Source organism: Suillus paluster (genome assembly GCF_016628075.1).
Source record: "Suillus paluster strain FC165 chromosome Unknown EDB91scaffold_20, whole genome shotgun sequence".
Taxonomy (NCBI): Eukaryota; Fungi; Basidiomycota; class Agaricomycetes; order Boletales; family Suillaceae; genus Suillus; species Suillus paluster.
Window position 1 is genome coordinate 1 of NW_024537580.1, and position 118,713 is coordinate 118,713.

The 118,713-nt window shown below is 48.6% G+C and overlaps 42 protein-coding genes and 1 non-coding gene across 43 annotated transcripts; 20 read left to right on the forward strand and 23 right to left on the reverse strand.

Annotated features, from left to right (window-relative positions):
• Nucleotides 1–3,660: 3,660 nt before the first annotated feature.
• On the forward strand, nucleotides 3,661–4,896 carry EDB91DRAFT_1081265 (uncharacterized protein; the record flags this gene model as incomplete). Its single annotated transcript, XM_041315366.1, has 6 exons — nucleotides 3,661–3,756; nucleotides 3,859–3,880; nucleotides 4,231–4,382; nucleotides 4,451–4,523; nucleotides 4,627–4,778; nucleotides 4,876–4,896. The coding sequence occupies 6 exons, from the start codon at nucleotides 3,661–3,663 to the stop codon at nucleotides 4,894–4,896; spliced, it is 516 nt and encodes a 171-aa protein (XP_041178045.1).
• A 1,965-nt stretch (nucleotides 4,897–6,861) lies between these two features.
• EDB91DRAFT_1236820 (ClpP/crotonase-like domain-containing protein) lies at nucleotides 6,862–8,270 on the reverse strand (the record flags this gene model as incomplete). Its single annotated transcript, XM_041321507.1, has 8 exons — nucleotides 6,862–6,900; nucleotides 6,969–6,992; nucleotides 7,074–7,275; nucleotides 7,355–7,422; nucleotides 7,487–7,521; nucleotides 7,651–7,892; nucleotides 7,961–8,017; nucleotides 8,080–8,270. The coding sequence occupies 8 exons, from the start codon at nucleotides 8,268–8,270 to the stop codon at nucleotides 6,862–6,864; spliced, it is 858 nt and encodes a 285-aa protein (XP_041178046.1).
• Nucleotides 8,271–9,277: 1,007 nt separating this feature from the next.
• Nucleotides 9,278–10,016, reverse strand: EDB91DRAFT_286064 (uncharacterized protein). The gene has a single exon (XM_041326722.1). It carries the CDS (start codon nucleotides 9,675–9,677, stop codon nucleotides 9,447–9,449), a length of 231 nt encoding a protein of 76 aa, XP_041178047.1. The 5' UTR covers nucleotides 9,678–10,016; the 3' UTR covers nucleotides 9,278–9,446.
• A 1,003-nt stretch (nucleotides 10,017–11,019) lies between these two features.
• On the reverse strand, nucleotides 11,020–12,005 carry EDB91DRAFT_287127 (uncharacterized protein). The gene is made up of 2 exons (XM_041326724.1): nucleotides 11,922–12,005; nucleotides 11,020–11,825 (listed from the first exon to the last, which is right to left on the reverse strand). The coding sequence occupies exon 2, from the start codon at nucleotides 11,757–11,759 to the stop codon at nucleotides 11,346–11,348; it is 414 nt and encodes a 137-aa protein (XP_041178048.1). The 5' UTR covers nucleotides 11,760–11,825; nucleotides 11,922–12,005; the 3' UTR covers nucleotides 11,020–11,345.
• A 1,029-nt stretch (nucleotides 12,006–13,034) lies between these two features.
• EDB91DRAFT_1247433 (uncharacterized protein) lies at nucleotides 13,035–13,771 on the reverse strand (the record flags this gene model as incomplete). Its single annotated transcript, XM_041322810.1, has 2 exons — nucleotides 13,035–13,163; nucleotides 13,214–13,771. 2 exons carry the CDS (start codon nucleotides 13,769–13,771, stop codon nucleotides 13,035–13,037), a joined length of 687 nt encoding a protein of 228 aa, XP_041178049.1.
• A 1,701-nt stretch (nucleotides 13,772–15,472) lies between these two features.
• EDB91DRAFT_285953 (NGG1p interacting factor 3) lies at nucleotides 15,473–17,042 on the reverse strand. The gene is made up of 7 exons (XM_041326719.1): nucleotides 16,826–17,042; nucleotides 16,755–16,770; nucleotides 16,649–16,697; nucleotides 16,209–16,579; nucleotides 16,025–16,146; nucleotides 15,929–15,974; nucleotides 15,473–15,876 (listed from the first exon to the last, which is right to left on the reverse strand). Exons 1-7 carry the CDS (start codon nucleotides 16,901–16,903, stop codon nucleotides 15,689–15,691), a joined length of 870 nt encoding a protein of 289 aa, XP_041178050.1. The 5' UTR covers nucleotides 16,904–17,042; the 3' UTR covers nucleotides 15,473–15,688.
• Nucleotide 17,043: 1 nt separating this feature from the next.
• Nucleotides 17,044–17,762, forward strand: EDB91DRAFT_286132 (uncharacterized protein). The gene is made up of 5 exons (XM_041326723.1): nucleotides 17,044–17,233; nucleotides 17,296–17,414; nucleotides 17,466–17,554; nucleotides 17,618–17,635; nucleotides 17,695–17,762. The coding sequence occupies exons 1-5, from the start codon at nucleotides 17,111–17,113 to the stop codon at nucleotides 17,754–17,756; spliced, it is 411 nt and encodes a 136-aa protein (XP_041178051.1). The 5' UTR covers nucleotides 17,044–17,110; the 3' UTR covers nucleotides 17,757–17,762.
• Nucleotides 17,763–18,380: 618 nt separating this feature from the next.
• Nucleotides 18,381–19,233, reverse strand: EDB91DRAFT_1236823 (uncharacterized protein; the record flags this gene model as incomplete). Its single annotated transcript, XM_041321508.1, has 5 exons — nucleotides 18,381–18,407; nucleotides 18,491–18,574; nucleotides 18,629–18,967; nucleotides 19,026–19,136; nucleotides 19,186–19,233. 5 exons carry the CDS (start codon nucleotides 19,231–19,233, stop codon nucleotides 18,381–18,383), a joined length of 609 nt encoding a protein of 202 aa, XP_041178052.1.
• On the forward strand, nucleotides 19,194–22,327 carry EDB91DRAFT_285991 (uncharacterized protein). The gene is made up of 13 exons (XM_041326720.1): nucleotides 19,194–20,034; nucleotides 20,092–20,148; nucleotides 20,207–20,276; nucleotides 20,327–20,630; nucleotides 20,678–20,702; nucleotides 20,803–20,891; nucleotides 20,944–21,027; nucleotides 21,075–21,116; nucleotides 21,164–21,184; nucleotides 21,232–21,482; nucleotides 21,535–21,732; nucleotides 21,784–21,875; nucleotides 21,931–22,327. Exons 1-13 carry the CDS (start codon nucleotides 19,322–19,324, stop codon nucleotides 22,184–22,186), a joined length of 2,202 nt encoding a protein of 733 aa, XP_041178053.1. The 5' UTR covers nucleotides 19,194–19,321; the 3' UTR covers nucleotides 22,187–22,327.
• A 33-nt stretch (nucleotides 22,328–22,360) lies between these two features.
• EDB91DRAFT_1346397 (uncharacterized protein) lies at nucleotides 22,361–27,016 on the forward strand (the record flags this gene model as incomplete). The annotated part of the gene is made up of 8 exons (XM_041325889.1): nucleotides 22,361–22,584; nucleotides 22,644–22,785; nucleotides 22,848–22,981; nucleotides 23,039–23,232; nucleotides 23,289–23,339; nucleotides 23,386–23,584; nucleotides 23,636–23,782; nucleotides 23,835–27,016. Exons 1-8 carry the CDS (start codon nucleotides 22,554–22,556, stop codon nucleotides 27,014–27,016), a joined length of 4,080 nt encoding a protein of 1,359 aa, XP_041178054.1. The 5' UTR covers nucleotides 22,361–22,553.
• A 39-nt stretch (nucleotides 27,017–27,055) lies between these two features.
• EDB91DRAFT_285996 (amino acid/polyamine transporter I) lies at nucleotides 27,056–29,675 on the reverse strand. The gene is made up of 13 exons (XM_041326721.1): nucleotides 29,294–29,675; nucleotides 29,192–29,231; nucleotides 29,076–29,124; nucleotides 28,896–29,019; nucleotides 28,741–28,842; nucleotides 28,646–28,682; nucleotides 28,278–28,593; nucleotides 28,041–28,223; nucleotides 27,942–27,984; nucleotides 27,819–27,888; nucleotides 27,605–27,769; nucleotides 27,343–27,557; nucleotides 27,056–27,287 (listed from the first exon to the last, which is right to left on the reverse strand). Exons 1-13 carry the CDS (start codon nucleotides 29,294–29,296, stop codon nucleotides 27,096–27,098), a joined length of 1,539 nt encoding a protein of 512 aa, XP_041178055.1. The 5' UTR covers nucleotides 29,297–29,675; the 3' UTR covers nucleotides 27,056–27,095.
• A 234-nt stretch (nucleotides 29,676–29,909) lies between these two features.
• Nucleotides 29,910–33,442, reverse strand: EDB91DRAFT_1328592 (Utp14 protein-domain-containing protein; the record flags this gene model as incomplete). Its single annotated transcript, XM_041325291.1, has 9 exons — nucleotides 32,902–33,442; nucleotides 32,319–32,853; nucleotides 32,034–32,263; nucleotides 31,898–31,975; nucleotides 30,831–31,842; nucleotides 30,447–30,775; nucleotides 30,320–30,394; nucleotides 30,117–30,270; nucleotides 29,910–30,049 (listed from the first exon to the last, which is right to left on the reverse strand). Exons 1-9 carry the CDS (start codon nucleotides 33,325–33,327, stop codon nucleotides 29,910–29,912), a joined length of 2,979 nt encoding a protein of 992 aa, XP_041178056.1. The 5' UTR covers nucleotides 33,328–33,442.
• A 382-nt stretch (nucleotides 33,443–33,824) lies between these two features.
• Nucleotides 33,825–35,323, reverse strand: EDB91DRAFT_287170 (mannose-6-phosphate receptor binding domain-containing protein). The gene is made up of 6 exons (XM_041326725.1): nucleotides 35,144–35,323; nucleotides 34,923–35,072; nucleotides 34,725–34,864; nucleotides 34,599–34,675; nucleotides 34,481–34,542; nucleotides 33,825–34,425 (listed from the first exon to the last, which is right to left on the reverse strand). Exons 1-6 carry the CDS (start codon nucleotides 35,278–35,280, stop codon nucleotides 34,062–34,064), a joined length of 930 nt encoding a protein of 309 aa, XP_041178057.1. The 5' UTR covers nucleotides 35,281–35,323; the 3' UTR covers nucleotides 33,825–34,061.
• Nucleotides 35,324–35,421: 98 nt separating this feature from the next.
• On the forward strand, nucleotides 35,422–37,637 carry EDB91DRAFT_1127087 (Ndufs2, NADH:ubiquinone oxidoreductase 49 kd subunit). Its single transcript, XM_041318468.1, is given in 14 exon segments — nucleotides 35,422–35,686; nucleotides 35,745–35,754; nucleotides 35,809–35,887; nucleotides 35,938–36,037; nucleotides 36,092–36,205; nucleotides 36,257–36,648; nucleotides 36,698–36,796; nucleotides 36,859–36,969; nucleotides 37,025–37,113; nucleotides 37,172–37,254; nucleotides 37,266–37,267; nucleotides 37,369–37,407; nucleotides 37,461–37,474; nucleotides 37,529–37,637. 14 exon segments carry the CDS (start codon nucleotides 35,479–35,481, stop codon nucleotides 37,542–37,544), a joined length of 1,356 nt encoding a protein of 451 aa, XP_041178058.1. The 5' UTR covers nucleotides 35,422–35,478; the 3' UTR covers nucleotides 37,545–37,637.
• Nucleotides 37,638–38,789: 1,152 nt separating this feature from the next.
• On the reverse strand, nucleotides 38,790–39,483 carry EDB91DRAFT_1034003 (heterokaryon incompatibility protein-domain-containing protein; the record flags this gene model as incomplete). The annotated part of the gene is given in 2 exon segments (XM_041312767.1): nucleotides 38,790–39,053; nucleotides 39,070–39,483. Coding segments are annotated over 2 exon segments (678 nt in total), but the record flags the coding sequence as incomplete, so codon positions are not given.
• A 2,540-nt stretch (nucleotides 39,484–42,023) lies between these two features.
• EDB91DRAFT_1051671 (uncharacterized protein) lies at nucleotides 42,024–42,182 on the forward strand (the record flags this gene model as incomplete). The annotated part of the gene is made up of 1 exon (XM_041313623.1): nucleotides 42,024–42,182. A coding segment is annotated over one exon (159 nt), but the record flags the coding sequence as incomplete, so codon positions are not given.
• A 49-nt stretch (nucleotides 42,183–42,231) lies between these two features.
• On the reverse strand, nucleotides 42,232–42,545 carry EDB91DRAFT_1051581 (uncharacterized protein; the record flags this gene model as incomplete). Its single annotated transcript, XM_041313618.1, has 2 exons — nucleotides 42,232–42,416; nucleotides 42,455–42,545. Coding segments are annotated over 2 exons (276 nt in total), but the record flags the coding sequence as incomplete, so codon positions are not given.
• A 3,949-nt stretch (nucleotides 42,546–46,494) lies between these two features.
• Nucleotides 46,495–47,185, forward strand: EDB91DRAFT_1051678 (uncharacterized protein; the record flags this gene model as incomplete). Its single annotated transcript, XM_041313625.1, has 4 exons — nucleotides 46,495–46,703; nucleotides 46,762–46,870; nucleotides 46,923–47,078; nucleotides 47,135–47,185. 4 exons carry the CDS (start codon nucleotides 46,495–46,497, stop codon nucleotides 47,183–47,185), a joined length of 525 nt encoding a protein of 174 aa, XP_041178062.1.
• A 612-nt stretch (nucleotides 47,186–47,797) lies between these two features.
• Nucleotides 47,798–51,122, reverse strand: EDB91DRAFT_287327 (armadillo-type protein). The gene is made up of 13 exons (XM_041326726.1): nucleotides 50,383–51,122; nucleotides 49,693–50,325; nucleotides 49,442–49,635; nucleotides 49,300–49,380; nucleotides 49,086–49,248; nucleotides 48,982–49,028; nucleotides 48,853–48,922; nucleotides 48,675–48,798; nucleotides 48,437–48,611; nucleotides 48,306–48,381; nucleotides 48,157–48,254; nucleotides 48,092–48,101; nucleotides 47,798–48,040 (listed from the first exon to the last, which is right to left on the reverse strand). The coding sequence occupies exons 1-13, from the start codon at nucleotides 50,710–50,712 to the stop codon at nucleotides 48,020–48,022; spliced, it is 2,022 nt and encodes a 673-aa protein (XP_041178063.1). The 5' UTR covers nucleotides 50,713–51,122; the 3' UTR covers nucleotides 47,798–48,019.
• Nucleotides 51,123–55,323: 4,201 nt separating this feature from the next.
• On the forward strand, nucleotides 55,324–57,996 carry EDB91DRAFT_287524 (uncharacterized protein). Its single transcript, XM_041326727.1, has 6 exons — nucleotides 55,324–56,024; nucleotides 56,080–56,159; nucleotides 56,212–56,739; nucleotides 56,789–57,016; nucleotides 57,069–57,461; nucleotides 57,517–57,996. The coding sequence occupies exons 1-6, from the start codon at nucleotides 55,493–55,495 to the stop codon at nucleotides 57,778–57,780; spliced, it is 2,025 nt and encodes a 674-aa protein (XP_041178064.1). The 5' UTR covers nucleotides 55,324–55,492; the 3' UTR covers nucleotides 57,781–57,996.
• A 535-nt stretch (nucleotides 57,997–58,531) lies between these two features.
• EDB91DRAFT_1127138 (uncharacterized protein) lies at nucleotides 58,532–60,994 on the reverse strand. Its single transcript, XM_041318469.1, has 3 exons — nucleotides 60,346–60,994; nucleotides 60,126–60,283; nucleotides 58,532–60,073 (listed from the first exon to the last, which is right to left on the reverse strand). Exons 1-3 carry the CDS (start codon nucleotides 60,566–60,568, stop codon nucleotides 59,984–59,986), a joined length of 471 nt encoding a protein of 156 aa, XP_041178065.1. The 5' UTR covers nucleotides 60,569–60,994; the 3' UTR covers nucleotides 58,532–59,983.
• A 294-nt stretch (nucleotides 60,995–61,288) lies between these two features.
• Nucleotides 61,289–63,184, forward strand: EDB91DRAFT_1127141 (uncharacterized protein). The gene is made up of 6 exons (XM_041318470.1): nucleotides 61,289–61,643; nucleotides 61,706–61,832; nucleotides 61,892–62,022; nucleotides 62,098–62,228; nucleotides 62,309–62,318; nucleotides 62,376–63,184. Exons 1-6 carry the CDS (start codon nucleotides 61,376–61,378, stop codon nucleotides 63,131–63,133), a joined length of 1,425 nt encoding a protein of 474 aa, XP_041178066.1. The 5' UTR covers nucleotides 61,289–61,375; the 3' UTR covers nucleotides 63,134–63,184.
• A 2,229-nt stretch (nucleotides 63,185–65,413) lies between these two features.
• EDB91DRAFT_1278059 (aspartic peptidase domain-containing protein) lies at nucleotides 65,414–67,211 on the forward strand (the record flags this gene model as incomplete). The annotated part of the gene is made up of 7 exons (XM_041324687.1): nucleotides 65,414–65,574; nucleotides 65,600–65,648; nucleotides 65,706–65,732; nucleotides 65,818–66,040; nucleotides 66,092–66,397; nucleotides 66,454–66,624; nucleotides 66,676–67,211. The coding sequence occupies 7 exons, from the start codon at nucleotides 65,414–65,416 to the stop codon at nucleotides 67,122–67,124; spliced, it is 1,386 nt and encodes a 461-aa protein (XP_041178067.1). The 3' UTR covers nucleotides 67,125–67,211.
• A 2,564-nt stretch (nucleotides 67,212–69,775) lies between these two features.
• Nucleotides 69,776–70,906, forward strand: EDB91DRAFT_287616 (uncharacterized protein). The gene is made up of 4 exons (XM_041326728.1): nucleotides 69,776–70,060; nucleotides 70,118–70,269; nucleotides 70,323–70,386; nucleotides 70,439–70,906. The coding sequence occupies exons 1-4, from the start codon at nucleotides 69,905–69,907 to the stop codon at nucleotides 70,745–70,747; spliced, it is 681 nt and encodes a 226-aa protein (XP_041178068.1). The 5' UTR covers nucleotides 69,776–69,904; the 3' UTR covers nucleotides 70,748–70,906.
• A 2,784-nt stretch (nucleotides 70,907–73,690) lies between these two features.
• On the forward strand, nucleotides 73,691–76,538 carry EDB91DRAFT_1127163 (kinase-like domain-containing protein). Its single transcript, XM_041318471.1, has 8 exons — nucleotides 73,691–73,893; nucleotides 73,952–74,093; nucleotides 74,144–74,586; nucleotides 74,645–75,049; nucleotides 75,114–75,163; nucleotides 75,212–75,772; nucleotides 75,828–76,329; nucleotides 76,399–76,538. The coding sequence occupies exons 1-7, from the start codon at nucleotides 73,803–73,805 to the stop codon at nucleotides 76,098–76,100; spliced, it is 1,965 nt and encodes a 654-aa protein (XP_041178069.1). The 5' UTR covers nucleotides 73,691–73,802; the 3' UTR covers nucleotides 76,101–76,329; nucleotides 76,399–76,538.
• On the reverse strand, nucleotides 76,506–76,599 carry EDB91DRAFT_t60. The gene has a single exon. It is a non-coding gene; the product is annotated as a tRNA-Glu (tRNA).
• A 497-nt stretch (nucleotides 76,600–77,096) lies between these two features.
• Nucleotides 77,097–77,614, reverse strand: EDB91DRAFT_1081284 (uncharacterized protein; the record flags this gene model as incomplete). Its single annotated transcript, XM_041315367.1, has 5 exons — nucleotides 77,097–77,144; nucleotides 77,193–77,229; nucleotides 77,278–77,447; nucleotides 77,470–77,492; nucleotides 77,569–77,614. The coding sequence occupies 5 exons, from the start codon at nucleotides 77,612–77,614 to the stop codon at nucleotides 77,097–77,099; spliced, it is 324 nt and encodes a 107-aa protein (XP_041178070.1).
• An 897-nt stretch (nucleotides 77,615–78,511) lies between these two features.
• EDB91DRAFT_1221578 (uncharacterized protein) lies at nucleotides 78,512–81,176 on the reverse strand. Its single transcript, XM_041320912.1, has 12 exons — nucleotides 80,707–81,176; nucleotides 80,637–80,655; nucleotides 80,567–80,578; nucleotides 80,441–80,512; nucleotides 80,248–80,356; nucleotides 80,172–80,198; nucleotides 80,047–80,119; nucleotides 79,838–79,993; nucleotides 79,680–79,787; nucleotides 79,357–79,625; nucleotides 78,847–79,309; nucleotides 78,512–78,797 (listed from the first exon to the last, which is right to left on the reverse strand). Exons 1-12 carry the CDS (start codon nucleotides 80,865–80,867, stop codon nucleotides 78,641–78,643), a joined length of 1,626 nt encoding a protein of 541 aa, XP_041178071.1. The 5' UTR covers nucleotides 80,868–81,176; the 3' UTR covers nucleotides 78,512–78,640.
• Nucleotides 81,177–83,345: 2,169 nt separating this feature from the next.
• EDB91DRAFT_1051663 (uncharacterized protein) lies at nucleotides 83,346–86,396 on the forward strand (the record flags this gene model as incomplete). Its single annotated transcript, XM_041313622.1, has 13 exons — nucleotides 83,346–83,397; nucleotides 83,449–83,476; nucleotides 83,532–83,779; nucleotides 83,830–83,891; nucleotides 84,008–84,207; nucleotides 84,256–84,318; nucleotides 84,669–84,718; nucleotides 84,827–84,918; nucleotides 84,972–85,086; nucleotides 85,130–85,357; nucleotides 85,414–85,619; nucleotides 85,673–85,804; nucleotides 85,854–86,396. Coding segments are annotated over 13 exons (2,019 nt in total), but the record flags the coding sequence as incomplete, so codon positions are not given.
• Nucleotides 86,397–88,004: 1,608 nt separating this feature from the next.
• EDB91DRAFT_1346412 (uncharacterized protein) lies at nucleotides 88,005–89,386 on the reverse strand (the record flags this gene model as incomplete). Its single annotated transcript, XM_041325890.1, has 4 exons — nucleotides 88,005–88,576; nucleotides 89,018–89,193; nucleotides 89,253–89,284; nucleotides 89,342–89,386. The coding sequence occupies 4 exons, from the start codon at nucleotides 89,384–89,386 to the stop codon at nucleotides 88,005–88,007; spliced, it is 825 nt and encodes a 274-aa protein (XP_041178073.1).
• On the forward strand, nucleotides 89,298–90,438 carry EDB91DRAFT_288145 (uncharacterized protein). The gene is made up of 3 exons (XM_041326729.1): nucleotides 89,298–89,463; nucleotides 89,557–90,189; nucleotides 90,241–90,438. The coding sequence occupies exon 2, from the start codon at nucleotides 89,704–89,706 to the stop codon at nucleotides 90,172–90,174; it is 471 nt and encodes a 156-aa protein (XP_041178074.1). The 5' UTR covers nucleotides 89,298–89,463; nucleotides 89,557–89,703; the 3' UTR covers nucleotides 90,175–90,189; nucleotides 90,241–90,438.
• A 1,000-nt stretch (nucleotides 90,439–91,438) lies between these two features.
• On the forward strand, nucleotides 91,439–92,791 carry EDB91DRAFT_1051674 (uncharacterized protein; the record flags this gene model as incomplete). The annotated part of the gene is made up of 7 exons (XM_041313624.1): nucleotides 91,439–91,511; nucleotides 91,567–91,685; nucleotides 91,736–91,897; nucleotides 91,959–92,034; nucleotides 92,085–92,222; nucleotides 92,283–92,467; nucleotides 92,522–92,791. 7 exons carry the CDS (start codon nucleotides 91,439–91,441, stop codon nucleotides 92,789–92,791), a joined length of 1,023 nt encoding a protein of 340 aa, XP_041178075.1.
• A 491-nt stretch (nucleotides 92,792–93,282) lies between these two features.
• EDB91DRAFT_1278091 (cytochrome P450) lies at nucleotides 93,283–95,006 on the reverse strand (the record flags this gene model as incomplete). Its single annotated transcript, XM_041324688.1, has 7 exons — nucleotides 94,818–95,006; nucleotides 94,419–94,767; nucleotides 94,224–94,364; nucleotides 94,080–94,166; nucleotides 93,805–93,854; nucleotides 93,613–93,746; nucleotides 93,283–93,560 (listed from the first exon to the last, which is right to left on the reverse strand). Exons 1-7 carry the CDS (start codon nucleotides 94,850–94,852, stop codon nucleotides 93,283–93,285), a joined length of 1,074 nt encoding a protein of 357 aa, XP_041178076.1. The 5' UTR covers nucleotides 94,853–95,006.
• A 69-nt stretch (nucleotides 95,007–95,075) lies between these two features.
• On the reverse strand, nucleotides 95,076–95,454 carry EDB91DRAFT_1051793 (uncharacterized protein; the record flags this gene model as incomplete). Its single annotated transcript, XM_041313630.1, has 2 exons — nucleotides 95,076–95,158; nucleotides 95,208–95,454. The coding sequence occupies 2 exons, from the start codon at nucleotides 95,452–95,454 to the stop codon at nucleotides 95,076–95,078; spliced, it is 330 nt and encodes a 109-aa protein (XP_041178077.1).
• Nucleotides 95,455–96,755: 1,301 nt separating this feature from the next.
• Nucleotides 96,756–98,413, forward strand: EDB91DRAFT_1127236 (uncharacterized protein). Its single transcript, XM_041318472.1, has 7 exons — nucleotides 96,756–96,992; nucleotides 97,048–97,166; nucleotides 97,214–97,375; nucleotides 97,434–97,509; nucleotides 97,559–97,690; nucleotides 97,750–97,934; nucleotides 97,987–98,413. Exons 1-7 carry the CDS (start codon nucleotides 96,920–96,922, stop codon nucleotides 98,242–98,244), a joined length of 1,005 nt encoding a protein of 334 aa, XP_041178078.1. The 5' UTR covers nucleotides 96,756–96,919; the 3' UTR covers nucleotides 98,245–98,413.
• A 421-nt stretch (nucleotides 98,414–98,834) lies between these two features.
• On the reverse strand, nucleotides 98,835–101,138 carry EDB91DRAFT_1127241 (uncharacterized protein). The gene is made up of 6 exons (XM_041318473.1): nucleotides 100,892–101,138; nucleotides 100,652–100,842; nucleotides 99,982–100,603; nucleotides 99,723–99,934; nucleotides 99,163–99,673; nucleotides 98,835–99,110 (listed from the first exon to the last, which is right to left on the reverse strand). The coding sequence occupies exons 1-6, from the start codon at nucleotides 101,124–101,126 to the stop codon at nucleotides 99,037–99,039; spliced, it is 1,845 nt and encodes a 614-aa protein (XP_041178079.1). The 5' UTR covers nucleotides 101,127–101,138; the 3' UTR covers nucleotides 98,835–99,036.
• Nucleotides 101,139–102,237: 1,099 nt separating this feature from the next.
• On the forward strand, nucleotides 102,238–104,355 carry EDB91DRAFT_1127243 (CDP-alcohol phosphatidyltransferase-domain-containing protein). Its single transcript, XM_041318474.1, has 11 exons — nucleotides 102,238–102,415; nucleotides 102,469–102,550; nucleotides 102,602–102,720; nucleotides 102,776–102,823; nucleotides 102,875–102,930; nucleotides 102,982–103,004; nucleotides 103,066–103,183; nucleotides 103,236–103,319; nucleotides 103,368–103,512; nucleotides 103,561–103,875; nucleotides 103,926–104,355. Exons 1-11 carry the CDS (start codon nucleotides 102,351–102,353, stop codon nucleotides 104,143–104,145), a joined length of 1,275 nt encoding a protein of 424 aa, XP_041178080.1. The 5' UTR covers nucleotides 102,238–102,350; the 3' UTR covers nucleotides 104,146–104,355.
• Nucleotides 104,356–104,532: 177 nt separating this feature from the next.
• On the reverse strand, nucleotides 104,533–105,374 carry EDB91DRAFT_1127247 (uncharacterized protein). The gene is made up of 2 exons (XM_041318475.1): nucleotides 105,062–105,374; nucleotides 104,533–105,009 (listed from the first exon to the last, which is right to left on the reverse strand). The coding sequence occupies exons 1-2, from the start codon at nucleotides 105,094–105,096 to the stop codon at nucleotides 104,685–104,687; spliced, it is 360 nt and encodes a 119-aa protein (XP_041178081.1). The 5' UTR covers nucleotides 105,097–105,374; the 3' UTR covers nucleotides 104,533–104,684.
• EDB91DRAFT_1127248 (uncharacterized protein) lies at nucleotides 105,112–105,527 on the reverse strand (the record flags this gene model as incomplete). Its single annotated transcript, XM_041318476.1, has 1 exon — nucleotides 105,112–105,527. A coding segment is annotated over exon 1 (157 nt), but the record flags the coding sequence as incomplete, so codon positions are not given.
• On the reverse strand, nucleotides 105,361–108,626 carry EDB91DRAFT_1236838 (uncharacterized protein; the record flags this gene model as incomplete). The annotated part of the gene is made up of 5 exons (XM_041321509.1): nucleotides 105,361–105,363; nucleotides 106,922–107,176; nucleotides 107,226–107,284; nucleotides 107,702–107,930; nucleotides 108,576–108,626. The coding sequence occupies 5 exons, from the start codon at nucleotides 108,624–108,626 to the stop codon at nucleotides 105,361–105,363; spliced, it is 597 nt and encodes a 198-aa protein (XP_041178083.1).
• Nucleotides 108,627–109,372: 746 nt separating this feature from the next.
• Nucleotides 109,373–111,689, forward strand: EDB91DRAFT_1127251 (uncharacterized protein). Its single transcript, XM_041318477.1, has 8 exons — nucleotides 109,373–109,664; nucleotides 109,726–110,070; nucleotides 110,121–110,228; nucleotides 110,280–110,378; nucleotides 110,431–110,524; nucleotides 110,581–110,708; nucleotides 110,757–111,227; nucleotides 111,277–111,689. Exons 1-8 carry the CDS (start codon nucleotides 109,449–109,451, stop codon nucleotides 111,544–111,546), a joined length of 1,731 nt encoding a protein of 576 aa, XP_041178084.1. The 5' UTR covers nucleotides 109,373–109,448; the 3' UTR covers nucleotides 111,547–111,689.
• On the forward strand, nucleotides 111,687–113,179 carry EDB91DRAFT_1127255 (uncharacterized protein). Its single transcript, XM_041318478.1, has 6 exons — nucleotides 111,687–111,735; nucleotides 112,098–112,287; nucleotides 112,340–112,457; nucleotides 112,514–112,663; nucleotides 112,716–112,782; nucleotides 112,831–113,179. The coding sequence occupies exons 1-6, from the start codon at nucleotides 111,726–111,728 to the stop codon at nucleotides 113,061–113,063; spliced, it is 768 nt and encodes a 255-aa protein (XP_041178085.1). The 5' UTR covers nucleotides 111,687–111,725; the 3' UTR covers nucleotides 113,064–113,179.
• A 4,778-nt stretch (nucleotides 113,180–117,957) lies between these two features.
• Nucleotides 117,958–118,406, forward strand: EDB91DRAFT_1247464 (uncharacterized protein; the record flags this gene model as incomplete). The annotated part of the gene is made up of 2 exons (XM_041322811.1): nucleotides 117,958–118,185; nucleotides 118,242–118,406. The coding sequence occupies 2 exons, from the start codon at nucleotides 117,958–117,960 to the stop codon at nucleotides 118,404–118,406; spliced, it is 393 nt and encodes a 130-aa protein (XP_041178086.1).
• Nucleotides 118,407–118,713: the final 307 nt, after the last annotated feature.

The window sequence follows — 118,713 nt, forward strand, 5'->3', positions numbered from 1 at the left end:
ATGCCCCACCAAGGTAAGAGCTGCCTCCTCATGCTAGTCACTGCAGCACGCTTTTGCTGTTCGCAGCACTGGAGCTCGAGTTGGCGTGCACGACGCTTGAGCTGTTCTGTCATAAAATGAGTGAGTTTTACGGAGGTAAATTGACCCTTGCAATGATATCTTATGTAAATCGTCTATTCATGACTCTCCATCTCCGATGTACTCCTCACCTATATGAGATTGACGTGTTCCAGATACGCCATGCTCACGGCCTCATCAAAAGCAACAAGCAGCACTAGGTTTCTGAACTTCACGCTCGTCGGCGGTGCGGGAGATACCATACACGACGCGTGCGAAGAGATGGAGGGTATTGGACGCTTTGTTAATTGGTAAAGATGTAGAGGTCTTCGAGGGGCTGGTAGAGTCTAAATGTAGCGGACTTGGGCTGTTTCTACGGAGTTTGTGGGGATGAGCTTTGGCCGGAGGAGGTAGGTGCTTGTCATCGCATCAGAAGGTGGACTTGGCTTTCCCGGCTTTCACGCACATTGATGCTGCTAGAACAACCTGTGTATTAGATCCTGTGTTTGTCTTGTCCGGAATGTTTAGTGCTCACCATCTAAGATCCTGGACTCAAGTGAACTGTGACCCCCTCTTATTCCTGCATTTGGAAAGCAGCTTCAACTGGGCAGTCTGGGCCAAGTTCCAACACAACCTTTTTCTCGTTCTTTGAACACGAAACATCGACTAGGCGCTTAGGCATTTTTTGCGTACACGTTCGTACTCTTGACCCTGGGGCCTGGACCCAATTTCAACAGTGGTCACAATCCTGCAGGTTCGTTTTGGAAACTCCTCGGCTTTCAATTGAATCGTTCAATCTTACTGCAGTGCTGCACTATCCGTCTGTCGTTCAGCTTGTCGTGAGCGCGTTCTGTACCACCTAATTTTTGCGACCAACTTGTTATACAGATTCATCTTTTAGATTTCCGTTTTCCATTTTGAACATCACTCTCTGAAGAGGAACATGCCTGGGGTGTCGCAGAGATGGCACTTCTAATCTTAGCGCGCAGGAACTTCTTGCGCACGATCGTTTCAAGTACTGTTCAACAACGCTCGCCGCTCGCTCATTTTGGAAACTTCTCGCCCCCCTATCTTGCCGAAGAAGTGGTCAAGCCATCCATTTTTATCGTTCCGCTCTGCGATCTGTCTCTGCGACCAATTATACACATTCATCCAGAACTTACACTCGCATTTCAATACTGGACATAACTATTCGAATAGGAAGGATCGGAACAGCAAGTGTGATAGCGAGCAATCTCCAATCTATATCTCAGATAGCAGTGGTGACCTCTTCGGGTCTTTGGGCTTGCTCGTACCTGGGGTTTGGTGCTCACCAACGATATCGAACTCGTCCTTGGGTTCGTTAGGGGGCTTACGGCTACTTGGAAGCGATTTGTTTTTTTTTGACTCCTGAGCAATCTACAGACCAGATCTTACGAATTTCAAGGGTGTTATGGCGATAAGTCATATCCGTTTGCCCTTGCACCACCTATCACCGGTGGCGAGGAGATCTGCGGTTACTTAATTGACCGGAGAAAGCGATTCGTCTTTTGGCTCCCGAGCAATCATACGGACCAGATCTTTATGAAAGTGAAGGGTGTCGTGAAGCTAAGTCATATCTCTTTGTGTTTCGCCTTGGCCTACTAAGACTCGATTACAGAAGTAACAATTCGGCTCCCGTGCGCGCATTGCGTATTTCGGGTAGACGATTTCGAACTTTCTCCTCTAATTTTAAAGTTTACCTTAATAACAGAGTCATGCTCATGAATGCGTCTTACGACCCCCCTCCAGGATGCACTTCGAAATGAAAAAAGGCTCGTTTAAAGAGCCCCAGAGTTTGGTTGTACATGCTAGCGCTGTCATCCTCGTGTAATCATTCACGTCTGATCTAGCTTGATTCAAATAACCAGTAATATCTCACTTCCGATCCCTCCTTAGCGCCGTTCGCAAGCGAAGAGACGGCAGAATCCTCGATGCTGATGGGCTTTGTCATTTTACTGTTCTCGTACGGCGTAGCTTGCTCATTTTCGAGTTCTAGGGAATATTGCTGACGCTGCCGAACCCCATTCTACATGCGTCTCGGTAAGATAACCATGCGGAACAGGTACCTTGGAAACCCACTGATGTTCGAACGAGCCCTCATACGACAGTCTATTCAGTTCGTGCCTTTCCCATGCCCTGATCTGCGCTTCTTCACATCGGTCGGTGGAAGTGAAATTCCTCAACTCTTGTCACTAACGAAGTGAGAGCCTAATGCGGACCAGCCTGTTTATGAGAGCGATGCTTCTAAACCCCATCGGATCCAAGCTGTGGGCCCTATCTTTTTCGGCTCGCCAGCGATACACATGGCTGGCCTACGAGGGCCTGGATCGTCGAACCGTGAACTTCTATTCATTTTGCGATGAGCTGCATGTTTAGTTGAGTAGATGTGTCCTACAAATCATGTGGGTGGTTTTTATCCGTTTGAAATATTTGTTGATTTTTGTATTCAGTAGACTGTGGTGCTTGTAATGGAAATCACCTTTCTCGCCGTTCCAGGCGTGGATCTCAAAATGCAGTCACTCACGACTCTTCCACCCATGTGATTACTCACATCGCGAAATCTAATTCTTCAACTTTTGCCACCAACGAGGTGAGCGCTTAATGCGGAGCGGTCCGTTTATGAGAACGATGCTTCTGAGCCCTATCGGATCCGTTCCGTGTACCCTATCCTTTTCGCCAGCGGTACACATGGAACGTCTGGGTCGCTCAAGCCGCGGACTTCCTGAGTTGGTGACTATCCAATACTGAGCGGTTTCACTTCGTAATGGGCGCTAATTCAGTCAACGGTAATACTTACAGCTTTCTCGATGAAGTTCCAGCCGTGGATCTAGGCAAGCTGGCGATTGCCAGTCAGGACTATTGCCACGTCCCTGCATACTCTATTCGCCGTTGAATCGTTGATAGTCTCGGTCCTGGCCGAACAGAACCGTTAACTCGCAAGGTTTATCAAAAACTTTCATGTGTTCGTAATGGGCGCGAGTTCAGTCGACTGTGACACTTACAGCTTTCACAATGTTCCTGCCGTGGATTTAGGCAAGCTCGCAGTGGCAGTCATAACGATTGCCACGTTCCTAACAACTCTATTTGCGATTGAATCGCTGATACTCTCGGTACTGGCCGAACAGGACCGCAACTACTGCGCGAGGTTTACCAAAAACTGTTCCTTCTCACCGTGTGCTGCGGATTCTGATTAGGTTCGTTCATGGCTCCAACGACGCAGTCAACGTTCAGAGTGGAGCAACTAATAATGTGACCCATGCTGTTAACGCGGAGGTTCATGATTTTTCTGGTTCATAGATTGATGTCAGGCTAATGACATGTATTTTTCGTCGCAGTATCCTCCCACAATTCTGATCGGCATCGTTTGCAATGCTCTATCCAGTGGCGGTGGATGGCTTCGTCACCATGTTCACTGCTCATAGGCGTCGGATGTGGCTTTGTAGCCGTGTTCACCATCTGGCCGATATGGACCACCATATAACAATCCCATTTACCAGGTTTATCTGGTTCTTTCGGAAATTAGCGCATCTGTTCTTGTGACATGAAAAGGCGATCAATATTTTCTGATCTATATCGTTTGCGATGCTCATATTTGATGGCGTTGTGTGGGGCTTTGCAGCCGTGTTCATCGTCCAGCCGACATGGCTCGCGAAGATCCCGTTTACTAGGTTTACCTGGGTCTGTCGGCAATTAGCGCGTCTGCTCCTGCGGCATGAAAAGACGATGACATTTTCTGATTTGCAACGTTCATATCTGGTAGCATTTGGCGGGGCTTTGTAGCCGTGTTCACCGTCTGGTCGACGTGGGTCAGACGAAAATCCCCTTTACTCTTCCGGAAATGAGCATATCGGTTCTTGAGACATGAAAAGACGATGAAGAATCCGAGGCGATCTAAAAACCAACCCCGACTATGACAAGCACGGATGTTCTCGATTTCATTTGTTGGCTGATCAGGGGTCACACGGCCACTTCGTGTGACCGTGTATGTTTGTCAGCAGCTGCAGCACTCATGTTGTTCCTGCGAAGCTTATCAGATAAGCACGTTTTGCTATTTCTGTATCTTATTGACGTGCCGGCAACCAGTTATTTTAATATTCATAGACCGGAAGTATGGTTGTTCCACTCAGTGCCTCTGTTGACTTGTGGAACTAGAAACAAACGGTGACCCGCCTTACGAGACGTGTTCGGTCACACATCTGTCAGAACGCCAGTGGCGCACGCGCCATTTGGGCGCTCATCTCACGCCGCTTGATTCTACCGATCTCTTAGCCGCAGCATTGCAACGACTTGAGTCTTTTGGGCAGGTACGTTCCCCATCATCATTGCGCTGTGATCTTTCTGCGATTGTACTCAAAATTGGTATTGCATGCAGGTTTTAGAACGCTCCCCAGTAACCCTGGTATTTGACCCTTGTGGAGCAGTCGTTATTGCAGCATACTGCCAAAGTAACAGATATGGTATCGCATCGCACGACCCTGTTTACTCCCAACGATAGATTGCTGCTCTAAGGAGCAACTGCGATAGCTGGATTATCATGACTGATTCCAGTTCATTATAGATGTGTATGGCGGCGCACATCTCAACCGCTCGACCCTGCACAAAGCACAGACATAGCTTACAGCACGACATATCGAGTGTCATACATTATTGGGTCAAGTTGCTCAGCTACTGGAGACGACAAGCATAAGCCACCAACCAATGTCAGTGCATGGCCTTTGTACTTTAGCTTCAATATCAACGTTGACACATGACGTCTGGGACTTCCCTGATTTATTGATATAACTATGCATGGAATAGTTATCCCTCGCTGTTCAGTAGCTGAAGGTCAGAACTCTGCGAATTTGCATTGCGCCATCATGGCAAGGGCTTGCTTGCTATGTAGCGGGACTCGTCAGTTAACTGGCACTTGGCCTTGAATAAAAATACTATTTGAGCTAATTATTTCGTGCTTTTCATGTTCCATACTATCTTAGTGCATGCAGCATGAGTGGAAGTGGATGATGCTTTGAGCCTAGACTACTGGGTCCGTCGGCGTGGACCACCATACCCGCGCTTATCATCAACCAGCTTCTGTTTTTCATGATTGGCGTCTTACCAAAACTTTACAACCCTTATAGAACCTTTGTTGATAATTAAGAACATGGAGCGCTGACCTCGAGTGTTTGTTCCAAATATCGATGAATCAGCAACCTTACTAGTAACGGCCATGGGTAGACTCTCAGCCAGTATTTCTTGTCAGTAACACTTTCCCCTTGTTGCCGGGTGAACTTTTTCTTGACACTTCTGGCCTGCTGACTGGATCTGCAATGACTGAAAGCCCTGGTTCAACAATGTACCTTTTACGACCGAGTCTGCGTTCATACGGAGTGCCATGTCTCCGATTCCAAGGCACGTCAAGGTATGACATTCATTTGGGCTATGAGCGCACTTTCCCCGCGACGACCTCAGTGCCACCTACTCATTGCGCAGTTGACAATTTGTCTTTTTGGCATATTTCTTCAATCAAGTAATTTCGCGACCCTTTGTACTCTCCCCCCGCATGCACGGATCCCATATTAATGATTCACCTCTGATGATAGTAATAGGTCGCGACCCGACGACTAGGACTCTATCTCACGGGTCTTACCGCACCTCCTTCCACTGCCTGGGTCCCACCTCAAACTAAATTTCCCCCGTTTCACGGGCCTCATACCACCCTGACTGTCTATGTATTTACAGCCAACTTCATGCCGTGACAGCTCGTTACTCACCGCCTCCAAAATATCGAAAGCCGCGACTATCGCGCCCACGACCCCAGCGAACTTATCAACACTATCTCTCCCTCACAAAAGTTCTTTTCAAACTCAACTTGGATACATTACACTTCGGAAATGACTCCTTTAGGGTGTATACGTCGGTAAGTCAATTGAAAACCGTCTGATTGAGTCTGCTGACAAGAGATACTAACGACATACGTTGTCTTGGCACTGCAGTACCTCGACGTCTGTCCCTCGCATGGACGACTCTTGGATCACGAGCAGGGGGTTTCACCACGTTGTCTTAGTTCTATATCCATTTTAGCTATTCATAAGCTATCCCTTGTCAAGCAGATAATCCTCAGGCCTTTCACTTGGCAATTTTTCTTTCGCGGCTTTCACTCGACGTGTCCAATGTTCACCTTGGCGCTGGAAAAAGAACTTGGGCTCACACGTATTTGGGCGCTTCTCTATGTTTTGGTCTAGACGATGAACTCCAGGTTTGTGTATATGACGCCATTCCCCATTAACGTCGGAAAGCAAAAAGGTCAATCCTTTTGTGCGTTTTGCGGCCCTTTACGGCAGTGAGGAAAAACTACGTGGCATTCAACAAGCTTGCGATAACGTTGTCAGAAGAGCCACGTCGAGCATGCGCTCGATGTATTCCCCCGTTCGGCTTGAGAACAGGCTATTTTTGAGTTTGGGGTGGGTGACTTGGGGGTGTTATACCAGGTATGGATCAAATCATTAAATCAAGGTAGGTTTCTTGCTCTCGTTCGCGGATGTGATGACATTGTGGTTGTGAATATGATAAGCGAAAATAACTTTTTCTACAATATCGTTCTTGCTGATCTTCCCACTTCGTTCGGGTCATACAGGGAATCATTGTCAGGCACAGCCATCTTCGGCATCATAGAATCCTCGGGCAAAGCAAAGTCTCGAGGAATATCTCACTGTCTACCGGTCACACAGGAGCTTATGTACCAGAGATAACACGTTTGTGTGTACTATAACCATTTTAAACGTTCTAGATCAATAAGCGACCACGTCATAGTTTCGCGGGATTCGACCACTTTGGTTTGCGTCTCTGCGGAAGAGCGAACGGAAAGAACGGGTGAATTTAATTCTAAAGGGTCGAGGAGCTGTGTGCCATACCTCCGAGAACGCAGCCAAGCCCTCCTGGATTAACGTCAGGGGAGAAAAAGATGAATAACTCGATATCCTATAGGACAAGGATAGACGTGACGTGACGTGACGTACCTTGATATTCGCCCCGTGATACAAGCGTTTACTCACGAGACTCAGTGAGTGTGTTCGTACGGCGTCCTCGAAATGGTGCTTTTGCGAAAGTAGAAGGCCTTCCTTTGAACTCTGTACCGAGTCAGGGGAGTTCATGGTAATCTGTCGCGCGATATCCAGGGCGGTAGGTACAACAGCCGATTTCTCGACGACGACGTTGACACTACGGACCGGAAGTGTACGCATTAGTGTCAAGAAGCTGTCTTTGTGGCTGGCGGCGATTGTAAGGAAACTTCACTTACAAACGGAATCTGTCTCTGGCTTGGACAGCAGTGATGGTATTTCCCAAGAATAACATCTCAGAAGCAAGCTACACCGCGAGATTTTCTCAGTGAGCGGAGATATCTGTGGGTGTATTCATGCCAAAGCGATACCTGATGGCCCGCAACTCTCCCTAACCTGGGAATAACTGCAAAGACAAACGAATCACCGATCAGCCAAGGCCATACATACCCGCCCCCCGCTTCAGTCTTCCAAAATAATCGACGAAGACGAGGCTGAAATTGGTAATGGGATGACTGATGTAGTATAAACCCACCTCCTTGTGCAGCCAGCACACCACGCTTAACTTCAGGAAGTGCGAACACGGCGTCTTCGCTTGCAATGACCATATCGCAGTTTAGTATCATTTCAACCCCGCCGCCATAAGCCGAACCGTTCACCGCGGCTATCATGGGTTTGAAAGAGGTGTGGCGACGGGATATAGACGCAAATCCATGCATGGAAGAAGCTACATCTTCTCCTTCATTCGCTGTGCCGCTTGACTGGTTATGAAGCCAGCTGATGTGAAATGAAAGGTTCGAGGGTGAGGAACGAGGAAATGACAAGCATGGTTCTTCGTTACTTACGCTTTCAAATCGGCTCCTGCACAGAAAGCGCGTCCTTGGCCAGTTACGATTACTACCCTTGAAGTACGGGGACGGAGAGGTTGAATAGGTTTACCGATAGGCTAGGAGATAGAACCTACCACAAAGAGGGCTCGTCATTAAACCAATTTAAAATGGTAGCTATATCGGTGGTAAGCTGAGGCGTCATGGCGTTGAGGTGCCTCGGACGGTTAAAGGTCATAAGCATTACATGTTCTTGAGGGAAAGACACCTTGAGCTCATCGGAATGAGAAGGTGGGTGCAAGGACAATGGGTCCCAGTTGGAAGACATGGTATGTTTCGATCCAAGAACGTTGGTACTGAGCTGACACACGCTGTACACAATCTGGGTCGGATTTTCGGCCGACTGATGGGAAAGAAAGCCAAGAGGCGCCCAAGGCAAGACCTAACCCGAATTTCATCAGAGTACCAGACTAGCGCACTAGAAATAACCGTATCATGGGATCGTTACACGGCACGAGACGGATTATTTCTGAACCACACTTATTAGTATTACGCCGACAAGTACGAGGAAGGTGATGGTTAAAGACGGCCGACTCCCGAGTCCGCCTATCTTCCGCGGACCGCAGTTGTGGTAGGATTGGTGTTGGGCGTAAGGGCGTGACAAAGATGCATCTTCAAACTTCTTCCAACTCGGTTCAAGAAAAGGTTTCAAGTCGTCATACTTGCGGATAGTTCGGCGAAGGCAGTACAGAAGAGACAGCGGCAGGACACGTTTCTTAGAGCCGTCCTCTTGATCAGGGTCCGCAATCAAATTATCAGTCCTTGAATTCTCTAATCTCGTCGCAATCTAAGAGTTTTTCCCCTTGTTCCCCACACCCGTCAGCGGAACTTGAACAGGGAACAACCAGCAGGAGGGTCTCATCAGAGACCGAATGACACGTGCATTTCTATAAAGAAGGTGGAATAGCATCATGGGTATCCACGTGGAAGAACCGTCGAGTCAGTGAGTTCATTTCCGATGGTGGGTTGTTGTTCGGTCATCAGTATGGAGGCATACTGCGATGCTGTATATGATCTGTTTGAGACGTGTTACTGACGTTTCAGCACGGTTTACGGACCGGGAAATAATGATGGTTGTTGGAGCGATAGCACAATAATCATACATACAAGGGCTAACGGCAAAATTGTGAGGCTAAATATGCAGCCGCCCCGAGGAGTCCGCTTAACAACAACTCTGAGTCCATACAACGTCTGACTTCCTCCTTAATCCTACAACTGCGATGAGATCTCGACGACTAACGTGCGCTTATGCACGGGGTGTAGATGTATGTTGGTACAATGCGACAAAACAGGTGTGATCGAAGTCGAGAGTGATAACATGAGGGATGATGAGAACAATAGTCTAGGATGAGACATTGAGTTGACCGAGAAATAAGAAACAATAGGGAATATGACTTACGAGCAAAGGGAATAAATATAAGTAAAACGTAATTATCGTGTGTGCTCAGCGGAATGGGCAGCTAGGGGAGTGAGATCCACGCCAGCCACAGTGGCAGCACTGGGGTGCATTGAAGTTGATGCAAGAGTCATCATCAGATGAAATGCGCATTGACACTGGAGTAGCATGAGAGTGGTGCGTGCATTGATGCGATGATGATGATGATGATGATGACTCGTCGGATGAGTATGCAACAGTCTTGGATGACGTGCAGACGGTGGAGCAGGAAGCGTACATTGTGTTTGAGTAGTAGATTGAGAAGTAGTATTGGAGAGTAGGTTGGTTGGTTGACTGGTGAAAGTGTATGAAGATGCTCCACCTTTTATGCGTTTCCTTGTGGCAGCCCGGTCATACTTCCGTTATCGGCTTGCGTAGACATAGCTAGGACAACACGCATCCGACGGCCAGAAATATAGAGTATACTTGCGGGTTGTGGCGTCACTGATGAACCAAATCTGTAAAAACGAAAAAGGAAACCGGGGAACCTGAGAGGACTTCCTTAAGCCCATAACCCCTCGAAGAAAGAGCAAATATTAGACCCAGTAATCGTACATTCAATTTCCTTGGGCGCTCCCAGCCAGGGGGATACCCTCCACCACGATAACCTTTCGAGGTCATTTTGCACCGGATCCTTGCCCTTGGGTCTCACTTGACTTATTCACACGATAACGTACTATGCACTGCAAGTCCATCTATATCTAACTCAACTTGGACATGTTGTTTGCTCAAGTGACAACTACTTCACTGGCCCCGAGATCTGGCTGTGTCTTGTTGGCAGATTGAATCCTCACAGTGTACGTCCCGATTGGCGATTTTACAAAAAAATTTGTAGAAACAAAGCAACTTCAACCTCACACGACGCGGCACCCGTTCACTCGACTGCCTTCTTTATTCACGTATGAGCTACCCTGCGGCACCGCGTTCCTCGACGTACAGCGTGCTTGAGGTAACATACTCAATCCCGATCGTATACAGGAACATGATGTGACCGTTCCTGCATAGTACTATATTGGCAACTTCTCGTTATTATTGACCATACCGTCAGAACTCAACTTGAAGCTAGGTATGCCTCGTTGTATTCAAGATTTGAACATGCGTGTCCGCAACCCAAGACTTTTTCGTTGGCAATGCCGTAGGCTCACATTGCATCCGACTTCCAGAAGAAACCAATTTATTTCCCCCACCGCATGGTTGGCTAGTTTGAATGGGGCTATGCGCTTTTATGAAGGCAAGCTTCCTCTTCACCCATCCCCAAAGTCTAATTCAGTAGATTTGGTCAGTGGCGTCAGCTGGCCCAAGGCACCCACAGAAGTCCATCCCATGTTTTGATTTCCAACTAAGTGGGCAATAGATCCCATGGAACTTCATATATTCTAAAAGGCTGCGCAACGGTGAAATCGTTCCTCGATCTGTCCATCATCCAACTTGAAACGATCGACCGACCAACTTGGTATAGCACTACTACTAGAGCATGTATCAGTTACCTCTGCATAGCCGACCACCCGCAGCCCAGGTTACGCACCAGGAATGTCATATATAAACATATAATCGAAACAGAAGGCAAAACAAGGTTCCGAGGCAATCGGTCACGATGCCATCAAGCCTTCTCAAGCCTTGAATGGTACTTTGCACCGGCCATAATGCGTTTAAACGCGAGGTCTTCCCAGACTTCTTCCCCGTTCAAACATCCCAGAATAACTTAAGCTACTTCATTGTGTCACCGGCGTTGTCCTATCTGCGAGGTATCATATCCGGTCAAGTAAGTAGCCATGGACTTGAAAGGGTGATGACTCCGAAGTGATGATGTAAAAAGACATGCTGCACAGATAACGAAAAAAATATTGCGTACACTCGCCATTCTCGATCTCCACCTGACAACCATTATATGATCTATGACGCTTTCCACTATCCTGATCCTCCTACACTGCCTCCTTTCTTCGGCATGTCAGCATACCACTCTGGAACCTCGTTGGCCTTAGGAATCGCTCGCTTGCGGAGTTCCTTGATCTCCCTTTCTTCTTCCGCATCTCGTTGTCTTCGGCGCTCCTCTTTTGCTCGCTCAATCTCCTCTTCCTTCATTCGCATCATTTGATCGAATTTCTCCCTCTCTCTCGCCCGAATTTCGGTGCTAAGCATTATCGGTGGTCCGGGAACTATCGCGACGAGGTGTTCTTTACGACATGCAAGAGACGCTTGGTGAGCCTCGTGTAGTGCCTTGAAATCGGGCACAGGATGCCTTTGTCGGTGTAGCCTCTCCATATGGCCCTGCTCGTTAGCCGAGCCTGCGAGCTTCTCGAATTCACCTTTACGCCCTTCCATGCGTGCATCAAGATGAAACGTAAACGCGACAGGCTTTGTTAAGTTGGCAGATGGCAACGTGATGCTCTGCTCATTCGAATATCATAGCCAACAATCAAATATCAAGTCATCCACATAATATCAGCGCACATAAGACAGGGATTCCGTTAATTAATCACGTACCGTCTTCTCGAGGGATGACACAAGGCCAGGCCTAGATGCTCCTAACCGCCCTAAGGCCTATAGGTGGCGCTGTTTTCTTAGCATTCACCTGACCTGCGTCAAAGTGGACCCGGGAACTGCCCGAGGCTCGGCTTTGTGATGCAAGCGAGCGCTCGGTCGAAGCTTCATCTTGTCCCTGGACATTTTTATCGCTGATCGTCTGACCACGCAGGAACGACGACGAAGATGATGAAATCAATTTCGACTGTCCCTTGTGCTGGACGGCGCATCTGGGTTTGTACTTGGTTCGCGCGCTTGGAAAATTTGATGTCGGACACCGCGAATCCCGACTGACAGGCTGCGCGCTGGTATGGTGCGTGATTTTTGTGGGTGGATGGCTGAAGGACTTGGCTGGATGTCCCTGCCAAAATGGTCTGGCCACGCTCGACCTGGGCGCTTTGGGATTAATGGTTTTCCCTTGAGCTTCTTGCCGCCACTTGGCTGTTGGCAGGCAAAATCTTCCTCGGTGGCCCGGCGTTTCCTTGCCGGTCTCATGGGCGACAGTTGTCGCCTTCCTGTGGATAAGTGACCGGGGGAGGCGCTAGCTTGTGTGTGATACTTTTGCGGCGAAATTTCTGAAAGCCTGAATGGGTAATCATTGCGACTGCGAACGTCCGGTGAACATGGGGCATGGGCCATATCGACCGGAAGTGAAGGTTTAGTTTCGATAGCTCTTTCCATTCTAGCAACTCCAGCATCCGCATCTGGCGTGAAGGAACTTTCGGTCCTGCCATTGTAGATACTGTGATGGCATTGCCAAGAAAGGACGCCGGAAGATCACATCAAGTGAGATCGAGCCATAATTGTCAATTGCGATCGCAATCACACAGAAGGCGACAAAAAAAAGAATAGATGACACACGCAAGGTACAACTGATCAGTTCCGGTGCAAATGCAGTGAAATGCGTATCAGTGGACGTACCCAATTGATGACATGAACTTTTGACTGTAGGACACGAGGCGTTCAGCCACCCGTCCGGTCGCGTTTTGGCTAGTGTTTGAGGGTATGCTAAGATGAGCGCTTATGCCTGCGGGCGGAACTTGGATTTCGGTATCTATCTCCATGTTTCTTGTCTCAGACGGCCACGTAGAAGACAACTGAATAGTTGGTTCGGTAGTGGAAGTTGGTACCAAGTTTGTCATCTGCAGACACAGGAATCTTGCTTCGTGTTGCGAGCTTCTTGTTATGGCCGCCTTCCGCCGCCTGCCACAGGATGGTGAGCACATACCGATTGTAAATGGGAGCCAACTTACAGAATTTACTCTTGTCCTCGGCTTTAGCTTTGTTTTTCTTGTTGCCGTATCATTCATCATGGGGATGTCAGAGCATTGCACAATCGCTGGTGATTGCGCGTGCACCGGGATACCATAATCATCGTCAAGGGTCCCCACTTCTGCGCGCAAGGACTCCAAGCGCTCCTCGGAGACGGCGGGCTCGTCAAGTATAATCTCCTTAAGTTTATATGGAACGCGCGTAATCTTGACAGGGCTCTGACGTCTGAACTGCGAGGGTCGGTAATCATTCTTCTTGTGTGCTGACGGACCCGGACTAGGGGATCGTGATAGCGACACCAGTTGCGACGCGGCTTTCGGTGTAACATCGCTGAGCTTTAATGGTCCGCGGGCTGGAGTAGGAGCAATGGTGGCGAAACTGGCGCCACCAGCTCCGCGCAGAAAATCAAGATCACTGCTGTTATCTGCAAGCAGAAACTCCGCGGATGAGGACTCGTCGGGGATCTGGAAAGAGACAGATGTATCTGAGAGGTCTGGTAAGTGTCTTAGACTTAGGTTTGTGTTGGTGATTGGCGGCATGATGCGCGTAGACTTGGGACGTTTCAACTCCAACGTGGTGCGTCGGAGAGAATGAGAGGGCGTGAGACTTTTTCTGACGCGTCAAAAACACGTGCATTTGCTTTGACGCGTCTGTGACAACCACACAGCCACAGTCACGACCACAGTGACAGCGTCACAACTCTGCTTCCTAATTCGTGTCAAATGCAAACCCGCTCCTGAGCAATTCAAGTTTGCTTCAATCAAGCAAGGTTTCTGTATCTGCCATGGCGTTTGACAACCTCCCTGCTCTGACAATGCTAATGAATTTCTTCTCAGTCTTGTCAAACAAATGATTTTTTTTCTGGTCTAATCTTCACAACATCATTTGTCTATCCCCAGATTTGAATATACACGCTTTGAAGAGCTCTCAGCCTTCAGGTTATTCATATCTATGAAGAACTGCATGTCCTCGGGAGGACCACACTTTTACCCTCACGGCCCATTCATCATCTCAGGTTATTAGCATGCGTGCAAGCTGCAAATATTCAGGTTTCGATCACCCTTCTCAAAGACTCCAACTCAAACCTTTTTTTTGTATGTCCGACACCACCACGATAGTCTCCCACTCCACGAATACGTTGAAGCTTGCAATGGTTCCCAACACGCCTCCTCAATCCAATCAATTTTCTGGCAGTGCCGCAAACGGCAACGGCAAGCAATGCTGCATGTGCCTGCCGCTGACATTCTTTTAGCCCATCCAAATTTTTAAACGTTGGCTTGGCGTGTATGACACCGTCCCACAGTGAGTAAGTTTAACAACTTCGAGATAAATGCTGACGTTCATATCTCACCTTGAATCTTCCTGGAATCCCTCACAAGCCCTTATCTCGTCGAGTTTAGATGCCGAATCATGATTCTTACGTCTAATTACACATATTTCCCACCTTTCCCCACATCGCGGCAAGACCCTCCCACATTTCAACTATATGTCGACTTGAGGTTCATCCACGTCCTCGATAAGTATGTATTTCAGACAGAAACATAACCCAAATGTGTCACTCGGCTTCGCCGTCCCATCCCCCCTTCAAGACTTCTGTGCCTAATATGCGATATCACCGCGTTGTGGTTCGCACGCGCCAGCAGCTTCTTCCAGCTTCCATTCTCCACGAACACGTCTTACCCCGCAATACAATTCAAATCCGTGCCACTCTCTGCCACCACTCTTCGAGCAAAAATTCTCTCGGGTCAATCTTTGTCCGCCGACCTCGCTGACTCCATACAATGACGATCACCTGGCTATCTTCTTCCCGTAAACGCATGCCTTTGCAAGTGCATTTGTTAAGCCTTTATCCTCCTTTATCCATTGGCTTGGCTTTAACCGACGCCCTCGCAGGTTCCATCCGATCTGTACTAGGTAACGTACCTCGAAGAGCAATTGATGAGAGACTTTGACGCTTGCATGTCGTATGGCTACTTGCTCCATCCAGGCACCGAGAGTCAAAACGGACCTCGAGCCGCTCTGCATGTCGCTCCTCTCCGTTCAATTATAGTTCAATATTCGCCTGACTGAACTCAAACGGCCTCACTTTCAGCATCGATTGACATCATTTTTGCTTCCCTGCTGCCAACTCCGAGTCATTCGTAAGTTCGAACGGCTCGTACTCGGGTCGCTAGTGAGTAAAAAAAACTCCTTCGCAGGTTAGCAACTAAACTCTAAGAGGTATAGCAACCCTATGGGGAAGTCGAGCGCAGGGTCGAGTGACGTGGACGGCTATGAGCTTGTAGGACATGTGCACCATGTGCATTTTGTTCAGTTCTTGCATTTGCGTTTGATGAAGGCAAATTGTGGTTCCGAAAGGTGACAGATCTGACCATACTGTCTCATGAAAAAAGGCTTGACCTATATGTTATATATAGGCGTAATCAAATACCCCAACCCTCTGGCACAGGTGTTTGTTACATGTGATCAAGAGGGTGCCTGTCTGCTTCGCTGACGTGGATGTCCAGCTGATACTTCTTGATCTCGGTTCTTTCTTCTTGCGACAATCCATTTGGCGACTCGTCCTGCGCAAGGTCGGAAAGTGTGTCCGAAAGCTTCTTTGCCAGAACAGGGAGGTACCCGCGCTCGGTGTTTGTATGACCACCTTAACATCATGCTTTCAGTAGCAAGATTCTCATCGTGTGTAATCAACTCACATAGTATGACGTATCGACCCTTTGCGACTGCGCCAAGGACCTCGTGCTGCAATAACGGTTAAGATCGTACAGATGGCAAGAGGAATTTGATCGCACATGTTGCATTTCCCCCGTGAAATACACGTCAGCATCGACTCCTGAAAACATCGTTCCTCCAGCACCTGCACAGATTGCAACCGATTTAATCGATTTTTCAGAAAGTGGTCGTCCTACGTCAACTGTACATCCATTTTAATCAGCCATTCGTGATAGGCACGCGGGAGGGAAATGCGCAGTAAACCTTGTGACAAAGAGAGATGCTTCTTTACTCTCTGCACAAGTTCCTCGATATGAATCGGTTCATCAAGCGTCACGATCCGGCCGGCACCACCTGCTTCTCCCTTGACTTCTCCTAGGATGTTAACTTTTGCAGTAGCCTTCTGGGGACCTATGACACCTTCTGCAAGCCAGTCGTTGATACCACCCCAAGTCGCATCGAGGCTCGTATGAGGGCAGAAGACTGACGTCCCTGCGGCTGAGAGCTTGAGTAGGGAAGCTTGCAGTGGGTTTGCCAATGTGAGAGAAGTGATTGGTTGAAAGAGGGGTGGGTGGTAGGCAATTACCAGTGCTGTAGGCACTTTTAGTGTCTCCTCCAGGACAGCAGTAGTCAGACTGGAGGACCCTTGTCACTACATATTGCTTGCCGGTTGCAAGACGATGCTTGCTGATGTTTTCACTTACTCGATCGTCAATACTACGCGCTTTGCGTCGGCCCTGGGGAGGGGAGATTCTGCATGGCAGATGCTTCGATGAGTAATGATAGAGCTTTGGTATATGGGGTATCTACCTATGATCAGGCCTACCTGCAGGGTACGTTAGATCACATATCATACGATCTTGCTGGTGAATTGTACCAACTTTATCCCATGGCTCAGCGAGTCGAAGAGGCGCGATTCGTTCCAAAGCCTTGCACACGCTTTTCACCACGATAGACATTTTTGCAGATCTAGAGTACGTTCGAGGTTAATTATTCAACGAATAGCCTAAGATCTGGCAACACGCCAGCAAATCAGAATGCTGTGGTTGGATATGTCTGATATGCGAAGCGACCAAAAAGAGTCTCTGTCATCCATTGCGCCGTGACAGGCTGTGACTTGCTGACTTGTTGCTGACTAGTCACTACAACACGCGGATTGCCGGAGGATGAATAGTATGTTCTCTCAAGTCTACAGAGCTGTCTCATCTAGACTTCCCTCCTTATCCAGTTCCACTCACACCTCGTCAGCATCCAGAATGAACCAGAACGAAATCAAAGAGTTTGTCGAGGTAATTGATGCTGTCTGCCTGGGCTTAAAATTACACCTTACTGATGTCATACTACTCCGCAGAAGAACCTCAAAGACAAAGGCCTGGTCGTCTTCATCCGGACTTCACCGTCATGCTACTTCTGCCAGCAAGCTCTACGTTTCTTGGAACAATACCCCGAGCTCGAGGGTAAATCAATCGAGTAAGTGCTCCGCTTGATTGAGACGCTCAGCATCTTGACAAGTACACATAGCCTTAGCGCGACCGGGGAGCAGAAGGCCATAATCAGCTACCTTGGCAGCCTCCCTGGTTCTTCGGCCACATTCCCTCGGGTTTTTGCTAGTGAGTTACGAAACATTGACTCGTCTCGCTTTAGGTGATGCTGATGACATGATCTTGCGAAAGACAAGAAATTGATTGGTGGTATGAACACATTTTTGGGTATTGCGTGAATACTGATCTTTCTGATTATTTTTCATTAGGCTATTCGGATTTGGAGGGCTTGGGTGCACCTGGTGTCAAGGCCATGCTCGAGAAGGAATGAGCACGATAGAGTATGCTAGCAGTGGCAATGTTTTAACGAGATACCGAGATCGTTGCAGTTCAAGATTGCGGTCGCGTGATGTCGTACAAGCAGATTCGATAGATTAGATGAAATTCGAAATTTGCTAGTTCTAGAGGGCAATGTATCTTGACGATACTCACCACGTACGACATTCATGTCATTGCCACCAACAATCTCCTCGGTAATTAGTGACCTTGGAGACTACTAAGAATGCTCTTGCGTGTACAGGGTCTTATAGGGTCTTATATTGCAAAACGAAACGCCAAGGGCAGATGCTGACATACCAATACCAATCGTGTTAAGACTTATTGCAGGACGGACTTGGTTGCTCCTCGGGATTGCATTTGTACCCTCGGTTTATTATCCAAACATGTAGTAATCGAACTGTAAATCATATTTCTGTTAAGTTGCTCTCCACGATCAAACTGGCCAATGTGCTCGTCACCATCTCCACAGGGGATAAACTCACACCTGCCCTTTGTTTGTACACCGCGGGTCAGAAGGACTTACGTTCTCAGAGTGACGTTCAGTGTTTCATCCCAATGCTGGGTCCTGGGGGGTCATCTATGTCACAGGTAGGATATAACTGGCTAGTGTAGACCCTTATGACGGCAGCCCTAGCGTTGCGCGCTGTAAGGAACGTCGAAGAGACGAGGAAAACGTTCGAGTTGGTCAGCACGATAGGCATCATCGATCTAAAGAAATATTTTTACCAGCTGAATAATGCTTGCGCGCTCTGTCGGTGGGAGCATGTTGATCTGATCTGGTGTCATAGCTATGACGCGCATAATCATCGCCTGTGTTTGGACCCGTCAGAATTTGTAATACGGGTGAACTTAAGTTTCTCGTACCTTTTGCTCCTCAGGGATCGATGCCAGAGCATCTGGAATCATACCACCACCCATGGGAACTTGCTGCGGCACGCCATATCCTCCTTGTCCACCATAGTGCGAGGGCGCTCCATAACCGTAATTTTGCTGTGGAGCCTGCCCATGTCCATTGGAGTAATGAGGAGGGGTAGGAGTATGCGACGGCACATGTGGTGGCGTTTGCGACTGCGGCGTTGGCGTGCGGTACTGCTGTAGATGTGGCGGGATGGCAGAAGCAGGCTGCATGGCGGGCGCCGTTGATGGGCCTGTATTCTGTTGTTGCTGTTGCTGGATCGATGCCGAGTAGTTCGTGAGCGTTTTCTGGATTTGGCGATCATTAATTTGGCGGTTTTAGGTGGTAGACGCGGACACAGCGTACCTGCAGGACTTGGACGTCTACAGCATTCATTTTTACCATCAAACCGATGAGGGCATATGCGATCTGTGGTGTCGACGCGAGAATAGCGCGTGCTTGCTCCGGTGTTGTTTTCTGGAAGTTGCGTTAGGTGTTGGTTAGTGTGGAAGTCGTTGGCACTGACCTTGAGCGTTAAAAGCAACTCGATGAGCTGCTCTTCTTGACCGGACATTGTGCTGTAGGGGGTGCAGTAGCAGCCAACGCAGCTATAATTACCCAGGCTGGTAGGGTCAGCCAAGGGCTGCCATTGCTGTACTTTGATGACTAAGCAACTAGAAGGTTGGCCACTTGGCAATGGCATTGGCACGCCGGCCACTGGCCACGACTTGGCCACGACTAATTACTTTACTGCATTCGCAATGTCGGGTCAGCTTCGGTTCTTAAATGGTAGACTCAAAGCCCGAGTGTGGCACCTTTGTGGCACCATCTTGATGTCCGCTTGCTCATTGGACGTCTTGCACAAGTTTGCTAGATTCTTTGCGCAGTTGTTCAGGTCTTCACATCGCCGAGCATGCTATATATTGCGGATTTTCTATTCCCTGCTCCGCAGGCTAGGAAGCGTCCGTGTTCGCTTTCACCATTGCACATACTCTGCAAGAAAACTACACGAAGAGTTGCGCCCTGCAATATGCGCGAGCGGCTTGCCTACAATCCACACACCTGTGACAGATGACGACCGACCTGATGACCGACCACTTCGTACGCTCGCAATACCAGTGGAAGTTGCATCTCCGCAACATCCATTGCACCTCGCGCCACCTTCCAGATACAGCTTCCACGCCGGAACTGTAGATGATGATCAAGGGCCAAATGCTATCGTTGGCAGTGGACAGTCTCAAATCGACCTAGAAAACACATCAGCTCAAGAGCCGCAATCTTTCTTCGCGGAACAGGATTCCACGCCACGCAAGCACATCAACCTAGTATCAATCATACCGACCGACGTCAAACGTTATGACAGGAACATCAAAATGTAAGACGGTCACCTATCTTTAAAGATCCTTTGACATAGTGACACTGCCCACGGAAGGAAATGGGCTGAACCGAAACCCATCGTCATCGACCCCAAAGACAACAAGTATGTGGAGTATGTACACATTCACTAACATTTTTCTATATCGTATCTTCATAATACATGCGTTCAGGCAGGTGCAACATGGATGGCACGATTTCGTACACCCGGAAGGTCCTAGGGTTTATTATCACCCCGAGAGAGTTAGCACGCATCCTGAGGTTGATCGTTCAAAATGCTCATTCCCCTGTAGAGAATTCTCACGGATGCGGACATGCGCCTGGGAAAGATCGATTCCAAGATGCTCTTGGCCATGGCTGACGCCCTCAAGGCTCATGCAAAGAGTCAGCCAGAAGTATGGGCCAGGATTGATGATGAAACAGAATTGGTGCTCGAGCTTGAGCTTGAGACCGGATCACGTAACAGGATAAATTCTTGTGGTTACTATTTCGTCCACCACGCGAAGAGGATGATATTTTGGGCACATAAGTATACTTGCGAACCAGGTGGCGAGGTTCTGTTCAACGTCAAGGGAGCTAAGAAACACAGTCATATAAGTGGGTGGTTCAACGCCACACGGATTACCATTGAACACGCGCTTTAGAATATTCGTTAGAGGCACAATATTGGCTAGTGCTTTCTAAGAGATCGGTACGCTCCGTAAACTATTTCAATCGATTGTACTGACTTGGGGGCAATAGCGTGGTGGTGACGCTGACAGCCTTTTAGGTACCACTGCGAGCTTTATCCTCACAACCGATACCTTTCGAAACAAATCTTTGAAGAGCTGAAAGAAATCATTATCCATGCGAACGCAGGTAGGCAAAGGTGGTTGCAACCCGATGAACGAATTCTTACGTTGTTTTATAGAGACCATCACCACGGATACTTCACTGGCCCCATTTGATGGCAATGAGCTGGCGAAGATGCTGGATTTAATGGACCGTGTTGAGGGTGAGACTTGGTCAAATATTTCCGACCCAAACTAAATGTTCAACCAGGCAGCATCGATAAAACGCATGCTCATTCTGTATGTGTCGTAGGTAAGATTTTTTTTTCGTGGGTGACGACATTTATATACTTCTTATAGCCCGGTTCATGAGATTATTCAGTACGGAGCTATGCTTCGATTCACAAAAAAATACTGATGATGCCCAGCCAAAGTTAAATACATGAACTTCTGCGGGCAACCTGGCGGACGGGTTGACGCCGACAGATCCATCTACTACAAGGAGGGCCACGAGCGCGAAACATTGATTTTCAGGGTCTCCAACCTAATCTTCTGGTACGCGCCACGCAAACACTATAAACGTATACGGAGAGTATGGGTCGACGAGATTATCAATGCCCCACGCTGGAAAGACTTTATCACCCAACTAGATAACGAGTGGACGGGGTTCACGCTCTATGTAAGTACTCGATACAATATCGAGTGAAATTTAAGACTTAGCGTCGCTGGAGTCCACCGTCATGCTGGCTGTCGATGTTAGTTTCCTAGCAGTGCCTGGCGTCATCGATATCAATTCCTACGAGTCCTCGCAAACTTCGTCCAACATCGCGGTATACATGTCGGCTCTTTGCTCTGTGGGTTCGCTTGTAGTTTCTCTCCTGCTGGTCGCCCAAAGCCAAGACTATCAGCGTCAGACTGCTGAAGGCGGGGTATGCGACATTTTTTGCAGTCAATGAGCCTCACTGATCAGAGATCTCCAGGCAATGTACATGTCTCTAATGACCAGTGCAATCCCCGGAGTTGAAAACTTGGCATTGATGCATAGCTTGCCGTTTGCACTTCTTATATGGGCGTAAGCCTTAATACCCCGCGTATCCATTGCAGAGATCTGACGCTAGTGTCTTTAGAATGGTATTCTTCGGCCTGGCATTGTCTCTCTTCATTTTCGATACCAGTGACGTCGTCACGCTCGCGACGATGGTCCCTGGATGGACAATAGTCACGATATTCACGTTGTGGCCTATGATGACCACTTCTATTGGATGGTCACTGGATTTTGTGAGATCCTTGGCCTATCAAGCAAAGGAGGTTATCCAATATCTGCGCGACTCCCGACACTCAGAAGAGGACAGAGCGCTCAGGACTAGAGATCGAGTCGCATAACGATGTACTTGGGGAGTGCGCCACTACTACTAAGTAGTATATCGATGTACACGGGTGTATTTCTATGTCTATGATTCTAGTGTAGACTCAGGCCAGAGGGTGTACCAGTGAGCATTCAGTGGTGAGTAGAGGGCATACATTCTATAGTGCAGCCTTAAGAATTTCTCTCAGCTTGACCTTACTCCACATATTGGTTGGGGTATGATTTAGTATTACCTACGTGGAGTCGGTGCCGGCCGGGCAGATCTTGGCTTCTACTACCGTATTACTAGAACTTATAATCTTCTCCAACGTGATAACACAAACACCCGTACATCCTCGATCTGAACGGGTCGGTCAACTGTTTTCAATACTGTCCATCATCGAAATGGGCAGCAGGACATACTACAAAGTAGACAGTGAGTCTTCGGTACCGCATGCCACATGGTCAATTCATGATTCAAAATCTCATCTATAGTCATCGAAGCCTTGATCCCGAAGAAAGGCTCCAACAAATCCTCTGATGTATATGTCAAAATCCATGTAGAAGGGCTGCCACCGCAGAAGACCAAAGTGTTTGAAGAAGATGCCAAGGCTGTGTGGAACGAACACTTCATGTTGTAAGTATTGAGTGCTTTATCTTTATAAAGGAAAGTCAGCCGAGTACTACCAACACCATCAGACCCATAGATGCAGAAACACAGCTTGAGATCAAGCAAATCAAACGTAACCCGTTTTTCAGACATGGCTCCCGTTCTCTCGGCAAGGTCAGATTAGATGCGGCAGCAATACTTGGACAATCTGTTGTCGCAGCGTGTAAGATATCTTTTCTTTACATTGATCACGTCATGACGTTGAATCAACCTTCCTAAGCACAAGATGTTCGTCTGGATTTTCCTTTAGACGAAGCACTGCACCATGATGCGTCACAGCGTGGCTACATATTAGTCCGTGTGCACAGACCTGGGGAGCCCGTGAAACTAGCTAGTTCCTCCGTGGATCAATCTTTTTCTGCACTCATTTCGCAGCTAGACACATTAGTCCAGATCGTGAGCGTAGTATCGCAGGTAAATTAACTGACGCTTCTTGTCCACTTATGGCAGGCTGATGTCGGAAAATTCAGATCCATCCATTCGTGAACCTGACATGGCAGATTGTATCATCCCTTTACACGGTGAGCGCGAACGCATGATACTCTGAGTTTCTGATGAATAGTGTAGGTTGTCAGAGGCCAACTGGACACGGACAAGAGAATTGCAGATCTAGTGAATATGATGGAGGACGTGTATACCTTTGTTGATGACGTGAAAAACTTTCCGAGTAGGCTGTCATCCTTGGAGGAGACAGTCAAGAAGATTTTGTCTCAGACCATAGAGTGTATGTTGTTCATTCAAGAGTACTCTGGTCGTGGATTTTGTGGTACGTGTTTTACCTTTGACAAGCCTCTAATTCTCATTCAGAGTTCGCTAGGACATGTGCTCAATAAACAGTGGACAGACGATCAGATTACACGCTTCATACAAACATTCACGATGTTGAAGACATCACTCAACACTGGGGTCGGGGTTCAGATAGCTCTCATCGCTCACCGCATGTACGAAGATGTGCAGTCAATAGGTTTGATATGCCCGTTACATGTTGCAAGCTCCAAGCACTCATCAGTGGCTAGTTCAAGCGCAGAGTCTTGCCAAGCTTCATCCAGCAAATATGGATGACCCGTCTCGACCGGTGTGCTTGCCCCAAACTCGCAGCGACTTGCTTTCCAGTGTTTTTTCTTGGGCAATGAATCCTTCTAGCGATCAAAATGTGCTTTGGCTTCATGGTCCTGCTGGCTCTGGAAAGAGCACCATTGCGACAACGATTGCCAACATTGCACGAGACCTCGGTCGTCTCGGCGCGTTTGTATTTTTCAATCGCCACATGGCAGCAAGGAATGATCCAATGGCCGTCGTACGAACTCTTGCCTTCCAACTTGGCGAGTTCGACAACCGGCTGGGAGCGGCTATCTCGACTGTGATCAAAAACACTCCAAGCATTAGACAGTCACCCTTGCGACAACAGTTTCATAAACTACTGGTACAACCACTGTCCGAATCCGAAATGGCGGTTTGGAGCCAAGAAGGCCCAGTGATTGCTATCATCGATGCATTGGATGAGTGCGGACACGTCGGGGAACGAGAAGACCTTCTTAGCGTCCTGGCGCTGGAGAGCGTAAAATTGCCACCGACGTTACGCATCATCGTAACAAGCCGAACGGAGGTGGATATCCAGGAAGCACTGGAAACACGGAAGAATATCTGCAGCACTGCGATTGACATCAACTCTTCTGCCAATGATAAGGATATTCATTTGTACCTATATGATCGTCTGCAGCACATCATTTCCAAAAACAAATATCTGTCACTCCCACAAGATTGGCCTGGGCATCACGCAATTGACGCTCTAGCAGCTCGTGCATGCGGGCTCTTTATTTGGGCATATACTACCTGTCGCTACGTGGAAAATGGTCAAGATCCAGGAGAAAGGCTAGCGGATCTGCTTCGCACCGACGTTTGTTTGAACGCCGAGTCTGCCCTGGATTCTATATACTCCACCGCCCTGGAATCTGCTGGGAGATGGGAAGATCCACTTTTTTCTGCCGACTTTCGCGACATTCTTGGCGTTGTGATAGTCGCCAAAAATCCTTTGACTGCGTCGACCATCGACCGTCTCAACGAGGCTGCTTCGGTCTTAAGCACACGACCAAGTCTTCACACTATTCAACATCTTGGTTGTATTTTCCGAGGAACGACCAGCGAGCCAATCCATGTTATTCATCCCTCATTCGAAGATTTTTTGACAGATCGAGCTCGCTGCAAAGATGAATGGTTCATTGATGTATCTCTACACCACCAGAGACTTGCCCGTCAGTGCATCGGCTCCCTTCGCGCGACTTTGAAACGAAATATGGGCGACCTGACCCTCACGAAAAGTGCGGTCGATGTCAAAATTTTACCGGAGGATGTTACCTACTCCTGCATCTTCTGGATCGAGCACGCCTGTGAGTTGGAAGGAAACGCGGAGTGGTTCTCTATCGAGGTGTATGATTTTCTCGTGAAGCATCTGCTTCACTGGATCGAGACGATGAGTTTGTTGAAGAAGGCCAGACGGACGATTAAGTTACTAATGCGACTGGAAGATTGGAGCAATGCAAGTGAAATCATTATGCCTCTTTTTATTGTTGCTGAAAACAGGCCACAGTCAACTCAAGGTCGCCATCAGGAACTCTGTGACCTTCTGGCAGACGCAGTGCGCTTTTGTCAAGCTTTCGCCGCGGTAATTGAACAGCACCCACTTCTCGTATACAGCAGTGCACTGCCGTTTACTCCGATCAACTCTATTCTATACCAGATATTCAAGGACGAGCTGTCAATACCAGTCGTAGCTGGAGGCTTTCGTGATCAATGGTCCCCTTTGCTCATGGATATTCCCAGACCAGGTGGAGAAGTTACATCACTTTCACTATCGTCTGATGGATCGCAGTTGATCTCGACGATCGCCCGCGGGTGCTATGTGTGGGATGCTATATCGGGGGAACTGCTTATCCAAGGGCCGAAAGGTGATGTGGCGATGACGGTTCTCGCCCCTGGTGGCCAGCTGGCTGCGTCGTGTTTCTTCAGTGGTTCAATAGTCCTCTGGGACACCTTCTCTGGTAAAATTATAGGTCAGCCACTCAAACGTGATCAAGGAGCTATATACGCCCTTGCATTTTCCCCTGACGGGACCCGCTTGATATCGGGCGGAAAAAACTGCACTATCATCATGTGGGATGTACAGGCAGCATCAGTTATTCTGGACCTCCCTGCGGCGCACGCGAAACCGATCCTGTGTCTTGCATTCTCATCGGATGGTTCGCGTTATGCTTCGGGCTCGCGTGACGGTACTACTCGAATTTGGGATGCAACATCAGGGGGAATGGTACTAGGACCCCTGCGTGGTCATTTTGGGGGCGTCTATTCTCTAGCCTTCACTCGTGATGGCACGCGGATAATATCGGGCTCAGATGACAAAACCATCTGTGTATGGGATGTTCAGATTGACCCTTCTTTGAATGGGTCACGAGGGGCGCACAGACCAATCAAGCTTCACGGACATCGCAGTATTGTATTCTCTGTCGCCGTCTCTCCTGACGGGCGGCTCATCGCATCCGCATCCAAGGACACTACCGTACGCCTCTGGAGTCTGGAGTCAGGGGAAGAGTTAAGCCACCTCGTTCGTCAGCACAGAATGCCTGTGCGTTGCGTAGCATTTTGGCAGCAGCACGGACGTCTCCGTCTAGTAACAGGCGCGAGCGATGCTACTGTCCGCATCTGGGATGTCGAGTCAGTCGGAAGTATGGGTGTGGCTCGCAAGCACAAAGGCCTCGTTTCGCACCTCTCATTCTCACAAGATGGCCGACGCATTGTTTCGGGATCGCTTGATCGCACTGTGCGGGTCTGGGACCCCATAACAGGCCACTGTTTGCTGGGTCCATTGACCCTAGAGCAACCAGTATATTCTGTTGCTCTAGCCACAGATAATATTAGGATCTTGGCGGCAGACCGTGATGGTGCCGTTTTCGCATGGGACGCAACCACGGGAGTGCATGTGACGGCAACGCCGGCCGACAATCCTAGCTATCATTCCATCGTCGGACCATTGTCCCTAGAGCGAAAGTGGGTAGTAGATTCAAGGACTGGAACAGTCCTTACGATGCTTCCAACGATGTCACCGGTGAGGTGCCAGGCATCATTTGGCAATTGTATGGTTCTTGGGCTGGCAAACGGTGGAATAGTAATTATACACTTTCCTGGCAGCCCAGAGCTTATCTAGCGCACACCCAAACGCCTACACTCGTACGTATGTAATTCATATCAGATAGCATCTATGAACTGATGCATCTGCAGTGCATCTACATTCGCGCAGATCCTTCATCACCTAATCCATTGGGTATTCGCCGAAGGACATTCCGTGAGACCCCATCATCCTGTAAGACAGTCTCCTGTACGATACGATATCCACGCTTCCTGGGTATCCAGTCGAAGAAAACAAACCAGTATATAATGCCAAGTAAACCGATTGATAATGCTATAACGACGTGGGACTGTATGCCAAAATGTCAATTATGCTTTGCTCGCACACGGACAGTGGTGACGTACCCAATACGGGAGATGTTCATAGATGTCGGATCCTGGAGACGGTGGGATCATAGGCACTATAGCAAGGAAGACATTGGATAAGAAAAAGAACACGACGATGGACTTCCACGCTCGGAATGGCGGGAGCCAAGCGTAAGATTTGAATGCAGGGGTGTATAGAAGGAGGAGGCCACCCGATATCAGCAAGTTGAACATCGTCAAGGGGTACGATGAGACTAAGTCTTGGTTAGATAGAGCACTGGATCATTTTCGAGGTACATACGGTTTACGATAAAGAGATAGGCGTCTCCGGGAGGAGCGGCGGCCATGACGATCATAGAAATGAGCCACTGCGCGAAGAGCCCAGCGAGAGGTGCATCGAAAGGCTTGTTACTGGCGAAGAAAGACGAAAATGGTAGAATACCCTCTCGGCCTAGCTCTTGCACAACTGCGCAATAGTTAGCATATGCGATTATGTACAGAAGAAGTTGAATAACCTCTGCCTTGGGTGAACAGGATGCTCATTATGTTTCCCAGGGTTGACAGTGCAATAACAACACTCAGGATCTGGGTTTGCATTACAAAAGAACACCGGCTGAACCATGATTAACATTACGTACCCGCTCTGTAGCCGGACCGAAGATGTTCCTGAAGAATAGTGCTCTGAAAGGGGTTTCCTCTCAGCGTGAAAGTGAGTTTTTGTAATAAATAAACCATACGCTGCCATGGTGCCACCTCCCAACATGTCTTGCTTAGATACAACGGCAAAGTACGCAACATTCACGGACAAATATGCGACTGCGACGAGGATCATAGCAAGGGGTGCAGCGCGCTTGATGGTGCGGATGGGATCTCGCACTTCAGACAAAGCATAATTGGCATTAGAATATCCAATGTAAGACCTGGGAAGACGTCAACACCTGCTCCGCAGTGATCGTAGCCAGGACATAACCCACCAGATGACATTATACATTCCTGTGACGAATGCATTCAGACCTGTGTCAGTCCCCTCCCAGAAAGACGACCACGTGAAATTGTGTGGAATCTCGTATTCAGCACGTACGGCGAATCCAGGGACACCAGCGAGGCTGAAGAGCCCAGAAACAACGATGACGAGTAACACGAATAACTTGAAGAAACCCAGTGCATTTTGTAGCTTCAGCCCGTAGTTCAAGAATGCACCGTGGATGACGAGACAGAATGTCGAGCACAGCAAGGCGACAACTCGAACATTAATGGTAGCAGGCTGGATTGCGAAGGCATGCAAGGTGTCTAGGAGGGTCTGGTTAGGCGTGATCTGGGCGACGGAAGGAGTGAAAAGTACATTCTCCGAAAACAACGCTACTTGCTGATAACCAACCCTTACGGACGGTGACAATGATCGAGGAATTCGCGAGACGAAGATAACTCAGGACTCACTATGAGCAATCCATATATCGCGTAGAAGCAAGTAGTCATGAACCGCGGTCGACGATAGATATATTCCATGTAGGTCTTCTCCCCACCACTTCTTGGCAGTCCCTGGAGCACAGCGAAATGAGGAGAGTTCACAGCAGATAACCCGAATTCCTTACCGTTCCGAATTCTACATATACAGCGGTACCTGCGGCTGCGACGAGTGCACCAAGTATCCACATAACGAAAGTCATTCCTACGCTCCCAGAAGACCGCAAGATGATGCTGGGTGATGCAAAAATCCTGGAAATGAATATTAGCCCTACCTCATGAAGCGTGATTTTATCATCATAACGAACCCAGTTCCAATCACCCTGTTGAATATGAGCATCACTGCACTAGCAAGTCCTGAAGCACGACCATGGCTGATGGGTCAGCTTCATACATCAGCGACAAAAGCGACGACAATGCCTACCGATCTGCTTCTTTGCATCAGGGCACATTGTCAAACACCTCTGTATCACAAACTTGAATATGAGCCAAAATGATGTTCATTCCATATGAACAATGAGCCTACCATCGGCCTCGTTTTGCACAGATGAACAGCCTTCGCCTGAAATCTCGTCGGTTCACCTTCCGCTGGACCTGCGCTGAGCGCAGGAGTGGCTCCGTTTCTGAAAGCCCATCCATCTCTATCAGGCGAACTGGTAGCTTGTATCAACCACTGAACACGAGTCGAGGAAAGGAATTCCCGTTGCAAGAGAGTTCAGTGACCGATTGAGTGGAACTTGGAAAACCAACTTGACGCCAAGGATGTAAATTCGAAACCACTTTGTAGTACGCTGTCTTAGTTCACATGATAGAATGTCGGATCCCCGGCCAACTGCAGAGCCCATGAAGATATAAATAAGACATGAGTATGTGGCTCGGTATGTACGACGCTGATCAAGGCTGAACGATTGAATATGATCTCAGACATTCGACACGTACGTCGCCATTGCGCCGACCTCTAGCATGGCGAAGCCTGTTCTTGGCCACTTGACAACTTTCCAATGTTCTGCTTGTTTCATTAGCGTAACATGCCTATTAAGAAGCTGACTATCCGAAAGAGAGAGCTCCGATATCCTTGTCAACGAAGCAACTGCGTGGATCTATCCACCCATCAACGACTAATCACCGTCAAGATGGTTTTACTAGAGGTTCAATGACAGTACCCATCTAAAAGCATCACATATAAGCAACACGCGTGTAGGAAAGTTAAGACGACTCGCCTTCTTCACAACACGAGGCAGAGTTCCTCTCTGGAACCCTACTCTAGTATTCCACTCTGCACCTATGGGTGTGTCCATGCTGCGGGCGTACTGGGCATGACTGGTATATGGGTACGGCAACTCCTTGACGAGGTACTTGGACCGCTTTTTTATCCCGCCTCTCAGAGATAATGATATGCGCCTTTTTGTAATCGGCTCGAGACGAAGGGTCCACGCCAGCGATTTTTTTAATCAGATTGGGTCTTGGTGGAAGTTTCTTGGTACCAGTGCCTCCCCAAGAGCCCTGTAATGTGTGTTGAGCTCAGTGGTTAAAAACCTCGGGTTCAGCTTACCCAACCAGGGAGAGTTGTATCGACTTCCTGTGGCGCGTCTGCTTCAATTTCTTTCTGCTTCAGGTCCTCGAACGTCTAGGACACATCAGTAACCTAAGCGAACCCAATTGAAAGACAGCTTGCATACCTGGACGACATTATCGCCAGCAAAAGCGAGGGAGACCAATTCTCGTTGCTTGAATGCTGCAACTCCTTTGCCTTTTCCTCCCTGACGCTTCCTCTCCAGAGCACACTCTTGCTCATCAACCTCGCTATGTCCGTCAGAATCATCAGCACCAGCAGGTAATGGCTGCGCGGCGACACCGTCATTCCTCGTTTTCTCTTTTCCCTTTCCCTTTTGCTCACGCTTGGAATTTGCGACGGCCAGCGTAGAGGCTGGTTCAAGGACAGTGAGAACCTTGCTGGCGTCAATCTCCAGCACTGCATCATCCCGAATACGGTCTTGCTCTTGCTCCCCTTTGGCAGCTCGTTTCTTAAGCCTTGTTGGTGGACTTCGCGAAGGCGTCAGAACCCTTTTGCACAAGCACTTCGCTTCTCTTTCGGGATAGGCCCGAAGATGATGATGCGACGAGCCAAGGATTGCTTTCCGGCGCTGGGGAAGAGAGTCTTGGGCTAGAAATAGCGTTCGAAGGTGTAGGGCTGTCCTGTACCAAGTCAGCGGATTGAAGGGTGACGCTAGAAGTCTCCGATGCGCGCGAACCGACTGGTTTTGTAGAGACTGCATGGGTAGGACGATATGTCATGCGCCCGCCGATACGCTGGATTGACGGGCCCTTTGTCACTGTTCCGTCACCGGAAGCGTCGTCATCACTTCCTTGCTCTGCCCCTCCCATCTCTTTCAAGAAGTCATCAGCTGCTTCGTCTGCTTCTCGTAGTTGCCTCGCGGCGGCATCGCGCATGAACTTCATGTTGAAGACGCTCTTGCTTTTCAGATCAGACGGAGCATCTTCGGATGCATTGAGCGTAGCAAGCTCTTCGAATGCACCTTTCTTGATGGTGTCTATGTCTTGGTCTTCATCATCGCTTTCGCTTTCCTCAGATTCATCGCCGCTCATCTCGCCTTGTATGCGGCGGCGAAGCTTCTCCCCGCGCTCCAGCATCTCTCCAATGGCTTGCCGCTGATCCACATCGAGCCCTTCGCGTCCCTGCATAGCTTTGGCCCACTTCCCAGTGGTCTTGTGCCTCAAGGTCGCTCTCTCCCTTGCTCTCTCCACCTCAGCCTTTAACCGCGCTCCTGCATCCTCGGTATCATCCTCTTGGTCTCCCTCTTCTCCATCCAGCCGCTCTCTCTGCTTCTTTCGAATGCGCCGATACGCTTTGCTCTTGATTTTCGCTATCCGCTTCGCCTTCTTGTCAGCGCGGAATGCAAGTTCGCGCATCATGCGCAGTTCTGCGCGTCGTGCCGCGACCTCTTCAACTGAGAGATGTGCCATCTTTAGAGCTTCGGTTCCGGCGATATCCTGATCACGGAGTTGAGCGGATTTCAGGAGATTGTCCACGGCCGACTCAAGTTCATTGGAAGGCTGATAAGGATGTACTAGTCAATGACGTGAATCAACGATTACAAGTGAGCCTAACCTTGAATTTTGCTGCTAGCTCCAAGTTGGAGACACGACCTTCTGGCTGTGCTTGCAATGGGAAGCTCAGATGCTCTGCCTACAATCAGTTGCGAGTTAGTAATCAAATAGATTCGATGGACTAGATTAATTAGTACCTGCTTGATGTGCTTCATCGTGGCACTCCACTTATCCACTTCCTCTTTAGTCTGCTCATAAGCGGCTTCGCGATCGAGACGTTCTTGAGCTCGCTGAGGAAGTGGCGCTGATAGAGTTTTCGTTTTGGTTGAGGTGGACGTAAGAGGTTTTGTAGACTGTTTGAGCGCAGTGAGCGCGCTCGATGACGTGAGCGGAGCAAGGAGGTCGTCTAGTTTAAGTGCTCTAGAACCTGTATGCGTCCGTGTTTAACATGATGTTTCAGAGGAATGTGGATTGAAACTCACCCCCAGCAGAAACGCCAAACTCTCCCTCTGCCCCAGCCTCAGTGCGCTCCTCTATCAAGCGACGTTTTTTTGGAAGCGACTGTGTGGCCAAGGCATCGTCTGATTTACGTTTTTTGTCTTGTGCTGGATCCAGTTTCGAGAGGAAACTTTCCAGTTCTGCAAGAGCTTCGGGGGAGGCTTCATCTTCTGATGCGGAGATGGCGTCTCCTTCCTCGTCCTGTTCATCTTCTGACATCCCATCGTCCTCCAACTCACTGGCCTCATCAGATACATTCGACACGGGAGCTTTGATCTTCTCCGTAGCCCGCTTTTCCAGTACCTCGTTCTCATCTGCTTTTCCATCAAATACTTGGAGGACGTCGAAGAAGTTCTCGGCATCTCCATCTTCCATCTCTTCGTCTTCATCTTCGAGTTCGTCCGCAGAATCAGCATCGGAGACGGCACCATCTGAGTCTTCATTCAAATCAACCTCAGGAAGTCTTTTGGGTAATTTCTGAGCATTTTTCTTCGACGAAGGATCAGCAGTTTTACTGCGCTATCTATAGATGAGCGATGAACACTCCTGGAGACGAAGATCACACACCTTGCTGGAAAAATCAAACCCAGCATACTTTTCTTCGTCGCTCTCCTCAAACGCGTCATCACTCTCAATCTCCTCATCGTCCCCACTATCTACTCGCTCATCATCTGCATTTTCTCCTAGTAATCTCGCTCGTAGTCCTTCTCTCCCCTCCTGGCCCATACCTCCAAGATCAACATCATCGTCCGATGCATAGTTGTGGCGGTCAGTAGCCTCTTCTCGATCAAGTTCTAAGCCAATCTTTGCTCGTCTAACTTTTGAAGGTGCATATTCGTATACATCGTCAAATGATACAGTTGCCTTGCCCTTCTGGGATGATTTTTGGGAATGCCGTTTAGCGTATCCTGCGGCGTTAGATTTTTTCAGCGAGTTTCTGAGTTTGGACGAGTCAGGCTTTGATGTTCTGGATGATTTGACCCTCGCAGACATTTTTGTCTGGTGGTGATGAGCAGACGTGAATTGGATCCGACAGATCCCATTCAGGAAGGCGTTACTGCTTTTGGAAGGTAGTATTCAGTGACAGGCATCCAGAGCTTGGGAGCTCGAAACTCTACCTCGAGTGCGTACTCAGACTTTCCTTATACTTGCAAGCGATCACATCGGCTGGACTTCTGTAAATACAAAGTAGGTGCCGTATTGTCGGATCACTATTTAAAGAGACAGCCTATCAGATCCACCACAGACAGATTCATCCGCGCACAAAATCAGACGCATCAGTTCCTCATATCCTGCCGGGCTACATTGGGTAAGTCACTTGTTAGTGGCGGTGGCTGGTATCAGGGGCAATTTGTTAGATTCCTCACTTGCCTAACTGTGTCCCAATGGATCCGGTACTTATCTATGAGGCGTCTTTGTCACCACGATTAATTTCTGGATAATTGAGATTCTCAATGAGCGCTGACGATTTTGGCAGCAACAGGTTTATTGGGGGGTCGACCGCACATACCAATCATCACTGGACAGCAACATAACCTGGTTATGAGGCTCTTTTTCCGGGCATTGCAAACCAGGACTGTGGTTTCGCTTAAACGCGCTTGATAGTCCTTCTAACGAATTGCCTGAAAGCACAAGGTCCGGAGCACTGCTGATAGGGAATATATGTTTTGCATAATCATCGATATGTTCCGTCCTAAAGATACAGCGTGTAAGGTACACATGTCCAATCATGATGGTATAGTTCCCGAATCATCCGCACCCTGCGGCCCATCCACAGCACTATCTCTCCACGCATTAGTATCTTGCAGTTCACGATCATGGTCATCTTCAAGTGGATCAGCGACCATCATCGCCCGCTCCTCATCCCTCGATGACCAGTGGTGGGATGCAGTGTTGAGGTCCCTAGTCGATCTTGCCCATCTCGAGCGAACGATGTCCACTGCAGACTGGAAGAGCTCCATGCAAAAGTCCACGAGTTCAAGGAGGTGAGCTTTGGAAAACCGGGCCACTTGATCAAAACCACGTTTGCTCAGGACAAACCGGTTATACAGTGTGCTGGACACAACGAAGAGCATGAGAAGAATCATCATGCTGGAAAAAGAGGGTGTTCAGCCTATCGATCAATATCGTCGCCAACATGACGTACATTATCACCAAGAACACAATTATCCCCGAGAAAATGCCCCTTTCGCCTGTGGGACAAGCAAACTACACAGTGAAGGGCTGTCAGTCAAAAAAACAATGAGGTATATATAAATCCGCACATGTGTCCGCCACTCGACCGTGTATTGGCATGCTTGATCGTCATCTTCCGGAAACTGCGAGATTACCACTGGTTTGCCTGCACGAAACATTGATCACGCCGTCCGTCATTCGAGAATATAACATACCAGCTCCATAGACCGATGTGTCACAGAGAAACCTGACGGATGAGCTCCCATATAAATTGTCTTTCCCAGGGCAAGGTGAACCATTGGATAGATGCAACATTAGCCCCGTGCCCCTCATCTCTAGGGTCGTATTCACAAGCCTGTGTGCCTCGTCTTGGTCAGCTGCAGATGTAGAACCAAAATTACAACATCACAGACCCTATGGCAAAGTCGTGGTGGTCTTTCCGTACTAGACCAGCGATATCAACATTGTCGGGAACATCAGGGCTCCAGGGCTCAGTGGACACGGGTCGACAAACATTCAGGTAGAAATGATGTCCACCGGAAGTCTCAAAATCGTAGTCTTTACTGCCAGAGTCGATGGTCAACAAACTAGGACACATACAATAACATGACTACACGAAGAGGCGAGGACATACCTAGCTTTCAAGGGATTCAGGTCGTAGTATTTGCCTTCATGATGCAAAGTGCATGGTTTTTCATCTGAAAGCGCTAGAAGACCGAATCCAAGGAATGTAGCCCACAGAAGTGGGCTCAGCCTATTGACGACAGGCATGGTGTAGCAGCAAGATTAGCTCAACGTTAGAGCAGTGCCCATTGCCGCTGTGTTAGGGACGTGTGAATATTGATGGATATTAATGCATGACCCCTCGTAAGGGGGTGTCACACTCTCTGTTCAGCGCACCAGCCGATTTACGCCGCATTTCGTTGACGAACCTCATCACAATCTACTTCGTCCCCATCGACGACGGCCATGGCCAGTACACTACTGCGGCGGCAGCTTGCGTTGCCGAGCCGCTCCATTTTGCGCTCATTTTCTTCCTCAGTCGCTCGTCGCCAGACCAATGGAGGAAATAATTTGTATGAGACTCATACTGTGGAAGACTTGCATGGGCTGAGCGCGGCAGACATTTTGAAAGAGACGGGAACCAGAGCTGACACGAAGATGCGGCATTTTACAGGTGAGCGTTTCAAACCTGAATGTTGTCTTGACTGAATCGAACGAACCCGCTCGATCAGTGAACTTCGGGTAAGTGTCATTCGTGAAGTTCGCAGTGCGTGCAAGTTTTGATTAAACTCTTAGTCCTCAACATCCCGCTGCTCACGGTGTGCTGCGAATGATTTTGGAATTGAACGGGGAGGAAATTCTCCGCGCTGATCCCGTATGCAGTCCAGTGCAGGTGCTTCAACGGGTTGCTGATTTTTACTCCAGCATGTCGGCCTCCTCCACCGTGGAACTGAGAAGCTGATTGAGTATAAGACATACGTCCAAGCTCTTCCCTACTTCGATCGACTCGACTATGTTTCCATGAGTAAGCAGAGTTTATGACGAAAGGTTTGCACACCGAAAACTAACTTCATTCTAGTGACCAACGAACTTTGCTACTCGCTCGCGGTCGAAAAGCTACTTAACATCGAGGTTCCCGAACGTGCCAAGTGGATCCGTACCTTGTTTGGCGAAATCACGCGTATCCTTAGTCGTATGTCACAAACAGAACACTCCTTGAATTTGCGCTCAAAGGTTGTTTTAGATTTGATGGCCGTCTTGTCTCATGCTATGGACGTTGGTGCCCTCACCCCTTTCTTGTGGGGCTTCGAAGAGCGCGAAAAGCTCATGGAATTCTACGAGCGTGTTTCCGGTGCTCGGCTTCATGCTGCCTACGTCCGTCCTGGTGGTGTCGCGTTTGACATTCCGCATGGACTGTTGGAGGATATACACATATGGGCAACACAATTCTCTTCTCGTGTCGACGAAATCGAGGAAGTCGTGACAGGCAACAGAATATGGAAGCAACGAACTGTTGGCATTGGTGTGGTGACTGCCAAGGAAGCCCTGGATTACAGCTTCACGGGTGTCATGCTGCGAGGCAGTGGTATTCCCTGGGATTTAAGAAAAATTCACCCTTATGACAAATATGATGAGGTATGTGTTTTGTGATTTGACACAGACGTCTGCTTAACATGCGCCGCAGGTTGAATTCGACGTTCCAGTTGGAAAGAATGGCGATTGTTATGACCGGTACCTTTGCAGAGTTCAGGAGTTCCGCGAGTCCCTACGCATCATCCAACAGGTTCGTGGTCTGGCTAAATGGTTGTCTGGATGTCATTTTGACTCAGCCATTCCCATCTTTAGTGTTTGAACAAAATGCCGACGGGCGTCGTTAAAGTAGATGACAACAAGCTCGTTCCGCCACCTCGTGCTTCGATGAAAGAAAGCATGGAGGCGCTCATTCATCACTTCAAGGTATTCTCCTCCACTCAACTGCATCTACAATGTCACTCATAATTCGTCCCTTTAGCTTTTTAGCGAAGGCTATTCAGTGCCCCCAGGTGAGACTTACAGCGCCATTGAAGCTCCTAAAGGAGAGATGGCCGTCTACCTCGTCTCGTACGTGACACTTGAACACTTCTGATTTTGATACCATCATTGACGGGATGATATATAGGGATGGTACAAATCGCCCATACCGATGCAAAATCCGTGCTCCCGGCTTTGCCCATCTTGCAGGTTCAGACTTTATGATGAGACGTACGTTGTTTATCCCCTCGTTCGAGCCATTTACTGATATATGACTCGTCTTTTAGATGTAAGATCGAGACACTCCGTCCTAACATTGAAGAGCTGACTGTTCCTCTTCTATAGCACATGCTTGCTGACGCTGTGGCCATCATTGGTACTATGGTATGTACCCTGTGGTTTTATTGTTCCCTTTGCTTATCGCTGCTTTTGAACAGGATCTTGTGTTTGGGTGCGTTGCTGATATTTCAATCTACATGAAGTATGCTAACGCATTTCCATTTAGCGAGGTTGATCGATAGACAGCGCCTAGATGTATACCATGGTTCCTTTAATATATTGTGATATTATTCGTCTACATCGATGAATATCGAAGCAATGCATCATTTGACCGAGCGCGTGTCTGATTCTGAGGATGCGGGCCCCCAATGCTTCAGAACGCGTTTGATATGCATTATGGATCTAGGCTCCCAGCACCAGACGCAAGAACCCCACCTGCTTCAACCTATCTCTCAATTCCCTGATAGCTTTCACCCGCACACTCTGACCTCTGCCGCTCTGGAATTCGACTGTGAGGAGCCTCTTCGCGAGCGCCGATAGGACATACTTACTATGATCTTATGAGTCGAAGCTATGTGATCAAGTTGACAGTGTCATTCAAACCAACGTTATTCTTGCCTTTCGATGGATCTAAATTTCGTGTATTCTGGAAATACATTGAAGTGTGCGACCCCTCAACTAATATCCTAGCGCGTGATGAATAGTAGTTGGTCGCTGCCAACTATTTCAAAGGAGATTGTATCTGCATATGGATATAAGTACAGCGTCAAGGTACGCCAACTACTGCTCAAAGATGAAAAAGATACATGACTACAATATTTCTAGGGTCTCGATTCCGTGCCATCATGTTTTGAATAGAACCCACGTCTTTGAGTTGTACAGTGATATCACGATCCGACGCGATCCTCTTGTATTCTCCACCAGCTCTGCCGCGCTAGCAAAAATGCGCTGAACGGCTTTCCAAGGCGAACGATCAATCGCAACGCTCGTGAATAAGATTCCGAATCGTCCTGTTCCATAGGAGAAGCGCTGGGTTCATTGTCTAACGGATTTTCGGGCTCATTGTCTGGAAAGTCAGGCAGATCCGAGGAGACGACGATCCCACGGACGGGCAAGTAAGAACGTTTGTCGAGTGGGCCTTGTCCGTGAGAATTGAACCAGCTTCTCTTTGGTGATGATCAGCAGGTCACGAAGCCCATCTGCCTTCACATCATGGGTGGAATGAGTTTCATAGGCTGGACCATCCCTCCGTATGAGTTCTGTGATAGGGAATGTGATGCAAGGCAGACGGAGTCCTGCAGTTCGCGAAGCGAGGAGCTTTCAGCTTCTCCAGCTGGACATAAAGTTGCCAAGCCAGATATTACAGCCTCGGTATTTTTCAGGGAAGAAACCGCTGTCTGAATCTCATCTTCAGACGGAGGTCGTGGGATGGAAGGCGATGGTGAATATGAGCGAATGTCGGCTGGGAGGCAGCTATTGAACTGGGATGGTTGTCCGACCCAGTCCAAGGCAGTAATGTCGCCTGACCGAGCCACAATCTCTTGCAGGAGCCGCCCGAGCGCATTTTGCTTATTCTCGCCATACATGATAGGAAGTTGGACACCGAAGATACCAAATAATGAATATGCGATGTCTTCCGGCATCGTGGTGACACGGGTAGACGCCCATCGGAGCTTCTCTCGGGCGTTCTTCATTCCTGGTTGGAAGGGGATGACAGTCTGTACATCTATGCCCGTCACATACTCCAACTCCTTCCATAATCCTGACAGACTTTTTGTGGTTGGGGGAGTTGTCGTCAAGGTATAGAGACCAATCCTGTTGGTAGAAGCGAATCACTTTAGGAGCGAGGAATTCCGGGACGGTCCATCCTCGGGTGTTCCAAGCACTCTTCGCCAGCGCACCAGAGTTGGATGAAGGCGGAACATCCGCGAGGTAAACAACCGTGAGCGGTGAGTTGTGATACCAGGCAAACATTGAGTTGAGTGCTTTTTGGAGCTCGGCGTGATCCTCCTGGTTAATGCAACATGTATCAACCCACGCCCAGCGATACCCCTCATCACGAGCAATTCGGCAGAATGACTGCAACTTCACGAGACCACCGGCTGCCTTCAATTTGTACACGACCTTTTTTTGGATGTCGTTCATCCGTGGCTCCGTTGCTTGCCACCTATGTGATAGCATGACGCAACGAAAGTACTTCGTCACTGCTTCTGCGATGCACTCCGCCACTGCTTCTGTGATGCACTCCGTTTTGGAGCCAAGATTCTTCATGATCCATTGCAGAAGCTCTTTGTACTCTGTGCTGGCTTCGAACACGCGTATCTGCCGTTCTCGGGCACATAAGAGCCCGATGGTGGTGTTGAGTAGATGAGGCGGGGCGGTGCCGAGCTGAACGTTGATGATGTTTCGAATGTCACCTTCTATTTTTGGGAGATCAACATACTCCTCGCGAAGCTCTGAGGAAAGAGTTAAGCATCTTGATGCATGTGTTACTTGAGGCTCACTTTGTATTTGTGCATCGGCAGCAATGTCCAAGTTTGAGATTTCTTCTTTGAATGACTCCTCGGCGGTAGCGTTGGCGTCCTGTGACGAAGCAGGTTCGAATTGTGTTGTCAGAGATAAGAATGAAAACATGCCTTTAAACCAGAGCCTTGAGCCTTGGCGTCAAAAAAGAGGCTAGATGAGATGGCGAAAGGGCGGGAAATAAAGTGGAAACTACCTTTGGGTCAGGGTCTTTGGGTACTACCCACTCTGATATCACGCTATTACTGCCTCCACTGAGAATGTGCTTGCCGTTCATGGAGAAAGTAACACATCCCACCCAGCCCGAGTGCTGGAATATTGCGATGCTTTGTTGATCTGAGAGTCGCCAGAGGCGAACATACTTGTCAGCAGATGCGGAAGCAACGTGGGTACCCGCAGGATGCATGGCGATGGAATAGATATAGTTAGTGTGGCCCGTCCAGGGATCACCGACTTGCTCCCAGGTATCTGTATTCCACTCCCGTATGCTGGGATCTTTTACATCCCCCCCTGAGATAAGGCGTGTGTCATCCGGCGTCCACGCGAGCGAGAAGTTCCACACTATGTGACCCTTGAATTCGATGACACGTTCCCCCGTGCTTGGATCAAAGATTTCGATATTGCTATTTGTTGCGATGGCAAGATATTTGCCAGACGGCGAATAGCGAACGCAGCGGACACGATCGCTACATTTCATTGGGTCTCCTTGAGGCTGCCATGTTTTCGTGTTCCACAGCCTCGTCGTACCGTCCCATGAACCAGTGGTCAGCACTGATCCATCGGGAAAGAAGTCCAGGGTTGAGATACACTTGGAGTGGGCTTTGATGGGTTGGGTCATGAGAGATTCCCCAGTTTCTCCATGCCAAGCGATAAGCTCTCCATCGTCATCGCCGCTTACTATCATTTGCCCATCTTGTGACACCGCCAATGTATTCACGTCGGCGCGATGCCCCTCCATCTTCTTCAACACTGCACCTGTCTCCAAGTTCCAAAGACGAAGCGTCTTGTCCCACGAACCCGTTACCATTCGTCGTTTATCGGGAAAAACTGCTACAGCCCAGATGGCGCCTTTATGATCTTTGAAACTTCGATTCGGAGGTGGTATGCCAGGTATGGTCCTTCGACCCGGAATGAGCAGCGACATTGTACTGGAGGCTGGGCTTGAATGGAGGGTTTGACGGTATCTTGCACAGGCTCTAAGCTTGAGAGATGTGTATGCTTGTGCCTGCTTGTGCTTTGTTGTGCTTCCTCACTGCATTTAGATCTTCCATAGGCGCCCAATACATAAAGTTTGCAGTTCCTGGTCCTGGTGCTCGTAAGACCCCATCCAAAGAATGTACATCAAAGCACTCGACCCATCAACGAAAAGCATTGGATGGCCATGGCCACTAGCCAGTACACTATTGCAGCGGCAGCTTGCGTTGCCAAGGCTATCCATTTTGCGCTCATTTTCCTCATTACTCACCCATCGTCAGCCAGAGGTCGCGCACTGGGTCGGACCATTGGCCCAGTTCCAATGGAGGAAACAATTTGTATGAGCATGGTATGAACGCGGCGGACATTTTGAAAGAGATCGGGATGGCAAGAGCTGACGCGAAGTTGCGGTACTTTACTAATGAGCATTCCTCCGGCTCGATCAGGAACTTTTGGTGGGTCTTCATATGAGATTGGCAGGGGATTCAAATCTTGGTCGAACTCTTAGTGCTCAACATCCTGGCGCTCACTGTGCTGCTTATGATATTACAATTGAACGAAGAGGAAATTCTGCTGATTCCCAGTGTGGGTGCCTGAGCGGGTTGCTGATTTGAACCCTAGGATGTCGGCCTCCTCCACCGTGGAACTGAAAGGCTGATTGAGTACAAGACGTATGTCCAACTTCTTTCCGACTTTGTTCAACTCGCATACGTTTCCATGAGTGAGTGAAGTTCTGACGAAAGGTTTACGCAGTAAACAACATGACCTCATTCTAGTGACCGATGAACTTTTTACTCGCTCGCGGTCGAAAGGCTACTTAACATGGAGGGTACAAAGTGGATCAGTACCTTGTTTGGCGAAATAACGCGTATCCTTAGTCGTGTGTCACAAACAAAACACTCCCTAAACTTGCCCTCAAAGGTGGTTTTAGATTCGATGGCCGTCTTGTCCCATGGTATGGGTGTTGGTGCCCTTACCTCCTTGTCGGGCTTCGAACAGCGCGAAAAGCTCATACGCAGTTCTCTTCTCGTGTTGACGAAATTGAGAGAGTCGTGACGGGCAACAGAATATGGAAGCAACGAACTATCGGCATTGGTGTGGTTACTGCCAAGGAAGCTCTGAATTACAGCTTACTGTCATGGCGTTTTGGAGGACCGCAATAGTGACCTTCCGGGTGTCGGGGTACGCGCACGTCCACGATGGGCCTAAAGACTAAATCAACAAAGGTTGGCAAAGGTATACCCTTTCTACGGTAAGAGTTTTCCCCATGAGTTCAGTCGCATTGAGCACGGTGATGGCAGCATCCGCCTCCGCAAAAACTCCCAGTGACAAATCTGGACCCACGATACAGCGGGTATGTGGGTCGCACATGAACGAAGCCATCCTATTCACCCTCACTCAGTACGTAGACCCCCAAATAACCTCAGGAGGACACGTACACGACCGATTTGAGTAAACGCGTGCACAAGATCACGTGTATCGACACGGTAACTCGAGCTAGAAACGTGAAGATTGTGATCACTGTTGGCAGCCCGACTACTAACATTGACAGCATAACGAGTGGCACGAAAATACTGGCACTACTCACTCTCGTCCCGTACCGAACTCCTGACAGGCCATCGAGCACTGCCATTCCAGCTCTGCTCTTCCCTACCAGCAGGCCAGCAATTCAGATCCGCCTCGTGCGGGGAAATGCGATTCCCAGAAGGTGCAATATCTTGCGATTGCCAGGTTGGATGCAATGTCGATTAATGGTGGCGGGCAGAACATCGGTAGAGTTATACTAGGCTGCGGGCGCACATCATACGCGATTATGTATGAGAATTCGAGAGCTTGGTTTACACAAGTTGATAAGTCGTTGTTAGGTCACTGTCGGCCTTGAGCGGATATTTGGTGGAGAAGTGAAGAAGCTGAATGAGGCGCCTCGTTCCAAGTTCCAACCCGTCGCTGCTCTACGGCACTCAATCCGCGCACCCACAGCTCACCCATCACTGCGGTGCATGCCCGATCAAATTCGTCATCAAGTCCAACTTTTCCTGCGTAGGACGTCGTTCAAAGGCGTCGTCTTGATCTGAACATACAGCAAGCACGTGAACCATATCCCAGCCTTCGGGTTCTTCATGAAAATCCGCCGGATCGAACCACTCCGGAGGCACCGAGCCACCCTTGGGTTTGAAGCAATCTCTGCCTGCTAGAGTGTAGATGGATATCCATTCAGGAGAGACTGCATATCCGAACATGAGGCTGCCTTTTCGGACGAACGAGTTTGAAGGGTCGCCGTTTCGTAGGGACTCTGGTCTGCTGTGGGGTCGCAATCTTAAAGCCGTTAGAAGAAAATGAATAATAGGAGGCGATATCTACCTTCATGGCATCAAACGATCTCGATAGAAGGGAAGACATATTCGCAATAGAGAGGCAAGTAGAAGCACTAACTCTTGGGTAGCTTCGAGGTGCTGTGAGAGCAGACGAAAGTTGGGACCAGGGACTAAGTATCCGCGCTGGATTTACACGTCTTGTCACATCACATGACCACGTGACATACGCTTGATTCCTCTTGGCGCGAAGCTTATCCCAATATTAATGATTAATCCTTCCTACTTAATTACTGGGCGGATTCGAAGGTCGGCGATAGACGACTGGCCTTGCAAAAACCTTCAGATACCTTGCAGACAGATTTTTGTTGGGCCCTTGTCTATTTTTCCACATCCTGCTTTTCGAATGATGATTGTTCCATCGCAGCGCCAGACCCACTGGCTTCTAGGGCTGGGTGACCACGATAACGACTGCACTCACCTATCCAAACGTCATTGATGATCTTCCCGTCCGTGTTCTACCGCTGACCGCTTCCATCTCTCCTCCCGCAACCAATTGTCTTTCTATTCGATGACAGCGCCAGTGAAAATATGTGGCCCCTTCACCTTTCCATGTTTCTCAGACAACAAGTCCTGTGTCGCAGTTCTACTTGCGTGTCCCTGCCATCAAACTCCATATAGCGGCCTTATGGTCCTGTGGAGTTGAAGCTCCCTGGAGGATCGACCTTGCAGAATATAAGCCATAGCTCGTTACGGCAGGTCGTCTGGTGTTATCAATTTGACCCTCATTGCCCAGGGCTCATCAAATTGTCTGCTGGTCTCTGTCCTGGTGGAAATATTACAAGGTGGGCGAGTCTCATGTCTCGCACATGGATTCCATGGCGCACCGCTAATTATCCATTCATAGGTTCACGTGGCGACACAGTATTTACGCTGGTTTAGTGTTGACAAACTACGATGCTCACTATCCTCTTCACATCTCCTATCATGTTTCGGTGCATATATAATCCAGGTTGGCGCAATTACTCAGCCACTTCTCCAACGAAGCCAAGGATACTTGGACATTTTACCTCGAACGTTTTCCTTGCTCGCCTCAGCAACGATTTCGAGCTAATGCTATCGACGGATCACTATAGTGCGATGGTAGCGAGAAGTGACGCTCAGGATCATCGACTGGGAGGTACTCGTTCATTTGCGCTGTACAGCTACACCATCTTCCGTGTGAAGACTTGGGCTTTATTATCCACGTCTAATGAATCCAGGTTGTGGGTGCCCTGAACGAAGACTGTTCATTATACTGCATACTGTGAACTCGTGATACAAGCTATCGCAATGATGAACAAGTACGAATAGACAAAACACGAGGGAGAAGCGCTTAAGTGACTAAGAGACATTGAGAGCGCCTATAATATATATAATATCTTACTCTGGATGAATAAATCTATGCGTTCCTGTCTAGGATATTGATAGAAAAGTGAGAACGAGTCTTGTGCAAGTCTTACAGACTCAACTTTATCGGTATGTTTTTCTGGGATGGATCCGAAAGGCGCTGTCAGTACTCGCAGGTGGAAGTTGGACATTGATTTTACGCCCGGGAGGTCCAGCCTGAAGGTCATAGGATAAATGTTCAAATCGGCAATATCATGCCTCCCAGGCTGATATGATCTCGTGTATCAAATACGGGTTTAGAACATGCATCAGTGGAAGACCAGCCTAGGATGAGACGTATGAGATATTCTCACTTAGAACAGAGTGCGTTGTACAATGATAGACGTGCAAATCCCCGATCAAGTATACTCAATACGCACTCTCAATCAACGCCGGATCAAAATACACCCTCCGCACTCACCTCCTCGGCCTTGTCATCCTCGATGTTTTCCATGCTTCAAGAGGCATCCGGCGCTGACCAGCCCAACCATCATCAGTGTATAACCAACCGTCTGTTCGGTCGCGTCACCAATTATAAGGAATAAATGATAAAATAGAAATGTATGAAACCCACTCTCATCCGCACCATAGACCAGATCACAAGTTCCGGAACCAGAACCAGCATAAACCCAGCACCCCAGCTCCGTCTTCCATCCTTTTTTCTCTACAAACGCCTAGCCTGGCGCGAGTGAGAATGAGAGGCTGCTGCTGGGGGCGTAGTGAATTAATTAGTGAGTTCAAAATGTGTCCTAGCGTAGATTGTGGAGAGACATAAAAGAGTTGGATGAAACGAGTGCGCGAGACACAAAAATAATACAAAGAGAAACACGCAAATACCAGTCGGACACGCACCTCACTTAGTACACTCCGCTCCATCCGTCCCTCGCGCTCGTCCACGACGCGCAATCTGTAGGTCTTAGGTGTGTTTTGATCTGTGTTTCAGTTCCTGCAGCAGTAGTGCACTTCCAGATCCAGCCCCATCACACAAGCACGAATCCGAATCCGCTCCTAAAGTATCGACCCCATCCTGCGCGCCGAACGAGGATGATGAGGAAGGCCTGAAGCTAACCTCTCGTTTTCCCACAACTCCACCTCCCGCATCTCAATGTCTATCTTCGAGCCTATCGTCGTTGGTCCAGCGGCAGAGCTTCATGTTCAGGAAAGTATATCTGGTCATTACCGTCAAGGCAGTATCCGAGGGTGGTGACGCAATTGGAGTAGGTAGGCTCTTCGTTGATGTTGATTCGGATGGTGAGACTAGAGAACGGTATACTAGCTGCCTTTCAATAGCACGCAGGAGAAGGAGTACCGGGTGGGGAAGCAGCCTGCAGTTCCACATGAAACTTATAAACAATAAAGCAAGAATGGTAAAGGTGGTGGGACCTACTCTAGGTACGAACCTCCCGGACTTGCGGGAGCTAGCGCTAGCTTCGATTTGTTGGAGACGTGACCACCGGACTTTGACGCACTTATCTATAGATTAGATCTTATCAAGACTTTAAAAGATTCTGGCGTCTGCAATCACCTACTACCGTACCACAACTCGCAGGTACGATCCAACATCGTCATCAACGTTAAGCGCGCCTGTGAGAGTTTTACGGCAGCTTCCGAATATCCTTGATTCCTCTCAGCTCGAAGCTCCAAAGTCATCATCACCATGCATCTATCATACCTCCTCGCATTCATCTTTCCCTTCGTATCTGCGTCTCTCCAAGAGCAAATCATAATCCCCCCAATGTCTCAGAATACCGAAGAATCCATTTCCTCACCATTCACAAGCTCCCAGCCCACGCTTGCAGACTTACTGACTATCGAGACCTCAGCGAGTATTTATTACTCGTATGCACGAGAGACGGAGTGGTCGTCCAGGTTCCCTTCCGATTCTGTCTGGTTTACGGTGCTCGTACCGACGAATAAGGCTGTTATGGCGCTGGCGCGGAAACCGTGAGTTTGACAAGTTGTGTATCATGGTATGGACGTGAATGAATTGGTGGCTGCGTAGACACCAAGGTCCGGAGACGGTGGAGCCTCAGCCTGAGATATCAGAACAAGAGCTGGACGAAAGGTCTAAGAGAAATGTCGAGCGATGGGTTTCAGCTCACATCATTCCTGTGAGTTACTTGTTGTCGTCTGCCAAAACTTCCCTAATGGATGTGCATCAAGTATCGCATCTCGTTGTCTGACGCGCCTGTTTCGTATGAAACGCTCCAAGACGGGAGACTCGTTACGTTCACTCCTGTTCCCAAATCAAAGCCTGACTCGCCTGACTGGATGCGGGTGACTTTGGAGGATGGAGTGCGAATTATAGGGATGAGGGAGGTTGGTTCTGTTTCTTTCGTGCACTGTGTTGGACCTTGTTGACTTTATACTCGCAGGCGCAGAACGGTGTGCTGTATCTGATAGATGGAACCGTCGTTCCAAACTAGTTGTAATTTCCATCGTCGCCCGGGATGTAATGTACGACTTTAATTGTGTCTCGCGAATGTATCGGACTGCTCCCTTTCATGTTCAAAAGAGTCCAATAACTGGACAGCGACTGATAACATTGTTGACAACAGTAACGACAACGGACAATGTGATGCTACAAACGAAGGTGGGCGTAGAAAAGTTACATATGCGATCGTGATGCGTTTGGATTGGTAAACGTAAAGAAAAGAGGTTGTTACAATAGAACTTGGCTGCTGTTCGATGGATCGTGCGATGAATTCTAGCTTGGCTTGACATAAAGACGAAAATTTGGTTAATTAGCGCACATGATCCGCGTCTCCGTTCCATGCTGAGAGCAGCAGCGAGCGGCAGAACAGAAGACTTGACCATGGAAGTTGATGTGCACGGTATATGTGGTGGAAAGAAGAAGCGGGGGACTTGGATATGAACGGAAATAAGCAGGCGCGAAATTCGAATATCGAGAGAGTTGGGTGCGAAGATTGTTCGTGCGAGTGAAGCTGAGATGGATAAAGTTATGCGTATACGTTTACGGTTGCGAAATTGATTGCGAATGCGACTGAGACTGATGATGTTGATATTGGTTGATGCGATTAGAACTGCTTTTGTTTATTGGAATGCGAGACAGATGAGCTTCTTCTGGTACTTTTCCGAGATTAATGGAGGAGATGGACCAGCCAGGTATTGACTGAGGTATTGTTCATGTTATAAGAGACGTTTCCAAGTCGAAGACGCCGTGGATGCAGACGAGATGGGGAGAGAATATCGTAGGGATAACAGAGATCGGAATACAAAGAACGGAGGATGAGGCATCCTCAATAGCCATAATAGGCACGCTAAATGGGAGTTAGAACCAAGAAAAGCGGTGTAGAACTGAACGATCGAACCATTCTATCGCTGCGGAATGATCAATAATCAAAAAGGAAAGAAGCAACGCGTAAATGAAACTCACAAGAGCCAGATGACCTTGGACCCTGTCTTACAGCCGCGCAGGGTGACGATATGGCCGCGAATGCAGTCATAAAGCATCGTCCGCTGATCCTTGTCCGCCTACAAAGAAACATAAGGCTTACAATATACATTAACGGCAGCACGGCATACCTGAGGCAACGTGCTAGCAATCAGTTGACTGCCAGTGACCGACAACGCCAAGTCCACAATCATCGCTCGACGGCCCCTTCGATAGAATCAGTATCGTAATAAAATATAAAAGACAATCACAATGTTCATACCCCTTGGCGGGTTCACACATCCGCTTGACAATCCTGTCCAGAGTTTCGGAACCTGTTTCCTTGAGAGCCTTCGTAACAGACTTGTACCCCTGTTCGTTCGTGGCATAATCTAGGAGGTCAGACATGATATGGTCCAGGCACATCTGGCGGTGTTTCGGAGACCCGTGCTCTAGAACTAATATAAAAAGAAGCAACAGTAAGAAGTCACGAACAGGGTCGTAATAGTAGAAGCACTGACTGTGTTGAATACAGTACGAACCCCACTGGTTCTTTGCAATCTCACCGAATACGGTAGGTCCTTGATTTAGCAGCTCATCGATGATGCCATCTTTGGCGGATTCTTCGAGGTTCTCAAATGCGTGCTGTAGAGCGTGAAACATGAGCTACATGACATACGGCGCAGCTGGCCTTCTCACCTGGACAACAAGGGATCCCGTTTCATGACAAGCGAGTGACGCCCATTTCCCTTTAAGGGACTTGTTGACGCTACATGAACATAATAATCGTCAGGACGGCATTAGTCTTCCAGCAAAAAATACCCTGACAATGCGAAAATAGGCGGCGCGGGCGCCGTCCACGTCAACTCCATGATCTGTAAGTATACATGTTGGTCAGGGCCTAACGGCATGGTGAGTCATAACGGGCTGACCTTGCTCCAGACGTGGGATGCGTGCTTGTTCACCAAAGTCAATGCAGGATCCCCGAGGAGAAGCTCGGAAACGATCAGGAGGCGAATACCCTCCTCGCAATCAAGTGCTTTTTGGAGGACGTGGCATCCGTAACAATTAGTCGCAAGGTCGACGACCCGTCCCCTGTTTACAATTAGGGGTCCTGCTTAACGGCAACCTAGGCTAAGAGCATACCTCATACAGTGAACTATCTTCCTCCTTTCCTCGGGGGTCGCTGCCGCTTCAAGACATCTTTGGACAGCCCAATTGCCGAAACTAAAAGCCGCGCAGATTAATATCAGTTTAATTAGACCTTGTCTGTGGTCAGAGAACTGACCGGTGAGACATCATCTCAAAGCCCCGCGCGCAGATAGCATCGACAATCTTGTGACGTTCTTCAAGGTCAGCGACCTTGAGCTTCTGTTGCAAAAAGATAGAAGCTTGCTGGTCAGATGACTTGATGATCCGCGCTACAAACACGTGGTATGGGGGAGACGATGACGGATGGAGAAGCGAAAGGAAGTTGATTGGCTGGGAAGGAAACGTAAGGGCATATACGATAGGAGAAAGCTGAAAGGAAAGTAGTACCTCATGAGTGTGTCCACCCCCATTTTGACGAGGTGGGAATGACGGCTGAGACGGCGAGGTCCTGAGAGGACCCTCCCCGACCGCGACACCGGAGGGGTAGTCGCCGCCAAGCTTCTCCTCGACCCTCAACCACTCGGGAGGGGCGGACAGCTGTTGGGGTTGCCGCCAAGAAACTCTTGATAGTTCTGGATGGCTATGGTGAGCGAACGCGCTATCATAGAACTGCTGGGAGCCAAGGACTGGGGAAGAATTCTCGGAAGACAGCTCGAAATAAGGCAAGGGATTAGGAGGTAATAGGTTTGAAGAAGAGACGCTAGAAAAACGCTGATGCACATTATGAGACATAAAATCGTGCGCCCTCAAGGGCGAGCCATGGTCAAACAGAAGGGAAGAAGGAGATACAGTAGAGTACGAAGGAGCTAGTTCATGAGGTGGATTGATCTTCAAGTCAAAAGAAGTTTTCGCAGGAGAAAGATCTGTAGGCGTCAGGAGCGCAGATGCAGTAGAGCTGGGAGAAAAATCCGGAGAGCCGGTCGATGCATTCTGGGAGTCAGGGTTTTGTGGACGAGAAGGCTGCTGAGTATAAAGAGCGGGAGAGTTCAGATTAAGAGCGCGTAAGAGCTGCTCGACATGCTAAAGGGTTGATTTAATCAGCATATATGCGCTTGAATTCGACGAGAATCGACCAACACTATCGTCAAAATCGGGGCTTTGTTTTTTCCTACCGTCGCCGATCGCACCTACGTCTCTTTTGCGAGACATACCGACAAGGCCGACAGGGCCAAAGACATCTTCACCTCCGTTACCTGAGGTAAAGAAAGCACGGCCGTTCGGAACACGACCGGAGTGCTGCAGATCCCTCTCAGCGTCACGAGAGAAGGTGTCTATAGCTTTTGGCCACGTCGAATCCAATAACTGAGGCTGAGGAGCCCAGATGGACGCAGCCGTGGTCCTGGAACGGGGTGGACTATATTCATGACCAAAGGGAAGGAACGACTGGACATTATCGGTGCTCTGCATGACGGTAGGTGGGGGAAGGATGGTAGATGATAGTGGGCACAAAGAAAGAGGGAAATCTGGAGACGACGACTTTTTATCTGTTCATCGACCCCGCGTTCTGTGACGACGTCAAGGAAAGCAGTCACATTCCTTTTTGGGACGTGATTTGTCCCGTTTTGGGAGCTTCTTCTGCTTCGATCCCGCCACATCTTTTGACAGGCATTCTCCAATGAAACCGGGTTAGATCATGGACACAGGAGGTTCGACCATCAATTGATTTTGTAGCATTCCATGGTCCCTTAGACCACCTTCATCCATCATCCAAATCGTCACGGAAAGTTCAACCTCAAACAGCCAGTACAGTACCTCCCTTGACCGGATCGATCATTCACAAGATCACAATCAAACTCAAGGGAAGCACAAGAATCAAGGGACCTGAAAAAGACGATCAGATGGGAACATATTGTGATTTCTATGCAACAAGTACCATATGCACAAGTACAAATCGTTCGGCAACGGGCGTTTACAGGAACAGTCACATCTGCAGTAAAGAACCGTGCTGTGGAACGAATCATATCGATGATCAAGGCAGCCACAATCACATCTGTAGGAAAGAACCGTGCTGTAGAACGAATCACAACAGTGATGAAGGCTGCGTTTGAATACAAGAGAAGACAAAAGCCGTAAGATAAGTCCTTGGCCATTATCTGAATCAAGTCAAATAGACAACGGCAACGTGCAGCGCAGTCTGATCCCGTCGACAGACGATGTTTAAGTGCCTCGTGGTATCGAGCTGTACCATGAATCTCTAAACCTTGTCTGTCGACTCTGAGAAGGACTGAAGCCGTATCTACGAACCGATTAGTCATCAACGGGTTTGCAAAACAGAAAGGACGAATATAGTTTACCAGGCGATTGATCGTAAACCTCCATGCGCGGAGAAAAGAACTGTGCTGTAGAACGAATCCCGTAAGCCATGCAAACTGCACGAGAAGATGAAGTTGTAAGATAAAGATCTGAACCAAGCCAGCCAGACATGGCAGCAGGCAGTTCAATACAAGAATACGCGCCCAGTGCCATCGACAGACGATGTGTGATCTTCCCTTGCGTAGTGCCATCAAGCCAAGGCAGTTCAAATATCCGCCCAGTGCCATTGACAGACGATGTGTAATCCGCCCTTGCATTGCATACAACTTGCAAAACGGGTTGCACCCCGTCTGTCGACTCTGGGAAGGACTATCTGCGAACCACACGAACAGTCACCAACGGGTTTACAAAGCAGAATGGAAAAGTAGCCCACCAGATTCCACACGTGAACAAAGTCTCGTCTACCGATCAACAACGCAGCTCGGTTGTCCATACAACCCAGTCCCATCGACAGACGATGTATAATCCGCCATTGCATTGCATACAACTTGCAAAATGGGTCACACATTGTCTGTCGACTCCGGGAGCGTTACTATCCATTTGCATTGCCATTTGCTACCCGAATCGACAATGACACCTCGTCTGTCGACTCCGGGAAGGATTGGATGAAGCCATCTGCGAACCACACGAACAGTCACCAACTGGTTTACAGACTAGAAAAAAGAGTAGCCCACCAAGTTCCAAACGTGAAGAAAATCTCATCTATCGATCTATCGATCAACAAACGATGGCAGCAAGTAGCTCGATGCGATGTGACCCGCCCTCTGGTCCCATCGATAGACGATGTTTAAGTGTATCATCGCACTACAGAAAGTGGAAGAAACATGAAACATCGTCAACCGACTCGGGATGAACCGAAGCGCCGTGAACCCGATCAGTCGCTATGACGTACAACCCGTCAATTTCCATATGGGGAGACTCGAGCAAAAGCTCAGGTACCCCCATCGCGGACAGTCAGGGAAGAAAGGGACTAAGAGCGTGAACGCCGTCAGTGCAGACAGCTGCGGACTCATGATGGTCTTCATTCTTCATGTAAGGCACCAACCCTGTTTCATGACTCGGACCCGGCAAAATCCGAAGTATCTGCGAACCCAAGAACCAAGAACTCGAAGAAAACCCATCGATCGGTCAGTCACCATCAAGTAGCAGAAGGAAAAGGTATGTATAGCCTACCAATCCCCGTTGCACTCGAATACGAATTTGGGAAAAAACTGAAACGTTTGAAGTTTGAACCCAAGGACCAAGATAACCCCATCGCAGCAGAAGCTCCAAGCTGACATTGACATTGGCATAGCCCACCAATCTCCACGTCGAACACGAACATACCCGTGAAATGCATCCTTCCTGGTTTCAAACCCCCGTGCCCAAAAGGACAAGGAAGGACCATCGTGAGCAAACCAAGCATACGCCGCTCATCAACCACCAATGGCACAACGCCACCTATACAAATTAGCCTCATATCTCCAGCAAGTCAAATCTCACCAAGCTCAAGTCCCACCAAACGGCCCTGCCGAGCTGACCCCCTGACCCAAAGTTCCCTCACTCTAGTGCCCGCCTCTGTAGCCGTCGGCACAAATGAATCCCCCACAGCCTGGAGACGCCACATCGCGTGCGGAAGTTATGATAACGATCAACCTCTCACACGGTAATCAAGAGACTGCGCCCCTTCAGGAAACGGGTATCTCACGCGCTGGCTGCGAAAGCCGGGCTGGACGGTGATTGCGGGAGACCGTAAGTAGACGCTGTTTACCCTGTACTTTGGAACTTTTGGGAAATGGGTTATTGGATGTATGTACGTCAATCCGCTGCCGGATGGGATTGGGTATTGGGATTGGTAAGGGGGTGCGCCAGGGTGACGGAGATGAAAATGAGGAGACGCGCGCGATTGGAATCGTTTTTGCAATGAGGGAGGATTGTGATGTTGGAGGATTTGAATGGGGAGGGGGAGGGGGAGGCGATGGTGCAATCACCGAATACTTGAGGTGCTACCAGCTCCGCAGGATACGGATGGGCGAGGCGATAAAAGCATTCTGTGGGAGACCCTGGGATAATGCACAATCCACCCACTGCACGACAAGGCTAGAATCAGGTACTGAACCTGCGAAGGGTACGGACCCACATCCCCCGGCCCGCTTGCGCGTCAATGAACGATGCAAAATGGCATCCCCGGGATACTCTGAGGGCCTGGGGCTGTCCAGGCGTCCACAACCTAACTTAACTCTAACACCGATTTGGAAGCCTGAGAGCTAATGAAGGAATACGCACCAGAAGAGTAGCGGAGTTGAATGTAGGGTCGCGTCAGCACTGTCGAGCGCGATGAAGTGCCCAGCGCTGAGCTTTACATTCGAAAGCTCTAAATCTTGTGGAGCAGGTGAGCTTTGAGCTCAGCGTATGACCGTGATCGAAACGGCATGGGGCAATGCTGCAGGATTCGTGCTTTAAGATCCGAAGCGTACGACATTGAAATCTGGAGATTGCGCCCCAGAGGTTACTGGATAGAACATCGAACCAGCCGGGAAAAGTGAGTAGGCGATATGGAGGTCACAGGGACAGCGTTTCAGGCGAGCCACGCTGGCATGGCCACGCATGTAGCCGGGGGACAAAGTTCTAATTGCATGATCTGTGTAGGGTCGATTAAATTGCGTACGGCTGGAGCAAGGGATTCACCAGAGGGTTATACCTTGCGATGATGTGGCAAAGTACGAATAATAGGTGATTGAGAGTTCTGCGAGATTTACGGCGTCAAGAAGACGACAATGAGATGGCTAAAAGTAGCAGTGCGAATGGAGTGAACGGGCCGCCGGCGATAAGGTCGAGAAAGGTGAACTCGCGTGGGTCATGTGGGTGAACGGACTTGCCTTTTTAAGTAGGATTAGGGAGTTGGAAGAATAAATAGGACTGATGGGTGATCGTTGCTGGATTGGCTGGATTGGCGTTGGGGAATAACAAAGAGGCGGATGACTAGAAATCGCGTAAAATGTGGACTGGATTCGTGATAATCGGACTGGTGCGTTGGTTGGAGGGAGTTGAAGGGTCTGTATACAGCAAGGGCGGAAATGAAGTGCGTGGTACGTTTTGACTTGCCAAATCGACAAGTCAGCAATGACGCGGACGAAGCAAGGACACACACGTTTTGAAGTTTTGGACGGGTACCTAGATCAATGGTAAGTGTATTGAAAGACTTCTCAAGGTCAATGGGACGCGGATTAAAGTGAAGTAGTACGGGAAGAGGAGCCGATATAGAGGTTGTAAAAATGGAAGGGGGCAGTACCAGGCAGTGTTACTTGTATTGGAGGTTCCGAGGAGCCACCGATCGTGATCGCCGTGCGTTCGCGGTGTCTCAAATGGGCCGGGGCCGTACTATCGGTTCAGTGAGACGGTTTTACGGAGATATATAGCGAACCTGCAAGGCACGGAGGTGAGGGCCATCGAGGAGAAAAGCTCCAAGATCGAGGTTGGTATAGGGGAATAAGAGACTGCCGAGGGAATAAGATGTCGATGACCTGCGTATATAGACGTAAATTGGGAATTTATCGAATAAAAAATGAATAAAAGAAACTTTGTAGTATAGTAAACGGCGTTGTAAGTACACCATCCTGTGCTACTACGATACTTGAGTTTGATATGTACAATTGTGGGTGGGAACTGATTGTTATAGCGCCCATTGGACCTTTAAATTATGTACATACATCTCGGTATTTTTATATATTCCACAATCATGCCCGATTCACTCGATTCGTTAACGTCGTAATATACCGTATCAACGGAGATACCTCCAAAGGGACACACACATAACAAAACGTTTACCCCGTGTTCTCTAATACATACTTATATCCTCTTTTTTTCTTTTCCTTCTTCTTCAACCATCATCATCATGTTTCAATCTTCTACTCTATGCAAACTTCCAGCTGAAATATTCGAGAATATAGTTCTAGAGCTCATTTCACTCGACTCGACTTCATCCACTTCTGCCATCGTACCCCTCCTCCAAACTTGCAGACACATAAATCACATCCTAGCTTTTCAAAAAAATACTCATCTATATTCTCGCATCTTTCGTTCAAGATTCGACTCGGCAGCTTCCGCTAGAAGACTTGGAGCTCGTACACACCATTCACGCCATCTCGCTCACCAGTTAGCCTGGTATTGCTCAGCTCTAAAATGCATCAGACGCGCCAACATATACGATAAAGGACTCCTCGATGCATTTTGGGCTTGCTTCGCACTCATGTCTGAGAATGACGGAAAGAACCGCCAGCACCTCGAAGCAGCGGGTCTTCCAGATTTCGTGGACGAGTTCGTTCGCAAACGCCTTTACGAGAACAACACATCCACCAACGGCTGGCCTGATGAATCTCCCATCAATTGTCTCGCATTGTGGTTGTTGTGGTTCACGAGTACAGAAGGTATGTCTTACTCTTCTTCCTCAACACACACTCCCTCCAACACAATCTACCTCAGAACGTCTCAAGGCTGAGACTCCTGCCCGTCGCAATGAGTTAATCAAGCTCGTCCTTCCTTTCGTCATCGTACCCTTTCGCGTAAGCCCCATTCCATCATACTCGACCGTCCTTAATCATAACCCCTCTCTAGTACCCATCCGCTTGTGCTCCTCACAACCACTTCATCATGCCCCTCACTAACAATTCAGACGGTCACTTGCGTCAGTCTGTCCTCCCCGCTCACGGCGCCTTCCCACTCTACCGCTCTGGCACTGCTCACACGACTCACTTCTATGATCGCCTCGACCTCGAAATCGGTATCCCACTCGCATCCACCGCCGCTAAACTCATCTTTTTCTCCCGCCGTCAAGTCACACCCATCGGCATCCCAATACATCTCCCTCTAACCCGTCAACACGCCATTCAACTCGGCTTTGGTGACCAAATCGGTCCCACTCAGGAAGACGTCCACGAGCTCAATCATCACCGTGTCGTCAACCACGTTCCTGCTACTCCCTGGGACGACACCGATGACGCCGCTGAAGCATCTCCTAGTTCGATCCAGGATGACGACTGGTACCGTCTCACAGATTGCATTTACCCAATGGAAAAATCCTCCCTGAAGAACACTCATTACACATATGGCTCTGCAACAGGACTCTGGCAAGGCCGTATACTCGTCCGTTCACCTCTTTTCTCCTCCGATATTTTATCTCAAATTTTAACAGGTACCAACCGATAACGCCTTCGCAACTATCCTCCAAAACGTCCAGATGCCCGAAGACTTTACAGAACAGCAGTTATTCCTCAACGCTGCCCCCCTCTTCATGCGCCTCCGCGAATACCACTGCGTCGACCCACAAGACCCCGTACCAACCGGTGGTGCCAACGACGGCTTCGACGATGGTATCTCAAACGCCTGGATCCCAGCTGGCGTACAAATTCGTGAAGACATCGTAAGTTTCACCGCAACGACGAACATGTAGTTTAATTAATTATTGGACACAGCAAGAAGGCAAGCTCATGCTCCAGCACCACGGCCGCGTGCACAAATACGAGGCCTACCGTCCAGGATTCTCAAATTCCCATGACGAGGCTACGTGCCGTGGATGTCAATTCCGCGGGACGTGCGATATTATTTATCGGGAGCATGATGATCAGTTTTTGGCGGAACGGTCCCCTCAGGAAGAGGCTGTCGTTGAGGATGATGGGCTATTTTTGGAAGATGCCGCTGCTCGTTATGACGCGATCATCGATAATGTTTTTCGTCAAAAAGACGATGAGGCTATGGACGAAGACACCGACAGCGCTTCAGTCGCTGAAGACGACGATGAAGACGATGACGAATATTGGGTTCAACGTAAATGCAATGGCGTTCTCGATATCGCACTTATCGGCGAGGTAAGCACCTCTCCCTGCCCATTAATTCTTACCTAAAATATCACTATCACTACAGACGGACTTCAATCATGGCCAAGCATGGAACCACTACAAATTCTACGGGCGCGTACGCGAATGGGACGGACTCGTCGCCCTAGTCCGTATCCCCGCCCAACCCCATCTCATAGCCCAAGGCCTCGGTATCTGGGTCTTCAGCGGCTACATCGTCGGCGGGCGGAACTTTGTGGGTACCTGGCGGGCTATAGGTGGCGCGGATCCAGGTCTTCCGACGCTTGAAAGTTCATTCGCTATGACTCGCCGGGAAGAAGTTTTGTCATGACCGTGGTCGTACTCATAATGGCTATGATTATGACCCTGCGCGGACCCTGGTCTTCTAACGCTTGAAAGCTCATTCGCTATGACACGCCGGGAAGATGTCCATTCATCACATCACATCATGACCGCACCCATACACATACCCATAAGCGTACCCAGAACCATAACCATAATTTTTTTCGATTTCGGTTTCCACGCTCACGCTCTATCGCCCTGTACATCATTCAACCGCTTTGAAGTTTGTTAGATCCATCTTGCGTTCTCTCCCACCGCAATTACATACACGCATATCTGTTTCGTCATCTCATCCCACCCGTATTATCACTCACCACTACTGACTAACTGGTTGACTGATCGACTGGTTGGTTGACTGGGTTTTCCGTTCCTTTGCATGCATATCACCAGATCTCCCTCACTCTAACTCTCACATGTTATTCACGTAATTACCGGTACCCCTTGCATTCTTGGTTTTTGTTTGCATCGCATCCAGATCTTGTTTGTGGACTCTCTGACGTTGTTGTTGTCGTCGTTGTTGTCGTTGTTACAGTAATCGTAGTTTAGACCCTTGTTCACATAGTACCTTTTGTTCGCATAGTATACCACCCATCGAGTCGCTTTTTGGCTTTCGCGTTGTGGTTGCGTTGTATTTGTGCGTTGCGTTGGAACTTGGTGTTGTTGTTTTTGTCTTATCAGCAAGGAAGTCATGCACATGCGCAGAGAATATTATATTTATTCCACTTGCTCCACCTGTTCCTTGGCTTCCTCGCTGTGAACACTTATCTCCATGAGAACCTACATAGCCTATATTCAACTGGTTTCACCCCGCAAGTCGGCGTCGTCGTCATCATCATCATATCATCATCATCAAACATTATTCCGTCTTATCTTCCAGGGCCCACTTCTTAGGAAGTCGACAATCATCAGACTCGATCGATCGGACGGAGCTCAGGACTTTGGCGATCCAAGTTGGGACTCGGAGAAATAGGCGATTCCGAGTTGGGAGAAAATAGGATTGAGTTTACGTTGGTTTGGGTTGTGACGGTGACTTTGAAGGTGCTTTTACTTCCTGAATCCAGGGGGTGGGCGCTACTTGGCATGGTCATTGGTGAGCCATGGTGTCGTTTCGTTTCGTTTTGTTGTAATGGCCGCCGGTGGTTCGTGAGTCCTGACGGGAGTCGGAGTAATACTATTGCGACGCCCGCCGTGCACGTATATGAAAGTCGAAACGAACTGGAAGCGAAGTACATATGGGACCTGCGTTGATCGGGCCGTGTTCAAGACTCGGAGTAGAGGAAGTAAGTAAACCGACAATTGCAAAGTGCTCGTTCATTGCGACCAATTGCGAGTTGTAACGTATATGTCCCAAATTTCCGCGGCGGCAGCGTTCTAGACTTCTGGCATGGTACGAAGTACTACGTACGCTGTGGCCACACACAGAAGATGTGAGGTATCTGTGACGAGCTCCTTTGCGTCATTTACGTTGTATCTTTTGCGTGGACGCGACGGCGTTCTCCTACTCGCGAGCGAGTCGCGACGTTTCAGGCCCTACTCGTACAACGTTTCAGGTTCCTCTTCTCCTCGATCGTGATCCCATCTCAACGTTGCATTTCCCCTAGAACTGGCCAAGAACCTCCAAGCACTGGTCTGCCACAAAAGGTACGTACATTCCCGACTAGTAAAAATCCGAGGAGGCGGCTGCGGCTGAAGCTCGCACGCAAAAGAACAGGATGTGGCAAGTGCGTCACTTACGTTGTATCTGATTCTTCGTTTCCGACTTGGAGTCCTTTGAAATCCTGCTACATAGTACTCGCGCGTCCTCTTCTTCTGCTCGTGAGGGGTGTCACGAGTGTCATTTTACGTCCTATCTTTTGCGTCACTCGCGTGTCCTCTTCAAGCTTCTCCTCGATTGTGATCCCTTCTACGTACATTCCTGCGTTACATCGCAAAGGGTATGCATATCCGACTAGTGAAAGCCCGAGGAGGCAGAGCGATTTACTTATCACGGCTCTAGAGTCTTTTTCAAGACGTCATTCAGAACCATCCGGTTGGCCGCACTTCAAAATCTCAAAAGCGTGGGACGGGGTAGAACGCCACAACGCTCTCCCAGGCAGTCCTTCGTCGCGACGTTGATATGATATGATAACCGGCTCCGAATACTCTCGAGGACGCCGGACTAATCGCGGGGCTTGTATGTATTGGTCACCGCGTCAAAGTTGATCAAGACCTCCGCGGCTGACAGCAGCCGACATCCGATCAATGGTCAGAGGCGACGTCCACTTGTGCAAAAGATAAGATAAGTATGTCAGCGACTAGTGAAAACCCGAGGAGGTAGAATAACTGATTTGTCAGATACGCACTGCGCAGCTCTCTTTTCAAATTGATGGCAGAATGAACTAGCTGCAGAGTGCAGTTTTCGCACTTTGAGTTCTCAGAGGTGGAGAACGCTACAAAGCTCTTCCAGACAGCCCTTTGCTGATTCAGATATTCTCGAGTGTACCAATTGCGGGGCAAGTATTAATATTCATCCCCGCCCTCATATGTTTATCAAGACCTCCGCGGGCGACAGCAGCTGATATTTGCCGACAATGTCGCCCATGTTTTGAGGCGACGTCGACTTTCGCTAAAAAAAAAAAAAGTGGTGTTCTCGTTTGTGTCGTACCTAGTACTGCACCGCCCAAGTACTGATAATTTCTCTCAAATATGTAGAACGCCACTCCTAGGAGCCCTTCGAAGTTCATAATAACCGATTCAAATATTCTCGAAGGCACCATTCTATTGATCCGCGCGTTCATATTTTATCAAGACCTCCGCGGCCGAGAGCAGCCGAGAGTCCCGACAATGTCACTGTCTGGAGGCGACGTCGACTTTCGCTAAAATGGTGTTCTTTGCGTCATATCCACCGAACTCTAAGGCACTCCCTCCTCCTCAGGGTCGTCACAGTTCAGTGGTCGTCGAACAACTTCGTTCAGAGCACGCTGAGGCACGTCGCTAAACTACTCCACTCTGTCAATCTGTTTTGGAGGTTGAAGCGACTCAGGTGAGTATCACAAAAAAGGCGATCTTCGCTAAGTAAGTTTCCTAGCACCCGGGGAGGGTCGAGACTCTGAACCCCAGTGCTCACTACCAAATCTCCAGCCGCAAATTTCGGGGAGGTCACCTAATAGCATTTGCAACGAAAGGAACCGACTGTAACAGGCCCCTAGTACTGTAACTTTCCGCGTCACACGTCGTGGCACCAGTATTTCATAATAAAATACATGAAGCATTCTCCCGTTCATTTCGCAACGCTCGAGACAAACAACAAGCCAAGGTCTCCGTCGGTAACTCCCGGCCCTAACGAGAAGCAGGTTGAACAGGGTTGGGCATGATGGAGTGAAATGCGAGGCTCGCACTTTCATCGAAACCTTGAAAGAAGGTAATCATGATAGAATATGACCGGCGGCAGTTGCGGCAGCGCCCGGGGCATTTGTTGATGGGATGGTCAATCTCCGCCTATTTACTCCATCAGGTCAGTTCTCAGGGGCTCTTTCACGCGTTCCTCTCTACTATCCAGTCGACCAAGAACACCAACGAACCCTGGTTAAACGTTATTCAACCAAATGCAGATCAAAGCAAGCGTCCCCGCGCCAGAAGCCCAAGCCCAGCCTGCTGCGGCGACCAAGGTCGTCCTCGCTGGGAAGTTATTTGACCCATACACGCTCGAACTTCTTGAAAACCAAGCCATAACAATATGTAACGACTCAGGAATGATACTCGAGGTTACACCATTCTCAAACAACGGCAATGACTTTGCGTCCTTTGATGGTGAAGTAATAGATCTTCGGCACTTGACGGTTCTGCCAGGCTTCGTTGATACCCACGTTCACTGTGAGCGTATCACTCTCATTTCCGGGACCGAAATTCATCTCAAGCTTCGACCTTGCTGCCAGTCTTCTTGCATCCGTACGCGGAGACCTCATGGGATGATCAACTTACCAAAGAGAGTATCGTTGAGCGTACTATTAGAGCCACCGTACACGCCAAAAGTACTTTAATGGCAGGCTTTACGGCTGTGCGGTTCGTTTATCACCTAATCTCGCGTAGTTCCCCGTTCAACGTCAACGTTGTGTTCCTAGCGATCTAGGTACCGAGGGTGCAGGGGACGCTGACATTGCGCTGCGCAAATGTCTATCGGGGCCTGGTGCCATCATACCCGGCCCGAGGTATTTTTGTGCCACAAGGGCGATTGCGCCCACCGGAAGTTATGGTTCGTATGTTCGCTGGCGTATTTTTTATGCATGAGCTTCTCCCTAGTCGCACATATCACTCATGACTCGGACAGGTCCAAAGAGTTCCCTCTATGTGAACAAAGAAGGCATCGATGGTGTCACCGGTGTGGAGGTGGCGGATGGATGCCAAGAGTGCGTCAAGACCATCAGAAGGCAAATTGGGGCAGGGGCTGATTGGATCAAGGTGATCTTCACTCTTTCATCATAACTGCCACAATGCGCTCATATATATCTGATTCCCGTTATGAATACAACATTACACAGATCTATGCAGGTAAATGAACTCCTTGTTTGGGTTAGATCTCGGTCATCTCCGCTGACACTGTCCTAGACTACCGTGTTCGATCGCGGGTTTCTGAGGTGTCGCGTAGGGTTGGGGCTGCGTCCATGGCTACGTTCGATTATGATGAGCTGAGGGCAATGATCTCAACTGCCCATTCGTATGGGGTTAAGGTTGCCGCCCATGCAACTAATAGGAAAACCATCACATACCTGCTGAGTTCTGGAGTGGACTCCATCGAGCACGGATACGATATGACCGCTCCTGACACAACTGCAGTCGAGCTTCTTGAAGAATATGCAGGCCTTAAAACCAAATATGTACCTACCCTCGCGGCGTATTACACCATGACCCAGGGACAAGGAGAGATCTGGGATCACGCCGTCAATACTTTCAAGGCAGCCCTGGAACTGGATGTGGGCAATATTGCATGCGGGGGCGATACTGGGGTTTTCGCTCACGGTGGCAATGCGTTGGAGCTCTCGCTCATGGTGCGTCTGGGTGCTGACTGGAAGAAAGTGCTTAGATGGGCGACGTTGGGCGGTTGGGAGTGTATACGATCGAGGACGTGGGAAGGGAAGGTAGGAGAGACCCGACTCGCCCAGGTAGGCGATCTCAAGGAGGACCCAAGGATAGTTGGAGATAATGAGGTCCCATTTGGGGTCGTGAGGAGAGGGTTCATCGCCGACTTGATTGCAACACCGGGAAACTTTGCGGCAGATTTCGAAGGCGCGGTATCCGCGGAAAGCATCCAGTTTGTCATGAAAGGTGGCAGGATCTATAAACGTGACGGTCTACCTCTTGTGTAACAGGTACTTGTGATATATGGATTTTATGCTGCTCACGGCGGCGATCTGGATTGGTGATGGTGACGTAGACCTTGGGTTAGAACTTAGAAGCACGCACTAAGTTAACGTTGACCAAGCGGCGATCATTGGGTCGACAATGCGACGTGATCGATAACCACTTAACGCCCATTTGCCGATAAAAATCGTTTCAAAAAACATCGAGTTGGTTCATTTCCGTCAGCCATCTAAGGAGGTCACTTTTAGTGTCCTGTGGCAGTACTTTACTTTGAACTACAGGACTTGCCAAAGACGGTGAATGAATTGGTAATTTGATTTGAGGGTAGCCGTGAGATAGCTTAATCAGCAACTGTACAGGTTCTCTGTCAATTTGGTTTTTCACGCAAATTCCCCGTTCTCATTCTGTGCATCTCTCTGACCTCAACGTACCAGTCAATGCTCCCGCAACTAAGTCAATTAGGCGCTGCATTCACTCTCTCGGTCGTAGCTTCAAGCTACTCTTCACTCTGAATATGGCAATGATATGCTAATGTCACAATCATACACAGAGCGAACGACGTTTTCAACAATTTCAACAGTCTCGAATCCAACCCACAAACAAGTCAAGGCCCTCGTTTGTATTCCACAGTGGGGGCCTGTTACGTTCGTGGAACATGAAGTTGGTCTAGTCCGCTTGCTGCGAGGCTTCGTTATGAAGTTGAGCAGGCCAACAGGTGGCTGGGTCAGGTGCGTCTCTGCAGAGTTGAGGTCGGCGGCTTTTCTTTCGTCGAGCTCGTAGTTTTGGGACAGACAGATTTTTGTAATTATGTTTATTTGAGATGGAGAAATTGAACTATTGATCTTGCAAAAATTTGAACGTGAGCTCACCAGAAATTTAGCGCTTGATTTAGTTACTTTCGGTTGATTCCACTAAGTTGCTCTGAATAGACTGATATTTTCATAGTTACGTCCAGGTCTCCCTCCATCTACAATCACGGAAATGGTCGACGTTTCGAAAGTGTCGCTTGCGAGATACAAAAGCAAGTGAGTTCGGGCGTCGCTTGCCTTTTTGTGTTAAAGCGCTGTGTCGTGTTCAGGCTCCTATTGGTGAACCTCCCTCAAAGAACGTCACCCAATCTAATCGTGATGGCGCTGGAGGGCAACCACCTTCTATAATTGCTACCACATCCAAAGTCTTTGATGGTAGCAAGTCCGTTACTAGCACACCTCCCTTGTACCACAATTCCTACGTCTGAGTTATCAGCAAACTCCGTCCAACTGCACTAGCAGACGACCATCTATATTTTTCCTTTTACGAATCAACCAGAACCGAAAAGCGGTTCTATCCCACATCCGCGATCTTGCCTCCGCTCCCAATTTCACCCCTTCCTTCTGTCACTCCAATCGTTCGCATGTGCGCTACTGCTCTCCTAGTTGTAGGTGTTCTCCCACCTCCTGCAAACACGCAACATCGAGGGCCACACCGCGCCGTATTAGGGCGATGGTGAATAACCGGCGAGAAGCCTTTTCGGCGTTGATTGCATTCATTCCCCGATTTTCGTCTGTTTGCCGTTCTGACTAACGATCAAGTACAATTGTTGGATTTAGGAAATGTCTATTGTAAGTGCATGGCAATACCTACACGAGAGTACATTGATTAATCGTTGAGTTTGCAATGCGTTGTATGATCTTTATTTTACGGCCGCTTGACCGGACAACGGTGCACTGCAACTCCTGAAGCTGAAGAGGAATGTAGAGGAGTAATTTCAGCTTTCTTATTCTCTGTGGAATCTAATTTACGTTCATTGTCCAGGTATATCTCGTCGACGATCATTTTTCAGATACTCCCACCACATCAATTAGGCCTGTGGACTATCCATCTGTGCCGTGGTCGTGATCATTGATGTTGGACTCGTTCAACTCTTGCTGGGCATGGAGTGGTGGGACACAAGATAACTGTTATCTCACAGTTTTTGGGGCACGCTGACGTGTGTAGATCATTCGACAGACACGAACAGATAGCTTGCGTGGTCCAAAGCCATGCTTGTGACGGGCAAGGACGTAGCAGATTAGATTTCGAACCCCGATAGGGCCGTCGCCTTCCCGAATAGTAATAGAAGATCGAGCTCAATTCTTCGAACCGCAGTTACTTCGAGGTCACTCGTTTCGATGGTAAAACTAAGTATGCGCGTCGGCCATGGGTGAACTTCCGGCAGGACCGAGCCACTTGGATAAGTCCACGTATTGCTACTGCCTCTCTAAGTCTTTCCCTTCTCCGCTGTCTTCCTCGTCGCCCATTCTCCAATGATTTCCCTCCCCCTTGTAGTCATCGCCCTCCTTCCATTCACTCTTGCTGCTCGCCAACCAGATGGAGGCGTCATACATGCTCCAATCGTACGACGGAGTCATTCCAACCGAGTTGCAAACTTGCCAAAAGCCGTCGAGGCATTGCGGAAAAAATATGGGTATCAGGACAGCGAACGTGAAGAGCACGAATTTGAAGCGAGCCAGCACTGTTGTAATTCCTATCACGGACGAGGTTTGCGGCTCGAGCTTTTGTGTATTCCACTTAATTGACCATAATTTTGTTACTTAGGAAAACGATTCCAGCTACTCAGGTGTTGTGAGCATTGGAACTCCGTAAGTTACAAGGTCAAGGTTTAAAACGGAACAACATTCGTAAACACTCGTTCTGTAAAGACCTAAAGAACTTCAATCTTGTCCTTGATACTGGTTCTTCTGACCTTTGGGTTGCAACAACCTCCTGCACCTCCTGCGGGTCAGATATACCCAAATTCGACCCCTCAACGTCGTCGACATACAAGGCTACCTCCTCTCCCCTGGAGATAGCCTATGGCTCAGGACCGGTGCACGGTACTGTTGCTCACGATAATGTCGCTTTCGGGTCCTTCGAAATGTCCCAGGAATTCCGTATGTCTATCTCAGTGACTTAAGTTGAATGAAACTTATTTTTGATCATAGTTGCTGTTACTAACATTACCTCTGGCTTGATAAATGATGGGCTCTCAGGTATCATGGGTCTCGGGTTTGCCTCACTTTCTACCCTCCAGACTACCCCTTTTTGGGAAGCCCTCTATAATGCCAACAACCTCTCAGAACCCTTGTTCTCTTTCTACCTTGAACGCTATGTCAACCAAGCCAATGAGATTTGTGCTGCCCCGGGCGGTATGCTTACTCTCGGAGGAACAAACTCGAGCTTGTACCAGGGCTCCATCGAATACTTGAACTTGACTGGTTCACCATCGTATTGGCTGCTCACCGTTAGCTGTTAGCACCCTCATTCTGTCATATCATCAGCGTACTGAATGATCACAAATATGCAGCGGTCTCTGTGCAAGGCAAGACAATCAGCATCGACGCATCCAGTGGTGTTGCTGCCATCGACACAGGAACTACCCTCATCGGTGCACCTACACCCATTGCTGCAAGTATTTGGGCTCAAGTTCCTGGCTCTGTGGAGCTTACGGGAGATTACCAAGGTTTATATGCATTCCGTCAGTATCTTCGCGCACTGCAGGATAAACAACAGACTCATTTATTTATAGCTTGCGACACTGATGTCACATTTTCCATATCCTTCGGCGGTACCAACTGGGCGATCAATCCCCTGGACATGAATCTCGGCAGCCTCAATGCCACAATGCTCGGCAACGTGAATGCCACTTCTTCTGAAATGTGTGTTGGCGGTATCTTCGATAATGGCATTAATAATGTTCCTGCTTGGATCGTCGGTGACACCTTCCTGAAGAATGTGTACTCGGTCTTCCGTGCCAGCCCCGCCGCCGTTGGGTTTGCGCAGCTCGCTAGTGGCTTGAGCTCTTCAACCGGATCTTCCGATTCGAACTCGGCGCAGGTGACTGGCTCGCAAGCGTGCTCGACTGGGAATGGAAGCTCGACCAGCGGAAGTACTGGCTCTGGCTCTGCTAATAGAAATATCGCCGTATCGCTTACTCTTCTCGCCTCTGTGGTATGGTGCTTCACCCTCTTCCTCTAAGCAGAGCCCATAGACGCACTATGCGGGAATTCATTGCTCATCTGTCGTCAGACGACACTTGTATAGATCATGCATCTGTGTTTATCTTCTGACACGCACATTTAACAATACCAATATTCCCTATAGCATGTACGCTTAGACTTGATATTTTGACTTTCAATCTGCGTTCTGCTTTACACACCTCTACCTATGTTTTGACTTTCTACACCATACTCAGAACTTGGCCTAGATAGTAGAAACTTGTACAAGTATGTAGACTGGAAATAGTCGGTCCTGTAGCTTTGCGGGTGCAAATAATTGACCTGCGACTGACTCGGCGCTTCAGTGTCAGCCACTGCACAAGTTCATGCAACTACACAATAACCACATTAATATTGTTCACCTCCTCCTGCACCCCCCCAGAATTATACCTGCTAATAGAGTTGACGATGGGTCTCGCCAACACGCGGCGGATCCTCAAGCTCATAATCAAGCCCAAGCCTGTCGGTGCTTTGATGTTCCATGTAGAAACCGAACCTGACTTAAACATGGCGCAGTCCTTCGAGATAACACCTTCACCTCCAGATCAACTGTTCAAGGTTCCTCGAGACAGACCTGGTGACGATCAACTGAAAGGCTTACAACTTCCACTGACGCCTAGCGAATTCTTGTGTTCCAGGCATCCTTTGGACTACATCACCCAGCTCGCCGACCAGAAAATCGCAGCCGCACGTTCAAGAGACATCATTCACGGTAACAAATAACTAGCCATGTCCTAACCGGACTCGTTTTTAACTAAGTCATTCATAACCATTACAGTTTTCTTCCTTAAATATCGGAGATGAACAAGATTTCAGATGTGATGTTCTCGCTGATCATAGTTCCCCGCTCTCGAGCCACGTCCGATCGACTGTGTATTCTCAGATGTGTCTGAAGTCCATTCAGGTGCGCATATATCCTGGCCTCTGACCGTGTTTTGATGGTCGTCCGCTACGCTCTGACTCAAGGATAATGCGGTGAGCCATAATAATATGTTGTGGGAAATCGACGACAACTCTGTGCTGCATAGATACCTGATACAAGTCCCACACGTACGTCCCGACATAGACTCAGGCGCGCAAGGAAACGATTCTCGTCCAAGGTGCGTTGATCTTCAGCAGCATTCAAAGCGCGAACATTGAATGCCTATCAAGAGCCCTGATCATGACTTCTGTGTACTGAAAACAACTCAAGCATCAAACAATAAGCGGTTTTCGGGCAATATTCCGTTTAAATTACCAAGTCAACCACAAAAGACTTTCTTAAGTCCAGACCAGCCGGTATGACGATGTGCCGATCCACAACTATGCATGACCATCTTAGCTGCAGGAGACAACATTCAAGCATTCGAACACGGATCTCTCCCCCATCACCGAAGGCAGAGAGACTTTCGCGAGCCCTAGTTCTCTATCTACAATGTTCGATAGCCCTATTGGGCCGCTTGCTACCTCTGCTTCCTCAAGCACCGGAAAAGTATCCAAAGCGAGCACCACTAATGTTCCCTTCGAGACCGCTCACTACCTCACATCTCCAGAGTATGGATTCCCGTTACTTATCCTTGTCCCCACTAATCGTAAGTGTCGTAATACGCCATATTTAGGCCATCATTCTTCTCAGCACAGCAAGGGATCTATCCTGCTCGATCATCTCCCAAGCTGGCTGATTACTCGACGTCAACGGCGCAGTCATCTCCAGTTTCCCCTCTGGTCTTCGCTGACATGTATTCCTTCCCTGAACCACTGAATTGTGACGTGAGCCACGATCTCGATCTCCCGGATTTTCCCGCACACAAAGGCAATACAATCATTACGTTCGACTCGTGTGCACCCAGGTCAAATATGTCTGTAGTCGTGACCGAAAAGGCAGCGGAAAGACTTGAGCTGGACGCGTTGGACGGGCAAATTTCAAACAAGGATCCGGCTAGGACCGCCAACTCACCTGTCCGCACTTCTGCGATTTCGACGGCGAACTCTATCAAGGCACCAGTCGTCGATCCCCCAGCTCCATCCATGAGTCATGATTCATCCAGACCTGGCGCTCCTGATCTATCTCCACTAGAACGAATCTGGTCAAGACTGAGGCATGCTGTAACAAAGACCCTTTGGAAGAAAAGTGATATGGCGGGCGTTGAAAATTCAGCTGGTAGGAATCAAGGTTCCCGTGTCACTCGTAGGATGTCTGCGCCACTTCTCACCGCTGGGGCAAGTTCCGTCCGTAGTCAACACGTCACCAGGCCGAGGCGGCTCTCCAAACCCCCGCGTCCGGCAAGCGCTTCCGCCGTCCCTGACTCCAAGTGTGGTGTTTCTTTGCCACAGAAGCGTCTCTCCAAGCTGTTCCCGCCCGTCGGAATCGTTCGGATATCAACTTCGCAACCAGTTTTCTCGCCTTCGTTTGTACCACCACCGTAATTCCTAGGACTTAGTTGCAGGGAATTACCTCATCGTTTCATCATACAGCATCCAAATCCTCCTGCATAGTTGTTCATTCACTGTCGTTGTAGCAGTTTTGTATTTGATTACGTCGGGCCAGACACGCTCGATAGTGAGCATAACTGGAATATAGAACAGAGATGTCCATTCTTGTATTCCTTACGCTCCAGAGTCCAGCTGTTGTAGATTCTGTGAAAATTCCAGGGGATATTCCATAGACTCGGATGTGCTTGATGCTAAGCACAATTGGGTGCAACGCGTCAGTCACGTGCATGTAGTTGTCAACACGCGTTCTCGGGGAAGGTGTCTTTTCAACGACGACCTGTATGTGAGATGGCGAACATGCGGCGTGCGATGAGCGTGCGCAACTACGTAAGACCAACTCTTGCACTAGCTGCAGATGATCTCGGCATGCTTCGAGAGGGGGACGAAGCTATCGAAGATGTATTGCGACGGCAACTCCTAGACAAAGATCGCGAAAATGATAAGGTCGGTTTAATCAATCGCAGGATGGTATATGCAGTGGCTGATTTGGGCTTATTGCAGCTTCAATCGACAATATTGACGCTACAACAACAACTTGCTCTGAGGCCACCCATAGAAAGGATCCAGGAGCTGGAGAAGGAATACAAGAACCTGGATCTGATTCTGCAGGGAACGCAGAGAGAGAATGAAAGATGTATGTCAGAACTGGACAGGTGCGTACACATGCGTTTTCGTAGGGTTCACTTCAGACGGTCCGTTGCCATAGGGTGAAGATGAGGGAGAAAATGTTGGAGCAAGCCTTGGCCAAACTCGTGGGCGAGAATTGGCAGGTATGCATTCCTGCTAAATATCCTAAATTGTGTACATCTGATATTCCCTCAGACTGCGCTCGACATAGCGCCATCTTCATCAACATTTGCAGCTCGTGCTGTCATGGGATCCGTCTTTTCTCGAGGGACGCCTACACCTCAGTCGGGCAATCCTGATTCTACACCTGCGCCCGTCTCTCAGGCGGCAGTTGAAGCCACGTTAACGCAGGTGGAACAGATTCGCCTTCTTGTCCTCGGTATGGAGCAGCGCATGCAGAACAGGGAGGAGAAGCTCGCGAAGACAATTGAGCATGCTGAAGCGCAAGAAATCAAGTGCGATGCGTTGAAGAAGGAGGTGATGGCCACAAAAGTGGCTGTATGATCTACGCTGCGTGTCTGTTTTTCCGTGATTCCTTGTTTCTTCTTTGTTGCATATTTGTACCACAGGACTCGGAGCATCATTATTCACACATATCCATCTGTATGTTTTTACCATCCAGTCTCTTCATATGAAATTACTAGTTCAGACGACCTTGCCTGACGGCCCTCTTTGAACATCATTTCAGGGTCGCGCTGACTAGCTGCTGATTCCAATTGTCGTTAGCACGGCACGAGACGTAATCCCCCAGATCCTGGGATGTTTCCCTTGTATGTTTATTGAATCGATACCTCACTGAACATGTTCCTCTTAACTGTCTACAGCCGCTTTCATCCTCTGACAGACAACAAAAACAAGGTGGACATATTCATCATATGCACACGGTGTGTGCGTTTTCAAGTGAGCATAAGTCCTTTAAAGCTCAAACAGACTCGTGACTTCATTTCATTGTCTTCACTTCGTGCGGTAGCTCCAACCCGACCTAACAGGATTGATCTATTTATTCGGAGGTATGCGCTGGTTATCACTTCTGACCCATGGGAAACCTTCCACGTGTCATCCGTGGCGTTCAATTCTCCGACTTTGCATCCCTGTCAAGCAAGAAATGAGAAACTCACCTATCCAGTCGAGCTAGATGACATTTGTAGGTAGTCACTGACTGCCACCTAAACCCGCTGAACTTTGTTACTATAGAGCTCCAAAAACTTCAAACAGAAAAAATTTATTTTGAAAGAGCGATCCCGATCAGCGTGAGGGAGAACAACACAAGTTGAAACTCTCTTGCCACATGACTTCAAGAAAAATCTAGAAATAGTATGTCAAATTGGTGACTGATCATTTTAAATTCAGAGTTCTACATGTCTCTCGTTTATGCACGTGCGCGACAATTTGACTGCTCCAGCTATGGTTGTATTGCGGCGTTTTATCCCACAGCCGGTTCAGTTCCTTCTCACCGGGTCAGCCTAAATATCTGCAACGTTATACACACAGGTAGGGTCCTCACAAAGTTCTCCTCGATCACCCTATCTACTTATCTCGGAGCGAGTTCGGTCGCGCCACGTTGTCTCCTGGCCGACCAAAGAGATTTGATTTGCTCTTTTGGCCACTGAATCTGGGAAGACGGTTACGCATTCTGTCTAACCTAACTGCTATAACACGCCAGAAGCAATAATATCTGACCTAGGCGCTGCGATAGGTATTTTTCAGGGTTCCTGCACTGTATTCCCGCATTGACATGGCGTACTAAAGCCGTGGGATCTCTTAAGGGAAGGCTCTAATCGACGGCGGTGTGGACTAAATAACTAGGAGGCCATGTGTATATATCAATCTTCAGCTTCTTGGGCGGCCCCCTCGGTAGGAGTTGATGTTGAAACGAGGCGCCGAGACTAGTGTCCTTTTCAACTCTGACGGTGCGTCTATGTGGTTCACATGCCATCCATTCACGGCACAATGCACTGTTCCACGATAACAAAGATAGATGGCGAAGATAAAGGTTTCCGCTTTATCTTTATCCGTCGCATTCTCCAATGGCTTCCATAGATGGAGTCACTGCAAAAAAAAACTGCTGCGCCGTCGTACCGCACTGCCCCTCCATATACATATTTTGTGAACAACTTGACAAAGGTAACAGGGTTCCGCGATGTTATGTGTGAGATCAAAGGAGAGACGATTATAAGTTTTGATCCTTATCTGTGTCCAGTTGCTAGTTGCAATGCGTTGCAATATTGCAACACCCAGCTATTGCCACCTCGAGTGCGAGTGAGCGAGTACTGCTGTCACAAGAGCCGTCGGAAGGCCGGTGTAATCCTTCACAAACGTGTTCTCCGGTTGTGTGCTAGTGACTTTGATTGTCTCGCGGTGAAAATAATTCAGAAGTCTTACCAAATACTACCCAAATGCCTCTCTTCCAGTTCTCTTGCAGCTCGATGGTCACTGATAGCTTTGCAGATCTGAGCTCATTTCATGGACACATGGACCATGTGAGTCGCATGAACTTCGAATGGGCTACCCTCATCTCCGGATTAGAAGAGAAGCACGAATGGTAGTTGACCCATCCGATCGGATATACCTTCAGCTGATTCGGAAAGCTGCTGATGACGAGCAGTTTGGATAATAATACGCCTGCTTTCTGCACTGCGGGTGACAACATACTCTGGAGCAATATTCTCTTGCCACGTCCCATGCTCGGCTCGACCGGAAGGGAATTTCAACTTTGACTATTGATAAATCATATTTAAATGTGCATTCTGCAAATACGTCGCACTCGTAGTCTCCCGTAGGCAGACGAGATCGTTCCTTTGTTATTTACCGCGTAGTAGTCCTTCCAGCTGTACCCGCCTGTCACAAGCCTGGTGTAAATTCGCTACGATTTATCTTTCTTGAGGTCCCCAACCCGCGTCCATGAACGATGGTCAAATAGCCCCTTTATCGCATGAGGTATCAGTCGGCAAGACAATGCGCAAAGGCTTGCAAAAAAGGCCTAAGCCTTGCCCACGCCGGATGCATTCTCGTACAGTTAGATTTCACAGTCCCTGGACTTGAACCGTGTCAAAGAGAATTCTGTACTACAAAGTCGGATAAAGGTGGATCGCGAGAAGAGGTTGAAGATAAGATCGATGGTGAATGGGCTCGCAGATCAATTATGCCATCCTTTCCACTAATAGCAGGCATTCAAGTTAATGCCTACACTATATTGAAACTCCGACGCGAGGGTGCGATCGTCATTGAAGTCGAAATTGTATAGAAATTCAGATCAGAATTCGATGCTTGAGGCCTCAAAGAAAATCCACGCCCAATTGAATATACACCAAAATCGGCAAAATCCACAGCTTTGAACTTTGTTTGAAGTTATAGTTATTTGCCAAGCAAAAGTCATGATGGAGTCAATCTGGGTGTCACATCAAACGATACATAAGCAAGTAAGACCCCAAAATCAGTACGTAACAGCATCAATCCCAGGAGCAAATCCCAATTTTCCCGCTATTCAGACGCACAGCACAACAAGCTCGACGATCGCAACGACGGCGACGACTGCTTCATCTACCGACGGCTCTCCGTCATGAGCGACACAACAATATACCCAGCTTCAAAGCTGGGTGAATACACAGTCATACAGGATATAGCGGAAGGGACGTTTGGCAAGGTCAAAAGTACATCTTACAAATTTGTTCGATCTTTGTGTTGGATAAACTAACGGATGTTCTGTAGTGGCCACTCACACAATAACAGGTCAGAAAGTTGCCATGAAGTATATCTCGAAGGCAGTCATCCATATGACCAAGACCAAGACTCGTGTCCAGAGGGAGGTAGAGTACATGCGAACACTGCGGCACCCCCATATCATCAAGCTGTATGTCTTTTAAACCATTTTCGCTATTCCATCTTATGATTTTTGTTTAGCTATGAAGTGATCTCGACCCCTACAGATATTATCATCGTCCTTGAGTACGCCGGTGGCGAGCTCTTTAACTATATCGTAGCCCATGGACGGATGCCGGAGCCCCGAGCTAGGAGATTCTTTCAGCAGCTCATCTCAGGAATAGAGTACAGCCACGAGCTCAAAATCGTCCACCGAGATCTCAAGCCAGAGAATGTACTTCTTGATGACGATCTCAATGTCAAAATCGCCGACTTTGGTCTTTCCAACGAGATCAAGGATGGGGATTTCCTCAAGACCAGTTGTGGCAGTCCTAATTATGCGGCACCAGAAGTAATTCGAGGCGGACTTTACACCGGCCCAGAGATCGACGTTTGGAGCTGTGGAGTAATCCTCTATGTCATGCTGTGTGGAAGGTTACCTTTCGAGGACGAAGATGTTCAAAACCTATTCAACAAAATTAGCCGTACGTCTTTGTCCCTTGTTTGCTTCTACCGGAACATATACGTACTGATATTTTACAGAGGGGTCTTACCATATGCCGTCCAACCTTAGTCCGGACGCCCGCGGCCTGATTAACTCCATGCTCGCTGTTGATCCTGTCAAACGTATAACCATCCCTGAAATAACGCAGCACCCATTCTTCAGGGCTGATCTTCCCCGCTACCTCACTCCTCTCCCTCCACCTCCTGGTCCTGTGCTTGGTACGCTATCGGCTCTTGTCACCCAGCCCAAGGTACTCGATTTTGAAATTATTGACGGCCTTGGACGCATTGAGGAGGATGTAATCGACGAACTGTCGACTCGCATGGAAGGCGTGGACAAGGAGGATATTTGGGAGTGTTTAAGACGGGATGACGGCGTTCAAGGGAATGCGGTCAAGGTTGCATACATGCTCCTACGAGACAAACGCCGTGCTGGTCGTGACTGTAGGTATCTACCTTATCTGTGTCGCTAATTTTTACAGCACTAGTTAACTGATCACCTTCCAAGTGGCAGAGTTCGAGGAGCAAGAACGTGATGCTCGGCTCGCAGCGATGGATGTGAGTGCTAACCCTCACAGTTTCGCGCCTATACTGATACCTGTCTAGCCCCGGAACAATCTCTCACCCAACGCTCTCTCACCCGCGGGCGACCTCGAAGACAATCCATTTGAAGCCGAATTTAACGCTGAATACGACGACGAAGACGACGACGACATCGATGACGGACTCGATTTCTCCACGCCTCCGATAGACAGTGAATATGGCGAACGCGGCCCAAACAACTTTGCTGTGCTCAACTCTTCGCTACCGCTCCCCGACCAGCTACCGGAGCAGCACCATCTCGCATCATATGCAAATGCCAAGCGCGCATGGCCTGTCAAGGAGAAGAAGCAACACCGGACGAAGTGGCACTTTGGGATTCGCAGCCGAAGTCCGCCGATGGAAGTCATGTTGGAGATCTATCGAACGCTGAAGACACTCGGAATGGAGTGGAAGGAGAAGAGGAACTTGGGCGGCTTGGGTGTTAAGTTCCGACAAAGGAGCAGCGTGGACGGCGGCGCAAGGATCGAGCGTGCAAGGGAGATGGACGGTAGTCAATCGGTGGATTTGCGCGCGGCTGCAAGTGTCTACTTTGTAGAGACCCGGGCCAGAGTGCAGGACGTTGTGGTGCGTACACTTTTATTTCTTGCTACAACTTGGGATGCAGCTGACGCATTATCAGGTCCTCATGAATCTCCAGCTCTACATGGTGGACTCGATAAATTACCTCGTCGACTTCCACCACAAAAAGACCTACAAGGCCTCCGCTGAACCCGGTGCTGGAAAATTCGACATGGCTGACCCAGATGCTTATCTTCCTGACTCGAGTTCAGATGGACGATCCATCAAGGACAAAGACCATGTCGCGCTCAAGGAAGACGAGGTGGTTTCGCCTTTTGTATTTATGGATGTTGCATGTCGGTTGATTCTCGAACTCGCTGGCGGGGGAGAATAAGAAATCCAAGTTATGGCGAGGTCATACTTGGATGTGAATCGATGTGCTTGTACAATGCCAAGTGCTATTTGCTGATTATCGATAGATGCTGTCTTTGTTGTTGCTCCGTTTTTTCCACTGTTACCCATCTAGCACGCTTGTACTCTTATGTCACTTGGTTTAGCGCGATCGCGAGGCGTGCAGTAAGGTGCAACGACCAGCCATGAGTAGAAGATTGTAGCGCTTAGCACTTAAGGACAAGGGATAGACAACCGTAAGTTCGCATGGTTAATCAACTCGACGCCCGAATTAGACTTACAGGACGAGGTCATCTTATCGCTGCTATGCCGTCAAGCTTCGTTATGCCATCTTTCAGTTTCTATCAGACGTGGCAGGTCAAATGAGGAGTCGTGCTAAGCAAAAACATTCGGATACGGGGAATCGAACCCCGAGCTGCCGCGAACACGTTACGAGTCCCATATATGAGAGGCGGCAATGTTAACCATTACACCATATCCGATTTATTCTTTGCGTGATTCATGATCTAATGACTGAGGCTTGAAGTTGGGTGGAACGACGGCGAGATAGAAGATGCTGGCTTATAGAAGCTTTCGTCCAGTACTGGTTTGGAACTGGTTTGAAAATTTGCGCACCCTCGAACGAAGAGGAACTGAGCGTTGCCGAACCTAAGATGGTCCCATTCATATCCCAATAATCGTACTTCAGTAACTTGACCGACTCAACTTTGGTTATTCTCTCGTCACTCGTAGACTCCCTTCTTGCACAAGGGGAGAGATTTATAATTCTCCCATAGCCGAAAGGGTAGGACAGACAGAGTAGAGCTGGGACAAAGCGGTGATTGAGAGAGATCCTATCATAATTGATGGCTGGTGGATGCAGGAAACAGTTCACCACGGTGATGTGTGAGCAAGGAAGTGATATGACATTGAGAAAATTGGACTGTGGGTGGCCCAAGAGGCGCCGTGACGCAAACCAGGTTTTGTAACAAGGGGAACATCATCCTCGAGCGATAGGGACATTGTCGATCCACTTCATCATCATGTTCTAGTCAAATGGGTCGAATAAGTAACCCTTAGAGCTCGAGAAACGCACCAATGTTGCTGCAGGCTGGTCATACGGTGACATGTGCCTGAAACAGTTGAGTATATCGATCAAAAGAGTGTGACTAGAAACACACCCTACCTCGAAGATAACAGTAAGAGTCACATTACCCGCAGTCGAACTTCTACCCCCCGCACCGCGAATCTCGCCGACAGAGCTACCATTGAGCAACCAAGGGATCATTGGAGCAGCGAGAAATTGGTCGTGGAACATGCTGTCGAGATCGGAGATGAACTGCGTCTTACCCTGCAAAATCGAGTCAGCATACTATATCGTCCACCAGCATCACCACTAGCCATGAAGTTGCACGTGAGATCTACGACAACGCGATTAATTGCTCGAACCGTATCACGACCTCATCACGTACCAGTATTACCAGCGTATATGAGCAGCCTTATGCCGTTGGCGAGCATGTCAAGGGCGACTCGAATTTATAGCAACCTTCTATCATCCTCCAACATACCGGAGCAACAGCACGCAGCGCCCTACATTCCGGTCCGAAGGGATCATCGTAAATTGCATATGGACCTTCACATGCATCTTCCACAACAAAAGGCATCCGAGTCAGAGGATCAACCAGACCGTTGCCAATCATCACCGAGGCGAGACGAATTGGAACAAGCTCGGAAGATGGGCATTTCGCGAGTTATTTGTTTTGCTGGTAGATTTCTGTCGCTATGTGAGGAAGATAACGACCTCCGTAGCTCTCTCCTGCGATGCTTCGAGTACTCGGGGAAACGATGCGTGAAAAGTTCCAGAAACGCATATACGTCTTTAGTAGCATCTGGAGAGGTGGTGGTAGACGATCCGTCAAACTGGCCCGCATCACGGCTCACGAGATGTTGTTGGATGTCTACTACCAGTGAGTTTGGACGTCCTTCCACGGAGCACAGGTGGTACTGGTTCATAAGTAAGGTGGTGGTTAACCAGGTCGATGTCAATCATTCGGAGACATGTCACTAACTTACAAGTTCACATTCCCATCGGAAAGAAAGTTTTGTTGAAGCCTGGGAGCGCTATTCTGCGCTATCTTTGTCAAAAGGACTCTCACCGAAATTAGCCGGCAATCAAACCATGCTCTTGCTGTTCACTGCAGCACCGCTTCCTGACAATGCAGCACATGGAGGCAAAGGGAGGCAGATGACAGGCTTGAGTTAGTCTCCCCTAGACGGTCCGCCGAGGAAGGAAGTCAGTCCCATACATAGAATTCCAGAGTAAGTATTTCCACTCACCTTAAGCATCGATGGAGTTCATGTTCAAGTCGTGTAAGACAGCCACCATGAGCTCAACATTCAAGTTGTCAGACATAACCCAAGAACGTGCAGCAAGAAAAATGGTCGTTTACTACAACTACAATAAAGCAAGTACTACGTACATGTGTAAAATATCACAAAATCGCAGATCATAACATAGAAACGTGCGAATTACACGGGAACAGCTCAGTCAATCCATTGAGGCTCCACCCTCAGTTTCGCCCTGGGCCAGTACTTCCCATATTTGAGGTTATCTGCCTCCATACGAATTTTGACAGACCTATGGACTTTGACGCCGTCCTTGTGTTGGCGCGCAACGTGCCGGCCCTGTCCCATATTAACCCTTCTTCAAGGTGAGCATGACAGTAAATGGTGAGTATGAGGTGACGTACGTGTACTTGTCGACCCAAGAGTCATCATCGTCATCCTGGTAGCGAAGCATCTGCGGAATGACCTCTAGAATCCACCAGTAACGTGCGATGCGGAGCTGGTCATAATCTTCGGTCACGGCGTCAGCCAGGTCCTCGAGTTCCTCGTTCAGGAAAGTGCCATCATCACTATAGGCGACGACTGTGGGATCATCGGTGACGATTTTGGGCGCAGCAATCATAAGGGCCTTTACTGTCGAATCCGGCGTGCCAGGAGGAGATGGGGGTTTCGGAACTTGAAATACTGCAGGAGGCCGCTCAAGTACATGTGGGTAGAGCGTTGCAGAATCCATGCCAATTTGTCTGAACATGTTCTGGTGGAAGAGAATGCCGACCTCAAGCTTGAATATCTCTCGAATCATCCAGCGAAGTGGTATGCGGGCTAGACTATTGCGGGTACCGTTCGGGACAGAACCTCCGCCGACGTCTGCTGCGTGATTAGTATTGAACTTTTGCCGAACTTGAGGTTCTTACCGCAATGACACCCAGCGAACCAAACCTCTTCGACGTTCGTCTCAGCGAAGGAAGTTGTGTATTGACGCTGTAGTTCAGGCAGACAGTCGGAGTGGTGATGGTGATGCGACCCCTTGGTTTCTTGACTGTCTGGGCTGCTGTGATTGCCGTTGCCATTCTGCTGTGAGGGCGGATGCCTCCGGAAGCTGCGAGGCATTTCGTGACGTTTGACGCCATACTTCTTCTTGTCCTCCTCCGTCAGGCGCGCCCAACGACTTGGCTTGAAGCGCCTGAGCATTGCAAGTCAGGCAACGAGTCACTAAAGAGGAATTTGGGACACATACGCCCGGTGTTCGTCAAGAGACATTGCGTGACGGAAGTACCTGATATTGTCGTTCGCCCGTGTAAAGGGCAATCGTCTAGGAATGATTCCTACCGAATCAACGGTATCCCTATTCAGAAATGAAGTTTAGGTCATCACCGAACAACGCAGAGAACCTACCAAACACCAACAAATTCAATATCCACGTTGATAGAGAAGGCCTTCTTGAATGCGGTACTTTGTTTCCATCCTTCATCATCGTCACGGCTGTACATGTTGTATGCAAAAGGAACCTGCTGATGGTTGCAGCGAGGCAAAAGGCCGATTTTATGAATCCTGCAAGTATAATATGTTGGGACTATGACCGAGAAGGATCCGGGAAAACTTACATTCCAGCAAGCGCGCGCGCTGTGTAGGCGCCTCGTGAAAAGCCGAAGATGCAAATCTTATCACCAGCGTCATCTGCAAAAGGCAAAATTAGTCGCATCACCCGCGGAGCGCGCTGCCGACTTACAATTCTGCATGAGAAACTCGTATCCTCCTGTTTGAAATTAGTAATTGGAGATAGAAGCAGGGTAGGATTGCCTGACCCATCACATGGGCGTTGAGATGATTCCCAATCATCATGTCAACAGTCTTGGAGAGCTTCGCCATCATGGGTGTGGCCATTTCTGGGATAGAGTATGTTCCTATGCCAGCCTAGGCATATCACGAGCGAGAAAGTGGACAACGAGGCGTGCCGTATGTAAGCCAAGCCCAGGCCCCCGAAATGTTTCACAGTACCTGATAATACACCATTTGCTGAGAGGGATCGTCCTTGACTAGCATGCTGAAAAGCTGGACGATGTTGGAATTCTAATTGACCAGTGAGATCTTTCACAATTCTCAGATGAAAAGGACAAAACATACATCGGAATCAAACTGTTCACACCAAAATAGATCAGCTATTGAGCGCTATTAGAGAACAAAGTGCGCTCACTTGGTCACCGGTTCCATCACTCAACATCATAGTCAGTCAGGAATAAATTGCTTTACTGAAAAAGACCTACAAGCACAGCACGAGCGTCCTATGGGTATGTGCAGGAGGTATAATGGCATCGAACGGGTGCGATAAGCCCTGCCCACTGGAAGTAGGAGAAGAAGGGACGTTGGGAACTTCAGGATAGTCATTGAGCACCAATGGAGTTGGTCGCGATTTTGACGATTCCATGATTGAAGGGGAGGAACAAAGTCTGTCAAGATACCTTGCCTGAGGTTCTGGCGGCTTTTTAAGAACCGGCAGGGTGCATATCAAAGTGCATATATATTCCTGGGTATGAAAAGCCTCCGTGGATCATTCCACGATGCCCAGGTATATGTTGACGCCTGTCTCCCGAGCCGAATAGCGACCAAAGTTAAGCCAGGGTGTCTCTTGCGCTTCCTCAATGATGCCGGTTCCGAACAAGGGCCGGGTTTGGGATCGCTGTATTTGTCGGCGCGGCGGAGGTACATACTTCAGTCCTGAAGGAAGTTACCACTGCCAGCAGTCAGATAGATGTCATAGGGCTGCAGCCTGTAAGTATATTGGGTTCCAGCGGCTAATTAAATTTAGCTAAATCGAACAAGACACGTGCGCGGTTCTTAGTCGGTTTACGCTTACTCCCATTGACCGAATTAACTTCCTCAACCTTTCCCTTAGAAAGAAACTTCTTCCAATATTGGCTGGGTCATAGAGAAAGCCGACTCCCGAGCTGGAGACTATTAAGTACTTACTGTTCCCCGCTGGACTTTGCCGCATATCCGAGAAGGTGAAATTGCGCCTGCTCGATCGATGCAGTGCAATCCTCGGTAAATTCGGTTCATGGAACGGCGGCAGTACTCAGTCCATGCAGGCTTTATGTAAGTACTCAAGTTGCATGACGTTGAACCCCAACAGACGTCACGTCCATGGTACTGGTGGCCTGTTATATTCCACGTCACATTAGGCCTAGGAAGCATGGTCAAAATAGGAGAGCTTTTACTTAGCATAGAAGCTGGATTGAACAGGTTCGTCGGACGGTCCTTGACGGCTAAAGAAGATCAATTGAATTGAATGTGCCAGGCCCTTGAGAAACGTGTACTTTGTGCACCGATGTCCACGATTGACGTTCACTACGACGTGGCGTCCCATAATATGCTCTGCGAGTTGCAAATTCCATCGCCACTGAATACCCTGCCTCAAGCCCTCATGCGCTTTTCCGTATAATTACCCAGAAAGGTTCGAAGTCGGTTCCCTGACAGCCGTATCAAATCTTGACGGTAATTGCAACCCGGATCCAGCTTGGAGCGATAAGTACGCGGTCCACAGAAGAGGGTGAATACTTGTTTCATGCTGTTTGCATCCATATCAAGCGGCGGCAAGGCCTCCAACATGCATTTAAGATAGTCATACATATTACCCTGAGGACCATAATATCTCATAACAGCCCCGCAGAATCTTCATCGAAATGGTTAGCTCATGCGCCGTATTCCCATTCTAGTTAAGGGCACAAAGATTGCTACGAAATATTTCACAGGGTGGTGTGTTCCGCCTAATCCGATCAGGTGACCCCGGGGCGCCTTTGACGACAATCATATTGAGCTGACTTCCATGGACACATGCCCAAGTGGAACCCTGGCTTCTAGCGCAGGAGCAGGCGGTGCGCCTGAGGACAATAGACGACCTCATATCAGCAGTACGTGAATCAAGGGCTGATGATTTAAATGTGAGCGCAATGAATTTTGCTCCATGTACTATAACCTCCCAAGATTAAAATCTGTGTGAGCAATTGGAAAACCAGGACGTGCAACTGAGAACGAAAGCATGGGCGCGGAGCCAGCGCCGAGCGAAAAATTGGACGATGTCTAGGCCTGAGAATTGTATCCAGAACCACTGATTTTTGGGAGCTCGAGGGTCGGATGTCCGCACTTGTGATATGGACGTGGTCGGAAGGGCCACACCTGTCTGCCGGTCATCGCGAATGGCCAGAGTGATAAGATTGCGGCATAGCCTATCTGTGCACAATGGAAGGAAGGGGTAAGAGACTCGCAATTATTTCAATGCCTATACATGACGGTCCAACTCGTTCAGTGTTGCAAGGTTCCACCCAGGTGCTCTGGCGAAAAAGCTTGCCTCAGCTTAGCTTTCATGGTAATATGCCGAGACAAAGTACTTACATCCATGATCAGATTTTGTGAAAGTTTGGGCCTGTTCAACCACTTTGTTCCATGGGTGATAGGGAACGACTGCCTTCTTTTCTTCTATAAGTCTGGCTAGTACTTGGAGATGCACGTAAGAAAACGAAAGGAAAGTCCCGGGTGCCAAGGAGAACGGCTGCGATGATTGTGGCTAGCGTAGGCTATGTTCAAGTTGAGCTTAGTCATTTTCATTTTCATAGCAGACGCACACTCCTATTTGTAGTGCTCTTTTGCGTGCTAGGTCGCATTCGATGACCAGAACAACAGAGTTGAAGAACGGCGAGCAGAAGGAGAGAAAAAAACCTGGCAGAGTACCTACGTCTTGTGCTGAATGTAGAAGGCAAGTGTCTTCTCGCTCAATTTAGACTTGAACATGTTGACGAAGAGATTTTCAATCCAACACTTCGGATCAGACTCAAACTTCGCTGCGATCGCAAGGTCTGCAGTTATCGCCTTTACGATTCACTGACTTCCTAAGTCGCTTGTTGTATAGGTTCCATGCGAGACCTGCGTAAAACGTGGTTGCGCCGCAATATGTCCCAGTGGTTTGCTCGTTCCATGACTTATGAGATGCTGCCTCTAAGAAACGTATTCAGGATCGTTGACAGCGGGGAAGGGCAATCGGTATGCGGTTCTTCTGTTTCCCCTCTCACCATTATAGTATTGAGACTTTGCACAGCCTTGTTCTCGCAAACACAGAGGAATTGCACAACAAGATTGAAGTCATGTCAGCGCGGATGCGTGAACTAGAGGAAGCACTCCGCCAAATGCACTCTGAAGCGTCTGATCTACCGCACCCACTGCTGTCAGACTCTATCACAGTCATTTCCCATGATAGTCCAGAATGCAACTCAAGCAGTAACTCTCCAGAACAGCACCCTCCACCTTTGAACACGGCAGATCCTGATTCTGTCATCGATGCTTTTGGTGACGCTCTTTCAAGTTCGAAGTTGATGCTCGGAGCTAATTTTACACAGGCACGCTCACAATTGGCACTCGCGGAGAAACTATTTTCATGAGCGGAACTGCTCGTTCAGAAGTAAGTCCTGGATACAGAATTAAGGAATGAAGTACTGAGCCTCCTGGTAGTATCTCATTCAGGTAGAGTTGACTGTAACTGTCTACTTTTCGATAAATGCGTGACGGTTTCTTTAGCCACCTCTGAAACATCAACCAAAGCCTCCATTCTCTGAAACATTTCCGCGACTTCCAAAACAGATACTTGATGCTTGGTTGCCCGGTTCTGATAGTATTCCGTTTGATAATGGCCTTTGGAAACCTGTTTATTCTTATCTGCCTCCATTATCAGAGGCGGTCCGTCTTAGCGAGATCTACCTTGAATGGGGTAAAGTCTTGTACGTCCATGAACCCTTAGCAGAAAGATGTCTGACCACTTGCTTCAGTTGGAATCCTCTGACACGATCAGATCTTTTCGATAATGTCCTTGGAAGTGTTTATCGTGCAAAGTAGGTTTATTCTGCCTCTTCCTCGTCGTGCTCTTGAGCAAGTCGGCCCAACAGTTGTTACGAGGCTATACCTGGTGCTCATGACCTCTCGCTCATGTTCAGCATATTCGCCCTTGCCACCCTCTTTGACTTTGACAAGCCATCTTATGCCGTGGAGGCACAGGAGTATCATATTTTATCGCAAGTGGCAGCGCACTTTACTTCCCCCTGCACGGAAACGAGTGTCCATACTCTCATCTCACTGGTATGTTTCTTCCGCAGGTCAGAAATGAGTGTGCAGATGCTGACATCCTGCATCAGCTGCATATCGTGCAGTATCTTGAATTGAGTGACCTAGAGATGGATTCGAGCAAGTCATACGTGTTCATGGGCTTGGCTGTAAAGCTCGGCTACAGGGTTCGTTATCTATTGCATATATTACAATTCTCTTATTCATTTTCCTAGATCGGCGTCCGTATGTTTTTCGTGCTACCTGCTTGGCTTATCTGACATTAATGACATCCTCAAGATCTCTCTAGTGCCAGATGGAAGCTCAGCGACGTTGTTGTTCAAAAACGCAGTTCTGCCTTTTGGCAGATGTTTATGATGGACACATGGATCGTACGCCTTCCAAATCAGCGTCATGACTTCTTACTCAATGTTGTGTATTCCAGAGCTTCTATGCCGGTCGCCCACCGAACGTCTCTCCCGACTGGATCGACACTCCGTACCCCAACGATGACTTCGCAGTGGTCAACGACAAAGGTCAAAAGGAGATGAGCGGCATGTGTTCCTCGTTATCGTACTTCACTATCCTTACATATCTTTTTAGGGCACATGTGGTCATGGCAATTTTCGCGGCTTCTGCATCACGTCATGGTCAATGCGTTTGGAGCCAAAACACCCACCTACAGTACCATCCTCGAACTCGATCGCAAAATCCGCGATTTCCCTATCCCGCCTCATCTCCAGCCCCGCTGTGATGGAAACGAAACTCTCACAGAAAGCGCTATCCTCGTGCTCGTCCAAAGGCATTTTCTTCTCACGAATAAGGAAACTAGTGGGCGCACACATTGCATCTATTCTGATCCGTTCACTTATTTGCGGCGTGTTTAGCGTTATTGAATATCCATCGACGATACTTTACACAAGCTTTGGAGGACCAACCGAATGACCTGCTAAAACATAAGTACGGTCCCTCAGTCATGGCGATGTATCGATCTGCGTGGCGAGTGATAGAAAGTCACTCGCATGCGGTCAGGAGGATTCCGAACGCAATTGAGCGATTGAGTCTTTTCTGGTCACATGCTTTGTCTGCTGCAGTGAGTAGCCTCGTTCTGTTTGAAATTGAACTGCTTTATAATGAATATCATAGATCGTCATGTGCATGCTCGTCAACCGTGCGCCTCACTCAAACATAGCGTCTTCTTCATTACGCGAGCTGGATGTCGTCTACGAAGTGTTCCAGAAGTCAGCACCAACCTCAAAGCCTGCTGCTGTGCTCCTCGTAAGCATCTCTCCTTATATTCTATGCAGACCGCTCATTCTGCGTCTAGGACTCAATCACAAAAGTCTGGAAGAAAGGCCACGACGCTGTTGATCACCCACATTATGACGATCAGTCGAGCTTATCTCGCGCCGAGCTCAATCGTCTCGGCGGCGGCAAAACCCATCTGATATCGCAAGCGAGCTCCCCTTCCCTTCCATCCACCGCTTCCTCTCCGTCTGTCCACTCATCACCGTCAGAAGCCGAGTCATGCGGCTCGTCCCAGCCGGGCAGCCAACACACATGGGACGGGCAAAGTGCTGCGTTTGACATCCACCCGCGCATCATGCAGGACATGCGCGTCTTCGACAAATTCGACCAATCCCCGTTCACTGCGAGCGGGTCTGTTGACTCGTCAGAGTCTTTCTTCCAGGCGATGAGTGATGTGCAGTTCAACGGGTCGAGTGTGTACGGGGCGGAGGTTTACACTGGTCAGCCGCAGGTGCTGAATACGTTTCATCCGGCGCAGCCGTATGGAGCGCCGAATGGGATACAGGAGGCGCCCGTGCTGGATGTGGCGTGGCAGAGCTTTGTGGAGCAGCTCGGGTTTTGAAGGATCTGGATTTCTGCATTTTGACGACTTATTATGACTAACCTCTGCTCTATTTGTTTAATACTCTGCATGGTGTATGGCAATATTAATGTTGCGTTTCTATTGTTCTTGCTACCCGTAGGTAGACTGGTGACCAGCCCGTCTATGAGACATGTCTGTATGTCACAAGGCAGAAACACGCTGGTAGCTATACTATTGGTTACCACATGCTCGTGCACACCACATTTCGTGCATCCTCCCAAAACCACGCATTTCCTAGTGCAAATCTTCAAAACTACTACATCTATTTGAAATAATAATACACAAGAACGTCTTACGAGCTTAGACGGATGCATTTGGACAAGAAACGAGAGATAAATGTTTGGTTGTGACAAAGGCTTTGCCACTTCCGCTGTCACCTGCCATCCACTGCGAAAAAGTGCCAATTTGCTATCAACAAACTGAAGTGCTTCCTGGGCAGAAGGAAGATCAATGGGTATTATAGACCAGCAGCAGGTCATAAATTTCCTGTGCTGCTCGGCGACACCATCGTCGTCTGGTATTCTCCCCTCAATCACTTTCAGCAAGATTGCGGTGTCATTTGTCAGGCGATGCCAAGGGATGCTTCCTGTCAAAACCTGCAGGACGAATCAGTAGTTAGAATTGATACAAGGAAACAACTGACCTGAAAGTATGATACTACCAAAGGAGTAGATGTTGCTTTGAGCGGTTGGAGGTGATGCTTCTTCTCCAGAGAGAAGTTCAGGAGCTGTCCTGATTGCTCCCGGACGACATCTTCGCGAGGTACATCGTTCTGGTCAACTTTTTTAAAGTTCCTGCAAAGACCAAAATCCGCAAGATGTGCCTTTCTATCACTGTCGATGAGAAATTTGATCTTGTGGTTGATCGTTAGTACGAGGGAGGGACACATGAGGGATCCTACACCAGTGAGGTCTCCGTGAATAATCGGAGACAAGTCCGTATGTCCATCTTCAGTCAAGCTAAACGTATGAACTGGACTAGAAATTATATAACTTCCTGAGTACAGGCATTATTCACTCATGGTAGTTGAGGCCAGCAGCGATGTCACGGAGCTTGGACACGAAACGGTTAGTTCGCGTGCGCAAACTTGGAACGTACTTGAAGTTCTCATCAGAAGTAGACGATCACGCAGTGAGGCTCTCGTCGTTCTGGTTGAGAAACGATGTCAGAGTGTCATCGGCTATCCACGGTAGAGGGGCCAAAGTCCGAAGTAGTACCCATGAACCTTCAAAATATTAGAATGTAGCAGCCTCTTCCAAACACCTAGTTCTCTCTGGAGGACCTAAGAAAGCTAAATAAAACCGTCTGCTCCATGCCATGTAACATTACATCAGCACGGACAAGGTGCGATCGAATTGCTTTGACGGCGACTGCGGGTGGGTGATAAATCAGTCAACATGGAAGAACTGCAATATCTGCATGAACTTCCACATCGCCTTCTGGTCTGTGGTATATACATCTGTAAATGTTTCCGTATGAACCAGCGGAAATGGGGTCCTGGTTGCATCGGGTAATGAACTCAGTTAAATCTAGAGTAGGTATTGCGGGGGTAAGCTGAGTGGAGGAAGCGACATTGGAAGCGATAAGTCAGGATGATTGATGTGGTGCAAAGGATACCCAAGGGGACGACGAGCCGAGAGGTAGAAGCATCATGCCAGGAGCAATAGGACAATGAGGTGTGGTGTGCGGAGGAAAATTATTTTGCATGGAAGGTACAACATGAGTTGCATGTTGAGAAACAGACAACAAAGGACGCTGCAGCGACTGCCGTGGCGTACTTCCAGACGGGGTAGGTGTGACAGAGTTGTGCTTATTGAGAATCCCTTTGTTTCTCCGAGTGCGCTGCGTAGAGCCTGAGGGACGAGAAATTGGCGGACGGCTGTGCTTGCCAGCTCGCTGCCGCTGCTGGACTGCCTCAGCATCCCCATCCTCCTTTGCCTTGCGCTCTATTGGACTAGATTCGGCGCCAAGTATTTCGGTGGGTTCCACTACTTGCTCCGACGAAGGGGGTTGTTTGTGGGTGATATTGGAATTGCTGTGATGTTTAGCAGTTGGAGCTGGCCATCGTGCTGCTCTGGCACGAGCAGCCGCTAACTTCTGGTGATACTTGGGCATCGGGGGCTGGTACACCGCAACAAGGCTAGCTGCTTCGAGTTGGCCTAATTTTTTTGTAGACAGGATAATGCTAGACTTGATTGAGTGCAAAAACAACCTGGCTAAGTAAGGCTTCTAAGAAGAGAAGAGAAAACCAAACATCCGCAAACGTCGCGTCGCGGTCATGAGTGATTGTCACGTGAGACTTCTCCCAGTGGTACCATCCTCTGGTGATCACCAAGTACTGGTCCAGGCCTAGGCATCTCGCGCGCAAGGAAGAGATCACATTGTCGTTAGGGATGGACGTGGGCGACTGCCGTGGCGTACCCATTGAGAATCCGGAGTCCGCTACCCAGAGCCTATCGAGCGGCGTCGTGAGCAGCATTTTCAACAGCCGCCTCAGTATTCCTATCTTCCTTGGCCTTGCTCCTTTTCTTCCCACTCTCGGTGCTCCTGCTTTTACTTTCTCTTGATTTTCCTTGCGTTTACGTTCCCCTACTCCTCACACCGTTCCTCTTCTGCTGCTGCTTTCCGGGCAGCTTCACGACGAGCATGCTCTTCTTCGCGTTTCTTCCGCTGCGTGTCCTCTTGAGCTGCCTGTTTAGCCTTCAAAGCGACCCCCTCTACAGCCTTGTCAGCATCTTTGGCGGCATGCTCTTCTTCCTGGGCTTGCTTTTGATGTCTGTATGAATTGTCGTTTGACTTCGAGTACGAATCAATAGATGAGCGCAAGAAACCCACAATTTCTTAGCTTTCTTCTTCGCTTCTCGCTCCTTTTTTTTTTTTTAGCTCATCCTCGTCCTCAAATCCACGCAGAAGCTGCATCCGACGCTCCGACGCAATTTTTTCTCGGACAGCTTGGGGGCAGTCGCCATTGTAGGGGTCATTGTCGGTGGTGCATACAACATATACTCGCTTCCCTGTGCACGGGAGCTCGATGGAGGATTGGAAGGTATATATATTCCTTTATCGCTGCTTGTGCTGCAGGCATGGCAAAGCAGTGAGCGCTTACTATCAAGCGTTATTCACTAACGCTGTGTGATAGAATACTAACTGCAACATGAGGCCCAATAGTCCAAATGCTTCTTATTGTTGCACTTCGCTGAATTACTCTTCCTTCCTTGCTTATCCTTACTCGAGGTTGGCGACTACCAGTGACAATTGATTCAGCCTTAGTATACAAAGCGCTGCGATGGCTGCTCGGGCAAAGGCCTTGGTTTGCATCCTCGGAATTAAGTTCACTTATTTCACAATGGGCTTACATTTCTCTGTAGCTCAATCGGAAGCGGCAGTAGGAGATGACTTTCGTCAAATTCATTCCCTTGTGCTCTCCAGGAGACTGCACCCTCCACGGAGGACACCAGGAATGATGTTGGTGACCAGCATGTCTACCATCTCCGACCCATCTAATGATCGCGCTGACACTAATTTTATTATTCCTCAGCTCACACCGACGGATTCTGACGTGAACCGGATCGGGTCTAGAGCAGACGTCCTGCAGTCCATGGCTTCCGATGCCCCATCGACTAAACCATCTCCTACCTCATTGGTTCTTTCTTGGCAGCAAGCTGAGAAGTTGCGGTCTCAAATGACGTCCCTGCAGAGGACAGTCGCTTCTGTTCGAAATGAAACAATAATCTACGGAGTTCGATCCGTCGCCTAGAAGCATTTGAGACAGGTATGCCAGTCCATATTTTATGCCAGCTAGGTCTCAGATCCACTGTCACAGGCACTCAGTCCCACTTAAGGAGGGTTCTTCAATCTCAGCTTCAGCATGAACAGCAGCGTGCTCAAGATGCATTGATGCGTGTAGAGGTGGTGGTCCAAGAGAAGTGGTTATTGGAGGGGATGTACCGTTCAAGTCAGGCACTATGGTATTCTGCAGTTGAAGTCGCAGGCCGATGAGCTTCGACAGAAATTTGCAGAGGTTTAGGGCCCAGGCTGAGAATGTGCGTCGAATCTGATTGTTCCTCGTTAATGTAGTGTTTCTATGGTTCCTGTTCCCGCTTACGGCCTTGTGACATGCATCATCTAGGCAGACATCGAAGAGAGTAGATTCAGGCCCTAGAGCATCAAGAGCGAGTAAGTGTCCGCCGAATCGAGTACGTGGATGTCATAATTCATTAAGCAGGTACCAACCCTACAATCCTACATGAACACCAACATCAGCTCGAGTCGTTGAACTAACTCACGGGGTGGGGTTGTCGTTTCCGAACACTTTCATAGCGTTTTCGCGGCCAATCGCGACATAGATGCGCGCCCGTAGGGCTGTATACAAGTCAGTGTCAATATATCTCTATGCTAGGAAAAAATTCCCTTGAAGTAGCGATGCGAGATGGCAGTGTGACACCGTCTGTTCGGTCCAGCTGAAAGGTGTCAATAAGGTCTCATTGAACGCTTGCCATTTGGTTCACACTTGTTCATTAATCATAGCCCGGATTAAATATTGCCGTGGAGTGAGGACAAGACTTCTGATATTTACGTCAATGAAATTCTGGGCCGAATCGATTCAGTTAGCATCATGTGTCATGCATTCATGGTTCAAGAGCGCATAGATCCGATGGTGCCGACAAGGTGTTCGCCAGCTACTAATCCCAAACCAGTACTGCTCGGAGCACTGTCATACAACACATTCTTGAAAGGTTGAATTCAGTGCGCTCCACCGAAATATCAGGTACGTGGCTTACGTCCTGTAATAAGCAACAATTTCGTTAGGTCCATGAACCTATGCCAGGAGGAATAGCCTCACCCTTCCGCAATTGATAAGTGAGGAGCTAAAGCGCCGAATAAAAATACGACTGATAGATGCTGATGCTGATCCAGGGTCTTCATCATCGCGATAGTTAAAGTTCAGTATTAAAACCACGATAATCCATGGAACTAGCAAAGGTACGACACCCTTGTACACCTCCAAGAATCATTCCGCCATGGCTTTTGCAGGAGGTATCCCGCTGGATACCGCTGCCATAATGTCAACAGTGTTGGAAGGCATTTTATACGGTGAGTGTCTCAACGAGTTCATCCGTCCCATAACCGCCAAGCTAGGGTTCTTCAGGTTTTTCAGTCCTCATGTTTATGGGCACAATCTGGTCGCTGACCTACAAACATCGCATGCGGGACGTCAATCGCCCAGTCACTGTCGTGGCTGTCTTGCTGTTGGTACTGAGCACCGCAGTTAGCTTATCACCTTTTACGCCCGATGACAGCTGCTGATTTTCTCCAAGCACATGGTCGTAAACATTATTCGGATCGATGACGGACTGGTGAGGTATCGCGACACATTCCCAGGGGGGCCAGTAGCGTTCTTCGGAGACCTTTCCCAACAAACTTTTGTGATCAAGAATTTGATATACACTCTGCAAACTCTGCTTGGCGATGTGGTGGCGGTAGGTTCAACCTTTTATCTGCCAGCTTGACATTACTATGGAAATGTCTTTTTGGCGACAGATTTATCGTTGCTACGTTGTTTGGCAAACTGTCTCGGTTATCGTCCTACCGAGCATACTGTGGTGTAGTGTCGCAGGTCAGGTTGCAATCATCTAGGCGATCACGTGCTCTGATATCGTCTCGAAGTCACTGGTGCTTATTCGGTCTACGTTTTTTCACAAGCAACCACCACCTTAATTAATGGAAATATCTTCACCGAAGCGACTAGACAGTGGATCGAGGCGTTTTATGCCCTGACACTTATAACTAATTTGTTGAGTTCGGGTAGGCACATTTCTGCCCGAGTGTCCTGCCATAGCCTCATGCCAATTTGAATTTGTCTAGGATTACTAGCATATCGCATCTGGAAAATCGAACGCAATGTCTCTACCACTCGCGCTACAAAGGCCACGACGACGAGTATATTGCGCGTAATCATGGATGCCGCTATTTTATACTCCATAGCGCTCCTCTCCGTCCTAATCGGTTCCCTCTGCTCGAACAATGGAGCGTTCATTGTGATAGACATGGTAATTCCATCGATAACACATGCTATCAAAAAATACTGACCTTCGATCAACTAGCTCACGCCGATCATCTCGATTGCCTTCTACATGGTGATTATTCGGATAGCAATCGGTAAAAATGCTCAAAGTCAGCTCGTGACTGTCCGTGGACGGATGGCAAGTGAGACGGAACGAAGAACCTTGCCGCAATATCCTATGAAGCCTTTGCAGGTTCATATATCCCGATTTACGCAGATTTACGATGCCTCAGTGGACGGAACTGAGAATCAGCACCAACCACTGACGCACAAGGAGGAGTCTTCGCAAGGAGGATTTTGCGACGTGTAACATATGTTTCTCGCGGGAGTTGTTTGTACCATGCGACAACCTTCTGTCGGTGCGGGAGATAAATGGCTAACACGAGAACTTGAATAACTCATTATATCCATACTGTGTACTTTACTTCATTGGACATAGAGGACTCGCTGTGTTTTCTTGTTGTCTCTAAGTGTACTGGCTTTGGTGCCTTATGCAGGTTGTGATGAATCCTATCAATTCATTGCTGTCGAGGATCCTCTGCGAGCGACATGTTCAGTTTGTCCAAGAAAGACATAATAGATGAAGCATTTTCCTGATACATCTGAGAAATTGTGCAGCATCCAGAGTTGTGATATGTAATATGTATCAATTTCACCATCTTGGGGATGAAACCGTACTCGTCTCATTCATCAACCATTTGCATGATTAATGCTTCAGGCTTCTTTTGGGGTACGACTGCACCTATCTTTGTAAGGTATCATGTTTAGATGTACGGTGGGGTTCCATTCATCCGTGAACTTTCATCCAGTCAGGGTTTGCTCAGGTGCCTTCTCTGACCATATTCTCCTTTTCTGCAGAACGACATACAAATGCACAGCGGAAAGGGGCAGGATGTCTAAAATATGAATGAGCAAACCGGAAATGCCACCATTGACGAACATCGACATCCCAGTTGTAAACTGTTTCTTCACATCAATCTCACGGCCGTCGACGCCTCTCGCCTTCTCCGTACCAATTGTTGCAAGGATAGAAACAATGGCAGCCCACGCCATCGATTCTGCAGCAAACCGTCCTGGATCTGTTTTAAGTCAACAATTTTATTCCTTGTCTTTTATTGAAAGATGTCTCACAAATTCGTCGGCCTAAGCCGAACAGAGGGTTATTCATGATTAAATCAGAAAGCAGTGACCCGTCTGGAGCAAAATGCCTCTCAGGTCTGAATTCGTCTGGATCTGGATACTTTTCCTCATCTCGGCTCATCGCCCTGCCAGTGTAAGTAGGCACGGTCAAATTCAGAAAGAAAAAGGGAAATTATCATGTACCAGACATTGAGGATCACACATGCCCCTGCTGGAGCCAGTGAGATCCGTTGCTGAATGTAACCGAATTGTAAGCACAATTGAACCCTTTGGCATCAAGTAGCCTTCAAATACATCCTCGCTTGACGTAGTATGCGGGACCGCTGAATGACCAAATAAAACAACTGTTGGTGTGATGATGCATACCTAGCGGTAAGACAGGGTTCCATCTTAACATTTCTCTGAGGATAGCTTCGACGTAGGGAAACGAAGGCCTATCTTCGAAGTGTCGAACCTACGATGGTGTCAATTCCGACCTGTGCTTTGGCCTGAACGTTTGGGTAGAGAGTCATGGCGAGAATCAATGCGTGCAACATCGAAGAGCTCTAGATTTTATATATTTCTTAGAATCTAACAAAGCAGGTAAATCAGGTGTATCGTACCGTTTCGAATCCAGCTGTATGAACGACAAGTAAAATATTTGAACCCAATGGAAGGAAGAGTCCGATGCCCTCACCCATGAAGACCGTCGCCGCGGCCGCCTTAATCACGGACTCCCGATTTTCATGATTTTCTTCGTCCATCTGCGTCAAGCAATCAAACACCAAAGATTGCGAAGCAGTTCTGGCTGCCTAAACAGCTGCAACATTCCGACTTGTGAGATTAGTCACGATTTCTGATTTCGTAAAGTTGAAAGGCTCATTAAGCACCCTTTGGGCCAACTGTCTTGGATACAACGCATCACGCGTGAAGTGCGCACCCGGAAACCATGTAGGGATATATGCAACTCTAGAAACTGCTTCGGCTGCGCTTGATGGAATCGACGTCAACATACGAAAAGGAAATACCAAGAGAATCGCTGCTCTCTCAAGAGAATGTCCCCATTCAAGGATTGCGAGTAATTCCGCGATAGCAGAGACATACGGATCATTCTCTGACTGCATTTCATATCCATATGTAATCTCCATGACGATTGCTGCGACAAAGCTGCTCAAGTATTAACCGACTGATAAGATGCTATCATCATGACCACTAACCTCTGTACAGTGTGCCTCGAAACCTTGAGGGTCATTCAGGAAGCTAGCAGGAAGGGTTCGAGATCTGCGCAAGTAAATTTCACGCTGGCGAAGTGAAACACCTCCCTATGGGATCTTAGTTCTGATCCATAGCGCAACACTGACCGTGTTCCACTCGACGCCATAGCTGTGACAAGACATAAGCTACAGCTTGCATTAAAAAGGACCATACAATTTGTTCGTCGGAAAGACAGGTCTGTCTGAGTAAAAAACAAACCGTTAATCCAATATTGTGTATGCAGTTTTATCTGAGTTGATGACAATAAACTCCAGTCCAATCAATCGAACACAGATGAGGTCGCCTGTAAGATGTTGGGTCAGGTCTTTGGCCACTAGAATATGTAGACCCACCGTATATCTTCTTCCATGCTGTATATGTCAACCAGGGTTCAGCGATACTTACATGCTCGGCGTTGCCAATAACAGAGAGGCTTTGGTCCAGGACGGTGCGGTAGAACACCAGAGTAAAGTACTCTGCATCTCGTAATAATGAGGGCCAATAAACGCGGTAGCGCCGCCCAAAGCACTGGCAGTAATCAATGATAAGTTCATCGACATTGTGGTTCGATAGCTGGGCAACTCGGAAGCGACGCTTCATTTGAGGCATCAAAGTTACAAACCATTCCGTAGACAACCGTCTCCAGAATGTCTGCCTCATCAGTCCTGTACACCTTGTCGCCTCCATCATGACTTAAATCGTAGCCCTGACACCTTGACCTGCGCCTGTCAGAACTCGCTCTAGTCCCCAGTGCATTCGCCTTGGCGAAATGCGTTCGAATCGGCCAGGTACTCATATGCGCATTCCCATGGTAGCTGTGCTCCTGTCACACTGCCTGTCAGCTATGCATTTGTATAACAATATTCAAATGCTTAATAGAGGCGTCAGGCACGAAAACCAACTAGGAGAGGGCTGCCGGGATGCAAGTTCTGTAATTTTCTTGTCAAATTAATACCTACTGGCATTTAGAACGTCCATGATGCCGTGGGAAGAACGTCTTGTGGGGGCAAAGAGAAAAACGGCCAGTAGGAGCAAACAGGAAACGTGCAAGGATTCGCGACATAGGAATTAGCACGCATGCACGCGCACTGTATTAGATCAATCGCCACCGAGCCTGCCCTTACATAGTATAGAATAAAATACCTCATACCCTCTTCGTGAGTTTCGACCAGTGGAGGCGGGCCGGCCGGGGCCTACTTGAGTGTTAGACCTAACATCCCCGGAAAGTCCGATGCGAGTGAGGACCGGGAACTAAACAAGTTGACCGACTGTCCTGCTTCTATATGATGACATCTCCTGGAGAAATAAGTGGAGGCTTGCGGAGGGCAGACCAGAGCTCGACGACGTGTATGACGACGAAGCGCGACGGGAGTAATCCGTAATCCGTAGTGGTATCGTCGTTAACGACATCACAGTGTGCACATAGGCGGGTGTACTTAAGGCTATCTGAGCTGAGATGACGAGGTGACCGCTGATCATGAAATAGCAGAAGCTTAAGGCGGAAAGACCTACAGGAAACGGTGCAAGTGGGCCCAGTCGCGGAGTTATTAAGTTAAATATAACCCTTACTATGCCATGAATGGCAGTATAATTCAAACGCCTTCATGTTTCATGGATCCGATAGTGGACGGCGGCGTGTCTGCCAGCTACATATATGTATACCAAGCGGTATTCTGAACCTCAGTGCGCAGTTTTTTGTCATATACATGTATACTCCTTGTTAGGTCTAGTGTCTAATGATCACTTCGAAAATCGGGAGAGTACTCACACTGAAATTCAGTGTGGCTTTCCTCCTGCCAGCAAGCAACTATTTTGTTGGGTCCAAGAGGATCCAAGCATACTGGGTAGTGACTCATCTTCAAATCGGGGTTGTACAACAACACGTGCAAATTACAGCTTCGCCGTTTCCGCAAATGAGGAGATGAAGCGCTGAGGCGATACTGATCTGGGGTCTTTGAGTTCATCCGCGTGATAGTCAAAGTTTTATTAGAACTAATATACATGGAGCTGGCGAAGGTGAGACGCCCTTGTAGCAATCCCCGATTCCCCAGGTATCATTCCCGCCATGACCCCTGCAGGAGGCTTATCACCAGATGCCGCTGCAATGGTTTCAATAGTGCTGGAGAGCATCTTATACGGTGAGCATCTCAACGAGTTCTTCCGCCCCATATCCACCAAACTAGGGATCTTCAGGCTTTTCGGTCCTGATGTTCATAGGTACTATCTGGGCGCTGACCTACCAACGTCGCATGCAGGAGGTCAATAGGCTAGTCACTGTTGTGGCCGTCCTGCTATTGATGCTGAGCACCGCGGTTAGCATCTCGCCCCTTACATCTGATATCATCTGAATTTCTCCAAGCACATGATCGTAGAGATTGTTCGGACCGAAGAAGGACTGGTGAAATATCGCGATACCTACCCAGGCGGGCCAGCGGCGTTCTTCACAGACGAATCCCAACCAACGTTTGTGGTCAAGAATTTGTTATACGTTTTGCAAACTCTGCTTGGCGATATAGTAGTGGTAGGTTCAATGTTTTATTTGCCTGAAATTGATATAGAAAGGCTTTTCCTGGCAAAAGATTTATCGTTGTTACGTCGTCTGGCGAACCGTCTGGGTTATCATCCTACCGAGCATACTGTGGTGCGGTGTCGCAGGTTAGGTTCCAATCAATCGGGAAATACATACTCTGATGTCGCCTTGAAGTCACTGGCGCATTTGCGGTCTATAGCTATGCGGAAGCAGACAAAAACATCGATAACATCTTCACCCAAGCGACTAGTGAGTGCATCGGGGTGTTCTGTGCCCTGACACTCGCAACAAATTTGTTGAGTTCAGGCAAGCACAATTCTGCCTGAGCACCGTATCAAGCTTCATGCCAACTTGAATTTTTCCAGGATTACTGGCGTATCGCATCTGGAAAATCGAGCGCAATGTCTCTGCCAGTCGTACTATGAAGGTCACGACGACGAGTATATTGCGCGTAATTATGGATGCTGCTCTTTTGTACTCCATAGCGCTCCTCTTCACAATAATCAGTTCCCTTTGTTCGAGCAATGGAGCGTATGTTGTGGTAGACATGGTGATTCCGCCAACAACGCCTATCAAAAAAATACTGACTTTCGAACAACTAGGTCACGCAGATCATCTCGATTACCTTCTACATGGTGATTATTCGAATCGCACTCGGTAGAAAGTTCAGCAGTCAGCTCCCGAGTGCCCGTGGAGGGACAGCTAGTGAGACACAACGAGGAAGCTTGGCTATGAAGCCTTTGCAGGTTCACGTATCCAAATTTACGCAAAGTGACAGTTCCTCGGTGTACGGGATTGGGAGTCAGGACCGATCATCGACATACAAGGAGTCTGCGGACATGCCATCTTCCTATGTGTAATCAGCCTGGACTCCGTATTATGCTTTCACGAAAATTGTTTTGATAGTATCAGATGGTCACCTTCGGTCGGTCCGATGTGCGTAGTGATTCTGGGATGATTCACGACTTTAATAGCTCTTTGTACATACTATGTCTTTCGCTTCATGAATGTTATACGATGTATCGGTAGCTGCTGGGATGACAGGCGTGACTCTGTAATTTTACGCTATTGTCAGAGACCTCGACCGAGAACTGTATTATAATCAGCTGAAACCCGCTCAGCCAAACAAAAGAACTGTTGTCGAAAAAGTCCTGGGTTCAAACTGGAGTAATTTTTCTTGTTAAGTCGATACCTCCAATAGCGGTTTGAATGTCATCAGGCTCAAATAAATACCGTCTGTGACGTTGATTTGTCGCAAAATCCATTGCATTTGCACAATCGCGTCTGCCTTCTACGTGCGCTCTGTGTGGACGATTAATCGTAAGTGAAAGAGTGATTAGTAGCCAGACCTGCAAATGCGCCTCGTCTGCGCCACAACTTTCAGTCGATGCCAAATTGGGAATTGAGTCAAGAGTCGAGCTGTACTAGCAGGAACCTCGTTTATCAGTCTGGGTGTTATAACTGTAAATTTATATAGAGATATCAACGTCAAAGCCACGGTCGCGTTCTGGTAGCTTAAAAGAACTTTTACTGACACAGGAGGGACGTCGTGCATGACAACGGGAGATGATGCAAGTTCTGAACTGCAGTAAAAATGAAATGTACCTTACATTCTGTACAAATACACCAGGAGATTTTGACAAGGCGACAAGTCAGACATGTATACAATGCACCATACTCGAGTTAATAGGAAGGAACCAATCGTTCACGATGACCTGCATAAAACCTGCATAAAAATCATCAGACCAAGAACTCTTCTGGATATAACAAGCACTTACCATCCCCACCGAACTGAAGATCACCGATCACCTCATCCTCTGCTTCGTCCATGTCGAAATCGTCCGCTTCGTCGTCATCCACTGCGAGAACCGCTATATCGTCCTCATGGTCCTCATCCTCTTCATGCGTTTCGACCAGTGAAGGCGGGCCAGCTTGCTCGGTGTTGACGGGAGAGGGCGGATCAGGAGCTGCTTCTTCGCCTGGCTCATCATCATCACTAGACACAGTAGGCTCAAACCCAGGCAAATATTGAGCCGGAATAGCCTGAAAAGGCGCATGTCCAGGCACCGTGAGACGCCGTGCAGGCTGAGAGAGCCTGTTTTGCTCGGAAGAGGGAAACCAGTTGAAAAAGAGGCCGGTCTGCGTCATTTGCAGACATGATATGAAGGATAGGTGTCGGCTGTGTTCGTATTTCTTGACGCGGCAGACAGATACGCCAGGGCGGGGTGGGGGCTCTGCAGTCAACTTGCTGATTTCGGAGTCTAGGGAGACGATAAACAGACCCTTGCGCTGCGATAGGTTGAGCGACGAGAAGTCCGCGCGTGAGAGGGGAACTTACGGTTGCGATTGCAGCTTTTTCGTTGGATTCTCCGAGGGCCAGATAGATGGAGATGTCTCGGGGGTTATCGGGGGAGGGATTAAAGTTGAGGAGGGTTGCTATATCGTTGAGAGTGGCCTCGCGATGGATGAGTCGTTCGAAGCCGGGGATCCAAACGAAGATCCCTGATGCGGTAAGGGCTGCCAAGTCTTTGCCCGAGGAAGATACGTGGACTGCGCACATAGTGAGTAGATGACGTAATTCGACACATAAAACTTACCTGCGACAAAGTGGCTCTGAGATGTTTCAGAGACGTGGAATGTTTCATGAAGGCGTTGAGGCTGGTAGAGAGAAGAAGTGCATGGGACATCGTTGCTATCCGGAAGTACGTCCCAGTTAGTACTTGGCAAATCTTTCATGGCTAGATGATAGACCAAGGCCCCCCCACCCCTCGCAAAGATGCGCAGTTGAATGGACCCACAGAAGAAAGCGTAGTGGTCGTTGACTTCGACGTAGTTAAGGCGCCCTAGCATCCCGTCTTGGTTCGGCGCCTGTATATTGCTGATCGTTTCAACAAGACGGGAGGTCGGGATATCCCACAAATAAGCATTGATTGCGCCAGCCGAAAGGAGGGTTGGATACGAGAAGCGGAATGCACGGGTGAACTCAGGCATCTGAAGAAGGGCCCATGGTCTGAAATGGCCACGATTTGTTGAGGAGGCAAAACGCCGAGCAGAATCCTGGGATGCATTGATCATAGGATCGTCAGGTTTGAAGTCCTCTGGGATGTCAGAGTCTTGGAAGTCATGGGCGTACCGCCATACTTCCTTGCAGTTGTCATGACGATTGAAGATAATGTAGCCATGTTCGTATTCGCAGTGAGCGTAATCGTCTACAAGATTCTGATTTATAATTCAGGATGGGGTGGACGGACATATTGGTTGACTTACTGTTTCCCAAAGTACGCGGTCAGTACTGTAATCGGTCACGGAGAGGCCTCTTGTATGGCGGGTAGTTATCACAAACTTTTGCTTCTGGTCAACCTTCATTCGATGCACGAATTTGCCGGTGGCATTGAGCTCTTTCGCGACGGAAGGAGCCTTGCCTCGCCAACCCCTCTCGATCTGCAATCGTCCTTGACCTAGTAGAGATGGTCAAACAGAGCCAGCTGCACTAGACGAAGCACAAACAGAATTTTGTCCAATCTCTGTTCTTCGAATTTGATTTCTGATCAAAGGATTCTGCCTGGAGATCGGCAGGGAGGATGAAGCAATGTAAGATTGCTGCGTTGCGGTAAACTGCCTGGACATTATCTGCGATCAGACTATGCCATTTACTGGACACGAGTAAGACACTACGAAGAGATTGTAGTGGGAGATAAGATGCTATGTAGAGCGCTATTTCAGTAGGAAGTTCGTGCAGCATCGTTGACGAGGTCCAAGCGTCTAATATTCGCGGGATTCTAATAAGACTCCGATTTATATTTGCCGACATCTCCTTTGAGACTCCTTACACGGACTCCAGGCTCAAGTAATTCTTGTTGCTTATGATCTCAAGCAGCAGGAGTTTCTTGGACCTGGCTCATATGATACAGGATGCATGGTGTATCAACGTTCACGGCCTTGGAGCTTCAGGCCTCAGGAGTCAGGCCGGGCGGCCTACTGCAGTGACCTCGAATCAGATCAAGGTGAGTTCAGTACGCCCCCCCCTCGCATATCAATTAAAGAACCCGCTTAGCAGCCTTGTATCATAGTGTGGTGTTCATACTCTAGAGAACAGCATGAAACTTACACGCAGGCAACCGGTGGCTTCCCCATGCCTAACCATGAACGTGCAAGCCACCATCGCAAAACTCTTGAACCCAGTTAGTTAGCGCATCAAAAGCAGCCGACGCCCTCGTCGTTGTGCGGACGCATAGCATGCCTATCCCTGTCACCTGGTCACTGAGGAGCTCGTGCGACGCGAGGGCATCCCCACGCCCCGCCGCCTGCTTGATTGTGTCTCTTTCTTTAATTGCTGAAGCATTGATGAACACAAGGAAATCTCTGCAGGCTCACCTCAGTTGGAGATTATTGAAAACAATGCGGACATCGGGTTCGAGCATCATGCCGTTGGAAAGATATCTAAAAACATTTACATGTATTTTATCATTTCTCGGTAACGTCGAAGTAGCAGCCGCCCTCTCTGCCTGAGTGATTCAACTTGGGGGGCTTGCATCATGTCGGCACAAAGAAATCACTGCCCAGTCCATGGCAAAAACACCAAGGTTCAGTTTCAGGATGTGCGCTCTTTAATAGTAGATACAATGAATCGAGGCCTGGTCAACCTCCTCGTGGGCCTCCTAATTAATAGCACATGGGGAAAACGTTCGGAGTTTTCAGGTTCTGATGGCCCTTCCAAAGTTCCCGCTCGCGTTTCGTCAATAAGGCTGGTCGAGATGAAGTGGCTGTGCGAGTTAACGTGATAATTATCACGTGTCGACGCACGTGCAAGCAGGTTCAGGTCAAAATTTTGGAGTAGATATGCTGAGAATCCTGAGATAGTTTCTGCTTCGCTCATGTCTGTTCTACGCGTTTGATTGTTTCCAATTGGTTTCCAACTTTACTTACAAACTCCACCCCATTCAGCGGAAAGTGTTACGGATCTCCCATGGGTTACCTCTCACAATCAGCACTCAAAAATCTCAAAAAATATTCCTACAAAGGTGTAGATGAGTGGGTACTGTTCCAAGCTCTCTTTCGTTGGGATACTGAGCTCTGAGAATAAGATCTTTGGTTTCTCGTTATCTCCTTACGCCGTATTGGAATTGGTTCATCAAGCTCTGGCCACTGACCGTTGCTCCAAATACCGTATGTTTTGATATGATTATCGTCAAGAGCTGAGAAGTCAAGCTCGCCCAGATAACCTTGCTTGGTCTATGCATCGTCGCATTTAATGTCTTCACACTGCTATATTACGACCCTCTTTACTTGACAGAGAAGGATGGGGCAACCGGGCCTCCTCAGTGGATCTACTTCACGTGCACATTGTTTCTTTCGAATCATGCTCGTGTGATGCTGACCCTCGAAAATTAGATGGGCGATCGGGTTGTTCATGTACCAGAGTTTCGATGCAGTAGATGGGTGAGTGGATGCCTTCGCATCCAGTCCACATCGATGCTTATCTAAGTGCAGGAAGCAGGCAAGGAGAACGGGGATGGCTGGTCCTTTGGGAGAAATGTTTGATCATGGTCTGAGTGCGCGTTTTCTGGCACGTACCGACATTTAACTTTGTTTCGCAGGTTGCGATGCGCTCAACACCACTGTATGTTGCCTGGGTCGAGTCCTGTTTCTCATCTCATCCTTTCAACTTTTTTTTGTTCCAGCTCGAGGTCATTCTTGCATCTCGTGCGCTCAACCTTGGCCGCTCATGGTGGACTGTTGCATCGCAAATAGCTACTCTTGCCAACTTCTACTTGACCACATGGGAAGAATACCACACTGGTGCGTCTAGTATCATGTGCAAGTCATGTTCATCTATCGACTTGTAATCCAGGAGTATTGTACCTCGGTCCTTTCTCAGGTCCAGTAGAAGGTATCTTAATGATCGTTATCATCTATGTTGTATCGGGAATTTTTGGTAAGAGAGTAGTCTTAGACAAGACCGTCAATCTCACTCGCATCACAGGTCCTACATTCTGGGACAAGAAATTCCTGACTTTCACTCATCTTGATAGAATACCCCAAGTTGTTCAGCACGTTCCTAACCTTGGTCTTAATGAGTCTTTCATGGTCTTTGCTGGTTTCGCTCTGGCTTTCAATATTATCTCAAGGTGAATGCGCCAGTGACCATTGCCGTATACCTATTAACGCCTTCTCAGCTACCGCAACGTCATCCGAGCTACCAAAGCTGCCGGAAAGTCGAGTCTCAAGCCTCTCATCTATCTCTTGCCCTTTGTCGTTTCAGCGGCCCTCCAGATTCTTTGGTTGCTCAGCCCCTCTTACCATGACTCTGCCATCATTCACTCACCACTCTTCCTACCGTTTCTCTGTGCATGGGGTTTACAATTTGCTCATCAAGTAGGAAGGATGATTTTAAGCCATGTTACAAGTGCACCCTTTCCCCTGTGGCACAGTATGTGGATATGGAGTGTTGTCGGGGTGATCGATGCCCAAATCCCCTTCTTGTTTGACAAGTGAGCATAGGTTTAGTTCACCAACGTTGATGAGGCTGACTCGATGATAGGCCGTCACTAATACAATCCACACCTAAGCGAACGGCAGTGTTCATCTACCTGACACTCGCGGTCTCATTCATCACTTATGCACGCTTCTGTGCATTAGTCATCAGGGATATCACGGAATTTCTAGGTATCGCTTGTTTTACTGTGCGTAAGAAGGATGCGGAGGGTGTGTGGAGGGAGACACGGGATATCCAGCAGGATGGGTACGTCAAACGACTTTGATGCGAGTGGTGAAGAATTGGGACGTACAGTGCATCTCACGAATTTCATGTCTACGCTTTGATCTGTTCGTATTATCATATAATCTGCGGCGCCCGTTTCTCTAAGTCTCGAACAAGTAACCGACTGTAGATTATCGGGAGATACGAGTTACACGTTTCGCTTTATAACTGAATTTCGTCGGATTTTCAAATTCTCACTCATTCTCGCCGGCAACTATTTGCGTCGAAAGTCCGGTGATTACCTTAGAGCCGAAATGAGTTGGGCGATAAGTATCAAGAGGATGGCACATGCGTTTCTCGCAGAACAGCTTCAATCTATGGCATAGAAGGGCGATCACCAAAGTCGGGGAGTCTGTCAGATCCTACGACACGATCAATTTCGGCTTGAGCACGTTTCTGAACTTTTGGATTGAGAACCATTGTCTGTACAAAGACAAGCATATTCGAATGGTTTCTCAACCGTATCGTTAAGCACATTCTTCAGTTCCAAAGTATGGCGCTTGGATGATGCTCCGTGGAACCAGGCAGGGATTAAGGTCATTACTTTTGCATTCTATCAAGGTAATCTCGAAACTGCAAATACAACCTACAGGCAGGATAGGCGTCGATGATAGCCGCTTTGTGCGGGGTCTCGGCATGAAGAATTCTATCCATTGTTCCCTGAATAATGGAGACGAGAGCATCACTGGGCTTCGTGTCGTAGCCATAGATAGCAGACATAATGGACGCTGATTGCGTTCCAAGATGCGGTTCATAATTAGCCAGGTCATGGAGAAGATCGACTAAGAGCTGGTGCGCTTTGTGAAGCTGCATAGGTCTGTAGATAACAGCGGCTTCAGGGCGAAAGGCTTGATGGAATATTCGTCTAAAAGATGTGCTATATAAGCAACGCTAAGGAGCGTACAATCCATACTCACCTGTGCATGCGCCAAATATCACTATAGCTTCGCATGATTGTCCTAAATGAAATACCAAACCTTGAAGAGCAGCAGTATGAGTAGGTCTCAAATCACGGATCATGTTACTTGAAATTCCAATGTAGCAAAGCGGGGCATGTCAGAATAGTTGCTTGAGCGCTGCTCAAGCAGTACTCGCGCTACCTTCTCAGAGTTCAAGATGATAACATCCTGATTGAGGATACGAGAGTACGCAATGTCGCCTAGAACTCTATCAGACATCGGAGATTTCACAGAAGGGGGAAGGTAGACTATAGGTATCACTCCATTCTTCGTATGTGATCCAAGGAAAGTCGATGCAGGTTGCCAAGGATGGGCAGGGGCTTTGGACCAGGAGGTAAAGGGAGGCGTCCCCGCGCTTTATTCTTGGCAAAACCTGTCATCACACCGATTATGGCAAGGAGAGCCACGACCAAAGCTCCGTGTGCGAGATCTATGGTGAAGTTCGGGGGAACGTGAGAGAAGGTCAACTTTCAGTATGATGCATTGATGACCTCCTGGTCTTTATCGTAGACTTATCTTAGCAACCACAACTTTGGTTAGCAGAAAAGTCGGACCCAAGGGAGGCCAAAGAAGAAAAGAAGCAAGAAGACTCCAGTAACGTCCTTCCCATTCCAGGTACCATTTCATTTCTTCCATCGAGCGACTCTTTTCGAAGTCGCGGCACCTATGTACTGACCAACGGTCTTCTGTGCGAAGCTATGAATTTGACAAGGTCTTTTTGATTTCAATAAGTAAACAGCCGATATTGACAATTCAAGGCAACAAAGTCAAGGCAGCGAGTTATAGTGTTGGCACTCACACGCCATAAGATCTATTCGTGCGGAAGGCAAAGAACCGAGCGATACAATGAATGCCACCAAAGATGGTTGCCATAAACACTCCAGAAAACACAGCTGCTGCGACTTCCCAGACTTCTGAGTCGGCGCTGCTATCAAACGTTGGAACTCGCAGCTTTGAAGAGGAAAGGGCCCCGTCGCACGGGAGATAGTAGGTTAAAAACTGCAACGACGGGTAGTCAGCGGCGGTAGAATTGATTGAAGGCGCGATATACTCATAAATTAGTCCTCCAGCTTTGACGCGGTCAACTTCGAGGTGATAAATGGCACAGGAAATGAGCTGCAGAACAAACCAGGCCACGATGATCAACTCTTTCGATATAGACTGCCATCGCCTTAATATGATGAAGGAAAAGTGCATCATAAGCAAGAACTACAAGTGCAGTATAAAATTAGTCCACGACACTGCCTCGTATGCGCTAGGAGAAAGATTGCGCAAATTGGTGACCATGAGTGTCAATAGGATGGCGCGTGCTGATCCATACAGCAGGGTAAGTATTACAAATAGAAACGTCAGTGCTCCAAGCAACTGCAATTATACCTACTGGCCAAACATCTAAACCAAGCAAGAACACAAAGCAAAAAAGCCAGGGCATGCAAGTTATAGCAACGGCACTCGCGCGCCATAAGATCTGTTCTTGATGTGTCTGGAAGGCAAAAAACCAAGCAAAACAATGGACACCGCCAAAGATGCTTGCCATAAGCAGTGAAGCGAACCCAGCCACTATGGCGTCCCGGACTTCTGGGTCAGCGCTGCTATCAAATGTTGGAACTCGTAGCTTTGAAGTGGAAAGGGGCCCGTTGAATGCGAGTTGGGAAAGAGCGCTAAAGACCGCAACGGCGATCTCCCCAAACACTTTGAAGTTGTCCATTTCAGGGCCTCTAAGGCGCACATATTCAGCAGTGGTCAAATTTTCAAAAGGCGCTAACGTACTCAGTAAAAGTAGTCCTTCAGCCTTGACCTGTCCGACTTCCAATGAACTGGATGAGGACATTGTACATCGAGTGGTTTATTCCACCACACAGCATAGATGATGAAAGTGAAAACTGCAAAAGCGAGTGTCCCCACTTCAAGCTGGGTAATTTCGAGGTGAAAAATGACGCGGGAAATGAGTTGCAGAACAAACCAGGCCACCTGAAGGATGGCCAATCCTTTTGAGATCAGATTCCCTTTGCTCTTGTCCTTAATCTGCTTTGCCGTTAGGACAGGGACATCGATGTGTCCTTCACGTAGCAGCTCGAGAAGTTGATCAGGGTGATAGTGTGTGGTAGGGTTCTCCGTTCACATAGAGCATAAAACCACCCATTAGAACAAAGAAGCTGTGAGTCTGAGTCCATGCATAATCTAAGGATACACATGAGCGAAATTTCAGGAATGGTTCGAGAGAGCACGAGCTAGACTTGCCTTCAGATTGATCTGAAACATAAGGCTCGAGCCACCTTTTGTTTGTCTTCGCAGGCATATAAGTTCTCCCATATTCTAAAGTGGAGTGTTATGAACTCCGCCGAAGAAATAACTAGACAAGTTGGTTCACCTTCAGGATACGTTATAAGCGACCAGGTGCTTTCGTGATCTTGAGACATAGACAAGCAATCAGGGAGCATACTAAGGATGCAAGACGATCGAGTTCACCTTCATTTTCCTCTGCGGGTGCGTCGGTACATTCTTCGTCTAAAGAAGTACATAATGAGTTGTCCGACCAACATGACCTGAGTATTAGAGAGCACGACTCACTTTTAGATCGCTCTTGGGAATAAACACTGAAATGCTTCTTGAACTGTCTTGTAATGTGACGAGCGCAGAGCAACTGGCGCATAGCCCATCCAACGATCAGTTCAGGAAAGATTAGCCCCGTTACCATGATGCCAAATCGTCGCCCTAAAATACGAATGGGGCTGTCCCTAGGACTCGGAAGATTGGGATGGATGGCACTGTATACGCATGCGAAAATCATCAGAAGACAACCAGAGACGATGCTCCACAGGGTTCTCTGTTCGCGAGCGACTGCGATTGTGATTCCAGGACTATCAGCGGTGGTAGTTGCATCGATTATATTAATGGGTGTGGCTTGAATAATTCGAAAGAGGTAGAGAGTGCAGAAAAGCAAGAACATTATTGAATGCCTCGGCCAGGGAGAAGACGTCGTGCTCATTGGAACTTACTGCAGTATTAGTATAAGTATTTCGCCAGCAGGAGTCACGCCGGAGCTTGCAATGCGCCGCTTAGCGCAAGTTTGCCTGGTGTTCGCGGCGTGGAGACGGAGTTAATAACATTGTCGTGGCTCTTCTAAAATAAAGGCGAGAGACGCGCATATTATCAATCGTAGCGAATAGCTATCTTCATCTCTGTTTCAAAATAAGTCTGTGGACATGGGCACAAAAACAACTGCAAGATGACTTACAAACAAATAAGAGGGTGTAGGTAGGACAGCGGGAGAAGAAAGATTCAAGGATGCGATGTAGATCGCATCCTCGACGCTTGCGTGAACCACGCGGCGCAATCGGTTTTCAAGGATTCCCGTAAACCAGTAGTGGTTCCGAACCTTAAGCTTGTGAAGAATAACGAGATAGTATGTCAACCGTTAGAACTTGGACATATAACCTGGTTGTGGACAACGATATGTGGCTTCACGCACTGTGCATGTACAGGGCACCTTCTTGCTATCGAACACCAGGCTCTCGTGCATGGCATGGTGGACTAGTACTGCAAGGGAACTGATTTCTGGGTACTGCCACCAAGTTTCCTGACGTAAATACCCTGAAAGCCACCTGAACGGGGATCGGAGGCCCTGATCGAGTCACGTCTCTGATCCCACTTGATCATTCCTGGATGACAATCGGGAACACATTGAGCGTCGAGGTCACCTTGATTCTTCTCTGCATGTACATCATCCAAGGAAGTACATGCTTAATTGCCCAACGAACATATCCGGAGGGTCAGGGAGCAAGACCCACTGTCAGACTGCTCTTGGGACGAATCCTGAAATGCTCTTCAAACTGTGTTGCAAAACGACGATCGCATGACCCATGCCACAATCAGTTCAGGAGAAATTAGTACTATTACCATGATACGGGGGCTGACCAAGTACTGTATACGCACGCTAAGGGGTCCGACCCTCTTCGCGTGCACATAGAGTGCCCGATAAGCCCAGGTGCATCTTGGACATTCTGAACGAGGTAGAAGATGCAGAAAAGTATAAGAGTGTTATGAGATGCCCTGAGTGCAAGTTTACCTGGTGTTTGGCGGTCAAGTATACAAGCGTCAAACACCAGGCTCTCGTGTTAGAGAAGTCGAACAAGCTGAAGCCTGGGATTGAAGCCGTAAGGTGTTTGATGTACCCCCGACACAACCTGCCTGAACGGGGTTCTGGGGTCCTGTTCGAGTCACGTCACTCCTCTGATCATATTTTTATCACTTTTGGATGTTGTCTAGTCGCGCTTTTTGTAGATCCTATCGATTGATCCCTAACATTCGTACTCTGATACCAAAAACTATCGGGACACGTACAATGGCCACCGAAACTGCAGATTCACTCACTGCTGAAATTGCACAAGCAACAATTGCACTGAACGATCTCCGACTACAAAATGCCGAGGCGTCCAGTATAGACGCTGCCAAGAAGAGACTGGGTGAACTGAAGAAAACAATGGCTGCGATTTCCAATGCAGGCGGGAGCAAGGATGCCGGGAAGAAGAAGGAACGGCTACTCCTCAAAACCGCAAAGGTGTGTCCGAATGTGCACCACGATCATACACCTCTGAGGGGTACTCAAGTAGGCTGCTTAGGGCACGCGGGATTATGGCTCAGCGGAGATGTTCTGCCGGGAACATGTCGAGCGTATCGTAAAGGATGCGTTCACGTCCTACGGCGGGAGCGCTCTCGACACGCCTGTGTTCGAGCGCAAGGATGTGCTTGCTGGAAAGTACGGCGAGGACCAGAAACTCATTTTTGACTTGATGGATCAGGGTGGTGAACAGCTTGCGCTTCGCTACGATCATACCGTTCCCCTGGCACGGTATCTAGCTATGGCTGGGGCTACGATTCAAGGGAAGATTTGGCAAGTCGGCAAGGTCTATCGGAGAGACAACCCTGTTGTGTCCAAAGGCCGAATGCGCGAGTTCTCGCAAGCGGTATATATTTTCTTGCTCGTGCCGTTAGTGCCTTATCTAACTCGCCGCAGGATTTGGACATCACAGGTGTCTGGGACCCAATGATCCCAGATGCTGAGATTATCAGTCTTCTATGCACTATCTTGACGAGATTGGAGGTTGGAGAATTTACGATCAAGGTGAAGTTAATCAAAAAAGTTCTGGATTTGTCCTGACGGCTTTCAACTCAGCTAAACCACCGTAAAATCCTTGATGGGATATTCGAGGTTTGCGGTGTGCCACAGGACAAGATTCGAACGATATCCTCGGCTGTGGACAAGTTGGACAAGGTTAGTTGATAACGAACATGCATCCGCGATGGTGTTTTCTCACTGTGTGTAGCTTCCCTGGCTAGAAGTAAAGAAAGAAATGACAGAAGAGAAGGGACTTTCTCCAGATGTTGCTGATAAGATCGGGGAGTATGTCAAGCACAAAGGTAGGCAACCTCGAATTTATGCGGAATTCGAATATCTGATCACTTTCGTCTTACAGGTGGCCCGTCGTTGCTCGACCTTCTGAAAGTAGATGCAAGTCTGATGGCAAACCCGAGCGCGAAGCAGGGCATTGCAGACATGGACATTCTCTTTACTCTCCTGCGAGCTTATAAAGTGCTCGACAAAGTAAGCTCGCCATCAGTGAATCAGAATATGATATTAACAGAGGTATAGATCTCATTCGACATGTCTCTCGCTCGTGGTCTAGACTATTATACTGGTATTATCTACGAAGCGACCGTCGAAGCATCAGCACCACCAGGATTTGCCGCAAATGCAAACGACACCGCTGCCCCTGCTCCCTCAAAAACGAAGCCATCCAAAAAAGCCAAAGCTGATGACGGCGAAGAGGATGAACTAGATGAATCGCAGGTTGGTGTCGGGTCTATCGCTGCTGGTGGTCGATACGATAACTTGGTCGGTATGTTCACTGCCGCGGCTGCTGGTGAGGGGAAGAAGGCGCCAGGGCTCCCATGCATTGGAGTGAGCATTGGTCTTGACCGGATCTTTGCGATTGTGTGGCCAAAATGGGTGGAGAAGGGGATGCGGAGTAAGGAGACGATGGTGTATGTGATGGCTGCTGGTGATGGCTTACTGGAAGAGCGAATCACGCTCGTGCAAGAGCTTAGAGAAGCGGGCATAAAGGTCAGTCAGGCGGTCATTATCTAACTCATGTGTTAACATGTCCTTTTAGACCGACTTCCTCGCAAAGAAGAAGCCAAAGCTCACTGCGCAGTTCATGGCTGGAGAAAAGGATGAAGTTCCTTTTGCTGTTATTTTGGGCGGCGATGAACTCAAGGAAGGTTTGGTGACCGTTAAAGAACAGAAGTGGGAGTTCGTAGATGGGAAGAAGACAAAGGTCCAGTCGGCAGATCAGGGTATGAAGGTGCGGCGAGACGAACTTGTCAATTGGATCAAGCAAAGTGCGACATATCAAGGCTGGTCGAGCGGTCGACTTATCTAGGAAGAACATTTCATCATACCCTGTAATGCATAGATTATCGATACTCTAGGACATAGACACAAGTGGCGTGACATTGTGTACCCGTGTTTGTCCTGTGAATACTTTGTAATGAGGTCTCAACTTTTCCTGCTTTCTTCTCTCAACTACCACCGCCGACAACATCGACAAGGACAGCAACAATGGATGACGGTACGTTTTCAGCATCAGCCCCGACGACAACAGCCAGTTCTGCATTCAATATTTTCTTCTGTTCCGGCACAACCGCCTCGTACATACCAGCACTATTTTTCTCACCAGTCTCATTCCATTCTTGAAGTCGGATGGCACTTCACCACCAAATATCGGCTCAAGGCCGATAACCACCTGTCTAAAAAAACTGATGCGCAACTCGAGTCTTCTCGAGTTCTCATGCATGTGCGCCCTCAATAGTTCGTTCGCGTGCTCTATGACGCACGCGCGCGACACAGTATAATCGCCCATTCCTCCTCCACCATTCTACCCACCGCCATGAATCGACATTGATCTTGTTTTCATCCTTTCCGCCTATTCAGCCTGGCAATCACAAGATATTGCACCTTCTGGGATTAGCATTCCCACGCACGAGTCGAATATGAATGGTGGACCTGCTGGTAGGGAGGAGCAAAACTGGAATGGGAGTGCTCGCTCGCCCGGTAGGGACCGTGGGGGCGAGCCTCCTAGGCGCTCTAGCCGCAGCAGGAGTCCGGTACGAGACGATAGAGGGTGAGTGGGCTTGGTGTTTTGTTGTCATTCTTCATGCTAATCATGTTAGTAGTCGAGGTGGCGACGGTGGGGGCGGTGGTCACAACCCTGGAAACAATCTTCACGTTTCGAACTTGAGTCACCGTGTTGATACCCGTGACCTTGAGCAAGCATTCGCTAAAATTGGCCGTGTGCGCGTTGTGCTGGATATCTTGTGGAATATAGGCGCTGAACCCAATTGAAATAGGTCAAGAAGGCCTCGGTCATGTATGACCCGCATACCCGCGAGTCTCGTGGGTTCGGATTTGTCACCATGGAGACTTCTGAGGAGGCGGATGCTGCCATCACCGCGCTCAATGCGACTGACCTCATGGGGAAGACTTGCACCGTAGAAAGGGTATGCTGCACTCTTTTGGATTCTGCCAACGTTTATGGATTCGGTGTTTTAGGCCCGTCGAGGACGTGCACGTACTCCGACACCCGGAAGGTATTACGGTCCCCCTAAACGCCATGACAGTAAGTGTTTGCAGAGTCTCCTTTCGCAATTGCTCAGCTCTCGAATAGATGAGCGCCCATACGATCCGCGTCCTTACGACAGCCGTTATTCCCGGGACTACGATGACCGCCGTCGTGGAGGAGGTCGTCCTGATGATCACCGAGGAGGTGGTAGGGACTACGATCGTGGTGGCGATCGTGGCGGCTACCGTGACTATGACCGAGGATACAGTGGCGGCGGAGGCGGAGGCGGCGGTCGTGACTATGATCGTGGTGGTCGCGACTACGACAGGAGATACTAAATGTACCCGCTCTGAACATGGACCGACCATCTTTGCGTTGCGTTTTGCTTTCGTTTTTGTTCTATGTATTCCATAAGTAACTTGCGCGTGGTGAATCAAGCTTGTTGTCTGATGGATTATGTGCACTCTAAGCCGATTAATTTCGAACGTACTGGCATCATTATCTTGTTTATCACCCAAAGGCATAATTGTGGCGGTGCAGACCTGATTTTGACACTCCGACATCCATAACTCCGTGTAAGCAAGCACAAGGCTCTCGTGAACTTCGTACACAAATGTGATTTTTGCCATGTCCCAGGCCTGGATAGTGCAACATATACATTCAAGGAGTGAGTTTTCGATTATTTGTGTGTCCTTGTGAATGTATTACACTGGTGTGTAGAACTTCGTTAGCAGCAACTGGCTGCGAGTGAGGGTCTTCTTTCCCTCTGGCACATAAACGCTAAACGTTTTCTGCACCGGCACTAGCGGTAATGTGATGGTCACGAACATTCCTGTCTCGGGGTCTGTGACTCGAATCTAATCGAACCGCCACTGTGAACTGCTTGTAACTTCGAGAGCTCGTAGTACTGTTCGAGCAGGAATGTCACCGTTCTACGAGTGATTGCATGTTATGTCAACCCATGAGGCTTTTGATGTTTAAGCTCACAACAAGACCAATACATAGTAAGTACTTCAGTCAGATGTATTTTTCAGGTCAATAACATATTGAATGTTCCTCTATTCCAAGGTCTCAATTGCTCAAACGTTGCCCGGAAGCGAGCACTTTGATCAACTCAGCAACGGACGACTTAGTGTATGGTGCATCAACCACACTGCACCGATTCGAAAGCAGAAACATGACTCACTTATGCGACTCGCCACTCACGCTTGACTTATCGATATCGACAACCATTTATGAATGGAACCTACCAGGCCGGTGAGTCAAAAATTCTGGATGCAATGCAGATTACTCATACTCACTTCTAAAGATTGATCTCGACTGCAATTTTTTCCAGACAATTGGCAGTCAAGGGTGCAGCACCCCTTGACACATGCCGCATTGACTGGCATAGATACAGTCAAAGCGGCAACGTCGGCGAGGACGAAAGAGAAACACATTGTATGATGTGATATGGGATCAATATCTCTGGGGATGGGATGGTACGAAAGTTATTTACATGCCCAGGTCTCAAATTTGACTTGTTCCATCATTGATCACCTTCGAATCGTCTGACGCTCGCTCGAATGAACGAGTATCTCCCTCGTATTTGATTTGTTTACGGGAGGCTAGCCCGCTTAGCGCTCGCAGAAAAAAACGAACATAAGCCGGTATCTCAAGCAACCAGTGCCTCTGAATACAGCAGGGGGGAAGCTTTATTTGTGCCTCTGGTTGAGGTGAGATCTCTTCTGCTCTTTAGTAGCATCTACGTGGTCGACAAGCTGAAAAATGGTACAAGTTGCAGTCCAACACATTTAATTATCCGGCCCCGCTATTTGCTGTACGAGACGGCGATTTTTGATGTTCGGGAAGATGTTTGTGCATTTCGGTCCGGCAGTTCACGAAGGGCTCGGGTTGCTACGATTGTTACATCCGTTACTCGTGAAAACGCACCCCTGCATGCCGTCCCCCCAGGGTGGCTAGGTTCCTGCGCGAGGTTTGCGCACACGGGGATTCCGGGAGGTGACGAAAATGTCGGAAGTAGATCTAACAGTTCATTGCCTGAATTGCCTTCCGCGCAAGTGCGTTTCGTAAGTGGTCCTCGCAGCCTCATCAAGACCAATCGTATTGGGTAGTCAGAACAGGTGTGTTTGTTCAATACGTCGACTACTATAGTCTTTCGTCCCTTGAGCTTCTATTATTGTAGGCTTGTCTTTTAGATATCATGTGTGACCTACAAGAAAAAAGCTTAAGGGATCCTGCCTGCTCCAGATGTTGGAATTTCCGAGTCGTTCAGCGATTACTATTTTATACTAAGACTGGTGAACAAGGTTCCTGCCGGCGGAGCTCGACCCTCTCTCAAGTTTCGGAATGGGTCGAAAAACATCAAGAGCGCAGCCAGTGGCAGGTGTAACTGCGCCGCTCGGAGTTCTCACTAGCTTCCGCGGGGAACACAAATAAGTACTATGGCATCAGAGCTAGTCAGTCAGATTGTTCATCCGCCGACCCTGTCACAGGTTCTGCCTGTACCCTCTGCCTGAAATCTGCCAGGCTCAAACATGCTGATAGAACTGCCGAGTACTTCACAAAAAAAATCTGGGGTATAAAAGCAAGCCGTCTTGCTACTGTCATTATCAGTGCTATTATCCCCGTTGACGCATCCCATATTACTTAGCATAAGTCATGCGTTTCTCATTCCTCCTCGCCGTTGTTGCTTCTTTGACAACATCTATGTCTGTCAGAGCCTCATGCCTGGCTAGAGAACAGCATTGCGGGACCGACCTCAGGTTCAGTGATCCATGCTGCCGAGGTCTTACTTGTTTACCAGTTGTAAGTATGAGTTGTTCGCATCGCATCCGGGATTCAACCTCATGACTCACCTTTTGTGCCTTGTACCAATAGTATCCCGACGCTATTGGCACGATCTGCCAGTGATCATCTTCTGATGAGCTTGGAAGACGGAACATGTTGCGACAGTGAGTCGTGTCTCTGCTTTCTCGTTGGTATAGTGGTTGATCGCACAATATGCAGCTTGTTGTGAAGTCGATCGATAATATGCTTACTTCTGTACAAATTGTCCTGCTGCCTCGACCAGACTCTTTGATATGTTAGAAAACTCATGAATTCCGTGACATTGATAGAAGACACTTGCATGTTACTCGGCTTGCGTACTTTTTTGAATGAATGCACAACTTGAGAAAATCGGTGTACTTATTCAGCCGATATCGAAGTACGTGTGTACGTACTACATGTCCTTGAACCATGAAGATAATTCAGAAGGAAGGAGAGGCTAGTGTCGAAGACACTCGAACAAGTTCAAGTTGACTATTCTGCCGGGCCAGTATCGACGCGATATTGCTATGACCCGCCTCTACCTGAGTGCGGGTGTCTTTGGGAACGTCAGTAGACAGGATCATGACTTCCGTATGTCGCTTCTGGAGGCTGCAGCTAAACCTGGGAGACGATAAGAACCTGTAAGACACGACACATGAAAAACAACACTCACCAATCCACGAAGGAGCAGCTGATTGATGGCGACAGTAAGAAAATAACCCATAAAAGATACTGAATCTGATGGGCCGTCAGCACTATGAGCCAGATTCGAGAGCTGAGGGGTGCTGACTTTAAAATTACAATTGAATGCGAAGGGGTGAATTTTGGAAGGTGCGGAGATCCACGTAGGACCGATGTGTAGAGGATACTCGTGTGCTACCGTCGAAGAAGACACGCAGGTACAATGACAGCCGCGGGGAGTATTCTTGCCAACTGTAGCCTTAATGAAGGCAAACCCTCATGTCCTGGGCGACTATGGAAACGCGAGGCAAGTTAATACAGTGAGTCAATACAGTGAAACAAGCTGACATCGCACAGTAGACGCACCTCTGCAGCTTCAAGTAGGTGAGGACACCAGCAATCCCTTCGCCCAAGTTCACCTCGACTGTACTTAGAACCATCAACCTCCATAAATATGTCGCAGCTGTTGGACTCCGAACGATCCGAGCGATCAGGGACGAAGAAGACCGAACGATCCGAGATGGTTTGAGGTGAGAGAGTGACAGGTAGTCCGAGTCCAAGCATTGACGAGCGACGTGTTGACGTCGGCTCGCGTCCTGCAATATGTTACTTATTTCCTTGATATATTTTTCGTTTCTACATAGCTTACTATAAGAACGCCAGCAGTAGCACGAGCGCATCTCAGCTTCTATCAAGAGACTGAGATGGTTAATAGTCTCAACATATCAATTAGAACAGAACTGACGAGTTCCTAGTGTACTTGTTTATTAGGTACATAGCTCGTTAGACGACCTTCTATCAAGAGATTCTCTCACTAACGATCAGCAAAGAATTCACATCTCACTCAAGGATCGGTCCAGCGCGTGGGTTGCGCGCTTCTCGAGCGAAATCAGTAGTTTTGGATATCCTGGATCGCAGATGGAAGTTGGAATCATAGATACTAAGCGCGACATGTCACATTTCACGTGACATAATACACGTCACGTCTAACAGTCTTCACTTACACCACCTCCAGAGTCTCCCTAAGCTTCCAGACGCTTGCACTCCGCCTTCTACCTCCAGCGATCCTACTACTGACCCTTCCTGGGCTTCTGGCCCATCCCCCAACTCATCCGGATTTCGACTTTTCTTTTCTCTCCCTGTGCGCATTAATACACTGCTTAGTTCTGTTCTGTGGCGCTCTCCGCTCACCCTTGATCTGGAATGTCGAGCATGGACGAGTTTGGCCGAAGTCAGAATGAGGGTTACGGAAATTAGGTTTTGCGCTGACTCGGAGGAGGGAGGTTTTGACTGGGCTGTAGGTATTTATGCTGAGGTGCGTCACATCCTTTTTTACGAGTCGTGTATGCTAAGAAGTGTCATACACAAGGTCGAGGAAGTACTCGGCAAGGGCCTTTTCATCGCTCCAAAACCGCGCTAACCCTTTATCATCTACGTTCTCGAAATTCGCACGTTCTATCCTCAGATGCACCATCGCGTCTTTCGTTCCCTCAGATCCCCCAGGCACCATATACGCCACACACTTAGGGTTAATCACCCAGATGTGACTAATCCGCCTCCCTCGTCTCTTCCTGGTGCTAATCTCAGTGTTGCACCTCCTATATGTGCCCCCGCCCTCCAAGCAACCCTCACTGCTATAGACACTCTCATAACTCTCCCATGTAAAAACTACTAATGGTGTGAGCTTGGGGACACCCGACGAAATTCCGCGTTGGAACTCCATCACAGCTCGCGACTTCAATGCTCTCTCCCGCGAATATTCACAAGTGCACATCACCTCAGCTCCACCTCGAATTCGGAACCCAAACAGGAGGAAAGCACGCAATCAGACCCTGCCCACGCTCTACTTTTCACACCCTCCTCTCCAGCCCCATCCGTTTCACTCTCTCCGGCAAGCAAAGATTCGTCGCACTCTATGCCATTGTCAATAGCGGAGCACTGGAGAGTTTCAAGGATGATATTATTCATGTACGCTTTTCCTTGTCTTTGGTCACAGCTCCATGCTAATCATCCTACTCGTCCAGATCCCTCTGCCACCTTCCCTAACTCTTCACACAATCTACCCACTCATATATTCCCCGCTCACGTTGCTCGTCGGCGCCACTACGAAACGGAACCTCGCTGGCACAAAACCCAAGAGAAGACTATGGACCGAAGCGGGGATTGCATTATTAACAGAGCAGGAGTAGACATCGAACGCAAGTATCGTCCTCCTTCCCAACTTCTTTCGTCGTGCCGTTCATCATCTTTATGCCAATACCTAACGCCAATCTACCTCAGCGCACCCCTCTGGACTTCACTTGTAGACAGACGAAATCAAACAACGCACAGTAAGACTCACAGCCAATCTCCTATGCGAAATCGTCACCGTAAGTCTCCCTCCAATTTCAAATGCCACTGCTCATCTCTCGTGATACCACAGATCTCCATTGAACGCTCCGAAGTCAACTCCAGAGAAACCCACCTCTCCACTCTCCTCTCCCTAGTTCACACGAC

Coding starts and splice junctions, on each gene's coding strand:
- EDB91DRAFT_286064 (XM_041326722.1), bottom strand. CDS start 9,677: ATGTACGCTTCCTGCTCCACCGTCTGCACGTCATCCAAGACTGTTGCA.
- EDB91DRAFT_287127 (XM_041326724.1), bottom strand. CDS start 11,759: ATGGAAGGGCGTAAAGGTGAATTCGAGAAGCTCGCAGGCTCGGCTAAC.
- EDB91DRAFT_285953 (XM_041326719.1), bottom strand. CDS start 16,903: ATGTCTATCGTGGTGAAAAGCGTGTGCAAGGCTTTGGAACGAATCGCG. Junction 16,580..16,648: donor CGCGTAGTATTGACGATCGA/GTAAGTGAAAAC, acceptor AGGGTCCTCCAG/TCTGACTACTGCTGTCCTGG. Junction 16,147..16,208: donor GCATCTCTCTTTGTCACAAG/GTTTACTGCGCA, acceptor ATGGATGTACAG/TTGACGTAGGACGACCACTT.
- EDB91DRAFT_286132 (XM_041326723.1), top strand. CDS start 17,111: ATGAATAGTATGTTCTCTCAAGTCTACAGAGCTGTCTCATCTAGACTT. Junction 17,234..17,295: donor AAATCAAAGAGTTTGTCGAG/GTAATTGATGCT, acceptor ACTACTCCGCAG/AAGAACCTCAAAGACAAAGG. Junction 17,415..17,465: donor CTCGAGGGTAAATCAATCGA/GTAAGTGCTCCG, acceptor AAGTACACATAG/CCTTAGCGCGACCGGGGAGC.
- EDB91DRAFT_285991 (XM_041326720.1), top strand. CDS start 19,322: ATGACTAAGCAACTAGAAGGTTGGCCACTTGGCAATGGCATTGGCACG. Junction 20,277..20,326: donor TTTATTATCACCCCGAGAGA/GTTAGCACGCAT, acceptor ATTCCCCTGTAG/AGAATTCTCACGGATGCGGA. Junction 21,117..21,163: donor TCATTCTGTATGTGTCGTAG/GTAAGATTTTTT, acceptor TACTTCTTATAG/CCCGGTTCATGAGATTATTC.
- EDB91DRAFT_285996 (XM_041326721.1), bottom strand. Junction 28,594..28,645: donor TAGCGTTGTTTTCGGAGAAT/GTACTTTTCACT, acceptor AGACCCTCCTAG/ACACCTTGCATGCCTTCGCA. Junction 27,985..28,040: donor GGAGGTGGCACCATGGCAGC/GTATGGTTTATT, acceptor AACCCCTTTCAG/AGCACTATTCTTCAGGAACA.
- EDB91DRAFT_287170 (XM_041326725.1), bottom strand. CDS start 35,280: ATGCCTGTCGTCAATAGGCTGAGCCCACTTCTGTGGGCTACATTCCTT. Junction 34,676..34,724: donor CACATCGGTCTATGGAGCTG/GTATGTTATATT, acceptor TGTTTCGTGCAG/GCAAACCAGTGGTAATCTCG. Junction 34,543..34,598: donor CGGTCGAGTGGCGGACACAT/GTGCGGATTTAT, acceptor TTCACTGTGTAG/TTTGCTTGTCCCACAGGCGA.
- EDB91DRAFT_1127087 (XM_041318468.1), top strand. CDS start 35,479: ATGGCCAGTACACTACTGCGGCGGCAGCTTGCGTTGCCGAGCCGCTCC. Junction 36,206..36,256: donor AATCACGCGTATCCTTAGTC/GTATGTCACAAA, acceptor AGGTTGTTTTAG/ATTTGATGGCCGTCTTGTCT. Junction 36,649..36,697: donor CTTATGACAAATATGATGAG/GTATGTGTTTTG, acceptor CATGCGCCGCAG/GTTGAATTCGACGTTCCAGT.
- EDB91DRAFT_287327 (XM_041326726.1), bottom strand. CDS start 50,712: ATGCAGAGCACCGATAATGTCCAGTCGTTCCTTCCCTTTGGTCATGAA. Junction 49,636..49,692: donor GGGGTGGACACACTCATGAG/GTACTACTTTCC, acceptor TTTCCTTCCCAG/CCAATCAACTTCCTTTCGCT. Junction 48,612..48,674: donor TTCGTACTGTATTCAACACA/GTCAGTGCTTCT, acceptor TTTTTATATTAG/TTCTAGAGCACGGGTCTCCG.
- EDB91DRAFT_287524 (XM_041326727.1), top strand. CDS start 55,493: ATGTTTCAATCTTCTACTCTATGCAAACTTCCAGCTGAAATATTCGAG. Junction 56,025..56,079: donor GTGGTTCACGAGTACAGAAG/GTATGTCTTACT, acceptor AATCTACCTCAG/AACGTCTCAAGGCTGAGACT. Junction 56,160..56,211: donor TCGTCATCGTACCCTTTCGC/GTAAGCCCCATT, acceptor ACCCCTCTCTAG/TACCCATCCGCTTGTGCTCC.
- EDB91DRAFT_1127138 (XM_041318469.1), bottom strand. CDS start 60,568: ATGAACGCGCGGATCAATAGAATGGTGCCTTCGAGAATATTTGAATCG. Junction 60,284..60,345: donor ACATTGTCGGCAAATATCAG/CTGCTGTCGCCC, acceptor ATTAATACTTGC/CCCGCAATTGGTACACTCGA. Junction 60,074..60,125: donor GAGAGCTGCGCAGTGCGTAT/CTGACAAATCAG, acceptor TCGCTGACATAC/TTATCTTATCTTTTGCACAA.
- EDB91DRAFT_1127141 (XM_041318470.1), top strand. CDS start 61,376: ATGCAGATCAAAGCAAGCGTCCCCGCGCCAGAAGCCCAAGCCCAGCCT. Junction 61,644..61,705: donor CGTTGATACCCACGTTCACT/GTGAGCGTATCA, acceptor CCTTGCTGCCAG/TCTTCTTGCATCCGTACGCG. Junction 62,023..62,097: donor TGCGCCCACCGGAAGTTATG/GTTCGTATGTTC, acceptor TGACTCGGACAG/GTCCAAAGAGTTCCCTCTAT.
- EDB91DRAFT_287616 (XM_041326728.1), top strand. CDS start 69,905: ATGGCGAACATGCGGCGTGCGATGAGCGTGCGCAACTACGTAAGACCA. Junction 70,270..70,322: donor TGTATGTCAGAACTGGACAG/GTGCGTACACAT, acceptor CCGTTGCCATAG/GGTGAAGATGAGGGAGAAAA. Junction 70,387..70,438: donor TCGTGGGCGAGAATTGGCAG/GTATGCATTCCT, acceptor ATATTCCCTCAG/ACTGCGCTCGACATAGCGCC.
- EDB91DRAFT_1127163 (XM_041318471.1), top strand. CDS start 73,803: ATGAGCGACACAACAATATACCCAGCTTCAAAGCTGGGTGAATACACA. Junction 75,050..75,113: donor ACGCCGTGCTGGTCGTGACT/GTAGGTATCTAC, acceptor TCACCTTCCAAG/TGGCAGAGTTCGAGGAGCAA. Junction 75,773..75,827: donor CCAGAGTGCAGGACGTTGTG/GTGCGTACACTT, acceptor ACGCATTATCAG/GTCCTCATGAATCTCCAGCT.
- EDB91DRAFT_1221578 (XM_041320912.1), bottom strand. CDS start 80,867: ATGGAATCGTCAAAATCGCGACCAACTCCATTGGTGCTCAATGACTAT. Junction 80,199..80,247: donor TCTCAACGCCCATGTGATGG/GTCAGGCAATCC, acceptor AATTTCAAACAG/GAGGATACGAGTTTCTCATG. Junction 79,788..79,837: donor ATTGAATTTGTTGGTGTTTG/GTAGGTTCTCTG, acceptor ATTTCTGAATAG/GGATACCGTTGATTCGGTAG.
- EDB91DRAFT_288145 (XM_041326729.1), top strand. CDS start 89,704: ATGGCTGCTCGGGCAAAGGCCTTGGTTTGCATCCTCGGAATTAAGTTC.
- EDB91DRAFT_1127236 (XM_041318472.1), top strand. CDS start 96,920: ATGACCCCTGCAGGAGGCTTATCACCAGATGCCGCTGCAATGGTTTCA. Junction 97,167..97,213: donor TATTGATGCTGAGCACCGCG/GTTAGCATCTCG, acceptor AATTTCTCCAAG/CACATGATCGTAGAGATTGT. Junction 97,691..97,749: donor AACAAATTTGTTGAGTTCAG/GCAAGCACAATT, acceptor GAATTTTTCCAG/GATTACTGGCGTATCGCATC.
- EDB91DRAFT_1127241 (XM_041318473.1), bottom strand. CDS start 101,126: ATGCTGCACGAACTTCCTACTGAAATAGCGCTCTACATAGCATCTTAT. Junction 99,935..99,981: donor TCAGAGCCACTTTGTCGCAG/GTAAGTTTTATG, acceptor CTATGTGCGCAG/TCCACGTATCTTCCTCGGGC. Junction 99,111..99,162: donor TCTTCAGTTCGGTGGGGATG/GTAAGTGCTTGT, acceptor ATTTTTATGCAG/GTTTTATGCAGGTCATCGTG.
- EDB91DRAFT_1127243 (XM_041318474.1), top strand. CDS start 102,351: ATGGGTTACCTCTCACAATCAGCACTCAAAAATCTCAAAAAATATTCC. Junction 103,005..103,065: donor GCGATGCGCTCAACACCACT/GTATGTTGCCTG, acceptor TTTTTGTTCCAG/CTCGAGGTCATTCTTGCATC. Junction 103,184..103,235: donor ATGGGAAGAATACCACACTG/GTGCGTCTAGTA, acceptor CTTGTAATCCAG/GAGTATTGTACCTCGGTCCT.
- EDB91DRAFT_1127247 (XM_041318475.1), bottom strand. CDS start 105,096: ATGCGAAGCTATAGTGATATTTGGCGCATGCACAG. Junction 105,010..105,061: donor GATATTTGGCGCATGCACAG/GTGAGTATGGAT, acceptor CACATCTTTTAG/ACGAATATTCCATCAAGCCT.
- EDB91DRAFT_1127251 (XM_041318477.1), top strand. CDS start 109,449: ATGGCCACCGAAACTGCAGATTCACTCACTGCTGAAATTGCACAAGCA. Junction 110,709..110,756: donor CTTATAAAGTGCTCGACAAA/GTAAGCTCGCCA, acceptor ACAGAGGTATAG/ATCTCATTCGACATGTCTCT. Junction 111,228..111,276: donor TTAGAGAAGCGGGCATAAAG/GTCAGTCAGGCG, acceptor ATGTCCTTTTAG/ACCGACTTCCTCGCAAAGAA.
- EDB91DRAFT_1127255 (XM_041318478.1), top strand. Junction 112,288..112,339: donor CCGGTACGAGACGATAGAGG/GTGAGTGGGCTT, acceptor TCATGTTAGTAG/TCGAGGTGGCGACGGTGGGG. Junction 112,783..112,830: donor TCCCCCTAAACGCCATGACA/GTAAGTGTTTGC, acceptor GCTCTCGAATAG/ATGAGCGCCCATACGATCCG.